A 144,179-nucleotide genomic window follows, 5' to 3' on the forward strand; every position below is an offset into this window, starting at 1 on the left:
GCGTTGCCTCCTAAGTGTAAAACTTTGCTACGGTGTAGTAAATGGAGCCCTGTATGTTTTTATTATAAAAGACAAAACAAGAGTCAATGTCCAACTGCAGCACCAAGTTCAGACAAAAGGAAAGTAGTGGGAAAAACTAGTTGGCTCAACAAATTTTACTTAAAAAATTGGTATATAAACTGTCCATTAGTCCAACTTGTTTCAGCATACAACCACCCTCATTAGGGGCAATAATACCTATTATATTACGTTGGACAACATATGCACACGTTCACTTTTTGGAGTTGCATGTTGTTCTATGCTTGGAAGCTGTTTTAAAGTATCACATATTTGGGATCTCCATATTGTCATTAGTTAGTGATTTTGATCTCCCACCTTCCTCTTCCCACCTCATAGAACAGCAACTGATCCGCTTCTGACCATCTCTCCCACCCTATCATCCACTGGAATGGCAAATAGTACCATGAGGCTGCTGCTAGAGATCGTAGCAGCCATTTTGAAGGTGAGGCAGGAGTGAGTAGTCATTGCTCCTGCCTGTTCTTTGCTAGCCAACCAGGGTTTGAGAAGGTAGGTCCAGATTGGGGCCTATAGGGTGAGGGGTATCCTTGGTCGGGGTCAGTAGCTAGTCTGGGTTGAGAAGGAGGGAAGAGGATCACAAGGAGGATCAGTTGATGTTCTGGATGGTGTGAGGGAAGGAGAAAGGATTAGAAAACTTCAGCCCATACTTGGAAGTTATGCAGGTGCCAGCTGGTATTCAATACCAGTATCCTCATTGCCAAGTGGGCATTGTTAGGACTGCATTTTTGTGGGACCCTATATGCCTGCTTAGCTATGTGGGTACTGGTACTGAATAATGCCAGTACCTGCATAACTGCTGTCTTCTCCCCAGCTTCGCCCCATAATGTCCCTGTGTGGCCCGGTACCAAAATGGCTGGTTAGTGCCAATATTCAGTGGCATCACCCAGTTAAGGCTTCCAACTGGATCCAGATTCATAGGATAGAGTTAATCCAGTCCTGGTTTTACCCCATTGCATGCAGAGTCTTACAGTTCTGATTTCCCCATTGTATTCCTTAAGAAAAGTAAGACTACAAGACCCAGCCTGTACTGAGGTAAATCCAAGATTGAATCAACCCTGTCTTGCAAATCTGGATCCAGTTGGCAGTCTTAAGTTAAGTGCTACTGAATATCAAAGGATAGCCAGTCCCCAGGAGATTTAAGTAGGCAGAAGCCTCTCCTGCTTGCTTAAATCATTTTGAATATTGACCCCTATGTTTTTATAAATATTTCTTATTTTAAACATTCATATGCTGTCTTCCTGGAATAACCATTCAAAGTGGTTTACAAAACAAATATCCAAATAGCATAAAATTAGGCAAAAAACAATTATAATATGTTTAAAAAAATAAAATAGAGATGGAGAAGTCCATTAAGCATAGATGTTGCACCAATATCATTTTGCTCTTTCTTGTTTTGGTTTTTCTTCTTAAGATATTTCTTTAATTATTGGGATTTATTAACTGCCTTTATGAAGAGATTCACCCAAGGCAATGTACAGAAGGTACAGTTTAACTTAAAACTTACAATTTTTTTAACAACATAACAATAGTAAAATAACCATGTATAAACATAAATATAATAAATGAAACCTAATAACAGAACTACTGTAGGGGTATTTCCCTGTGTGTCTCACCTTGCTGGTCTTGGCCTGTATAATCCTATGACATCAAAATGGAGGCTGTAAACTCTGACCTGCATAACAGTGATTTAGCTAATTCAGCTTTCTGGAAAATCACTAACAGTCTTGTAACACCAAGGGCATGCTGTGGGCAAACCAGCCCCCTTTATCTCCCTGAGAGGCTGGCTCCAGCAAGGCGGGTGAGAAACAGAAAATGTATACCAAAATGTAACAACTTGAAGGTCAAGAACAACGGACGCTTCTTGCCATGCAGTGAGCCGAGGAAGATCCAATTTGGGTTCCTGCAGCCACCGGACCAAGAGGTAGTGGGAAGAGCGGGAACAAGAAAGAAGTTAGTCAGAAGCCTTGGAAGAAGGTGGAGGTGGAAAGAAGACCAGTGAGACCTAATAAGGTCCACCAACTGATGAACTGTGTATCTGGAGGAAAGTACCGTGTGGTTCAGCTACCTGGAAGGAGTGACCTGTGCCCTCCCTGTCTGCTGCAGAGTTCCAGTCCTAGCTCTGACTAAGACTCGCTGCAATCTCAGCTTGAGTCTGTGAAGTATCCTGTGCATTCCCTGAAGACGACCCTGAGGTCAGCCTGGTGAGAAACACGGTGATTTATTTCCTATTAGTCTGGGGCTAGTTAGTGGTAATTACCTGAGCAAAGGACTGGGTATAGTCATACCATGATCAGGAGATAAGCTGCTAATAACTGTACTACCTCGTAGCATAGTAACCTGACCAATCAGTGTGTAATTTTATCTGGTAACAAGTAAGAATTAGTGTTTAGTAGTGTGACGTATGATTGTAACTGTTATCAGCCAGTAATTTTGTATTCAGCCAAAGCTTTGCAAGAGTTTTTATATTCGTACCTCATCTCTATTTTCTTATCTGATATACTATAATAAAGCTAATATATATTTCAGCCTGCGTTCTCAGTTGCAGTTCTTTCTAACGGAAGTAAGTGATTAGGTTCTAAGGTCCCCCCCCCCAGACCGAGTACAGAGTAATTTGTTAACAGCTAGTTCTGTTTGGGGGAACCTGAGTCACGGATAATTTATTACATGTGGCTAACAATCCTACACTACCATGAAATAGTATCAAAGATATACACATTTAACAGCACTGGAATTCAAATACCAGACATATAATACAATGCTAGCATAATACTAATGATACACCTAATAAGTATGCATTAGAACATTAAACTAACATAGGTATGAGGCTAATGATTTTCTTCAATACAGCTTACCATATAACTGAAAGACCAAGTGCAGATAGGAACTAGATGCATGGTACAGAGTCAGTTTAAATAATTAGATGGTCAGCTAAACTGAAGGCAAGTTCTTTGTATAGTTAAGCAAGAGATAAGGAACTGATCTAAGTTACAGTGTGTGTAACAAGCTAGTCCAGGTGCAGAATGAGTGTATAGTCAGTCACTCTATGTATTAAAGGCTTGGGGAAGAGACAGGCTTTCACCTGTTTCCTGAAGTAGAGGTAATCTTGAGTTATATGTAGTCCCACTGAGAGTATATTCCAGAGCATGAGGCCTACTCCCGAGTAGGCACACTGATAGGTATCATATCATACAATTTCTTTTGATGAAGATACAGATAGTGATGATCCTTGAGAGGACCTTAGAGGTCTCAAAGGTGTGTAAAGGGATACTCTGGCCCATTTTGTTTGACGACCTTGAAAATCAAACACAGAGTTTTAAATTTAGCCCTGTAAGGTACTGGTAGCCAGTGTAATTTTTGCAGGAAGGGTGTGATATGGTCACGTCACTTGCAGCCTTCTATCATTCGTTCTGCAGCATTCTGAATTAGTTGGGCTGATACAAGCTCTTTTTGGTTTGGCCAGTATACAGGGCATTACAGTAGTCTGACAGTCATGATGTTATCATGGCATGGCCAACTGTAGTCAGACTCATCTTTTCAATATATAAAGAGAGAGATTTTGTAGTTGTCATAGGTGATAGAGACAATTTTTGAAGGTTGTTTGAATTTGCAGGATCAGAGTGAGTGATGAGTCTAGCAGTATCCCAAGATTCCTGACCTGTGATTTTAGGGGGCGTTCATACTTCCCAAAAGGTATTTTGAATTTGGGTATTTTCATTATGATGATCTCCCAGGTGTTGGACTAATAACATGGATAACGATAATAACATAGAAAGTGATGGCAGATAAAAGATCTGAATGGTCCATCCAGTCTGTCGAATAGTCAGATTCATTATCAATTGAAGATTAAAATCAACAATGAATGTGAGATTATATACTTCATCATGGTCTTTCTTTGGTGTTTCTGGGACATAGACCGTAGAAGTCCACCTGGCTCTGTCGTTATTTTCCAACTACTGGAGTTGCTGTCAAAGCCCACACCAACCTATTTGAATCTGTCATGTCATTTCTGGCACATGGACCATAAAAATCTGCCCAAATTACTGGAGTCTCTGTTGAAACTCTCTCCAGCCCATCCTAAACTGGATTGCTATATGCAGAGCATAGATCGTACAAGCCAGCCCAGCGCTGGCCATAGTTTTTACAGCTAGAGTTGCCATCTAAACACCACTTGACTTACCATTCATTTTCTAATTAGAGATCTTCTGTGTTCATCACAAGCCTTTTTGAATTCCACTAGTTTGTTTTTCCACCACCTGCCTTAGGAGGACATTCCAGGCATCGACCACCCTCTCATGAATGTCCTTTGCTTCTCATCATGCTGTATATGTTTTCCTATCATACGATTGATATTTGTTGTGAAACTTTCTTCTGAAAATCAATTTTTGCAAGTATCTGATAACTGAAGAATAAATATAAGTTTAAGGGAAGGTCAGGTAACATGCATTACTATGCTGGTTTTAGCGCTGGTTGAGCATGTCGGCGTCATAATTTAGGGGCTCTTATACTAAATCGTGTTAAGCACTAACGTGTCTAATTCAGAAAAAAGGCTTATTGCAAAACATGTTACAGCATTTTATGGCAATTTACTTGTCAGTGCAAGCTAATCACATGCCATGTAATTGAAAAAAATATTTCAAGAGGGGGTGTCAAGGGCAGGGAATGGATGTGGAAGCGTTTTTCAGCTAGAGCATTCTGATTAGAGTGCGCTATATTGGTAATGCAGACAACGCAAGAACATTGGGGTTCTTTTACTAAACAAAAAAATGGAGTGGAGAGGACCAAATATCAAGAGATCAGTCGCCACACACAAGGGTAAGATGCTCCAGAATAACCTTTATTAGGACCCAACACGGTCCGTGTTTCGGCTATATCAGCCTTCTTCAGGGGTCAATCAATGGATTGATGGAGCATTAAATGATCAACTGATTGAAATCACAGGAACCTTGACAAATACTTCATATAACGCACTGCTGCAAAATAGAAAGCAAAAAGGTGAACGCCAAAAACTACTCAAATTAAATGGCAGAAAAGGTGACGTAGACAACATTGATTGGATATATTTAATGAGCAGATGAACAGACGAATGATCAAGCAAGAGTGAATTTGAAAAATCTACACCTAGTATAAAATAAATAAATTAATTGAATACAAAAGTGATTGATTGAAAACCCCTCTCGGTTCTTTTACTAAAACATAGCATACACCAAATACTAAGAAGTGCATTTTATATCTATGGACTTCTTAGCATCTAGCGTGAGCTAAGGAATTACTCCTTAATTCAATAATTGTGCATGAAAATTTTGCGCAATCAATTTTATTAAATAACAAACCACTTAGCAACAATAATTGGTTTGTTAAGAAGCAATGATTGGCACTAATTTTTAATTGAACTTTGTGTGTAAATTTAGGTGTGAGATCCGTGCTTAAATTTTTCACGTAATTTGAGAAAAGGGGTGTGGAAATGGGACAGTCATGGGTAGAATGAGAGCATTCTTCTAAAATTATCACACGTTGTTATAGAATATTGTAGGTGCATACATTTCCACCACATTTTTATTTGGTGTGTAAGTGCTATTCTATAAACCATGCCCAAATTTAAGCCTGGCTTATAGAATAGTGCTTTTATCAGCACCAATGCTTTTTGGTGCCATATATAGAATCTAGACCTCAGGTGTGTGCTATGCTTTATTAAAAGGGTCCCTTAGTGCCTTCTAAATAGGAGGTAATAAGCTTGCCCACATTATTTTTTTGTAAGTCTCACACGCTAATGGAAAATTTAGTGTGGGTCCTGCAAAAAAATAAATTAGAAAAATCCTTAATATACTGCTGTGGTAAATCTGTGCTTAGGGCACAGGAAAGCCCTGCGTTAACACATGCTAAAGCACAGATTTTGCCATGGTTTAATAAAAGGGCCCCTTAGTAAATAAAGATTATTTTTAAAACATGCTGTTCAAATTCTGAACTAGAGCCTTATTATTTTTGCAAACCAGATTATTCAATAAATCCAATTGTATTTCAGGAAGAGAGAAATAGAGAGGACAGCTGAATCTAAAATATAAAACATATGCATAATTGATATTCAATATGCATTGTAATAAGATTTTTAACTCCATCAATTCAGTAGGCTATTGTTAATGAGAATATCATGCTTTTTCATTCCATGCTAGATAAAATTCAATATTTTTGATGTGTTGTACGGGATTTTTAATTTCACAAGCTGAAGCATCAGTTTTAAAATGAAATGTTTTGTAATTAACTATTGAATAATACTTTTCAAGATGAACACAAGCACAACATTAAAACAAATTCAGCTTTCCTTTATTCATGCCAGATATGATATTAAACTTCAGGAAGTGGGAACATTTTTAGAAGGCTTCTGTGACTTCTACATGTGCAAATAGTAGCACTTACAAATGTAAATGAGATACACATGTAAACTCTAATGTTTCAATGCTGTTACCTACAGATGTAGATCTCATAGGACACAGAAATTAAAAAGGGGCATGTTATGGGCATATTCTGAGTGATCAAAAAAATACACATGCATTTTCAATTTAAAGAGGAAGCACAGCATTCACATTTGCTCTGAGGCAGTAGTTTATGCCAACTAGCTGCTCATTGGGATCTGGAATCTCCACCAGTGATTGAGGAGGCAATCGTGCTTACCTCTAGAGCAGCCATTACTAACCCAGCCCTCAGGGCATACCTAATCCCTTTGGAGTTTCAGGATATACACAATGAATATTCATGAGTTAGATTTGCATGCAGTTGAGGCAGTGCATGCAAATATATCTCATGCACATTCGTTGTGGATATCCTGACAACCTAATGGGACTAAGTGTGCCAGGGGGACTGCGATGGGAATGGCTGCTCTATGATGTCTAACATCAGTTCAAAAATTCAGAAAAAAATACTTTCACTTGTCTCCTTTAATGGTTCCTCTTGTACATGTACTAGGCATCCAAATGGCAGATGAAACAGAATGTGGAGAAATGCAAAGGGAAGAATAATCCGACTCATACTTATCTGATGATAGGGTCCACATTAGGAGTCAGCACTCAAGAAAAAGATCTAGGTATCATTGTAGACAATATGCTGAATCTGCTGCCCGGTGTGCAGTGGCAGCCAAAACATGATGCTAGGAATTATTAGGAAAGGGATGTAAAATAAGACAAAGAATATTATAATGCCTCTCTATCGCTCCATGGTGTGACCTCACCTTGAAGATTGTGTTCAATTCTGATCATTGTATCTGAAAAAGGATATAGCAGAATTAGAAAAGGTTCAAAGAAGAGTGACCAAAATGATAAAGGGAATGGAACTCCTCCTATATGAGGAAAGGCTATAGAGGTTAGGGCTCTTTAGCTTGGAAAAGAGACGGCTGAGGGGGGTATATAATTGAGATCTATAAAATCCTGACAGGTGTAGAACGGGTAAAAGTGAATCAATTTTTTCACTCTTTCAAAAAGTACAAAGACCAGGGGACATTCAATTAAAAATGACATGGAAATACTTTTAAAACAAATAGGAAGAAATATTTTTTTCACTCAAAGAATAGTTAAGCTCTGGAACTCGTTGCTAGAAGATATGGTAACAGTGGTTAGCATATTGACAAGTTCCTGGAGGAAAAGTCCATAGTCTGATATTGAGATGGACATGGGTGAAGCCACTACTTTCCCTGGGATTGGTAGCATGGAATGTTGCTATTAATTGGGTTTCTGCCAGGTACTTGTGACCTTGATTTGTGTTGCGCTTGTGAGTTCCTATGCCCAGCAAAGCACAGATGCGACAAACTCGTACCTGCACTCCGCAAGGCGGCCGGACAACTCCGAACCTTCACCTGGAGTGACCCCTTCCCCCAGGGGTTGAGCCCCCAGGACCCAGGGTCAACAGGACTTCCAAACACCAACCGCCCGGTCAGCAGTCAGGCAGAGGTTGAGGCAGGCAGCAAACAAAGAGATGGTCAGGATTCAGGCAATGGTCAAGGCAGGCAGCAAACAAAGAGATGGTCAGGATTCAGGCAACAGTCAGGAATCAGGCAATGGTCAGAATACACCAGGAAACACCATAAACTCCACCGAAGTTGAAGCCGAAGCAAAATGATGACAGTGTTCTGCTCTTAAATAGGACTCCCATCAGAGGATCCCTGCCACAGCTGCCAGGCGAGGAATCTCATTGGGCACGCCCATGAGGCTAAGCTTCTCAAAATGACTGCCTCTCAGGAATGTATACCGATGAACCTCTCAAGATGGCTGCCGCTCCGATGAACCTCTCAAGATGGCTGCTTCTCAGATGAACCTCTCAAGATGGCTACCCCTCAGGAACTGATACGGATGATCCTCTCAAGATGGTCGCCGCCAGGAGTAACAAGGTAGGAGTGTAACAATTTGTTACTGTTGGAAGCAGGATACTGGGCTAGATTGACCATTGGTCTGACCAAATAAGGCTATTCTTATGTTCTTACTTTTGTGAAATCCAGTACTTACACATTTAAGTAATGGTTATAACACATGCACATTTCAAGATTAATCACCAAACATATATTTGCTGGCACTTATATGTGCCTTGCCTCACAAGATGCTGCACTTTTTTCAATGTGTATCTTTCTAAAATGACTGTTACCACTCAATATGCCAATGTGACAAACCAAGGCATTCACACTTTTTGAGTATTATGGCTGAACTACTGTATATATACAACGTTATTGAAAGATTGACTATACTGGCTTTCATGTAGGGAAGGGGTGGGCTCTACTCTGGTTGGTTCTCTGTTTGTTAGGGGTTTTATCCTTGGCTTCCTCACAAAATAAATAAATAAAATAGATAGATAGATAGATAGATAGATAGATAGATAGATAGATAGATAGATAGATAGATAGATAGATACATGGGGAAGAAAGAAACATTAACTGATTGTAGGATCTATCTAACTATTTTGTGCCAGGCATCTCAGGGGCTCTTTACTAACCTGCTTTGGGCAGTAATGTGCACAAAATGCAGCCTGAAATGGTGGTACCATGAAATGCACTAACGCATTCTGCTGTAACTGCCAAATGTAGGCACACTGACCACTAAAAATATTTTTTTAGGAGATGTGTCAAGGGCAGAGAGTGGGTGTTCCTGTGCCAGTCAGTTAGCGCATCTACATTACCGCATGATAACCGGTTAGCTCACCGATAGTGTGTGAGAACTTATTGCCTACAAAATGGGTGGCAATAACAGAATAGGCAGCAATTTTTGCAAACATCTTGGCCATTAATACAGAAAATACAAAATAGCCATTTTAACCATTTTATCTTCAAATTAAATTAGAAACCTGTTTAATCAGGTGTACCAATGAGGAGGTGTGTGCTGATTACTTTGCTAGTCTATTTGTACAAGCAAGTGGCACTGCTGAAGTCACCAAGAACTTTAAAGTTAGTCTTTAAGATTGAAATCATTCTTTATTGCAGTGGCGTAGTTACTTGGGGCCACGGGGGCCTGGGCCCCCATAGATTTGGCCCTGGACCCCCCTGCCAATGACCCTCTCGACCCCCCTCCTGCCGCCAACCCGCCGTCGCCTACCTTTGCTGGCGAGGGACCCCAACCCCCGCCAGCCGAGGTCCTCTTCTTCCGGCGCAAGGCTTCATTCTGTTTCTGACGTCCTGCATGTTGTACGTGCAGGACATCAGACTCAAAGAAACAGAACGAAGCCTTGCAGATCAGCCAGTGGTTGATCTGCAAGGCTGATCTGCAAGGCTTCGTTCTGTTTCTGTGAGTCTGACGTCCTGCACATACAACTCAGAAACAGAATGAAGCCTTGCACCAGAAGAAGAGGACCTCGGCTGGTGGGGGTTTGGTTCCCCCGCCAGCAAAGATAGGTGACGGCGACGGCGGGTTGACAGCGGGAGGGGGGGTTGAGAGGGTCATCGGTGGGGGTGTGTGTCAAAATTGTTGTTGGTGGTGGTAGCGGCTGCGGCGGGGGGGTTCGGCGGCGCTGGGGGGGGGGGCTAAAATGTGCCCCCTCACCTCTGGCTCTGGACCCTCCTCTCGCCGAAGTCTGGCTATGCCTCTGCTTTATTGAATATACTGCTTGAAGATTAGTCTGTGTATTACTGTTAGACTCTGTACAAGATGCAATGGGAGCTAAGGAGTATTGTAGTATTGTATTTTTGAGTCTCCCACATTAAGTCTTATTTGCCATTTGTAAAAATGGGCTTAGCATGTGGGAAAGACCCATGTAAGGGCATACTAATGCCACTTTTTACAGCAACATAGTAAAAGGACCCCTTAGTTTCTGAACATGCAAAATTCATCTGAACTTCTAATAGAATGTTACTGAGAAAATAGAAGCTCAAAAATGCATTTTGCAAAATCTCTAACGATCAAACAATGTGCTTCATTGATATTTTGAACCAAAGACCTCAGAATGCTTGTTATTGTGCCTCATCTCCATGATTTATTTTATATTACAAGAGGTTCTTACATTCTACAACATTACAATAGTACAATAACCAATAGAATAACAAAGGTATAACATTACATTACTGAGAACTACAGACAAGAAAGAAGAGAAAGCTAGAGATGAGGAGGGAGGAAATGCTCGAGTGGGGGTGGGTGGGCTATGCTTCATTGTCTCCCAGTCCATCCAGATAATACAGGGCTTTTGATAAATTCCTAATATGACGTTTCCATTTTGTTTGATCATATTTCACTGTTTTATACACTTTGGCCCACCAAAGGTATGCATTCAGCTGAGAAACATCCTTCCAAGTGCAGCACTGCTTGGCTGGCCAATGATAACATCAGGTCAAGCAACTTTTTATGTTGCTTAGGTAAAGAAATTGCTTTGTATGCAGACTTAAAGATCACTAAAGGATATGAAAACTCCTGTGACAGATTGAATATCTTGGAAATAATGTCCCAGATATCTTTCCAAAAAAAAAGATTGAACTGCAGAACAGTGTGTAGTATATGATCCAAAGATTCTGACACAGCTAATCACCACTGGGAAGACTGTGATTTTGAGGAGCTTATTCTAATTTTCTTGGTTGATGTCCAATAAGCCCAATATGCAAGAAAGTACATCAATTTTGACATAGAAGCGGGAAGTGAACTTCTTATTACCCTTCTCAAAAATCAGGCCAATTAATAGTCCCATTTTCAGTCTCACTCTCTCTCTCATATTTTACTAAGGGATCCTTTTACCAAACTGCGGGAAAAAGGGCCCTGTGATAGTGGAAGGGGCGTTTCCCCCCATGCATCAGGACCCTTTTTCCCTCAGCAGGTAAAAAGCCCCTAAAAATGTCCATGCGGTAAGAGTACTACCGCGTGGCCATGTGGTGGAGAGTACTTACTGCCACCCACTGAGGTGGTGATAAGGGCTCTCATGGTAACCTGGCAGTCACCAGGCAGTACGTGGCACTGCCCAATTACTGCTGGGTTAGCGCCACAGTAAAAAAAAATTCATTGTGATGGAAATGGCATGTGCTGAAGGTGGAACTACCACCAGAGGCCACGTTGGGCTAGTAGTAGTTCCGGGTTGCCATGTGACAACCCTTTAGTAAAAAGGCCCCTAAGACTATTACCCTGTTTGCTCATTGTCAGCATCAGAACATCAGAAGACTCATCCAGGTTAGGTTAAAAAAAGTAGTCTGTGAACTAAACAAATGCCATTGTAGTATAATCCATAGTTTCATAATGCAAGCAGGATAATTTTCTGGGGTGACCTGGCCCAAAGAGTTATCTGGACAGTAAGTCATTTGATGCAGCAAGAACAGCCTATTGGTTAGTGCAGCAGACTTTGATCCTGGGAAACTGGGTTCAATTCCCACTGCAGCTCCTTGTGACTGTAGCCAAGTCACTTAACCCTCCATTGCCCCAGGTACAAAAAATAAGTACCTGTATATATGTAAACCACTTTGAATGTAGTTGCAAAATACCCCAGAAAGGTGGTATATCAAGTAGCCATTTCCCTTTCCCTCCCCATGCCTCAGTTTACCCAGATGCAATTGAGGAACAATTCTCAAAACATTATTTCTACCTCTTTATTCAATCCATGCAAATAAAATTGTAACTTCTGTCCTAGAGGTGATTGCATGCAGGGCTATCAAGTTCTTTATTTGCAAAGCATGCAACATTTTCATCTGTGTGAAATGATTTATATAAAATCAAATGATCAATTGTAGCTAATGAATGCTACCTATTTTTTTCATGTACTTATTCTGACGAATGGTTGTGATCACTGTGATAGGATTATACATAAACCCTGTACTATAAGAGCTTTTGGACTAACGAAGCATGTTTTGTCCTTCAGACTTTGCCTTTTTCTTATGCTGTAGATGTCCCTCATTGAACCTATTTTCCTATATTCATGTCACTGTACAGCTGCCTGGACAGGCACTGTGACGCACTAAGGTCAATTCTATAATAGTGCACCTATATGTGGGCACCTAGAGGCAGTGTTCCTTCTAAGCTCAGCAGGAGTCCTCCACCTACAGTTCTGCCAGTAGGGGGTGATATTTCACTACCACATTTTCAATAGGAAGGGACAGAAAATTCTGCAGGACTTCAGGGAACCTGCCTGTCCCTAGTAATTGAAAGCACAATACTGAAGCACCACTGCAGCACTGTAGTTGGAGGACTTGAGCTTATAGGGAGCAGTGTCTAGAGGACACCTATATGACTCCTGTTCTATAAAGGAAAGTAAATGCTTATTTTCCTGTATAGAACACTAGTATTAACACGTCAAATATGCACCTATAATTTAGGCATGAGCACTTATGCCAGCTATAGAGCTGATGTAAGTGCTTATGCCTAATATGCGAAAAATGTGCATAAAATATAGCTCTGCCGATGCTTCACCCAAACTCCACCTAAACTCCATCTATGTACATGCCTATTGTCCAACTAAAGGGGCCTTTTACTAAGTGACAGTAAGCACTAAAGCGTGCTTACCGTGTAGGAAAATGCACTACCACAGGGCACGCTCAGGCATGCCACGGTAATGTTGGCATCTGTGCACGTTTCCCAGGTGCTAAAAAATGCCTTTTATTTTTAGCGCTGGGGGCATGAAGAGTAGGCGTACCCAGTGCTAATCATATTAGCGCTTGGTTAGTACATGAGCCCTTCCCACCTACAAAATAGGTGTCAATAAGGACTCATGCACTAATAAGGAAATTAATGTGTGGCCCTTAATTAAGGGCCCCTTTTACCAAGTTGCGGCAAAAGGGGTCCAGCGCTGGCGTCGGAGCGTGTTTTACATGGCTGTTGAGGCCCCCTTTTACCGCAGCTAGTAAAGGGAAGTCTCACCTTCCTGCAGGAAATGGCTGTGTGGCAAGTAAAGAATGGTCGAGTGGCCATTTCGATGGGGGGAGCCCTTACCACCACCCATTGAGGTGGTGGTAAGGGCTCCCGCTTTAACCCGGCACTGCCCAATTACTGCTGGGTACACTCCGGTGCTACAAAAATAAATAAATTTGTGCAGCATCGGAAATGATGGTGTGCTAGGGGTGGGAAGTACCGCCAGGCTGCTGGGGTAGCCCGGCGGTACTTCTTGTATAGCGAGTGATAAGCCCGCGTTGGGCTTACTGGCACTTAGTAAAAGGAGCCCCGAGGAAATAAAAACTCAGCCATTTTACAGCTGTGCTAATATGGCCTCAGTGTGCGGGGAAACCCATGTGCTAGTCATAGCGCAGGCCACCTTTTAGTTCAGTTTAGTAAAAGAGCCCCTTTTTCAGGTGCCATTTAATAGAATAGTGCCTTGGTGGAATTTTTGCCTTTAGGTGCATATATGCACACATATGCCATTATTTTACATCTATATTTGGCATATAATTTTTAGCACCTTCTTTGTAGAATGCACCCCATTCTGCATTGTTTCATCCTCTGAATGAAAATTGAAAATCTCGAGAATTTGTTTTTCCAATTAGATTTCAATAGTAGAAATGCAGTATACAATATCGCTGTGGATTTTTAAGCAATATGATTATATAGAGAAGACTAGAATAAATCTGATATTTGGATTTAAATAAGCTTTACTCCAGGGTTATCCTTGGTAATAAAGCATTTTTTACATTTTCAAAGCAAATCTTAATTTTTTAAACCAAGTCCATGCTTTGACAGATTATGACCTGCAGAACAAGCAATATTTTAGTTACACATAGTTAATACCATATACTGCCTCAGGGTACTGACAGTATGAATGTAATATAGAAGTGGAACTGAATAGAATTACTTTTTTTTCTTAATAAAGTTTCAAATATTCTATATTTTATCCTTTACTTACTGGTCTTCATTCCCAGTTCTCAGGGGCCACTAACAGGTCATTTTCAAGATACCCATAAATATGCATGAGATATATTTGCATACAATGAAGGTATTAAGCATATAAATCTCTCTCATGGATAGTCATTAAACACAATAACACAATCAAACACTTTATTACCACAACTGTATTATATTACAAAATCTTTATTTCATATTCCATATCACAAATATTTCTATAAAATATTGTAAAACCCTATACAGTTAGTGCTGTTACCCACACTAATCAATACAACTGTTACCCCACATTCAGGGGGGTCAAGTGTGTATATTGCTTGCACGCACTGACTGCAATTCGGTTAAGTGCATGAATGGGATTTTTTGTCCCTGTAGGTTGTGGTATATTGGGCAAATCATATGTAAGATTCCATATCAGATGGCCCAACATTTAAGCAAGTTCCACCTGCAACGGTTTGAAGACCCCTTGTGTTCCATTGGATGCAAGTGAGATATCATGTTCAAGATTTAACATTTTTAGTGCTGTGTCAGGTGGTTGAACCCAGGGGTGGGATTGTTCCATTGATGTTATCTAGGAAAGAACAGCGATTTTTGGGGGGGGACACTGTGGCACCTCATGGTCTCAACAAAGAAACTGATTGGCTGACTGTGTAGATGTGTTCCTGGATTTTTGTTTAAAGGCTGGACTTCCGACAGGCTCCATGCTATTGTGCATGCTTTTTTTTGGCATACCCGCTATGCATTGTAGGAGCCTGGTGGAGTCTCCTTCCGCCTGTCTGCTGGTAAGATATTTATGAAATTATGATGTTTAGTGTGTATACAATGTTTGATTTATGGAAATTTACGTATGAGGGATGGGAATGTTATTGTGACTGTTATTCTACATTTAGACATCCGACCCCTGACGATGCTTAGATGAGCAAAACACGGAATGCATTGGGTTCAGTGACTTTTGAGGATGGACTCAAGTATCAACATCAGTACTTTGGTGATATATGCAAGTTGAATGCTATGGCACCCAGTCAGATGTGACATTTGGGTTATAATTACAATTATGAAAAGACTCAAAGGATTGATACTGACAGTGACCCATTTGATGGATATTCGAGTGGTGGAGGATTGAAATATTTCTGATATGGAATAAAGATTTTATAATATGTTATAGTTGTGGTAATAGAGTGTTTGATTAAAATTCATTAGAGATATCCTGAAAACCTGACCTGTTTGTAGCTCTCAAGGGCTGGGAATGAAGACCAAGGCTTTCTGGTATTACAGAAGTAATATATACATGTGTTTCTGTGCTATTTGTCAACAATTTGACATAGGCTGTAAAATACAAGAGAAACATGATGTTTGGATCAAGATGAGAATTATGAAAGCCAGATTTCAAGTCTCACATCTACCATGGATGCTGTTTATTACCTTGATCAAATCATTTGACTTTACCCCCTACTGTTTCATGTACAAGTTAGATTTCAAGCCATCTTAGGAAGGAGCCTACCAACTATGAGCATATGTGTATCTGAGCTTGGATTTGGAAAAGATGAATAACTATACCTAAAATACATAGAATACCTGATATCATTAAAATGTAAAACGGTGACATTCTTCATACAAATAGAAATTCAGATCTGGAATCTCTCACTCTCACTCTCTCCCCCACCCCACCCCCCACCCCCACTCCACAGATCTGGCATCTTTTACTCTCATTCCCACCACCACCAGCACTGGTCCAGCATCTCTCTCACTTCTTTGCTTCTCCCAGGGATCCAGCATCTTTCCTTCTACTACTACTACTACTATTTAGCATTTCTATAGCGCTACAAATCGTACGCAGCGCTTCACAAACATAGAAGAAAGACAGTCCCTGCTCAAAGAGCTTACAATCTAATAGACAAAAATAAAGCAAGCAAATCAATTAATGTGGGGGAGTGGTTACAAGTCAAAAGCAATGTTAAAGAGGTGGGCTTTCAATCTAGATTTAAAAATGGTCAAGGATGGGGCAGTAATATTCCAGTAAGATGTGTAAATAAAAAACTTAAAGCAAGACGGTCAATATATTGTATATGGATTTTCAGAAGGCACTTGGCAACATGAAAGACTCCTCGGGAAAATTTATGATGAAGCCACAACTTAAGTACTGCAAGCAGTTCTGGGTAGCTGCACCTCAAAACAGCAGAATGATGAGAAAAACAATTATAGGGCTGATCAGTCCTCTTATAAAAAGAAAGGCTCAACTGGTTAGGAGAAGAAACAAGTGACAGCTGATACCAACAGAGGTCTATAAAATTCTGTATGGTGTGAACAAGTTATTTATACTATCAAACAGTACTAAGACTAGAAGATGCTCCAATGAAACTATCCAGCAGTATATTTAGGAAATCATGTTTTGAGCCAACATGCAAACTCCAGAATTAATTCTGCTAGAAATGTGGTCAAGACTTATAGAATAGCTGAGTTAAGACCACCACAAAAAGGTCTGGACAAGTTACTGGAAGAGAGGTCCAAGAATAATCGTCAGCCAGACAGACTGGAAAGTCTCCAACATTTTACTTCCAGAAAGGAGCAAAATGGAACGTTCTTATTGGGATCCGACGGATACTTTCAAACAACTCAGACTGGTCAGTGTTTGCCTAACCCAGCATCTTTTCCTCTACCTCTCCTACTCTCCCTCCCAAGGCCCTGCAATCACTGGCAGCAGCAACAGTGCATAGACATGCTGCTTCTTGCTGATCAGCCGCTCCTCAATCTTCCCCATACCACATCCCACCTACAGGAAATTGCATTATAAGGGGTGGCATGTGGCAGTGAGAAGACTGAGAGGTCAGCCAGCTGGAAGCATTGTATCTTTGCATTGCTGCCACTGACAGCAACCCCCTGTAAGTTTGCAGGGCCATAGAAGGAAGGGTAGGAGAGGTAGAGGAAAAGATGCTGGACCTGCCCACAGCTTTAGTCTATCTTCTCTCAAGATGTAGAATCACTGTCCTTAGTCTTCGTAGTGGTTCATCTTGCTTATAGGGTTCTGAACTGGTTCCTAGTTACATTTTCATTGTATTAGCTGTGAGGCTTTGGCCTTATTTCTGTTATGCTCACTAATGCAAGCTTGTGGAGGGGGGGTCTTTGCAGGGATATATTTATTTATTTATGACATTTATATCCCACATTGTCACAAACAAATTTGAGTTCATTGTGGCTTACAGTATTCAATCAATAACAATATCATAAGAAATGTTACAGCAATCCAGGTATGTTATGTAATTAGAAAAATAAGAGAGAAAGAAATGCTCTGAGATATTTGAAATAGGATGAGAGAGTACTTGGTTAGGAATTCTAAAATGCAATGTGGTAAATGTGTATAAAATCAACATAGAAACATTTGAGTACACATCAGGAGAAGGCCATGATTGTTTAACACCACTGAGATGATCAAACATTAGGTGGATTATTCTTTGTGAGGAACTGCTTGAAAAGTAATGATTTTGCGATCTTTCAGAATCTGGTGCAATCGTGTGTGCTTCTTATTTTGAAAGGCAGAGAGTTCCACCATTTGGTCCCTATGTATGTGAAGTCAGAATAAACTGATTTATATATCACCTTTTTACAATTTGGGAAATGTAGTCTTAGGTAGTCTCTCACTTTATAATTAGCATTGTGCATGGGGTAGATTTATTAATGGTTGCACATAATCTGGGGCTGTGCCATTCAAGATCTTAAAGACTAAGCTCATAATTTGAAAGTGATTCTCGCTTGGATTTAATTTAATTTCCTTGCCACTGTAAGAACCTTTCTCCTTCTTAAGTAAAATCTTAAGTTTCTCTGTGTGTCTGTGTAGGTATTGGAAAGAATTTCAGACACAATTCTCCTGTAGCTTAAACAACACATACATCTGCAAAATACTTCCCACATAGCGAAATATCTGTGCCTATAACAGTAACATCATAAAATATAGAAACGTTACCATGTTACTGCTGCTGATCTCTGTAGTTCTGGGCACTTGGAATTCCCTGATTTTCCTGCAGGGACGGGAGAGAAATTGTACCCTATAACTGCCCTTCCCCAGGTGAAGCATCAGGCTTTAAATAATCAGGGACAAAAAGAATCTGCCTGAGAGGGCTTCTGCCTGATCAGTCCCAGATCCACAGATACTGCAGCAAGGTGACTGGGCAGTAGGAGCATTCCATGCACAAAGATGTTTTGGGCTAGGTCAGGGGTAGGCAACTCCGGTCCTCAAGAGCCGCAGGCAGGTCAGGTTTTCAGGATATCCACAATGAATATGCATGAACTTGATTTGCATACACTGCCTCCATGGTATGCGAATCTATCTCCTGCATATTCATTGTGGATATCCTGAAAACCTGACCTGCCTGCGGCTCTCGAGGACCGGAGTTGCCTACCCCTGGGCTAGGTGGTATCAGTGATGACTGTGATATCACGGAATATTCCAGGTTAGCTGTAGATAGGGAGCACTCATATTTAGAGTATTAATGAATAATGATCAATATCTAAATACTTCCTCCATCCTCCTGTCTCCAATGCATGTATGTACTATAGGCTAGATTCTATATATCATGCCTAAAAAATCTGCAAGGAAAAGAAATGCACCTAGGCATATTCTATAAACTACACCTAAATTTAGGCACAATTTATAGAATATGCCTAGCACCTGTCAGTGGAACTAAATGTAATCACGGGCAGTTACACCAAGTAAAACATGATGTAAATGCTAACATCTAAATCAGGCATGGACCCGGTGTATTCTATAACACACATAGATTTTAGAAATTCCTATGGCCAAGCCCCCTTTCAGCTATGCACCATATAATTTATGCACATTACAGAATTCAATTAGGGCCTTGTTTACTAAGCCACACTAGCATTTTTAGTGCATGCTAAACACTAGTGTCACCTACATGTTCCTATGGGTGACTTAGCATTTAGCATGTGCTAATTATTAGCATGTGCTAAAAATGCTAATGCACCCTTAGCATTGTTTAGTAAATAGGGTTCTTAGACAGTTGTGCATGTAAATTCTAATTAATGCCAAATTAGTGTCAATAATTGTTTTTTAATTGGCAATTATCAGCACTGATTGGCTTGTTAGCTAATTAAGTTGCAGATGCAAATCCAGAATATCATCGGATTTAAGTCATACTATACAGAATCCCAGAGTATATGCTGCTATTTATTTAGCTAGCAAGCTAACAGCAGGAACCTTGCTGATCCTTTTGTAATTAATAAAAAAAAATTGCAGGCCTAGCTAACACTTCCCAGCATGTAATGATAACATGACTAGACCAAAAAGGTTTGAATAGTATTCAGATAATATATGTACAAATTAAACTTCTTTAGGAAAATAATGTACCTGCTATGACCTAACTGATGATAAAAGAATGCAGTAATATTATCTGCCTCCCTGAACAAGACTATCAAGAAAAGGTACTGAGCTTGGAACAAAAAGATACAAAAAAGGCTTTGTTATTAAAGGACTCACACTTCTCTGCTAGCCAGTAGGCCTCACTCTGAATGTGATGCTCAGAAGAGATCACATTAACATATTTAAAAGATTCCTTTGAATCTAGTATTTCTTTCACTGACATACAGAGAAAATTCAGTTATGTTTATTCATAATTAGAACAATTTGCAGAGTCTCCAGGCTGCTTGAAGGTTCATAGTGAAAACCTGCAAGTTAATTTCAAAAGAAAAATGCCTATTGATATTACTTTGGTACAAAAGTATATGCAGGCTTTCCACTTGCTTTAGAGAGGGAGGGGAGGAAAATGGGAGAACGGGACAGAATTTTTAAAAGTCCTTTTTAGATGTATAAACATAAGTTGACCCATGTTAAATCCTTTGAAAATTGTCATCTCCATGGACAAACCATTGCTAGGTAACCACCAATGTTGTGTGTGTGTGTATATATATATATATATATATATATATATATATATATATATATATAATTCCTTTTACCATTTTGAAGAATATGAAATTAGAACACAAACACTAGACAAGTATACAATTATTTCCTCTGATTCTACAAGTCACAGAATCCTACAGAAGGAGTCTTTGAATTAGTTTTTCATAGTTCAGTATAATGGCACCAATGCACATGTAGTAATGCAGAGCAAATCATCCTTTCAATAGCAAGACACAAATAGCACCCTGCAGCAAATGCTTCACATATTTCTAGTTTACAAAACACAGTAATTTTACTTTCCTTTCAATGTCAGATTTTGTAAGAGATTTACCATAAATGCCGTTCCTCAATTTTCTCTTTGATGCAGAATCAATAGTTATATAGTCATGGTATGTTATTCTGTTTCATTATCTAACTCTGTTTGAAGCTCTGTAAAGTAAGAGTTGGTTCATTGAACTAAATATCCAAGACCAGTGTTAGATATACTAGGACCGAGGGCAGAAACTAAGAATTGGGATCAACCAGAGCCAGGCAACTTTAAGATCTGCCTAAGTGACATCACTCAGGTTTGCTAAGGAGGTCCTTAGTTGACTGATTGCCCTACTTACAACCCCTATAACTAGCCCTGAATATATAACATTTAAGTTTTAATGGAAATATGATTGGAAGACACATAACTGATAGAAATTTGGAGTTATCTGTTTTATGTTTTCATAAATTATTATATTATCTTGTAATATTGCTTTAACTTTGGTATATACCAATTTGATTAGTTATTATGTAATGGTAATTAATAATTGCTTAGGTTTAGGTTTATCTACTTGATATACCACATATAGAGAGACACATTTTTTGGCTATAATGACTAAGTCTGGGGAGAAAGTGAAGGGGGAGATGGAGGTGAGGGCACTTTGACGAGAGAGTTCAGTGTGGTAAAGATACGTCAAGGTTTCAGCCAAAAGAATTTGTCAACTGAATATAGTGAAATGCAAGTGAAAGAGCAGATTGGAAGGAGGTCAGCAAAAATTTGAAATGTATGAAGTCAGCATGGGCACGGGATTTCAGCCAAAGACATTTTACAGAATGGGCACAGGAATGTAGGTAGCGGATTGTAGAGTTCAGTCAAGGCTGGGGTTTGATACACCTTACAGAACGGAGAATGAGAGAAGCGAGAGTATCCAGAACAGAGGAGAGAGTAGTATTATAGAAAAAGACAGCCTCACTTACACACTTGGATAACATAGTGGTTGAGAAGAGATTAGAAACACTGGAGGACAGAGTAGAAGGGTCAATAGCCTGAAGATTCCTAAATGTATTGGTTGAGATAGGATGGGACTGGGGGGGTGTTTAAGTGTGAAAGTTATCAGATGATGGTCAGAGAGGGGAAGAGCTAAGATGCAGAAACTGGAGAGTGAGCAATTGGAAAAGAAGGAGACCGGTGAGTCTGACGTCGGTGCCGGGCAAAATGGTAGAGACTATTATTAAGAACAAAATTACAGAGCATATTCAAAAGCATGGATTAATGAGACAAAGTCAACATGGATTTAGTGAAGGGAAATCTTGCCTCACCAATCTACTACATTTCTTTGAAGGGGTGAACAAACATGTGGATAAAGTGGAGCTGGTTGATGTGGAGGGGCATAATAGAACGAAAACGTCTATCTCCATGGGCGTTTATCTCCGAGAACGGGTCCGTGAAGGGGCGGACCAAACCATATTTTCGAAAAAAATAGACGTCCATGTTTTATTCAACAATGTGTGAGCTGGGCGTTTTTGTTTTTCAGCGATAATGGAAAATGAAAGCGCCTAGCTCAAAAACAAATAAATCCAAGGCATTTGTTCGTGGGAGGGGCCAGGATTTGTAGTGCACTGGTCCCCCTCACATGCCAGGACACCAACCGGGCACCCTAGGGGGCACTTTTACAAAAAAAAAAAAAAAGGTAAAAGAGCTCCCAGGTGCATAGCACCCTTCCCTTGTGTGTTGAGCCCCTCAAAACCCACTGCCCACAAGTCTACACCATTACTATAGCCCTAAGGGGTGAAGGGGGGCACCTACATGTGGGTACAGTGGGTTTGGGGGGGTTGGACAACTAAGCATTAAGCAGCACAATTGTAACAGGTAGGGGGGGTATGGGCCTGGGTGCACCTGCCTGAAGTCCACTGCACCCCCTAACAACTGCTCCAGGGACCTGCATACTGCTGCCAGGGAGGTGGGTATGACATTTGAGGGTGAAAATAAAAAATTGTGAAACATCATTTTTTTGTGGTGGGAGGGGGTTAGTGACCACTGGGGGAGTCAGGGGAGGTCATCCCCGATTCCTTCAGGTGGTCATCTGGTCATTTAGGGCACTTTTTGGGGCCTTATTCGTGAAAAAACAGGGTCCAGGAAAAGTGTCCTAAATTCTAGCTAAAAACGCAAACTTTTTATCCATTATCGGTGAAATGCGCCCATCTCTGTTTGGCCGATAACCACGCCCCAGTTCCGCCTTCGCCACACCTCTGACATGCCCCCATCAACTTTGTCCGCATCCGCGACGGAGTGCAGTTGAAAACGTCCAAAATCGGCTTTTACTTATACCGATTTATTCGTTTTTGGGAGATAAACGTCTATCTCCCGATTTGGGTCGCAATATAGGCATTTTTCTCTTTCGATTATAAGCAGGATTGTGTATCTGGATTTTCAGAAGGCGTTTGACAAAGTACCTCATGAAAGACTCCAGAGGAAATTGGAGAATCATGGGATAGGAGGTAGTGTTCTATTGTAGATTAAAAACTGGTTAAAAGACAGAAAACAAAGAGCAGGGTTAAATGGTCAGTATTCTCAATAGAGAAGGGTAGTTAGTGGGGTTCCCCAGGGCTCTGTGCTGGGACCGTGCCTTTTAACATATTTATAAATGACCTAGAGATGGGAGTAACTAGTGAGGTAATTAAATTTGCTGATGACACAAAGTTATTCAAAGTCGTTAAATCACGGGAGGATTGTGAAAAATTACAAGCGGACCTTACGAGACTGGGAGACTGGGCATCTAAATGGCAGGTGACGTTTAATGTGAGCAAGTGCAAAGTGATGCATGTGGGAAAGAGGAACCTGAATTATAGCTATGTCATGCAAGGTTCCACGTTATGGGTCATGGTCTAGGTGTCGTCGTTGATGATACATTGAAACCTTCTGCTCAGTGTGCTGCTGTGGCTAAAAAAAGCAAATAGCATGTTAGATATTATTAGGAAAGGAATGGAAAACAAAAATGAGGATGTTATAATGCCTTTGTATCACTCCATGGTGCGACCGCACCTCGAATATTGTGTTAAATTCTGGTCGCCACATCTCAAAAAAGATATAGTGGAATTAGAAAAGGTGCAGAGAAGGGCAACGAAAATGATAAAGGGGATGGGACGACTTCCCTATGAGGAAAGGCTAAAGTGGCTAGGACTCTTCAGCTTGGAGAAAAGGCGGCTGAGGGGAGATATGATAGAGTTCTATAAAATAATGAGTGGAGTTGAGTGGGTAGATGTGAAGCGTCTGTTCACGCTTTCCAAAAATACTAGGACTAGGGGGCATGCGATGAAGCTACAATGTAGTAAATTTAAAATGAATCAGAAAATGTTTCATCACTCAACATGTAATTAAACTCTGGAATTCGTTGTCAGAGAATGTGGTAAAGGCGGTTAGCTTAGCGGAGTTTTAAAAAGATTTGGACAGCTTCCTAAAGGAAAAGTCCATAGACCGTTATTAAATGGACTTTGGGAAAATCCACTATTTCTGGGATAAGCAGTATAAAATGTTTTGTACATTTTTGGGCTCTTGTATTTGTGACCTGGATTGGCCACTGTTGGAAACAGGATGCTGGGCTCAATGGACCTTTGGTCTTTCCCAGTATGGCAATACTTATGTACTTATAAGATAAAGACAGTGGCCATTCTGGTGAGTAGGGGTAGCGGAGCACAGTTGAAGATTGAAAGAGGATGTTAAAGTGAGAAACTGAGAAGCATAAGAGTCAGAAGGATCGTTAGCATGAATGTTAAAATCCCCAAGAATGAGGGAAGGAGATGAAGGTTCAAAAAAGAAGGAAAGCCAAGAGTCAAAGTCAGTGAGAAAAGAAGAAAGGGACTTATCAGAGAGTCGATAAATGACTGCTACTCGGAGAGCAGAGGAGTGAATAGATGGATGGAGTGGACTTCGAAGGAAGAAAAGCAGTGGTTCAAGGTTCAAAAAAGAAGGAAAGCCAAGAGTCAAAGTCAGTGAGAAAAGAAGAAAGGGACTTATCAGAGAGTCGATAAATGACTGCTACTCGGAGAGCAGAGGAGTGAATAGATGGATGGAGTGGACTTCGAAGGAAGAAAAGCAGTGAGACTGAGGTGGAGGAAGAGGTTGAAACCTACAGGAGGGTGAAAGTAGTAGCTTGACACCACCTCTGCGGCCAACCGGACAAGGAGTATGGGAGAAAATGTAACCACTTCTAACGTTTGTGAGTCCTTGAGTCAGAGGTGGCTGCGTGAGAATCACTGTACCACCTCTGGGTAAACGGCAGTGGCATAACCAGACAGCCAATTTTGGGTGGGCCTGAGCCCAAAGTGGGTGGGCACAAAAATTTCTCTCTGTCCCTGCCCCCTTCCTCCCCGCACTCTCCACATCTCCCCCGGCACCTCCCAATTCAAAATATACTTTAGCTCATAAAGATCCCCAAGCTCTGTCAACTGAAAACTTCCTCCGAAGACAGCCAGAAATCCCTTTTACCAAGCTTGGCAGGCAGCAGTAGCAACAGTGCTTTGAGACACCAATGCTGGCACCCCATGCATGCTTAGTTATCGGTGGCTCAAGGATGTTGCCGCCATCTGCCAAGCTTAGTAGAAGGGAGTTTTGGCTGCTTTTAGAGGTGGTCCTCAGCTGATGTAGGTTGGGGATCCCCACCAGCTACAGCAAGGGTCAGGACTAGTGTTAGACATGCTAGGGCCCAGAATCTCACCAAATACAGAACAAGGGATCACAAATTAGAAATAAAAATATGTAGACAAAAATTGAACTTGGAACCTCGGCATGTTACAGTGGAGAAATAAAATCAGAAATGTATTTCTTTTTTCTACTGAACACAATAAAATGATATCCGCTATGCACATTTCTCAAGCTAACAAATTTCAGTTAATAAATTCAAAATAAAATGTCTTTTCTACCTTTGTTGTCTGGTCATTTTATTTTTCCATTATGTTGGTTCAAGTTTCTCTTTTCCACTTTCCTGTCTTTCTGTTAATTCTCCTTCAAGCAACTGCTATTCATTTGTCTTTTCTCCACTCTCATTCCATTCCCTCACTACATTGACATATTGATGTTTGTTTCATTTTAGCTCTTTCCTATCTTTTTTTTTTCTTTTCTGCTCTCTGTCCACTCAAATTTAATCTTCTAATCCTTTTCCTTTTTACTTTTCAGATACCTATCAGATTTCCATCTCCTTCTTTCACCCACTAGCTCTCCTATTCCCCATCTCATTCCTTCTCCAGCCTTCCATCTTCAATCTACTCCCCGTAATCACTATCATCCTCTCGTTCATTTCCTTACCACCACCCTTGGCCTTCCACATGGTTCCATCATCCCAGTGTCTGCCTCCTTCCAACCCTTCTAGCCCAGCATCTGCTCCCTCGTTCTCCTCTCTCCACCCTCTATCCCCTCCTAGCATCTTCCTGTCCTTTCTCTCTTTCCTCTTGCCCCTTCCCCAGGGGCCAGCATTTCTCCCCCTTTTCCCTCCCATCCGCATTCCAGCATTTCTCCCTCACTGTCTTCTACCCCTGGATCCTACATCTCCCTCCTTCTTCCCCCTCCTCCACCCTCATATTCAACATTGTTCCCTCTTTTCCTCTTCTCTCTCACCCTTGCATCCCAAGTCTAACATGTTTCCCCCTTGCAGCATCTCTCCCACCACCATGTAACATTTCTCCATCATCCCTCTCTCCCCTGTGCATTACCTTTTCCTCCCCTCCCTCCCAGGTCCAACATTTCTCTTTCTTTTGTCATTCACCCCTCCTTCCCTCCCCACCCTACCCTACATCCAGCAATTATCCCTCACTCTCCCCCCCATATCCCAATAATGATCCCCTTTCTTCTACTCTCCCATGCATGTCTCCCTCTCCTACACCCCCCTGCATCTCTCCCTCCCCTCCCTAACAATTTCCCTCACTCCTACACCCCCTCTGTAGCATCTCTTTTCTTTTCCTCCCCTCCACTCCCATGCCCAAGCAGCCCAACAATTTTATCTTCTCTCCACCCCCCCCCCCATATGCAGCATCACTGGCTTTCCCACTTGCTAGTCACCAAACAACTGAAAGCCCAGTTCCTCTCTTGGCCCCTTCTGAGTCAGCTGGCAGCAGCGATTTTCTTCTAGCTTCGGTCCCTGCATTCTTTCCTTCGATCGTCGCTGGCAGCGCTGCCATTCACACAGGCAGCTCCGCCCCCTCTGCCACATCTATCCGGCCCTCCTACGTAAACAGGAAGTGCATCAGAGAGGGCCGGATGGATGCGGCAGAGGGGGGCGGAGCTGCCTGTGTGAATGGCAGCGCTGCCGGCGACGATCAAAGACAAGAATGCAGGGACCGAGGCAGAGCCGGCGGGGAGAACAAGAATTTCCATTGCAGCTGGACGCCGGAGAAAAGGCAGCGAGTGAGCGACGTGGGCGGGCCTGGAGGGAAGGTGGGTGGGCCTGGGCCCACCCAGGCCCACCCGTGGCTACGGCCCTGGCAAACGGAGTCCCATAGAGTCAAGAGTATCCCAAAGAACTGGACTGGATTGCAGGTGGAGGAGAACTAAGGTAACTTTATTGGCAGCAAAAGGAACACAAGCCAAAAGGGCAAACAAACAGCTCAGAAAAACAAGAGAGGGAAAAGAACAATAAGCAGCCTAGCTACACATCCTAACACTAGCTAAAGCAAAGCAAAACATACAGCATACAATAATGGCAAATAGGAGGACAGTCCAGCTGAACTGGGAAAGCAAGTACAAGAACACAAGAAGCTAAGTAAAGGCCCACCCCAGCAGGACAACGGAAAGCAAAGGGCACTTAGCTGGAAGGCCGCTGGCAGTCAGATAAAGGTTCATTCTGTCAGGACTCTCATGTAAGCCACGGGACCCCCACAGCAAGTTCTCTTGGAAACAGGAGAGGAACAGCAGCCAAGCAAAAGAAAAATAATCTCTAGTAGACCGGCACTGGGGTCGGAAACTTAAGCGGACCCCTATGCTCACTGGAGGCAAAGAATGGCAGAAAACCAAACAGATACTGAAGTGCCTGAGCTGAATGCTCCCAAGGGAGACAAGCAATGCCCGAGCCAAGGATCCCAGGGCAAAAGGTCAATAACAATCTCTGAAGCACCCGAGCCAAATGCTCCCAGGGCAAACAAAGTTTAAGCAGGCAATGCCCAAGCGAATGCTCCCAGGGCAAAAGGTCAAAATAATCTCTGAAGCACCCGAGCTGAATGCTCCCAGGACAAACAGGGCTTAAGCAAGCAATGCCCGAGCCAAGGCTCCCAGAGCAAAAGGACACACACAGGCACAGCTCAGCAAACAGGAACTAGGAGCAGCCCATGCAGATCCCTCCGTGCTCTGAGCACAGCCACCTCATCCAGAGATACTGTGAGACAGGGCCATCTCCCCAGTGCCTCCAGCACTCCACATTGTCCCAGCACATACAGTCCAAAATTCAGCACAGAGCCAACTCACTGCAACCAGCAACCAAGGACTCACTGCAGATGTCTAGAATCTCAACTGAAGTACAAGAAGCTCTCTGGTCTTCAAGGCTTGGAAGCAGGCAATACTGGAACAGAACAAGAAGGTGAAAGCTACAGCAAAGCTTCAGGCCACGGCCTGACAAGGAGACAACAGTTGGAACTAGCAGAGCCTCAGGCTGACCTGAGCTCAATCAGGAATTATTGCCAGAACACTGAGTGCAAACAGAGGCCAGTTTAAGAAGGGCTCAACACTGATAACATCACCGGCTTGGCCTCCACCACTCTACAGTGACCCCACAGATCATTAACTAGAACTGCAGGTAAATTTAATAGGTCTAGATGGAGCAGGGCACTGACAAGCAAGGCACGGATGATGATGACCGTGACACTTCCATGACACAGGGCCGCAGGTGAAGCAGTATCTTCAGGGCAAAGCTAAGTCTCAGATAGGGCAAACAGATGGAGAGTACGAGAGACAAAGAGATTGTGAATGTAGTAACGTTTGTTGCAGACAGAACGGGCATTCCACAGAGCACATGAGAATGTCAGGGAAGAAGGGGGGGGGGGGGAGAGGAACAGTAATTAGATTGGAGACATCACAGTATGACCTGCACAAGTAGGATGAAAGCTGATGTGGAGGACCAGGATTGAGATTGATATCCCCAGTGGAGAGCAAGAGAAGGAGCAAGAGAATACGGAAAAGAGTAAGAGAGGCATGACGATAGCAACAATTATTTATTTATTAGGATTTATTTACCGCCTTTTTAAAGGAATTCACTCAAGGCGGTGTACAGTAAGAATAGATCATACATAAGCAATAGGCAATTACAGCAGTAAAAATATTCAAGTAACAATACAAAATATGGCATGGTATACTACTTGCAATAACAGCACAATACGTAATAAAACATTATAATTGGTAGTAAAGGGTAAGGCAAAGTTGTAACATATAGATGAGTAAGAAAGTAGGAAGAATTTGAAAGTAAGGTGACTGATTTGAAGAAAGTTGCACATGAGGTCAGAGAGATGGCTAATATTATCTCAGTTAGGCTAAGAGTGGATAAACATGGATAAACAAAGGCAAGATGTACTTAGATAGAATGGAGATGGTTGAATCTAAGGAAGGAAGAAGGTTGAGAGCTGAGAAGAAGGGAGAAGACAAAAGAGATGGTGAGATGATGAAAGCAGAAGGTGGGTAATGTGTTCCTCCAATATACAGTGGTTTCAGATGGAGAAAGAGATTGAGAAGGAACAGTACCAAGAAAAGAAAGTGTACTAGAGCCATAAAAAGTAACTGGGAGAAAATGCAAAGTGTATAGAGAAAATGCTTCTGTTCGTGGCACCTGGAGTGAAAGCCCCTGGAGTCACCCTGGAGAAGGCTGTGAGGATATGCAAATGGGCTGCAAGTCCTCCACAGCACCTGGAAGGCAGTTGGTGGGAGCGCTGGTCACTTCCACCACACACTTCCTAGCCAAGAAAAGTGGTTAGGCTGAAGCCAGCATTCCTCCCTCTGAGGGTCACCTGATCTATGTAGGAGACACAACATGTTACTGTCTTAACTCCATATTATCTAGTTAATACAGACAAATTAGCATGTACTAGCATTTCGTGGTAAGCCTTTTCTCATGAGCAAAGCATGTTAGGGCTTATTGCTTTAGTAAAAGGTTCCCCTTAAGAAGCTGAACCAATAAGTATTGAAAAAAATGATCAAAACAATGCAAAATTATTGTATCTGTGGGCCAGCATTTGCCTGTTTTAAAATAGCTACCAGACAGGGTTATTATTCAAGAGACTTCAGTTCCCCATCTACAGTGCTATTTCATTGCTGTCACAACAATATTTCTGAAGCTATCTCAGAACTGACATCAGCATAGCCATCATGCTGAAAATATGTTTTAAAATGAGGGGCATTAAAAAAACACATTTTAACAAAATATGTACTTTTAGCTACTTCTACGAATATAAGTAGAAAAATTGAAATCCCCATATATGGTTGGCATTTCCATTCTTGTACCAGTGTCTGCAAACAGCACTGTGATTCTAAAGCAAGATTTCTGTTGCTCCCTTATACAGAACAAAGGATGGTATCTGCAACAAATCCATGCCAATGTCTTCCTCCAACTTATATATTAAAAATTACATCATAGTCATATTTAATGATGCACATGATGTTATGAGTTAATTGGCAAGTGTTTGAACGGCTGCACCAGTCCTATTTGTTTAGGGTCATGCCATAAATACCAATAAAAACTAAGAGGACAATATTCAGCCTCTGGCAGTCAGCTGAATTTGACCCAGATATCTCAGTGTCATAACTAATCTGCATATGGGCACTGGATATCTGGGACTTTTGCAGCTGCTGGAAGTTATCCAGGTCTAGCTGATATTCAGTGCAAGTAACCAGTTAATTATTTGGGCAAAGCTAGGACTAAATCACTGGTCGCAATTTGGAATTCTATTTGTAGTACATCTCTAATTGGAATTCTGTTTGTAGTACATAGCTAGATCAAGTTGTACCATTGAAACAGATCAGTATTCTGTAAGTTATGGAGTAAGTGGGAGCTCTACCTATACAACACCCATTCTCCACCCCTGTTTATGCTGACTTGCAAATATGTGCAATGTAAGTTAAGTGGTTATTTGAAGAAAAGATTTTAGCATTTATGCATGTATATGTGCACAAGCCATTATGTACATATATGTCATTATTCAAAAAAATGTACATGTAAATATGAGTAGTTTATAGAATTGCCCTTCACATAGAGTGAACAGACGTGAGATACTTGGGGATAAGTTTGGATACCAAGCTCGTTACATGGGAATGCCTTTATTTCTCCATTCTATGCTTCTTCTATATCAACATGTAGACTGAGGTCATTGAAGGCAAAATGTTTCCTAGTCTCATCGCATAAAAAATTATGGGTAGATACTTCACGTGATATAGTGTTTAGTTATATAGCCCCAACATTATAGAATTCTCATTCAGCTGAACTTTGAAAGGAGGTTTCCTACCAGAAGTTTAAGATAAGCCTGAAAATCTGGTTATTTTGAAAGGCCTTTAATTTGTGAGAATTCTCAAATTCTATTCCAGAGGATATTAGACTGCAGAGTGACATGTTTTAGTTGTAGCTTATTATATTTTTGTGATGTGTTATTTTTTCATAGGGGGCTGTTTTGTTAAGGGGTCTATTTTGTCAAGGGTTGATTTGTGGGCGGGGCCATTTTGTCAAAGGCTATTTTGTTAGGGTGTGAAATGTCAAGGGTCATTTTGTTACAAGGCTGTTTTGTCAGAGCTTTTTTGTTGGGGCTATTTTGTCAGGGCTATTATGACTGGGTGCCTAGTGCTGAATATCGAGGGGGGGGGGAATGCATCTAGTTTATTTTTTTAGACCATTAAAAAAAGTCCAAGGAAAAATGCATGAAAAATGAGCCATTGGGTGTATGGGGGAGGGGGAGCCAACATTCTTAGCAGACTGGCCACACAGACATCACAGCAGATTAGTGGCGTACCCAGAGGGCACTGCAGTGGACTTCACATAAAAGGTCCCAGGTACACATCTCACCAGGCCTTAATATCTGAAGCTGTAATAGAGGCTGGTATGCACTGTTTCTTTCACATCTTTTGGGAGTGGGAAGGGGTCAGTGACTATTGGGTCAAGCTTTAATCCCTACAGTGGTAATTTGGTCATTTAGAACAGCTTTCTGTGATTTGTGATTGAAACAGGTCTACACCAAAAACATTTAACTTTTACCCCTGGATGTTTTTGCTTGTTCCATTATAGCAGAAAAAGTCCACATTTTGGGAATACCCAAATTCCACCCTCAACATGCCCACTTGTGATTTGAATGCACTACAGATGAATCACATTTAAAAACATCTTTAAAATGGGATTTGAAAGTAGTGATTTGAATGTTTTGGCAAAAAAAAAAAAGGTCCATCTGCTGCTTTGTGCCACTTTTTAGAAGTTTTTCTGTTTTGAAAATGAGCCCCTATATTCCACAAACAACTCGGTCAGTTCTTGATAGTAAAATGTGAAATCTGCCACTGGGCAGATATATTCAGGATCACTAATTCCTGTTGTGTAATAATCAACCATATCAATGTCAACTTGTCAGCTGTGTCCATTTTGTGTGATGATCTAGAAATCAGTATGCTTGCTAAATAATATGGGGGCCCTTTTACTAAGCGTCTACTTGCGCCCAATGCATGCCAAAATGGAGTTACCGCATGGCTCTTGCAGTAATTTCATTTTGGCTTGTGTCCGATAGGAATGGCCAAAAAATAATTTTTATTTTCTGCCGCACGCATCAGATGCACGCCAAGTGGCATTTGTCCCTCGTAGGTCATTACCACCCGGTTACCGCGTGAGACTTTACTGCTAGGTCAATGGCTGGAGGTAAGGTCTCAGACCCAAAATGGACATGTGGCAATTTTGATTTTGCCGTACGTCCATTTTAACCAAAAATTTTAAAAAGGCCTTTTTCACAGGTGCGCTGAAAAACGGATTGGCGTGCGCCCAAAGCCCACACCTACACCCCTACACCCCCATGGCAATGTCAAACTTCTTTTTGGGTGTTCTAGGAAATGCCCCCTTTTACACCCATCCCCCGATAAGTTTCCTAACTCATTGCAAGCCAAGTGTGCCTCTTGCAGTAAACAGACATCAGCTTTACGTTAGCATAAATAATTTAACCAGACAAGATCTCTTCCTCCTGTCCTCTCTGTCCTATAAGATTATAGAGTTCCTGTTTTCCTCTCTGTCTTTCTAATTCAACACAACTTGATCCTCTTTCCTTTTTTATAGTTGATTACCTATTTATTGTATACACCGTCCTGAAGTCCCTCATCATAGGGCAGTATATCAAACCTTAAATAAACTTGAAACTTGGTCTATGTCACGCAGACTCTTGTGAAATCATCAGTCATTGTATCCTTAATATCTGTGTGAAACTGGAAATTACTTTATGTATAATATCCTTAAATGTCAATGGACTAATGTACCCTATAAAACAAAGAGGCACTTTCTTTTGTTTGATAGGGTGTATTAGTCCACTGACATTTTAAGACATACATAAATCAGTAGCTAGTCTCACACACATATTAAAGATACTGTATCCAATGATTCCATAAGAGACTGTATAACATAGATCTCGCCTGGTGGAGCCAAATAACAGACAATCTAGAGGCAAACACATCCACCGAAAAAGTAGACTAGGCAACATGGGGAAATGTTTAGAAACTAAACTCAGGACTTTATATATATATATATTAACAGAAATGAGACCAGAAGATACCCTACCAATCTGAGAAACCAATATCACATGGGGCCATAGGGGTCCTTGCAGAAGGCTCGCATGGCCAATAATGTAATAAATTACATCACACTCATGACCATCCACAAATCTTCCAATCATGATGTATACAGGAATAAAAGTTGAAAAGATACCTGTAGCAAGCCCTGCTGCACAAGAATTACTTAGATTATACTGAAAGAAATATGATAGCAAGAACAAAACTGGAGAACAATAGTCTTCCACAGAAAAATGGCAACAGAACACTGAAGTGGAAGATACCAAACACAATTTCCAAGGTGATCAGTGCAACCATTTATTATCCAAATACAATCTGAACCCAACATGTACTGTGTTTCAGCACCAAAGCCTTCATCAGGTGTTCTTATATGCCAGCCATAGAACTATTAAAAATATATGATTACCACAATGGCAAATGTAGAAAATATATTCCACAGGTGTCTTTTTGTACGTGTGATTGCAGCCCATGGAATTCATTTTCTGCATTTCTCATTTTGATAATCATACATTTTTTAATGATTCAATGGCTGGCTTATAAGAACCCCTGATTAAGGTTTTGGTGCTGAAGCACAGCCCTTGTTGGGTTCAGATTGTCAGCACCCGTATATTTGGAAAATAAACCATTGTACTGATCACCTTGAAAATTGTGTTTCATTCCAGTTTCTGTAGAAATATGACATCACCATGCCATCAAAGCAGTAGCATCACTGTTTTCACCTTCTATTTTACTGTGTTTCAAAAAAGGATTGCAACCCTACCAGGTCCACCTGGTGGGGCATAATTGAACGGGGCACCCAAGTTTTCCTGAGGACGTCTGCGAAGGGGCAAGGAAACCTGTATTATCGAAACAAGATGGGCGTCCATCTTTCGTTTTGATAATACGGTTGAGGACGCCCAAATCTCAACATTTAGGTCGTCCTTAGAGATGGTCATTCTTGGTTTTCGTTGATAATGGAAACCGAGGACACCCATCTCAGAAACGACCAAATGCAAGCCCTTTGGTCATGGGAGGAGCCAGCATTCGTAGGGCACTGGTCCCCCCTGACATGCCAGGACACCAACCTGGTAACTTAGGGGGCACTGCAGTGGACTTCATAAATTGCTCCCAGGTGCATAACGCCCTTACCTTGGATGCTGAGCCCCCCCAAAACCCACTCCCCACAACTGTACAACACTACCATAGCCCTAAGGGGTGAAGGGGGGCACCTACATGTGGGTACATTGGGTTTGTGGTGGGTTTTGAAGGGCTCACATTTACCACCATAAGAGAAACAGGTGGGGGGGAAAGGGCCTGAAGTGCACTGCACCCACTAAAACTGCTCCAGGGACCTGCATACTGCTGTCAGGGAGTTGGGTATGACATTTGAGGCTGGCAAAAAATATTTTTAAAGTTTTCTTTAGGGTGGGAGGGGGTTAGTGGCCACTGGGGGAGTAAGGGGAGGTCATCCCCGATTCCCTTCGGTGGTCATCTGGTCAGTTTGGGCACCTTTTTGAGGCTTCGTTGCAAGAAAAAATGGACCAAATAAAGTCAGCTAAGTGCTCATCAGGGATGTCCTTCTTTTTTCCATTATTGGCCGAGGACACCCATGTGTTATGCATGCCCCAGTCCCGCCTTCGCTATGCTTCTGATACGCCCCCGGGAACTTTGGTCATCCCCGCGACAGAAAGCAGTTAGGGATGCCCAAAATCGGCTTTTGATTATGCCGATTTGGGCGACCCTGGGAGAAGGACGCCCATCTCCCGATTTGTGTCGAAAGATGGGCGCCCTTCTCTTTTGAAAATAAGCCTGAGAGTCTGTAGTATTGTTTAAAGTTACCCAAAGGCAAACAAGGTAGAATAAGCCATACTTGGCCACTAGTGTGATATCATACTCAACAACTATTTGTGTTTGAGCGCTATAGTTTAGAAAGTCAATTAAGATGTACAATCAGTGTCCTTGCCAACTGATCTTGGACTTAGCTTTAGTACACGTTAACAGCAAGTGCATGCTAGTATCAGAGATTTTTAAAAATGAAAGGCCTTGGCACCTTGTACTGTTTGCTCCCTGTGGCTATTCTCTGGATGCATTCCATTTTGCATTGTATTGGGAAGGAGATCCCCAAAAATGTATGTTTAAAAATTTGAATACATTTTACCTGGGTGATCCTTTAGCCCCTTCCAGGAGACTGAACAAAGAAAGCATTGCTGTGCCAGCTTCTATTATTGGCATCTTCCAGCTCTTAAGAAGTCTTGAATGCCTGTACAATTCTTTCCAATTTAAGTAGAGGTTGTTTCCATGCAGGTCATTCGACCCTCCACCTCAGCGTTTTGAACTGCATTAATACCAATCTGCTATCCAACGTATTAAGCTCTACACAGATCTTCACTCTATTATCATTTGCGCTTTTAATAACCTTTATAACTAGAAGTCCTGCCATCACTGCTACAAGGAGCTCTTGCATCTCTGTAGTGGCCACCATCTTGGCTAGTGTTGGGGGTTATATAAGATCATAAGAATAGGCATATTGGTTCAGAACAATGGTCTATATAACCCAGTATCCTGCTTCCAACAGTGGCCAATCCAGGTCACAAGTACTTGACAGAAACCAATTAGTAGCAATGTTCCTTCCTACCAGTCCTGGGGCAAGCAGTGGCTTCCCCCATGTCCATCTTAATAACAGACTATGGACATTTTCTTCAGGAACTTGTCCAAATCTTTTTAAAATCTAGATACACTAACTGCTGTTACCACATTCTCTGGTCTTGTTGTGCCAGCTGCTATACAAAAGTGGTTTCATTTTTGTTTGTTTTCTGACATGGTGCAAGAGTGTCCTGCTCCTGCTGAACTCACTTAAGAGGTGCGGGTAGGCACTTAAGTCTCCATCCTTGAGATTCGAGCTAATACACTGCAGCTATCTTGCACCAGCTTCCACATGATCCCATTTGTTATGTTTTTATTGTACTCAACTCGGAATTGTGGATAGGCAGACTAAAAATAATGGATAAATAGAGTTCACTCTGAGGAAAAAGGCATTATCATTACAGTGCTACAGAGAATGATCCGAGTCTGCTTCTTTTCAACATTTTCTAAGTGATATTGTGGAAAGGCTATCTGGAAAAGTTTACTGCTTTGTGGATGATACAAGATCACTAACAAGGTAAACACCCTGGAAGGTTAGGATTACATAAGAAGGTACCTAGAGAAGCTTGATGAATGAGCCAGAGTTTGGCAGGTATAAACTAATGCTAAAATATGCAGAGTCATGCATCTGGGCAGCACAAACCAAAATGAATCCAAAATGAAACTTGTTAAGACTTTAATTAGAGTTTCATAAGGCCCAGGTCAATTTTATGTATGGAATAACGGAAGTGTGAAATATTATTATTTTTGAAGCTATAAACTAAATTAATAGAAATTGTTCATTGAATACTAGTTAGCACACTTATGAAAATATGACAAAATGTGTTATTAACAATTCATGAAAACCAAAAGTTATTTAAATGCCAATCCAATATTCAGGTAATAAGAAGATGTGCTGTTTTTTTTTATTATTTTGCTTTTATGTTTACTGACTAAGTTTCCTTTTTAGCACATTATATGCTGTTAATGAGATTAGCATGAATGTTCTACAGTAATTTTATTGCAGATTAGAATGTTCAGTCAACTAGAAAGGTATTAATACAGAGAGATAACTGGAATCAGGCAACAAAATGGAAGTCGGTCATTGTTTCTCTGTTACAGAGGTTGCTTTTTAACTGATCTCAACTTTCTTTCAAACTCCACTGTTTCATTTTACCAGTGACTTCTTGAAACTCCATCATCTTCTACGTATGCTCACAAATGTTTAACTCTATTTCCCTCCACCATCGCTATCAGCACCACCACCCCCATCGCTATCACCACCATCACCATGCATACAATTCAGAATTTCATCTATTAAATAAAACCCTGGAAAATCTGGCATATCTTCATAGAATAAGCTCCCTACCCCTTCTACTGATATGTTAAATGACTAAGTCTTGGTCAAATAGGACCTCATATAATAATCCATTCTTTCCTTCAGTTTATCCTACTATTACTATTACTATTACTACTACTACTACTTACCATGTATAAAGCACTACTAGATATATGCAAGGCTATACAGAAATGCATAAGAGCAGGGCCAGATTTATGTGTATTGTGGCCCCTAAGCTGTAACATTTAAAAGCCCCTCCCCCACCTTGATTAAATAGGAAGTACATTTTAGATTTAATAGTTTTCCTTGATTGTGAAAGTAAGGCCATTTGTAATGTGATGCCCTAAGCTGTAGGTTGTCTATCTTATGTGTAATTCTGCCCCTGCATAAGAGACAGTCCTTGTCATTAGAGTTTACAGTCTAATTAAGAGAGGCATATATAACAAACAATAGTTTATGGGAAATATATTTATTAGAAATAAATGTGCAAGCTTTAAAATCAGCTTTTGTAAAGGTTAGCTTTTGACTATATTTGAATATGAACAGAAAGGGAGCATGTAACACTGATTCAGGAAATCTATTCCAGGAATATGACACAGTAAATTGGAACACTATCAAAAATCCCCAAGGGAGAGGCAAAAAATGGAAACTAATAATAAAGAGTCAATCCCTAAGTATACTGGTGAAGATCAAAAGGGTTCAATAGGATGTTCACGGAGAACTTTCTAAAGATATATCTTCTGCTTGTAACATAGGTGGAAGATTTTTGGGCACTGATTTTTTAGGTGCCATGTATAGAAACTAGGCCTTGGTGAAGTGTTAAGTGTAACAAGCTAGCCAGTTAACACTTTTATGTCCATTCTCTGCACATGCCATGCTGTCTGCCTTCACTGCATGCAAATCTCTTTCATGAATATTCATTGTGGATATCCTGAAAACCTGACTGACTAGGGTGCCTCCAGGACCAGGTTTGGGAACCACTACTGTAGATTATTACCAGAATTGGATTTTATGATTATGTTAAAGATGGTTCCTTCAGGAAAATAATATGTGTTTGCAAATTTATGTAGAATAACACAGAAAAGGTGGCACAGAGGAGCATAATCGAAAGGGACGCCCAAGCTTTCCTGGGGATGTCCTCGCAGGACAGCCCGTGAAGGGGCGTGGAAACCTGTATTATCAAAATAAGATGGGCATCCATTTCTGTTTCTCTGACTAGTCGCTGCGCTGCTGATTCCTTGGCTCCTGGACGGTGTCTGCTCTCCCTGTCTGTCGGGTCAGTGGCTGTGCAACCCCACCGGTTCCGGAAGTCCTGGTGGCCGCCTGCACCTGGGGGCTCAACTCTTAGGGAACAGCGGTGACTTCCCAGGTGAAGCTAGGGGTTGTCTGGCTGCCTGACCGAGTGCGGTGTCACTCCATCTTCGCTGTGCTCAGTTGGGGCACAAGGGCTCACATTCCCAGACATAACAGTTAGTGACCATTGGGGGAGTAAGGGGAAGTCATCCCCAATTCCCTCCGGTGGTCAGCTAGTCGATTTGGGCACCTTTTTGAGGCTTGGTCGTAAGAAATAAGGGACCAAGTAAAGTCGGCCAAGTGCTCATCAGGGGTGCCCTTCTTTTTTCCATTAGGGGTCGAGGATGCCCATGTGTTAGGCACGCCCAAGTCCAACCTTCGCTACGCCTCCGACATGCCCCCAGGAACTTTGGTCGTCCCCGTGATGGAAAGCAGTTGGGGACACCCAAAATCAGCTTTCAATTATGCTGATTTGGACAACCCTGGGAGAAGGATGTCCATCTTCTGATTTGTGTCGAAAGATTGACACCCTTCTCTTTCGAAAATAAGCCTGACAGTGTGTTCAGAAAGTCTCAAAACATCCCTGAACTATTTTTTCAGCATGTCCACCACAGATAAAATTGGGAAGTTCAAAAATGTAAATTATTACACCTCTGTTGGTTTTCAAAATATTCTAACATGTTGTACCATAATTTTCTCTTTGACCATCATAACATTCATTTCCTCCGCAGATGTTAATTTCTCTTCTAGAACTATAATTTTGTTGGATAACTGATCTAACTGCGAGCAGCAATCCTTGAGTATTCTCAGTTACTTTATCTACCAATCTATTAGTAAGATTAATTAAAGAATTATCAGCCTCGATGACATCCCACAGGGACTCCAAAGTCACAACGACCAGTCTCAAAATCCCTGCTGATCAGTAGAAAGTTTTTCCAAAGGTCCGTCAACCTCCAGAGGTTTGGGAGAGAACCTTGCTGCTGGGGATCGCTCCATGGTGAGTAACAACTTATCTCCCTCTCCGGGGCCTGAATTCAACACACCACCAATGCACGTTCCACATCCAGGTTGCAGGAATGGCCATTTTCATCTCGGGGCTAAGAGAAACCCTGTGAATGCTGTGCTCCACCGAACTCCCCAGTGTCATGGTCAAAGCAGGAACCACTCCAGAATCAGCAACAGAAGCTTGAAACCCCTCCAAAGTAGTCTGTTGCAGTGCTGGGGACTGACTGGGTACAGAGGGATATACCCTGGCTTTGTCCCTTCTCCTCCTCATATCAACCTGAGGAAAGAGATCACTTTCAGCAGGAACAATCCTGGATGGAGTGCAGAGTCTCACTGAGCAGCATCTCTGGCATACGCCATCTTGTACCAGGCAGTATCAACCAAATAAGTATTGTTTTGAAATTTAACAAAACACTTGTAAGGAAATTGAAGGGAAAATGTTGCACCTAGAGACAAAACCTGCTGACACTTAGTCAAGAAAGCCTTAATCTAGTTTGAGTTTCTCTAGACAAATCAGGAAACATCATTACAATTTAAATCAGAAAAAGGAATCAATTTGTAGCTGAAATAAAGTCTCAATATCCAGTTTCTGTCTGCTTCTAAAACAAATATGGCAATTAAATTTGATTTAGCCACAATAAGTGTTTGAGAGTTATCCTGGAATCCAGTTAAATCAAATGATTCATCTGTTACTTTAGCATTCTCCCCGTGGTCTTCTTTCTTAATCTCCACATAATTGTCTCTAGTTAGAGGGGAGAGTGTCTCTTTAGGAATTTGAACTACATCCTGAAACTACTTCTTAAACATAGCCTTAAGACTTACACAAGTTGATAAACCATACATTCAAATGTCTATTGAAGGTAATAATAATTTCTCATTTCTAATGGACCAAGGACTTATCATTAATAAGCACACCTTGACATTCTTTAACCTCTCCTATAACAATTTCCAAATAATTTATTCTCCTGTTAAGCACATCTAGCAACTCCTCCTGTTGCTTCACTTTATCTTGCACAGATCCAGAAATTTCCATAATGTTATTCGTATGTGATATCATTGATTGTTCCAACTGCCCAATTGTTTCCCATACATCACCCTAAGAAACATCCTTGATCTTCTTAGTCCTCCTTATAATCTCTGCAGCCTTGTCAGCTTTTTCTCTTAATGTTAAATTTATCCCTGAGGCTCTTCCAGATGACTCACCAGCTGCTGATTGGCTTCCTTCTTTGGCCTGGACAATCTGGGGCAACCATCCCACCTTCTCCATAATTTGTAGCAGCTTCTTCCTCATCTACAAACCAAACCATGGATCTAATGGATTCTGTACAGCGCTGCGTACATCTAGTAGCGCTATAGAAATGATAAGTAGTAGTAGTACCTCTGAGCCAAGGTAGAGTCTTGCAATGATCCAGGCTCAGTAAAACATCACAAACACTGTGGACTGACTTTCCAGATGCAAGGCCCAACTTTGATACCAAAGGCTACACTGATTCAGCAGGAACTGCAAGATTGAGCTGCAGAGAGAAGATGGGATTCATTCCACCCTCAGAAGGATAAGAGCAGATCTGGCCCTTTTCCTTGCTCATACTCAGAGCTCACATCACTTCTGACTTGCTTTCTGCTGATATCTTGCTCCTTCCTATCTTAGAACTGTTTATCAAATGTTCAGAAATCTTCTATCCATCCCATTTTCATCTTTTATCAAGCTGCAATGTCACTGGTACCGTGTTAGCCACTGTTTGTTTTTTTCCAAAGGAACACTGAGAGTGAAGTAACTTGTTCTATAATATGGGAGGCATATAAGGCTGGTTTGAATAATTACCTATGCTTCATGGAACTGCAAGCATGATTGTTAGGAAATTAGTTATCAAGCTGTGTTATAGGGATAAGCAGGTTTTGGTGTTGTAATGCAGGGGTAATTAGGTTACCCCACAGTATATAGTAATGAGATGCAAAGCATGCAAATATATGGAAAACACGTCAATACTATGTAAAATCCATAACAAAAATTGTGGTGAACACTGCAAGCTGCTTTATATCTGAAAAATAACCCCAGAAAAACCTGAGATTATTTTATCATCCTGTAAACACTGGGCCACAAAGCTATGGCCTGATGTTCCTGGGCCACATCTTAAAGGGATCGGCCACATTGACATTCAGGTGCCCCCCAAAATCTCTCCCAATCCAAAGCCCCGCTCCTGTAGGCCTATTCCAACTCATAGTCCTTTTTGAGATCCCCTACCCTACTCCAAGGCTGCCTCAACCAGAAGTCCCCCCCAAACAGATGACCCTCCCACCCAAACGATCCCACCCTACCAAATAAGACTCTTGCAGATACCCTCCATAGTCATTCACCACCAGAAATGCTCCTAAATGAAAGGTTCCCCACCCCCTGAAGGTTATGCCACCCATCCTTAGGCCCTTCCCTGGCCTACCTGTAATTGTTCATAATGGTCTAGTTAGGTATGAGCAGGTACAATCCCCAGATGCTTCTGTCCTTCACTGGCACTGCCTTCAAAATGGCACTATCAACCTCTAATGGTAGTCTTGTGGCAATAATGATATGGATCTGGTTTCCATGGGGACACTTGGGGGGGGGGGGGCACCTTAATGTCAATGTGGCTAGCCTCTTCTAGATGTTGCCCAGGAGTAGCAAACAGCAGCTTTGCAGCCTGATGCTCCCAGGATGATGAAATAATGCTGCTTGCAAGGTGGTTCACAAGCAGCACTATTCATTTAACACAGGAATCAGGAACTTGAGATATTAGCAGGTCTTTTTTTTCAGGGGTACTCGTGGGTACTGAGCACCTTTTCCATTGCCTACTAAAATTGACCCATAGTCCACAAGTATTAATGACAACCTTAACTCTGCCCACCGATTGTGTTTTTCTATAGATTCTGTGGTTAGCTGCAGGGGGCCTGGCAAATGTGGGTCAGATCCCTCAGTGATTACCTCACCCCTGAAGGATGGCCTGGAATTTGAGTACTTGACCCTTTTTTGATAGAAATATATCACAGGTTGAGTGAAGAAGTAGCCTGTGGGCATTCAATTCTGGTTGCCATATCTCAAAAAAGACATAGCAGAATTACAAAAGGTTCAATGAAGAATGACCAAAATGATAAAGGGGATGGAACTCCTCCCATATGAGGAAAGGTTAAAAAGGTTAGAGCTCTTCAGCTTGGAAAAGAGATGGCTGAGGGGAGATATGATTGAGGTCTATAAAATCCTGAATGGTGTAGAATGTGCAGAAGTGAATCGATTTTCCACTTTTTCAAAAAGTACGAAAACTACGGGACACTGAATTAAATTACATGGAAATACTTTAAAACAAATAGAAGGAAATATTGTTTACTCAAAGAGTTGTTAAGCTCTGGAACTTGCTGCTGGAAAATGTGGTAACAGCAGTTAGCATATCTAGGTTTAAAAAGATTTAGACAAGCTCCTGGAGGAAAAGTACACAGACTGCGATTGAGACAGACATGGGGAAAGCCACTGCTTGCCCCAGGATTTGTAGCATGGAATGTTGCTACTAATTGGGTTTCTGCCAGGTACTTGTGGCCTGGATTGGCCACTGTTGGAAGCAGGATACTGGGCTAGATGCACACTGATACTGACTTACTCAAGTATTCTATAATGGAATCTGGATGCCCAGACTGTTTTACAGAATAAGCCTTCATCTCATAGCATTGGAGCACCTGAATGAAGGTGCCCATTTATAGAAGTGCCTCTAAATTTGGAAGTTTTTGCATAATTTATCTTTATACCATTTTCTTCACATGAAGCATACTTACACAATGGCACACACAAACCTACACAAATCACATTAATGCATAGCTTAAGTGTACATGTTAATGGATGTTATCACCCATTAATCAGTGTTTTTTTAAACTGTGAATTTAGATATTTAGAATAAATGGAAATGATCTTGAACTTAATACTTATGTAATATTCCACTAGCACTGTATTGATAACAATCAGTATGCTAAAGAAATATATCAAATTGATTGCATTCAAATAACACCCGTTTATTGTTGTCATTGAAGTGCATCAGTAGCTCTTGCATTTAAATTATCAGGTCAATATTGAAACATCATAATCAGCATTTGTTTTATTTTAAATTCCATCCACAGTGTTTAAATTGTCCACGTATACTCAGTACTGCTATTCATAGAAGCGGCAATGGTGAACACATAAATTCAAAAATTCAATGAAGAAAAAGATCACTTGCGTAAAGTTTTCACTCTAACGAGAAATAGTGATCCACACCAACTTGCTAGTATGATCAGGAAATTTAAATCAATTCTATATGTCTTTCGGGTGGAAGAAAAAGTGCCTCAGTAATTGCTGAAGCCAAGACGATGTTCTAAAGGAACTGTGCAATTCAAGTTTACTTGGGTCGGCTGTGCTTGTTCGGCTCACCCCCAAAAAACTCCAACTCCTGTATAAGACAATTCTGACTTATAATTTTTTGATATTCTTTTATAAAATCTTTATGTTTTGATTTTTGATTTTTAATCTTGTGTAACTTCTCTCCTATGATCCTAATCAAATCTAGCAGGTACGATCAACATCTGCATCTGTATTTCTATCCATACCCATCATTCATCTTATTTCTCAAAACAAGCATTTGAGAGACTGAGGGAGACATCTTATTCCCAGACCATCCCGACAGGGAGCCTGTTTCACATCCACTTCTTCAGGGGAAGTCCTCAATTGGTCTCATACTCCGTGACACCACTCTCAGCATTAAGAAATGAGAGCGGTGCCACTGAGTATGAGACCAATTGAGGACTTTTTAGTGCTGCTAAGTATAAAGGGTCCCAAAGTTAGGACAGACTTTTGTTGTCCTATGTTTACTATATTCACATAGCTATCAAGATAGCAGCTGAGCATCACTGACTATCCATACAGTTATTTAATCACAATTTTAAAATTACATAAATATCCCACTAATTTACAGAAATTAACAAGTATTTTCAAAAAAACCCAAGTTCTTTCTGAGTCGATAGAGAATTCCACAAGACAGGACCATAACCTATGATGTTTTTACATTTTGTAATTTGTAAATGAAGCTAACCGAATTTCAGACTGTGATCTTAAGCACTCTGGGATATAAACATTCACAAAATGGCACATATAACCTGGTACTAAATAGGAGAAAAACAAACTCTATTGAAATACTCTAACTCTCTAAAAGGAGTTTGTTATATATAATTAGTTTGTGAGTGTCCCTTTAATTGTGGAAAAAGCTCCACTTACATTATATTACAAACGATTGAAACCTCAAATCTCCAAACAGGAAAAATACAAAAGTATTTATACTATCCTTGTTGTATCAGGAGTAAGTTAATATCACTGGTTTCTTGAGAAGGACAAAGAGAAAAAAAACCCAGAAGCAAAAAAACTCACAATTGGTGAGAAAAAGCAAATGAGGTGAAAAACTCTCTTACCTTCTTAAATATTAACTAATAAAGGGGCACTCACCCAAACTCACTCCTCATGCTGGCTTTTACTGTCAATCAACAAACTATCCCCTCTAAAGTTTGGTACTTAGCTTTAATTAGGCAGACAGTCTCAAGTCCCCAAATCCTGATGGTATCTGATGCTGCTGTAAATTGCTAAGGACTGTGGGCTGCAACAAGCTATGAGTTCCTGTAAGCTGCTGTAAATGCTGAAAGCCGACACTCCTCCTAAGGGGCTCCGGAGCCCTGCAAGTATTTTTTCAAACAAAAAAGAAAAACGTTAGTCCTTCAATTCTTCCACCAAGCGAAAAGGACATCAGCCCTTCAACAAGAGCGCCTTGTTTCGCCAGATTTATGGCTGCTTCAGGAAGGGCGCTTCAAAAGATCCATCTGAAGTTCAACACCGCTACAATACAAGCTGAATCTGTGTCGTCGAAACATAACAAAGATGGAGCAGAAACAGGAAATTAGGTGTAGATCTACTTATACTCTTAGGATGACGTCACTGCGTCATTGCATAGTTGCGTATCTAATCAGAACTTAGGAAACAGAGGAAACTGCTTTTACAAACCATCAATAGTAAGCATTCCATTCAATGTTTCTGTTTAGTCCTGTGGGTGTAACCAATTTAATAAATAGATCCAATGTTGTTCCTTATGCCATAAAATTGATTTAACATCCCCCCCTCTCTTACCCATTAGAACTTGGTCAATGACCATACATTGTAACTGATTGAAATGATGTTGAGCCTGCACACAATGGCAAGTCATAGGTGCTTCCAACTTAGAATTTGTAATACAATGCCGATGTTCAATGACCCGAGTTTTAAATTGACGAGTAGTGTGCCCTACATACAACAAATTGCACGGGCACCGAAAAATATAAATCATATTTTTAGATTCACATGTAGTTCTATGTCTCAATTTATAAGTCTTCCCTTCCGTAGATTTAAACTCAGAACCCTCAATTGTAATGTCACAAATTGAACAGTGACTACACTTCTGATGGCATCCTTCAAGCTGTACTATATGCGACCATACATCAGCTACACTGAGTTGATCCTGTAGATTTTGATTCCGAGCAAAAGATAACATAAGATGGTGATCCTGGAATGCTTCCTGGGTAAGCATCACATTCCAATGTTTCCTTAATATAGCAGAGATTTGGGATGATCTATCTGTAAATTTCAACACACATGAAATAACTTTATCCATACTTTTAGTCCCTGTGTGGTAATTATCTTGGATAAGTAAATCCCTATGTTGATACAAGGCTCGTTTATAAGATTTTTTAACCAGCTTGTCCGGATAGCCCCTCTCTCTAAATTTATCTTGCAGTCCCCCAGCCAGTTCTTGGTACCTCTGAGTAGTATCGCAAATCCTGCGGTACCGGAGAAATTGCGAATAGGGAAGACTGCGTTTGAGATGAAAAGGGTGCATGCTGTCATATTTAAGTAAGGAATTTCTATCCGTGGGCTTGACAAAAACTTCTGTTCTTAATATTCCACGTTCCTTCTTCACTAACACATCCAAGAAACTAACCTGGTTAAAATGAAAGTTACATTCAAACTTGATAGTTGCATGACTACTATTAAGGTCTTGTACAAAATCCCCTAGTTGATCCTGAGAGCCCTGCCAAACCAGGAAAACATCGTCAATGTAGCGGCCCCAGTACTGCACCTTGGCAAACCTCGTATTGTTATAAACATACTTCTCCTCAAACTGTCCCATAAAGATGTTTGCTACAGAGGGGGTAAACGAAGCCCCCATGGCTATACCAGATATTTGAAGATAAATTTCATCATCAAAGATGAAATGATTGTTAAACAAAGCCAATTCTGTAAGATGCAAAAGAAAATCTGTGGGGACCACATGAGGCCGAGGACGATCATCCAGTGCCTTCTTCACAGCTTCCAGGGCTTCTTTTTGTGGAATGGAAGTATATAATGCGCACACATCCAAGGTGACTAATAGGCACGATTCATTCACCATCAATCCGTTCAAAATCTGTAGAAAATGTGAAGTGTCTTTAATATACGCTGGAATTTCTTGCACCAAAGGGCTTAAAAAATAATCCACATACTTACAGACACGCTCCAACAGCGAATTCCTCGAAGACACAATGGGTCTACCTGGAGGAGCTTGAAGCCTTTTGTGAATCTTAGGAACCGTATACAATATAGGTACCACTGGATGAATCGGACACAAAAATTGACTTTCCTTTTTACTAAGGAAACCGAAATGTAAAGCTTCCTTTGTAACCTCCTGGACCCGTTCAATCAAACGAGGAGTAGGATCCTCAAACAATTTACAATAGGTATTCTCATCTGCTAATTGATGTTGGATTTCTGCCACATATTCAGATTTATTAAGGACCACTATAGCACCCCCTTTATCCGCTTTTCTGATCACTATCGAATTTTCTGCTTTCAATGTTTGCAAGGCCTGAAATTCTTCTTGGGACATATTAGCTCTGCCCCAATGCTGTGTACCTTCTAATTGTTGAACTTCTTGCAAAACCAGTTGTTTAAAAATCATAAGCGCGGCATTAGGCGGTCCAGGAGGAATCCAGGTACTTTTAGCAACACAATCGGTATAGGGTCCCCTGGTGTTTTCTATATTGTAAAAAAAGAGTTTAAGTTGAAGCACTCGTAAGAACTTTTCAAATTCCACCCGGAACTGAAAAGGAAGATGTTTGGAGGTAGGGACAAAAGACAGCCCACGTGCAAGTACCCGCTCTTCAATGGGGGTAAGCCGATAGTTTGAAAGATTGATCACAGCGAGTCGTCTCTCTGTCGGGATCTGGTGGTCCCTCTGTATCTGGTTTCGCCTCGATTCTGGGATCTCCAACCACCTCGTCCCCGCTGATTCGTTCGTCTGGTGGACATGCCTTGATATCGTTCCCCATCCGTTTTTTCTCCTTCTTTATCTTCCTCTCCACTAGATGAATTGGATGACAATTGAAAGCCCACCTGCTTTCCCTTGTCCACAATTTTATCCAAATTCACTGTTTTTTGCCAGCTATAGACATACCCCTCACTGTAATCTTTTTGATCCCTTTGAATTTTTTTGATTTTAGTTGTCTTGATCTCTTTCTTAAATTTTTCCAGTTTGTTGTCAAAATCTTCTCTAAATCTAGCATAATCTGCCAGAGATTTTAATTGTTCTATCTTTTCTTCCAGCTTGGGTTTATTCTGAGACAACTTAAGTTGTATAGTTTGAATTAATAACAGCATTATATCTAATGAACAATGGTTAAGAATGCTATTCCATTGTGTAACAAAATCAAGATCATCAGGAAACAGTTTAGGGGCTCTTGTCATTCATAGACCCCGTGGAATAATTTCTTTCTTACAATAATCCACCAGGGTGGCACTGTGTAATTCTAATCTAATTTACTCTTTAAATTCTGTCAGAACTTGAGACCATTCTGTTTCAAACCCTACATCCGACCCTAACTGGGAAAGGGTGGGGGCTTGTAATATAGAAGTTTTTTCATCCTCAGAAAACCTTTTCCCGCTGTTCCAGCTTTGTGCCATATTCCCCAATCTTCTAAAGAAACACTCTAATACTAAATAGGAGAAAAACAAACTCCATTGAAATACTCTAACTCTCTAAAAGGAGTTTGTTATATATAATTAGTTTGTGAGTGTCCCCTTAATTGTGGAAAAAGCTCCACTTACATTATATTACAAACGATTGAAACCTCAAATCTCCAAACAGGAAAAATACAAAAGTATTTATACTATCCTTGTTGTATCAGGAGTAAGTTAATATCACTGGTTTCTTGAGAAGGACAAAGAGAAAAAAAAACCCAGAAGCAAAAAAACTCACAATTGGTGAGAAAAAGCAAATGAGGTGAAAAACTCTCTTACCTTCTTAAATATTAACTAATAAAGGGGCACTCACCCAAACTAAACCCTAACAGACCAATCCCAGCCCTAAACTTGCAAAAAAGTCTAACTACGGGAAACCACCCCAATCGGAGGACACGGAAATCTTAACAGTTCATTAAACAGGCATTGACTTAAAGCTCCTCATGCTGGCTTTTACTGTCAATCAACAAACTATCCCCTCTAAAGTTTGGTACTTAGATTTAATTAGGCAGACAGTCTCAAGTCCCCAAATCCTGATGGTATCTGATGCTGCTGTAAATTGCTATTCCATATAATATCTTAAAAACAAATAACCTTTAAATTCTATTCTCACTTTTAGATGTAACCAATGTGTTTTAACTAGTTGTGCAGTAACATGCTCAGAAGAACTCTTTCCCCAAATTAATTTCACCACCATATTTTGCAAAACTTGTAGCCCATGGATATTCCTATCTGGTAGACCAAGCAACATAACATTCACATAATGCAAATGTGATCAAATTAATGTTTGCATAATCAGTTTCAAATATTTAAAAAAAAAATGTAGATCTGTCTAATCAATCTTAAATGATATAATGCTGCCTCCATTCTTGCTTTGCCCTGCCTCTATCCAGATACTGCTGGGACAGTCTAAAATTTTTCAGTGACACTATCCATACGCTCCTGGATTCTATATATGGTGTCCAAAATTGGATACTGATTTGAGTACCAATCCAAGATGTACACCCAAATAAAGTGTTTTTTCACTAAGTCACGGTAGCGTTTTTAGCTTGCTGTAGAAATCTGCTGGCGGTAAATGCTGAGATGTCCATTATATTCCTATGGGTGTCTTGGTGTTTACCGCCAGCTAATTTCTACCATGAGCTAGAAACACAACCGTGGCTTAATAAAACACCCCTAAATTGGCAAATGAGTTAATTAGTGCCAGTAATTGGGTGCCAATTGGCATCAATTTGAATTTGTGTGCACATCTTGATACACACTATTCTATTACAATGCACACCCAAATTCCATAATGTGCAACCCAAAATGGGGCATGGCCATGGGAGTGCATAGATGAGTCAGGGGCATTCCTAAAATTTGCGTACAGTGTTACACAATACCAGGGATATATGCCCATATTAGGTGCCAGGAATTACACCTGGTTTTACCAGGCACAAGTCTTGGCACCCAAATTTGGACACTAAAATTGGCATTCAATGCTATTCTATAATAGATGCTCATCTTTGAATGCCCATTATAGAATACCAGGGCACTTATCTGGACAGTGGCCACTGCTATCTGGATGTGCTTTTGAATATCAGACCATATATTTATTATCCTATACACATGGAAAATGTCTAGATTGTTCTGACAGAACTTCCTTAAGGAATATTTACTTCTTCAGACTTAAGGTTCTATAGGTAGTGTATGCACTCTTGGTTTGAATATAAATACTTTAGGAATAGGACATTAACAATAAAAACACAACTAAATGTAACATGATATTTTTTTAGCCTTTCTCAATCATGTGATATTTTTATCCTGCTTCAAAGCAATTACTGCTTGATTGTATACAATATAAATATTATATAATTTTATTATATATTCTAAATATGATATCAGCTAAGCAGTATTTCAGATGCATCCAAATTTTTCTCAGGCGTACTATACAATGGTAACTCACAGAGAAGGTTAGAGCTTGCATTAGGACTATGATGAATTATTCCATTGTTTTCCAAATCAATTACATCCCACACATGCTTTTAACTCAAGAAAAGATATATTTTTAATGGCTTCACTTAATTTTATTTTAAATAAATTGTATGTTTTGCAAATTAAGTGCGGGGTACAAATGTAACAAAAAAAAATCTGTAGGTGCTAAATGTAGAATTTCTGTGCACATCTGAGAAGAAGTAAAACATTTTCTAAAGACAAGCAGAAACTGATCTAGACAGAACTTCAAGTTGTATTGCCTCTTTTCAAATACAGTTGTATGGTTTCCCTGCAGGAGTCTTCCTAAATAGAGTCTCAAAAGAATACCTCATTCATGAGCTCAAGAGATAGAATAAAATGATTTAGAAAATCACAAATGTTGTGGCTAGGCCATCATACTACATAACTACCTGCCAATGGAAATCATTAAGGGCCCAGTTTATTAAGCCGTGCTATAGGCACACTAGCATAGGGTGTCTCTAGCATTTAGCTCACGCTAAAAACACTAGCACATCATAGGGCCCTTAATTTTGTAATGAAAACAATTACCCTTTTGAGGGCAAAATGTTATGATGTTTCCTGATGTGGCCAGTATAACTCAAGAGGAAGGTTGTTTTTTGTTTTTTTTTTTTACATCTGAAGCCTAAGGTTTTAACTATTGGAACCACCATCTTTCTTAAATTTCCTTGTAAGTGTCTGGTCATGTATAAGAATAATTAATATATATTTTTGAATGCTATACAATTGGAAACTTTCTTGCAGGGTAAAGCATCAGTAGAACAGGAAACGGTTAATTGATTAGTGTTATGATGGGGTAGGATAGTATCATTGGGTTCTAAATAAGTTTGAAGCCTTTTGGTCATAGTGATGCAAGTGGTTACCACTTGATGTACATTGAAGTATAATGTAATTTCACTTTACTTAGGTCTTTCTTTGGACAAAGTAAACTACTACCACTATGTATTGCATAGTCTACTCATGGTTCTAGTACAATGGGATAAGTGTCAAGATGTAAAAGCAGACTCAAAAAGGTGATCTAGTCTGAATTGAATATGAGTAGACAGGAAGCATGATGACACATAACTCAGGAAGTCTGTTCCACACAAATGTCACAAAGGTAAAAGAGCAGAGCTGGGATGTAGCAATGGAAGAGAGGGGCACAGATAGGGAAAGAGAAGATAAATTATCAAAAGCTACGGAGTGAATGCATTTTTAGGTGAGCAATAGAAACATGAACCTTATGTGGAATTGGATGAGAAGACTCTGCCATAGCTTGAGGAGAATGGTTACATTGTTGAATCAATGTTGAAGGAAGATTGTCAAGCAGCTGCATTTTGAATAGATTAAAGTGAGAAAAATGGTTCATAGAGGCCCATCGGAAGGTTGCAGGAGTAATGAAGGAGTGGATTCATTCATCCAGAAAGAAGTATGGATAACCATTAGGTGTGTGTATTTAATAACAAAAAAAAATAGTATGCACAAAATCAATATAATACTTGTTAAACTACAAAACCAATCAATTTCCATGCTTTAAAAAGTTGTAATATTTTTATTAAAATATCTAAAACAAACTTGAAAAATGCTCAAAAATCTGGAAAAAGTAAAAATTTTGAAAACAAAATGAAAATATACAAATCCTCCTTCACAGCAGAATCTGTTACTAAACACGCATCCTTAACAATTGAAATCCTGCATGCAAAATCATTGACAATACACTAACTGGAGAAACGTCCAAGATGATTTCATGGACTTTGTATCAAACATCTGCACCAATTACCCAAATTTTCTACTAATAGGTGACATAATCCTGCACCTAGAAAAACAAAATGACACATACACCAGAACACTAATGAGCTTCATATTAAAAGGGGGCCTCGGCGCGCATGTAAAACATGCGCCGATGGCAGCACTGGCCTCCTTTTGTCACAGCTTGGTAAAAGGGGCCCTAAATGAATAAATATCACCAAAACTCTACAACTGAACACAAAAGCTACCACTACCTTTTTCACTTTAAATCTATCTCTTAAAAAACTCTATGAATAACCACACAAACTACAGATATCCTCTCCACATTGCACAACACTATTGTAAGCCACTTTGAACCAAAACTTGTTTTTGGATAATAGTGGGATATAAGAATGCATAAATAAATAAATATCCCCCTTTTAACACGAAATATGAAGAATTTGAACAATTAGGTAAATATCTAAGGACCCTGTTTACTAAGGTGCATTATTGTGTTTACGATGCCTACACTTAGCATGCACGCTATATCATTAAGACGCCTATAGGGATATTGTAGGCACATACATGGTTAACGTGTGTTAAAAATGTTAATGCGCCTATAACGCTGTTTAGTAAACAGGGCCCCAAGTTCTTAAGAGACAGACTTTACATGGGACATACAAATTGAAATCGAGAGGACCTGGTTGGGATGTCTCAAGTTCTGCTACTATTTTAGAACAGGATCTGTAGATATAGAACCTGTTCTAAAATACATGGAGAAATGGACATTTATGTATCAGTTACATGCAGCAGGAGCATCCATTTTAGAATCATAAATGACTAAAATATGAACAGGTCAAAATAAGCAAATAAATGTTTATGTGTTGACACATAAATGTGTATGTTAAGAAACAGCAGAATAGAAGGTGTAGTTATATGGTACATGGCCCTTAGGTTACCACTAAGGGCACCATTTTGTCTGAAACCCTTATTGCATCAGGATTAAGCTTAATGTAGACACAATCAAAGTAAACTGTAGAATGCCCAATGCTAGTCTGTGTGTTACATCAGCTCCAGAGCCTTATGAAGGACAATGGATTCATTCTCATAAAAAGGAATAGAATTGAACAGTTTCTGAATGTTGTTGTCCAGATCAACGCTGAAACTGGAGAGAAAAGACATGGGATTTCATCTGCAAAGTATGGAAGAAGTAGCAGCAAAGTGCCTCTCCTTATGTCAGAAAAGTGTTGCTATTCACAGGATTTCAACCCATGTAAAATGTGAGAAATAAAATTTGAAAATGTTTAGTTCTGTATTTTTGTTAAATGACTACCATATTAATCTATATCTATATTTATTTTTTCACTATGAGCCTGTTTCTGCCCCATTTTTTAGAGAACAGACATGTAATAGTGTGAGCAAGAGCTGGACAGAAAGTCTCCACAAAAAGTTACACAAAGGGTTAAAAGTTAAAATGAAAACTTTTTATTAACATTCAACAAAGTGTGCTGAAGCCTGTTCATTTCACAGATATAGTAAATTGAATAATGAAGTCTCTTGAAAGTCAGTTGAAATATTCACACAGGTCTGCCAGGCCCCATGATCACAGTATGCAATTCACTTCAGAATTAAACCCAAGCCTGGCTCTGAGCAGGCCACAAAAGATCAGGACTTGTGAGCCAACCTTCTTTTACCTTATACATAGGTTGTAAAAGCATATGCTGAAAGGCTGCTCCTGTTTTCTATGGGGCTTTCTCACTTGCTTCTGCCCTAGCCTGCCTAAACTATGCCCTTCCTACTGAGCCCTCAAAAGCTAGGCTTCTTATAGTGGCCCTGTGAGGTAGTTCTGTTAAGGGGAACTGGCAACTTCCTACATTCTCCATCACAAGTCACTTCAAAAGTGAGTTTTCTCTATAAAAGCTTCTTGTCAACATTTTTTCAGCTTAGCTCATGACCCTAGGAGTTGATAGTTACAGTACCTACCCTAACTGCTTCCACTTTTCAATTGCCATCATTTTTCAGAAGTTCAATCAGTGTAGATGGTATTCCATTATTTAATATAACCTAGATAAAATGGATATAGATGCATCACTCAGAGACATGTAGAACCTGAACTACAGTATATTACAGAGTACACTGAAAGTACCATTCTCAGTGATAGCCCTTGACAAGTAGAGTGTGTCTCTGTAAAAATTCCCAACATGCTGAGTGACAGACCTATTTGTTTACAGAACCTTTTACCTTTATTACCTACCAATCTGTAGTGTGAATCCTTTGTGAAACACAGCAGAACTTAAAGGCTAGAGTATATTTTGAAAAAAGCACCACCTGTCAAGAAAATAAATGCACTATAGAGTGAAGCATTTGCTGGGTAACAGTTGGTTTCCTTTGGAGTATAAACAGGTCAGATGGCCAGTGGCAGAACTTGTGCATGGCACTGTGAAAACAAATGATCCACTAATAAAAGTGTTTTTGAAAGATACAGATTTTAAAAAATAGCACACACAAGGTTTCAGTAAAAGCTTATTAATAGAGAAATACATAACTCATTGTTTGAAAAATTCAACTCGGAGACAAAAGAATTGTTTTTAAGTGCTCTGTTACACTAAGTGTGCCTCCAGGAAAGAAAATAAATTCTACAGTTTATAAATGCACTAAATACCTCTGTTCACCATGCTAGGGCTAAGTTTAACAACGTTTTCCCACAGGAGTGTTATACCCAATAGATTTACCTTATAAGAAACAAGTAAAATGCCCTGAATTTGTTGCCAAGGAAGACATAAATGTATTCTTCACTGGAAAAGACTTAATAGTGTGTTGTTATGCACATATTAGATCAGTATGTTTTTTATTCTCACCTTGAATCTTATATAAAACTAGTAAAGAAGGCCCGTTTCTCAGAGCAATGAAACGGGCACTAGCTTGTTTTTTTTTGGGGGGGGGGGGGTGACTCACATACGGAGAGCAGGAGCATGGCCATCAAAATGGATTTCTTCTGTCAGCGCTGTTCGTGTTGTCAGTGCTGCAGTGTAAGTGAGCGGTTCTGTCTTCATTGCTGCTGGCGCTCCGTTTCATCCAGTGTCCGTGCTCCGCCCTCATCGTCATCATGTAGTGACGCGAGGGCGGGGCACACACTGATGGGGAAAGCAGCTATCTCGACACCTCAACTTCTGGTGGGGAAAGCTGATCTTGACGCTTCAACTTCCAGTGGTGGCTTCATTTAGAACGTTGGGGTTGTGAATTATATAGAGAGATGATGCAGCATGCAATATAACATTTCCCTTCTAATAGTCCTAAGCATTCAAAATTTTAATTTTTCATGGCAATATTTATAACTGTTCAGTTTTATCTGGAACACATGTAAAACTTCTAATCAGAAAGCACATGTCCTAGTGACTGAACAAATACATAAATGAGTTATCCAACTTCTTACTCAATTATCTCTTTTTCTAAAGAGTGCGCCTTCTGCAAATCCTACCATCAATTCACAGATTTCGTAGTATAAATGCAGCACTCGGTCTTATCTAAAGTTACCCTAATATCATCTTTCAGCCTTAATCTTAACATTTCTATTTCACTGAAACAATGACCTCACAAAAAGGTTGAGACATAATCTTAAACACCAGCGAGTCAATATTCAAGAGGATGTATTCATATATCGGCAGCCACTTTCCTTAAATTCTATAAAAGGTAATAAAAATTGGGGACCCTTTTACTAAGCTGCATAAGGGCCTATGTGCATCCCCCACGTGCCAAATCAGCATTACTGCCTGGCTTCCGCTTGCCCTGGGCAGTAATTCTCAATTTGGCACGCACTGAAAACACGTGTTAGAAAATATTTTCTATTTTCTACTACATGGCGCTTACCCAGTGGTAAATGGCAGTGGGAGTGCACTGCATGTGTACCGCCTAAGTTGCACATGGGTTCTTACTGCTAAGTCAATGGGCGGCGGTAAGGTCTCAGGCCAAAAATGGAAACACACTGTTGTTGATTTTTTTTAACACACATCCATTTTCCAGCCCCTTAATAAAGGCCCTTTTTCCAAGATGCAGCAAAAACTGGCCTGGTGTGCACCCAAAAGACACTCTCACACTGCCACAGGCCACTTTTTGTCGTGGCTTGGTAAAGGAACCTTGGATGCACAATTGTGTACAGTAAGAATAGATCAAGCATGAACAATAGGCAATTGCATCAATAAAGATATTCAAATAACAATACAAAGTATGGCATAATATAGTGCTTACAATGTTAGCACAATACGTAATAGAACATTTTTAATTGATAGTGAAGGGCAAAGCAAAGATGGAACATAAAGATAAGTAAGAGAGTAAGAAGAGTGAGAAAGTATGGTGACTAATTTAAAGAAAGTTGCACATGAGGTCAGAGAGATAGTTAAATATTATCTCAGGGTAGCAGTGGATAAACTTAAATTGCATGTGCAAATCCAGCAAATCCAGTCATACTCTGGATTTGCAAGCACTATTGAATTTGCTAACAAGCCAATCAGCATTGGTAATTCCTACTTAACTAGCAGTAATTGACACTAATTGGTATCTGTCTAAGCGTATTCTGTAATGTGATGCGCGTAAATTCTAAGTTGTATAGTTGAAAAGTGGGTGTGGAATGGGCGGGTCACGGGCATTTCTAAAATTTATGCACATTGTTATAGAATCCACCTGGTCTGTGCCTAATTTAGGCATTGGCATTTACACCAAGTTTTACTTGGCATAACTGCCTGCAACTAAATGTAGTCATGCCGATGGGCACTCAGCGTATTCTGTAATTCATATGGAAATGAAGGCCTATTTTATTGGCATACTTTATAGAATATGCCTAGGTGTATTTTTTTGGCAACACTTTTTCAGGCACCACACATAGAATCTAGTCCTATATGGTGATGCGCCGGATGATTTCTTTTGTTATTTTCTTTGTCAGCTACTTCTTTTAAGGGTCAAAGTGTGGATCATCTTATTTTGCAGCAACCATCTTTGAAAGATGTGAAACGTAGATCACTTTGGGCTAGATTCTATATATGGTGCCTGAAAAATCCACGCAGAATAAATTTCCACCTAAGAGTATTCTATAAGCGGTGCCTAGATTTAGGTGTAGTATTTAGAATATGTTTAGTTGATATCCCAGCATCTAGAACTACATGAATCCAATAACAGTGCATAGAGTTAGATGCAGAGGGCCATATTCTATAACAGTGCATGTAAATTTTGGAATGCCCACGAAACACTCATTTCCCCACCTATAACCACGCCCCTTTATGGCTCCACACATTTGAATTTAGGGACACTGTGCATTACAGAATAGACAGTGAACTATGCATGCAAATTCTAATTATTGCCAATTAGTGTTCATTATTGCTTGTTAAGTGCTGTTAAAATGCTGATTGGCTTGTTAAGCCAATTAAATTACATGCGTTGTTATAGAATACGCTTGAATTTTGGCGCAGAATGCTAGGGGTACAATCAGGCACAAGAGCTTACCATAGCTTAATAAAAGGAGCTCTTAGATATTTGTGCAAGATAAACTTTCAAATACCAGGTTATGCATGTCTAAAATGCAAATAACACTTCTAAAATAAGTACCTTAATTGTGTGTTAAATCAATTTAATGTGCATTAACCTAGGAATTAATAAATTCTAAATCAATTAAAGCAGGACTTGACATAGCCCAAGCGCCAGGTCACCATGGGTGACTAGAAATTTGTTCATGGCACCTGGGTTTTTTGGCCAATTTGCAACCATTTTCAGTTTAAGCTCCTGCAACAGGAAATTCCTCTTCTCTGTTTTGCACAGCTGTGTATAAGTCTGAGCTGCTTGATGCAGGGACTCTTGCACTGGTCTCAAATCTCATGGCTCAGACTCGTGCAGAGCTGTGCAATCCACAGAAGATCAAGTTCCTCAGGCAATAGGGTAACAAGTATCTTCTAGGGCTTTTGGAAAAAAGGAGAAGAGAGACAGGTTGCCTTCCTGGGGATAGGGACAATGGTGGCAGCTGTTTGGCTTGGTGGGTGCAAGGCTGGGGAGGAGAGTAGGTGGCTGACTGGGGTACAAGGCTAGGGATGGATTGAGTGTTTGCTTGGCTCGCTGGGGTACATGGTTGGGGAGGGGAGTGGGCGGCTGCCTAGCTGCATGACTGGCTGGGGTACAAGGCTGGGGAGGGGGTGGCTGGCTGGCTGGGATACAAGGCTGGAGTGGGAGAGGAGGGCACAGTGTGGATCTCTGGCTTGCTGGGATATAGGCTGGGTGCCAGCTTATTGTTCCTCCTGGGTTGTGAGGCCTAGATTGGATGATGCATAGGCATCAGGATGGGGGAAGTGGGGGGTCAGCCGAAGATGTCATGACACCCACAAAATTTTTCTTCTCTGTCTCTCTTATTGCAAGATGTTTTCTCTTACCTTGCTTCCCCAGGGCAGCGACTCTCTTAGCTGCATAAAAGACATTGGGAGCTGGCAGGCCTTGAGCATGCACAGATGCTTAAGGCCCCACACAGACTAGCTATGCGATGCCACTTATGCAGCTCATAGAGTCACTGCCCTGGTGGAGCGAGGTAAGGGAATAAATGCCTGGAGGTAGCAGAGCAGTAAAGGAGAGAGAGAAGCTGAAGGGAGGAGTGAGAAAGAATGCTGCACACCATGAGCAGGGGAAAGTTAAGGAAGAAGGGAAAGAGAAAGATGCAGAAGGGGGAAGAGGGGAGGGAAGAAGAGATATGTTAAATGCATGGGAGGGAAGGGATGAAAGGAAAGAAAGAAATGTTGTGGACCATGGGGGAAGGGAATTGGCAGAAGAGGAATGCTGGAGACCATGGTAGGGGGGATGGGGTTTGAAAGGGAGAAGGACAAAGCTGCTGGAGACTATGAGGGATGGGATTCAGAGGGAGGGATGGGCAGAGATGCTGGAGACAGGGGAAAGGGAAGGTTAGAGATGCTGGAGACCATGGGGAGGGGGGGTGAGTTGAGAGGGAGGGAAGGAAGGAGATGCTGCCTGGCCTGGGCACCATTGTGGGGAGGATTATGGTATGTTAGGGAAGCTTTGGTGGCACAGCTGGGGGCAGAGCTTGGATACCCTCAAAAAAAAAAGCATCCAGAGAGAGACTGTGACTGGGTGTTGATTTGGGATGGGAGGAATGAATAGAGTGTGCTGGACTGAATGATGACTGGGTGTACTACTGCCAGTGGCATTCAGGGATACGTGTGTGTGAAATATAAGGTTTCACATTAAAACAATGGAAAAAGGAACAAATAGAACAAATCAAGCATTTCTTTTTTTCTCTGTGACCATCTCTACTATGGATATATGATATGTATTATAAAATCATCCTTTCAAGGAGGGTAAGAGAGTGAGAGAGAGAAATGAACAACTGCATAAGTTATAATAATATGTTTATTTGCACTAGAAGTATTTTCACATATTTCTGTGAATAGAGGCTATATGGTTTGAGGGTTGGTTTTTTTTTTTTTTAACAAAGGGACGTTTTTAGTAAGCTGTGAAATTAGCATCAGGGGCAGACCTACCATTAGGCCACCTGAGGCGGGGGCCTCATGTGGCACTCTTCTGAGGCAGCATCACCTCCTGTCTTTACTTCCCCAACCCCTTTCCACCAATTTACCTTTTCTTTCTTGTTTTTCCAAAAGAGGTGGCAGCGATTCCCACAGAGGCTACTGCCATTGGTCCCGCAATGTTCTGTCTACTACTGCCTGCCCCGCCTCCAAGGAAACAGGAAGTTACATCAGAGAGGCTGGCCGCAGTAGAGAGAAGGGGCCAGGACCGGCGGCAGGACAGCCTCTTGGAATCACTGCCACTGCCTTTGGAAAAACAAGAAAGAAAAGATAAATTGTTGGAAGGGAGCTGGGGAAGGAAGGGGATAGATGGCAGACTGTGGAGGGGGGTGGCATCAGTGGCAGCTCATTCCTTGCCTCAGGGTCAGTGGCAGGGTGGTGGTGGCAGCTCATTTCTCACCTCAGGGGGGGAGGCTCATTCCTCGTCTCAGGTGATAGATTGCCTGGGCTACCCCTGATTAGCATAGACCTGTGTTAATGTTTTCTGCATTGAAAAAGAATCCAGCATGGTTAAAAAAAAAACCTTTGTTAGCTGCTTAATGAGGGAGTGAGCAGGTGTGATATGGATATGCAGAGGAGTGACTGTGACAGCTAGCACACTAATTGATACCACATGCTAGCTGTTATGACTGCTGATAGCACAGCTACAGTTACCCCCACCTCCAGAGAAGGCAGAAAGCGCAACTGCGCTATCAGCAGTTCATTAGCTCAGATGCCTGAAGTCAGATCCTCCTCCGAATCGCTGCCTAACACCCAAGCAAAAGCTAAATTCCCTCCCCCCAGCTCTACCCTTCCGCTAGCTAACCTGGACATACCAGAGTTCTGAAGTGGTGGTCAAGTGGTCCCCAGGAGCAATGACCCCCCCCTCTACTCACACCTGGGTTGCGTCACCATCCATAATGGTACCAATGGCCCCTAACAGTAATACTGCAAGACTACTGCTAGGAGTCCTCAGAGCCACTTTGCCGGCACTGACCGGGCAGTGGTACAGAGGGATTGTAGTTGCTAGGGACCACTCCATCTATGTAGAGTCCTGAGTAGGTACCAGGGAGTTGGGGGAAGGGTTTGGTGTTAGATAGGGATCAAGAGAGAGATCAGACTTTGGACAAGTGATCAGAAGTGTTGGTGGAATGGATCAGTGGGCCTTAAAGTGGGAAATCAAGGGATTAGAGGTGTTGCAATGTTCCAGACATCTCTCATCTTGACAGTGCTGGGGCTGCATTACATGTCTTGGCCAACAGCATGGAGAGCCCATGGTATCGGCCAAGGTATGTAAACACAGTGCCTGTGGCTATGTGCCCTGTGCATTAAATGCAGGTCAGGCCCCCTGCATTTACTGCACAGACTTTGCACTTCCTGCACATTAATCATTGGCCACTAAGTTTTCACATTGTCATGGCTGTATGCTGTGATTCTGAACTAGTGGAAAATAACATAACTATAAATGATGTCAGCTGACTGCTCCTATCAAAGGACAGATTTCCTAATGGAGAAATGTAGCCTATCACATTGCTTCATGTTTGTTTACAAAGAACTGAAAATATTACAGTATTTTTGCACAATATATTTAAGAAAGGGTTTTTCTTTTTGAAACTAAAATATATGACAAAACAAAATAAAAAGACAAGAATCCATAGATGAAAAAATAAAGAGATTAGTTACATATTGTAATGAGATGTTTTTATGTTGAAATGTAAGTTTAGAAATCTGTGTGTGTGCTTTTATGTAAATGATTGTTGTATATCAAAACTCATTTAGAATGCCAGCTGTTATATTATACCACTGTTTCTACTTTTTGCATTAATGATCTTCTGAACTGCATATAACCAGATTGATAAGAAAATAGACAAAACATGTCTTATATTTGATATTTCTCAGATCTAGGCTGTGCAACAATGAAGAAGATCTTCTTTGAGCCTTATATTTCTTGGACAGAAAAATAGCAAATTTGACATATACAGTACATGTCCAAAAAGCCAGACCGCTCGGGGATTGGGTCAGCCTGGAGTTTTGGCTTTTCTGGATTAAAATTCAAATTTAAGGAAGAAGAAAGACAAGATGAACTGGCAAATTTTGTTTATTTATTCACTAACAAATGCAGAATGCTTCATTTATCAAAATGGGTATATTTACAGATATCTCATTGAATTAGACCACATAAGGAGGGTCATAGAAAACATGGATATTTTAATGTAAATTTTATTTTTGAATGTTTATTTTTTTCTGTTTGTAACATTTTCTGTAAAAGCTCCAGCATCACCATCTTTGTCTCTCTCTCTCTCTCTCTCTCTCTCTCTCTCTCTCCCTCTCCCCCCCCCCCCCCATCACCATTACCCTGTCTCTTTTCCCCTTCCAGCATCTCTCTGTCTCTTTCTTTCCCCATCTCTGTCTCTCTTCCCCCATCCAATGTCTCTGTCTGTCTCTCTGTCTTCCCTTCCAGCATCTCTTTCTCTCTCTCTCTCTCTTTTCTTTCCTCCATCCAGCATCAACACATCCATCCTCTCTGTCTCTATCCTTCATCATCCCCTGAAGGTTTGGAAAATGCCTGAGCCCAAAGGAGGGGGCTCAGGTCCCCAAGGCCCCCTCCCCATGTACATGGGGGAGAGAGCTGTGGATAGGGCTGGGAGAGGAAGGAGAGACTCTGGACTATGTACAGGGGGGCAGGAGGGAGGGAGAAGGTATGCAGCATTTGATATGGGTTAAACACATTAAAGAGTCTTGTTTCTCGGGCAGTCCAGATTGCACAATTTTAAAGGGTCTGGATTCTCAGGTGGTCCGGGTTTCTGGCATCTGGATTTTTGAACTTGTACTGTAACCTGAAGCACATCCATGATTAATAAGATAAATCAAAATGCATAATTTGAAAATGATCTGTGCTTTTACTTTAAGCCAATGTATTTTTTTAAACAAAGGAATGAGTCTTTCAAAATTAGAAGATTTATTAATAAGGTGTGCTGCCACATTTTGTAGAGTTTGAATTTTTTAAAATATCTGAATCCTTTGCTCCAAGGTACATAAACTTACAATAGTCAATATTAAAGTTTGAACCAGGAGCTGAAAAGATGCTTGATGAAAGCTAGCTCTAACTGTACTCAACTTTCTTAGGTTTTTTTTTTTTTTTACTAAAGTGTGCTAGCGTTCTTAGCTCGCAATAAAAATCAGCTGGCGCTAAATGCTGAAATGCCCATTTTATTCCTATGGGTGTCTCAGCATTCAGCGCCAGATTATTTTTAGCATGAGCTAAAAATGCTAGCACATATTAGTAAATGACCCCCTTAGTAATTTAAATATCTTTATAGTAACATCTTTTATCTGAAGTTCAAAAGTAAGGGAGTCTTTTACTAAGCGGCGGGAAGCCCATTGCTAAGCTAGTAGTACCACAGGACTACTGCAGCAGCCCGGTGGTAGGTTAAAGGGGCTGTTTAATACTTGAAATGTCTTTTCAAAATTAAGTTTTAATCTAAATTCTGTAGCCCAGCTACCTAGAGTATCTAGACCATATTTAGTAGGACCCAAAATTTTCTGAGAGACTTTAGTGTAGGGTATTAAAATAGTGGGTACAGTCAGCATAAATAAAAGTATGGAATCCCAATCTGGATCGCTTCATTCCTAGTTAAGACATCCAGATTGAACAGGATTGGGGACATTGAAAAGCCCTCAGGGACTCCACAGTTCAGAACCTATGACAATGACAAAATATTAGCCTTTTTTAAGTGGTATTATCTATTCACCAGAAAGCCTCTAAACCATTCTAGCACTATCCTTCTGATACCATTAAAGTCCAGTAAATTTAACAATATTCTGTGGTCAACTATATGAAAGGTGGAAGACATCAAATCGCACGATCAGGACCTGTCTTCTAAACTAAGTTCTCTCTTTGCTTCATAAAGTAATGTAGTTAAAACTGTTTCTGTGCTGAAGTCAATTCTAAACCTCGACTGGGAATCATGAAGACTATTATGAAAATCTAGAAACTAAATCAGTTGTTTTGCGATAACTCTTAGTTAATAGGGGTATTGAGGCCACAGGCTGATAGTGTGTCAAATTGTTAAGGGGTCCTATTACTAAGCTGTGGTTAGCATTAATGCATGCTTACTGTAGGTTAAAATCCACTACCGTGGGGTACGGTAAGGCATCACATGGTAGTTTTTTGGCACGTGCTACCCACACACTAAAAATAGAAATGATTTTTAGCACTGGAAGCATGTTTGGGGATGGAGAGTAGGCTTGCCTGGTGCTATCTGAAATGAGTTCTTCAGTATATATTAACGTGTTATTCTCAACATTTAATAGAATATTATCCTGTAAATTTAGACCTAATCTAAGTGTATCAATTTTGCTCTTAAAATAGTTCAATAGCTCTTCCGCTGATGTAGATGATTCAGTAACTGTCAGTAAGTCTAAATATATTTGTAGTAACAGCTTTTATCTGAGGTTCAAAAGTAAGAGGGTCTTTTACTAAGTGGCCATAAGCCTAACGTGGGCTTACTGCTGCCTAAAGTGGAAGTACCGCAGGGCTACTGCATCAGCCTGGTGGTAGTCCCCACCCCCAGTGCATGCCATTTCCGGTGCTACAATTGGTAGCAGTAAGTGCTGCCCCCCCCCCCCCCCCCACCCAAGTGTATCCTTTCCTATATGATAATTTTACTTGTTTAAATTTGAATTTATTAACAGCTTTCCTCCAAATCAACCCACTCTGTTCAGATCAGATTTTGTTGCACTGTCTTTCCAAGGTTCTATATTTCCCAAGCAATCACATTCCTGTCTGATAGCAACAGATTTGTCCAGTTAGCATGCAGTAGCTATGTTTCCTCTGCATGAACTACATGGACGCCCTCCCAAAAAATGTTGGGGAAACTCTCAATTGTTATCACAAAAGTTTTGCAGTGCACTTTAATTTTGGTTATTCATGATCACTAAGTGCAAAAGCATAGCATTCTTTTGGAAACAGGGTCCATAAAGGAGGGGTATCCTAGTGGTTACAGCACCAGACTAACAACTAGCAAAGCCAAGTTCAAATCCTACTACTACCCTTTGTGATCTTGGGCAAGTCACTCAACCTTCCAATTGCCTCATGTACAAACTTAGGGGCCCTTTTACTAAACAGTGCTAAAAAGTGGCTTGCGCTATGACTAGCACATGGGTTTCTCATGTGCTAAGTCCACTTCTAGTGTGGCTGTAAAATGGCCACATTTTCTTAATTAATGGCCATGTGCTAATTTTCCAATTAACACATGGCCATTAGCACAGGAGCTCTTACCAACACTTATTTTCTAGGCAGTAAGTGCTTCTCCACCCTGAAACACACCCCACGGTTAAAAAATAAAAATATTTTTTTAGTATGTGGGAAGTGCATGTAGATCCAAAAGTACTGCAGGATGCTTGAGTGCGCCCCACGATAGTGGATTTTAACCTGCGGTAAACATGCATTAGTGCTTACCACAGCTTGGAAAAGGGACCCTTAGACTGTAAGCCCCCTGAGGACAGGAAAATACCTACCTGAATATATCTTACCTTGAGCTACTAACGAAAGGTATGAGCAAAATCCAAACAATAAATATATTCTCACTCTCCAGTTTTATTTTCATATATCCTCTCTTGGGATATTCTAACTTCCCAATTTTGCCAGTAATCTTTGACGATACCTCAGTCCAAGCCATGAACTCCTGAGTGACTGTTGGATTTTCTCTTATAAATTATTTTGAAAGCTTTTCTCTTCCCTTTTTAAATTGTTGTACCAATAGCCTGGTTCTACCCTGGTTAAGGAGGATTCCATCCTCTTGGAATAGGGTCCTTCTTTCCCAAAATGCTGTCCCCTACCTTGCATCATTGTCTAATCCATGCATTGAAACTCTGGAATTTTGTTTGACAATATAATGGACAGTATGTGTGAGAATGCTACCTGAAAGTTCTGGATTTTAATTTACTAATCTTGGCCTTCAAAATTTCCATACCATGCCTTCTTATATCATTGTTACCAACAAGTATTACAACAGCCAGTTCCTCCTCAGAACTAACATCCTATATAATTGATGTGTGAGGTCTGCCACCTTCACACCAAGCAGCTGAGTTACTAGGCAACCCTCATGCCCACCAGTCACCCATAGGACATCAAATCAGCAGAGTCATGTTCAAAGAATTCTGCAGGAAGAAAGATGCCACAGGTGGGATGTTAACTGAAATATTGTTGCAGTCCCAGAAAGGCCCTTTTGTACCAAAGTTGTCAATATCTTTTTCAGCTTCTTGATTAGATCATAGCAGCAGCACCATCCAGAAAAAAATATGTAGGATTAGAGAATAAAAAACGATCTGTTTGGTGATCCAAATGTCAGTGTAATCTCATATTTTCATAACAAAAACATAAGAATTACCAAGTGCAAAAATTGGGCCAGAAATATCTCCCTTTGCTTTTCTGTGGAAATGGCAGTTAGATTTCCCCTACCAGCAGTGCCTCTGGGTGTCTAGATTTATCCAGAGAGCCAATCAGTCTTCATTGCACAAGAAAAGAAATGATATGCTCTACATTGCTTATTTTACTGTCCTAAGGCATGTGTTCACATAACTCAGAAATATAATTTGAGTCCTTTCATTAATTGTCTTTGATTCCTAGGGCTGAATGCATAAGTATTAGACTTTAGATCAAATTGAAAAACATGCAACAATTAGGTTGTTAGAGGGCTTCAACTAGTGACAGCTGAGAAATGAAGGGCCAAAACTGTAAGACCTAGGGTAAGCAGAAAGCAAGTAGGCCATACAAAATCAAGAAGGGAGAGTATGGTGGCCACTCTCCCAGCATAATGGCCAGAATCAGTTTGAAAGAGGTTGCTGGATACTACAGTATAAAGTTGTCCAGAAAAATGGAAGACTATCCATGCGTTCTAGTGAGGTGAAGCTCTTCCAGTTTCTACTCTTCCTCTTCCTCTTCCTCTAGCTCCAGGTCCTGTTCAACTTCAAGTTCTAGTTACAGCTTCAGCTTTCCCTCCCCTCCTTTTCCCTTAGCTCCTGCACCAGCAGGCTTACCCTCCTCCCTTGTGATGGCCCAACTACGACCCCTAAATACCAGTATGGCTGGAGAAACATACATTAGTAGAAATAAAGCAATAGTTTATCATTATTAAACTATAGTAATTACCCATGTTTAGAAAATTACTTGTTTGTGATGGTCCAAAGAAAGACGGGGGGGGGGGGGGGGGGAAGATTGCAATAAACAAGCAATTAGCCTAAAAGCTTTACTTAGGAGTCAAATAGGCATATTTTCAAAGCACTTTGGGAGGCTAAGTTCCATAGGTTTCTATGGAACTTTGGGAGGCTAAGTGCTTTGAAAATATGCCTCAAAGTCTCAGGCATTTCAGCCAAACCAGAAATAGAACAAGGTAAAAGGCTATTAACTCTCCTTTGAAAGCATGCTTCTTTGAAATTGCAAAATTGGCAGAAAATTGTTTTGTTTTATGGCCCATATTCTTTATATAGTTTTATTCACAATAAGATCTCCCTTTTTTAACCAATTTTATATATATGTTAATTAATCTACATAAGAAAAGTTTGAAAAGCTAAGAATTACCAATTTAAATTTTGCCTAATTGAATATAGAAATTAGGTGTAGGCAGTTGGCTAATATTTCTAATCATTTAAGGGCCCTTTTACTAAAGCACACCCAAAAGTGGCCTGCGCTGGTGTATGCATGTGTTTTGGACACGCGCTAGTCCATTTCCTGAATGTAGCTGGAAAAAGGGATTTTTTTAATGTGCCGGAAAATGGATGTGCGGCAAAATGAAAACGCGTCCATTTTTGGCCTGATACCTTAACGCCACCAATTGACTTTATGATAAGGTCTCATGCGCTAACTGGGCAGTAAGCATCCAGCGCAGTCAACTGCTGATTACCACTGGGTAAGTGCTCCGTGGTAGAAAATAGAAAATATTTTCTACTGCGTGTTTTGGGCACATGCCAGAAATGGAATTACCACCCAGGGCATGCGGTAACCGGGTGGTAGTGCCCATTTGACACCTGTTGGACATACGTAGGTGCCTATGCACCTTTGTAAAAGGGCCCCATATTTAACTTCACTATGTGTAGAAGGTTGAAATGATAATGCAGTCATTTGTATCTTAAAATGTTTAATTACATAGTTCTAGAAGTTTCTGTTGAAAGAAACACAAGATATCACAATTATATAAGAATATTGCAGTGTCATATCATAGAAAAATATTTTGCAAAAAAAATGTATATACTAGTAAAAAAAAGCCCGTGTCTGACAGAAATGAAACGGACCTCACCAGCTCTCCCTCCACTAGTCCGTTCCCCTCTCTCTCCTTCCCCTCATTCCCTTTCCTCCTTTCCTGAAGTTACTATTGAGGAAACTACACTTCTCCTTTCTTCCTCAAAATGTACCACCTGTTCCTCTGATCCCATTCCCACCCACCTTCTTAATGCCATCTCTCCTACTCTTATTCCTTTTATCTGTCACATTCTCAACCTCTCACTTTCCACTGCGACTGTCCCTGCTGCCTTTAAACATGCTGTGGTCACACCTCTCCTTAAGAAGCCTTCGCTTGACCCTACTTGTCCCTCTAATTACCGACCCATCTCCCTCCTTCCTTTTCTCTCCAAATTACTTGAGCGTGCTGTTCACCGCCGCTGCCTTGATTTTCTCTCCTCACATGCTATTCTTGACCCATTACAATCTGGTTTTCGCCCTCTCCACTCAACCGAAACTGCGCTTACTAAAGTCTCCAATGACCTATTACTGGCTAAATCCAGAGGTCAATATTCCATCCTCATTCTTCTTGATCTTTCCGCTGCTTTTGACACTGTCGATCACAGCATACTTCTCGATACCCTGTCCTCACTTGGATTCCAGGGCTCTGTCCTTTCCTGGTTCTCTTCCTACCTCTCCCTCCGCACCTTTAGTGTTCACTCTGGTGGATCCTCTTCTACTTCTATCCCTCTGCCTGTCGGCGTACCTCAAGGTTCTGTTCTTGGTCCCCTCCTCTTTTCTATCTACACTTCTTCCCTTGGTTCATTAATCTCATCCCATGGCTTTTCCTACCATCTCTATGCTGATGACTCCCAAATCTACCTTTCTACCCCTGATATCTCACCTTGCATCCAAACCAAAGTTTCAGCGTGCTTGTCTGACATTGCTGCCTGGATGTCTCAACGCCACCTGAAATTAAATATGACCAAAACCGAGCTTCTCATTTTCCCCCCCAAACCCACCTCCCCGCTCCCCCCGTTTTCTATTTCTGTTGATGGCTCTCTCATTCTCCCTGTCTCCTCAGCTCGAAACCTTGGGGTCATCTTTGACTCTTCTCTCTCCTTATCTGCTCATTTCCAGCAGACCGCCAAGACCTGTCGTTTCTTTCTTTACAACATCCGTAAAATCCGCCCCTTTCTTTCCGAGCACTCTACCAAAACCCTCATCCACACCCTTGTCACCTCTCGTTTAGACTACTGCAATCTGCTTCTTGCTGGCCTCCCACTTAGTCACCTCTCCCCTCTCCAGTCAGTTCAAAACTCTGCTGCCCATCTCATCTTCCGCCTGGGTCGCTTTACTCATACTACCCCTCTCCTCAAGACCCTTCACTGGCTCCCTATCCGTTTTCGCATCCTGTTCAAACTTTTTCTACTAACCTATAAATGTACTCACTCTGCTGCTCCCCAGTATCTCTCCACACTCGTCCTTCCCTACACCCCTTCCCGTGCACTCCGCTCCATGGATAAATCCTTGTTATCTGTTTCCTTCTCCACTACTGCCAACTCCAGACTTCGCGCCTTCTGTCTCGCTGCACCCTATGCCTGGAATAAACTTCCTGAGCCCCTACGTCTTGCCCCATCCTTGGCCACCTTTAAATCTAGACTGAAAGCCCACCTCTTTAACATTGCTTTTGACTCGTAACCACTTGTAACCACTCGCCTCCACCTACCCTCCTCTCTTCCTTCCCGTTCACATTAATTGATTTGATTTGCTTACTTTATTTATTTTTTGTCTATTAGATTGTAAGCTCTTTGAGCAGGGACTGTCTTTCTTCTATGTTTGTGCAGTGCTGCGTATGCCTTGCAGCGCTATAGAAATGCTAAATAGTAGTAATAGTAGTAGTTTTCCTTCTAGTGTGTACAGTATGTTTGAGAGAGTGTGTGTGAGAGTGACTGTGTGAGTGAGAGAGAGAGAGAGAGAGAGAGTGAATGTGCAAGTGTGTGTATGTGTGTGACAGAGAGAGACTAAAAAAGGCCTGTTTCTGTAAGAAATGAAACGTGTGCTAGTAAGGTTATATTCAAATGTTGATTGTTGTTGTTGTGTGTGTGAGAGAGAAAGTGTGTGTGCGAGATGAAGTGTGTGTGTGAGAGAGAATGAGTGAGAGAGAGAGATTGTGTGTGTTTATCTCAGAGAAAGAGAGTGTGTGAGAGATAGAGTGTATGTGTGTGTGAGAGTGTGTGTGAGACTGTGAGAGAGAGAGAGAGAGAGAGAGAGAGACTGTGTGTGTGTGTGTGAGCGAGAGTGTGTGTGAGAGTGAGTCAGAGAGAGAAAAAGTTTGTGTGTGTGTGTGAGAGAGATAGAGTGTGACAGAGTGTGTTTGTGTGTGTGTGGCTCCAACTTCCATGACCCCCTCCTTCCCTCCCTCTCCTTCTGTCCGAGGTGCAGGTGCCCCCTTCCGTCTGAGCTGCAGGCCCCCCTTCCATCCGAGGTGCAGGCCCCCTACAGTGTGTGTGTCAGAGAGACATAGTGTGTATGTTAGAGAGAGAGTGTGTGTGTCTGACACAGAGAGAGTGTGTCTATGTCAGAGTGTGTTTGTGTATTTCTTCGGTTTGTGTATTTTTGAGACAGTGTGTGTATGTGAGAGAGTGTGTTGTGTGTGTGTGTGAGAGAGTGTGTTGTGTGTGTGTGAGAGAGAGTGTGTGTGTGTCACAGACAGGGTGGGTCAGAGTGTGTGTGTGTGTGTGTGAGAGAGAGAGAGAGTGTGTCTGTGTGTGACATAGAGTTACAGTGTGACAGAGTATGTTTGTGTGTGTGTGGCTCCAACTGCCATGACCCCTTCCTTCCCTACCTCTCCTTCCATCCGAGGTGCAGGTCATCCCCCCCCCCCCCTTTTCGTCCGAAGTGCAGGGCCTCTCGCCGTCTGCCCGAGGGGCTGGCCCCCCATTCCGTCCGTGGTGCAGGTCCCCCCTTGCTTGTAGTTTCTGACACCCGCGCATTTTCCACAGGGGTGGGCAGTGCCTCGGGGGGTGGGTGAAGAACATTTTTGTAAGTCAGGGAACATGCATTAAAGTGAGCGAGCGTCCCCTCCCTCCTTACCGTTACTCCAATATTGAGCGCGGTGTCCTGCACACCGGTAACTCTGGAGGGAGGCTGTGGTCGGCGTTAGTAGTTTTTTGGAAGGGCGGCTGTTCAGCGTGTGAGGCAGTCTGGAGGTTTTTCTGTTTTTTCTTGCTGGCATCGGTAACTCTGGAGGGAGTCTGTGGTCCGCGTCAGTAGTGTTTTGGGAGGGCGGGTGTTCAGTGAGTCACGCAGTCTCGAGCCAATATGCACGTGCCAGTTTGTGGTTGGGGGGGGGGGTTGGATCAGCTGTGAGGGCGGATGTTTAGCGAGTCAGGTAGTCTTGAGCCTTTTTGGTTTCTGTTGCTGTCTTTCTTTTCTAGGAAATATGCGCGTGTCAGTTTGTGTTGGGGGGGGGGAGTTGGATCAGCTGTGACTGTTTTTTTTTCCACTGGTTGCTCGTCATAATGGGTCCAGTGACGTCAGTGAGAGCTACGGAGCCTAGCAGACCAACTCCAAAGCAGCCACGGTCACAGCCAGCAAGACGAATAGAACGTTGGAGGTGAGAATTATTATATAGGATATACAGTACTTTAAATAATGAAACAAGAAGAAAGCATGCTCAATTTTATTGAGAGATGTCCTGGGGTACTTTTGGATGAAAAGAGAGTTTGCTTGAGTAGAGATGTGCACAGAGTAAATTTTTCAGTTTCTGTTCAGTTCATTTGGGTTCTATTCCCAACATTTCAATAGGGTGCAATTATGTATATGTGCCTAGTACATTTATAATTGAAAAACAGGTCACTATAAGGATAATTTTATAATAGGTTGCCTAGATTGAGAGGTCAAGCAAAAGTACCTCTTTATTCTTTTTATTATTATTATTATATATTTATATCAGACAATTATGGAGGGGACCGCATGAGGCAGCAGACGGTGCTCAGGGAGACCGTGCAGGTCCGGCGAACGGCACTGCTGTCGCCCTCGGAGCAGGGAGAGGCATCCAAACCTCTCCCCATGGAGGACCACACGAGGTTCGCGGGACAGCGACCGCGTGCCCGACTCTGCCTCCTCACCTACCCGCCCACCCAGAGTAGGGAGAGACTGTCGAGCTTCTCCTATGGGGGACCACACGGGCTGTGTGGAAGCGGTCGTGCACCCGGCTCTGCCTCCTCGCCCGCCCGCCGGTTCCTCAGACGGCAGCAGGAAAGGGGCGCACTGTCCGGTGGAGCTGCCCCAGGAGCATGGGAGTTATGGAGGCATGAGGATGCTCTGCTGCCGAGGGCTCAGTCGACAGCACCGAGACCAGAGTGCATCAGCAGTGACAAAAGGAGCAGGGGCAATACGGTGGAGGCCACGGAGACAGGCTCCAAGGGGCTCATAGCAAATCTGCTGGGTTTTCTCAACATGCCCGTTTTCAGCAGAGGAACTCCTGTTGCTTGGACAAGCTTTCCGCAGTGGCCGGCCAATGCCCAGGAGTTCAGGGGCATCCTCCACATTGACGGGACGCCGGTCTGCTCGTCGATTCCTGCAGTAAGGGGTCATCTTTACCTCTTCGAGGAGTGAACTAAGATTTCTTCAGATCAGTGGGTCCTGGACCTGATCAGAGAAGGTTACCGATTGGAATTCGGTGCCCAGGTGAGAGATGCTTTTATGGAGTCCCGATGCGGCACTGCCGTCAAATGGGCAGCGGTAAAGGAGACCTTACAAGTCTTGCTGCAGCTCGGAGCGGTTGTTCCAGGTCCTCCTGCCGAACGCGGCTGCGGTTGTTACTCTATTTATTTTGTGGCCCCTCAAAAAGGCAGGTCTTTGAGACTGGTCCTCGACTTACAAAGAGTCAACGAGGCCCTAAGAGTGCAACACTTTTGCATAGAAACCCTGCACTCCGTCATTTCGGTGGTACAGCCAGGAGACTTTGCCTGACAGTAAAAACCAAAGTAAAAACTGAATAATTGCTAGTGAACTGAAGACACCTTCAGCAGGATGGGTGTGCCTGAGAAGGAGCCTTTTGCACTGCATTTGATCAACCGGAGAAGGCAGGCTTGTGAGGAGAGCAGATTGGGGCAAAATGGTGTTAATAGTAACCACAGGAAATATATACCATAATGAATACCCTCAAATTACTCCTAATAATCTACTCCCTAACACTGATTCACTCAATACTAACCACCCCACTTGCAGAAAACAACATCATACCCATACTACACAATCATCATAGATTGATCAAATACACCACACCTCACCAAACTGTAACAACCTAAACAAAGGAAGAACACTTACATGTGAACAACCACAACAAAAGGGAAAGAAGGGCCCAACAAACTCACCTCAACAAAGAAACGACAACTAAAAAAAGTCAACTTAACACCAAATACAGAAGACCCATTCCAAACAATCCAAGTGGGCTATGTTAATGCCAGATCCGCTGTAAATAAAACAGCAATACTAACAGACTGGATCATGTCAGAAAACCTCGACCTACTCTTCCTCACTGAAACTTGGGTCCATGACCAAAAGGACCCTATAATCCTAGACCTGTGCTCTCCAGGATACAAAATCACATACTGCACCAGAAAAGAAAAGAGAAGCGGAGGCATAGCACTAATCTATCGGTCCTACTTTACCACCGAAACCACTGCCAAGTCCATAACACCTCAACTTGAAATTGCCTCAATCAGAATCCACAACAAAACCTTAAGCGATCATGTGAATTGTGTCTTGTTTTACAGACCTCACACTGATCAAAGAACTGCTTGTAAAAGACTGGTATACTCAAAAAAACAAATTTAAAGAAGTAAAGCTGTGTCTGTGCTTGAACAGGGGAAAAGTCTCAAATACTGCTGCCTCCTGTTTGATTCTCGGGATGGCATACAGAAAAAGTCATCATCGACTGAAAAAACCCCTGAATAGGTATTGTTGATGTCCTTCTATAATGATTTTTTCTTTTTCTTTTTTTTATTTATATATCATAAATTCAAAAGTTTCTGGGTCGAACATTTCATTAGAACCCTTCACATATCTTATCTGTTTATGATGAACTCCAGCTTGAGCGTTGATTCCAACGGTCCCGTTTCGTGATCTTCATCAGGGAACCACCTATTGAATAGCCACTTTCAGCTTAGGTACTTAGTGCTGTTATTCAGCAGCACTATCTGGTTAGTGCCACTGAATTTAATCGGGCAGGAGCATCTACTGCCCAGTTAAACCACCTTGAATATTGACCCCATAACTATTATTAGGTATGTTAAACCCAACCTAGAATCTGTTAAAATTAAGATTCCTAAAACTGGATATTTCCTTTTCTGGTTATAGGGTTCCAAATATTAGTCAAACCATTTAGGCACAGAGGAAACAGTTTCTCCAGCTTAAGCCTCAAATGTTAGCATAGGGTACAACATATTTTTAAATTCTTTCATTGTAATTTTGTTTATTTATTTATTTATTAGTCCAGACTCAGAACTTAAGCGGTTAAGTGTGATATTTAGTCCTTAACCAGTAAAGTTAACCACATAAATAGCAGTCCTATATTTGGTTAAGGTTGAATATTGGCATTTAACTTACTTGGATATTCAGCGCAGATGCCTGACATGGCCTGATATTGAACATCTGGGCATAAATTCCTTGCCAAATCCAGAGGCCACTACTCCATCCTCATCCTCCTGGATCTATCCGCTGCTTTTGACACTGTCAATCATTCCTTGCCAAATCCAGAGGCCACTACTCCATCCTCATCCTCCTGGATCTATCCGCTGCTTTTGACACTGTCAATCATGACTTACTTCTTGCCACACTGTCCTCATTTGGGTTCCAGGGCTCTGTCCTCTCCTGGTTCTCCTCCTATCTCTCCCACCGCACCTTCAAAGTTCACTCTCATGGATCTTCCTCCACCCCCATCCCCTTATCTGTTGGTGTTCCCCAGGGATCGGTCCTTGGACCCCTTCTCTTCTCAATCTACACCTCTTCCCTGGCTCCCTGATCTCATCTCATGGTTTCCAGTATCATCTCTATGCTGATGACACCCAACTGTATCTCTCCACACCAGACATCACCGCGGAGACCCAGGCAAAGGTATCGGCCTGCTTATCCGACATTGCTGCCTGGATGTCCAACCGCCACCTGAAACTGAACATGTCCAAGACCGAGCTTATCGTCTTTCCACCAAAACCCACTTCTCCTCTTCCTCCACTTTCTATCTCAGTTGATAACACCCTCATCCTCCCCGTCTCATCTGCCCGCAACCTCGGAGTCATCTTTGACTCCTCTCTTTCCTTCTCTGCGCATATCCAGCAGATAGCCAAGACCTGTCGCTTCTTCCTCTTTAACATCAGCAAAATTCGCCCTTTCCTCTCTGAACACACCACCCGAACTCTCGTCCACGCTCTCATTACCTCTCGCCTGGACTACTGCAACTTACTCCTCACCGGCCTCCCACTTAGCCATCTATCCCCCCTTCAGTCTGTTCAGAACTCTGCTGCACGTCTCATATTCCGCCAGAACCGATATACTCATATCACCCCTCTCCTCAGGTCACTTCACTGGCTTCCGATCAGATACCGCATTCAATTCAAGCTTCTCCTTCTTACCTACAAATGCACTCAGTCTGCTGCCCCTCACTACCTCTCTACCCTCATCTCCCCTTACGTTCCCGCCCGTAACCTCCGTTCACAGGATAAATCCCTCCTCTCAGTACCCTTCTCCACCACCGCCAACTCCAGGCTCCGCTCATTCTGCCTCGCCTCACCCTATGCTTGGAACAACCTTCCTGAACCCTTACGCCAAGCCCCCTCCCTGCCCATCTTCAAGTCTTTGCTTAAAGCCCACCTCTTCAATGCTGCGTTCGGCACCTAACCCTTACCGTTCAGTGAATCCAGACTGCCCCAATTTGACTGCCCCGATCGGACCGACCGTTCACTTGTCTATTAGATTGTAAGCTCTTTGAGCAGGGACTGTCTCTCTTTGTTAAATTGTACAGCGCTGCGTAACCCTAGTAGCGCTCTAGAAATGTTAAGTAGTAGTAGTAGTAGTAGCATAAAGCTGGCAATGCTGAAAAAAATCACAGATGCCACCAATTAAATAGTTACCCCTCTATGTTTATCCATACAGCCATCTTTTCTGTTTGCATCACTTTTTTATTCAGTCTGCTTGTCAATAATTCCACCAGTCTACAAGAAAGACCCTATGTGGCGCAGAAGGGTCATTTCCCAATGGTTTCTGCAGCTTTGATTGTACACCTGTTGCTACACACCCACAGCTGCACCATGGGAAGGTTTAATTAAATAGCCTAGTACATTGCTGATGTCATAGAGGAGGTGTGTTGTTTTTACGGGCAGGCACTCACAATACCTCCTGTGTCGACCACGTTAGCCCCAACTGGGATCTACACTATCAATGCTGGTCTTCTGTCACCACAAATAAGCTAGCCTATTTTAAAAAGACATATATTTTTATGAAATTTCCTCTGCAAAGCTGCAGAAATTGCAGCTAAAATGAAACCGTGAATGTTTGTGCCTACCCAGAATCAAATGTAAATGTTCTTGCACAAATATGAATGAACATGCATATTTTGTAAAGTACGATGTGATATCTTTTTCTCTAATTTCAATTTATTATTTTTTTGTTTTTTAATTTTAATTTTAATTCCAAAAGAAATGGAGAAAAAAGACCTCATCAGTCCCAGCTTGATGATATTTTTATTCAATTTTTCAATCGATTTGATCGTCTGCTTATTCAAGGACTCCGTTATAATCCTTGGTCTTAAAAAACTCCACCTCTCTTTATTATAATAACAAAATTATTCTTTCATTGTTCAATCTCCATATTATAATCGTGATTATTTTCAATATCAAGTTAAATACTAATGTTACTCAGCTTTTTTTCTCTGCCCTACGGGGCTCTCCGTTTCGCTATATGTTATATCTTATGCTTCTTCAGGGGGCCAAGTAACAAATGGCAGATCATAATTCACGATATCTTAGAATATGGCGTCTCCTACTCATCTGACACCGGTAGTGAAAATTTTCACTACCGGTGTCAGATGAGTAGGAGACGCCATATTCTAAGATATCGTGAATTATGATCTGCCATTTGTTACTTGGCCCCCTGAAGAAGCATAAGATATAACATGTAGCGAAACGGAGAGCCCCGTAGGGCAGAGAAAAAAAGCTGAGTAACATTAGTATTTAACTTGATATTGAAAATAATCACGATTATAATATGGAGATTGAACAATGAAAGAATAATTTTGTTATTATAATAAAGAGAGGTGGAGTTTTTTAAGACCAAGGATTATAACGGAGTCCTTGAATAAGCAGACGATCAAATCGATTGAAAAATTGAATAAAAATATCGTCAAGCTGGGACTGATGAGGTCTTTTTTCTCCATTTCTTTTGGTATTAAAATTAAAATTAAAAAACAAAAAAATAATAAATTGAAATTAGAGAAAAAGATATCACATCGTACATAGATTTAAGTCTATATTTAGTATATGAAGATTCAGCTTGTTATCTGACTATATAGTTGAGTTTTGCTGAAATCAAGTCCAGAGTTTTTTTTTGTATTTTGTAAAGTACACATGTAAATCTTGATTTCATCCTCACTCCACACACAATCTGCCCCTGAAGACGTCTATAGGCAGGTTATGTAAAGTATGTAAGGTCTAGTTGTCAAATATACTTTAACGTATGAAGTACAGTAAAATCTCAATATCTGACCTAAATGGGACCAACCCATTGTCAGATAAAAGTCAGATAATATGGAAAACAACGATAACTCCTCAAACAATGCAGAAACAAAGGTAGCAAAAGCAGGGCCTCGGCTCACAATGGTGGTAAAATCAGAGCCCCGGGTTCGGAAAACAGAAAGAGAAACCATATGATATCACTGGGGGATCTGTTGGATGTGATGGATAGTTAGATCAGTGAAAGTCAGATAAGCAAGACTGTATTGTAATTTTATATGTCATTTTAAAAGGGATAATTCTATAAAGAACATACTAACATTTACTCACCAAATATGCACATAATTGATTAGAAAAATGTCATATACCAGTGTTTCCCAAGTCTAGTCCTGGAGTACATCTTGCCAGTAAGTTTTCAGGATATCCACAATGAATATGCATGAAATTTATTTGCGTACACTCCTCCATTATATGCAAATCTCTTTCATGCACATTCATTGTGAGTATCCTGTGTATATCCTGAAAGCTTTCATTGTGGATATTCTGAAAACCTGACTAGCAAGGGGTACTCAGTAGTACTTATATGCATGTTTTTGCCCTATGCACCATTCTATAAGGCATGTATAAGTGCTATAGCACAAAAATGCAAGTGAGCAGACATGTGGAATGAGCATAGTAGGACATGGGCGTGTCTCCCAGTTACATACGTTACTTTTGAGCATTCTCAGTTATGCCAGCTTTATGGCTGGTATAACTGCAGACACTTAAATATAAGGCATACTGATATCGAGTTATGTTAGTATTCTATAATTGAATCAGGGCACCTAGATACCATTATAGATCAGGGATCCTCAAATTGTATGAGGAGGTGCCCACTTATAGAATTCTCACCAAAATGTCATATATGCCTGAAAAATGCTTCTAGAAAATTAGCTTCCAGAAGTCCGGTACAAATGGTGACATCATCATGCACATGCAGAACCAGCTCAAGGGACTGTGGCACCCTGAACCAACTTTTGCTTTGGCAGCCCCTCACCCCTCCCCCCCCCACACAAACACAAACTCACTTGTAATCTGGTATCTCTCCCTCCACTCCCCCTTCTCAAGTCCCTCCCCCTGCTGAATCAGGTGAGGCATTGGCTCAGGGCGTTGGTGATAAAGGACACCACAATCTCATTCCAGCATATATCCCTCTAGGAGTCTGAAAGTAAACTAGACTGGGATTTTGGCGCCCTTTATCACTGGCACCCTGGACCAGAGCCTCACCAGGCCCATAGGCTGAGCTAGCCCTGTGTACATAAACACAAGAATGATGCCAAAGATTGCTCTACTGCTATCCACAGGCATTACTGGTTTGTCTATAAGGGCTTCTATGAGAAGCAGTCTCTCTCACACCAGGAGAAAGAAATTGATTTTCTTAGTGAACTGCAGTAATTGAATGTGGAATAACTTGTAGTACCACATATGCAGAGCACACATCTAAAGGTACTTGACTCTCTCCAAGCCTATAGGCAAGAACTGAATCATTTGTCAACCAGTCAGGCGGAATGAACTGTACTGCACCCCTGAGGTAAAATTTCTCAAGCAGGTTGACAAAGCAGGTAAATTATTAGCTCAGTAATACAGAAAGGAGATATGAGAAGAAGAGGAGGTAATAATTATATTAATCCTCCCTTGAGTGAGCTTACCCTTACATCACTAAGCAAACATTCCCTAATTATTCTAAGCCCAGACAGTTTTCAGATTCAGGAATTTTTCTAGGCTTGGATTATGATTCTTATCACATACTAACACTAAGTGTCAGATTGAAAGGTGAATTGAAATGTAATAGCACTATAGAGATAACTGGTAATGCAATAGCAGCCTGCCAGGGACATTCATGTCATAACAAATATCAGGACCTGGGAAGAGTTCCAGAAATGCTCTGTTTTTTTGTTAAGTTTGGTAAAACCTTTCTGGCGCTTACCCTTTTCTTGCCCTAGCTGTACTTAATCATGCTGTAAGAGCTGTGGCTCTAGTTCCTTTTCCATTTAGTTTAGCAATTGTTTCTAAAATAAGTCTTCAGATGAGGATAGTTCCATTTTATAGTTTTAAATGAAAGAGAAATTACCCTGTGTAGGAAATTTTATCAAAGTGTTCAAATACAAAAATATGATTGGTTCCAAAGCCATATTGTGCAGGGTAATGCAAATAGGTTTAATATTCTTACATTAGAATATGAAATTTGAAAGATGCAGTTGATAACTTGATTAATTCCCAGTCTTCACCATTTTTCACCCATGGAAACATGGGTTTAAAGTGTAGGTACAGGGGGCATATATAGAGGGCAATGACATTCTACCTTACAAATAAAGATTGCTGAATTTTTTCAACATTTCAGATTTTCATTTATCTGTGACAGTCCCTGTTAATCTATCCAATAAAACTGTCTTCAGTTTCAGAATTGCATATCGGAAGATGAGATGCACCAATAAGCCAGATATATCTAAATCTCTCATACAATGTGTGATGTTAAAGCTCTTTGACAAGTTTTATTAAAATTGACTGTTTAATATACATGTGTGTTTGCAAAGCAATCATGCCTGTTGTCATGAGTTTCTACATGGTACAGTAAATTTTGCTTTTCAATATAATATGAATTAGTTTGGATATAAATGACATGCATACGAAAATTTCACTGAATTGTTAAAGATGTGCTATGTGATGAGCATTTGGAGATAGATAGTTATTCAGAGAGCTCCTGCTATCACTGTAGATGCTTTGGGAGGCGTGGAGGGGCATAATCGAAAGGTACGCCCAAGTTTTCCTGGGGACATCCTCGCAGGACGACTCCAGCAAGGGGCAGGGAAACCCGTATTATCGAAACAAGATGGGCAGCCATCTTTCATTTCGCTAATACGGTCGGGGGACGCCCAAATCAGCAAATTTAGGTCGACCTTAGAGATGGTCGTCCCCAGGACTTGGTCATTTCTGATTTTCAGCGATAATGGAAAGCGAGGATGCCCATCTCAGAAACGACCAAATCCAAGCCATTTGGTCATGGGAGGAACCAGCATTCGTAGTGCACTGGTCCCACTAACTGAACGGAAAAAGCCCTTCCCTTACTGATCCCTTAGCGATTTGGAAAGGAACGGGCATGCATGAAGGAAATTGCATGCAAATGAGCTGCTTGTTGTTAGCTCATTTGCACACGATTTCCTTCCTAAGGAGGGGAAACCAGTGCAGAGCAATCAAGCATTATGCGTGGCTGCTCTGTGCATGCCAAAGACGGCTTCATACATGCAGACAAGCTGTGTGTATAATAGCCGTCTAGGCATCTACAACCTTAGCAAAACACAAGTCCAGGTGAAAACGTCCAAGTGTTCATCAGGAATGTCTTTTTTATTTTTAAAGAGTATGGGTGAAGGATGTCCTTCGCTATGCCTCAGTCCCTATGATGGCAGTTGAGGACGTCCAAAATGTGGATGTTTCTGGGAGAAGGATGTCCATGCCTTTAATATGCCTCTGACACCCCCTTTATTTATTTGGATTTTGGATCACAAGTAGCAGCAGTGGGATTTGAACCAGCCACCTCTGGGTTGCAAGACCTGTGCTCTAACCACTAGGTCACTCCTCCACTCCACTCCCTTGAAATTTGGCCGTCCCTGTGGAGGGGGGGGGGCGCGGCAGTTCAGGACGTCCAAAATGTTTGAAAGAAGGACGTCCCCGCCTTTGTTTTGCCTCCGCTGACACACACATACCCCCCCTAGGGACATGCATACTCCCCCCCCCCCAAAGGAACAGCCAAATTTCAAGGGAGTGGAGTGTAGGAGTGTAGGAGTGGAACAGTGGCATAGACATCCTTCTCACAGAAACATCCACGTTTTAGACGTCCTCAACTGCCGTCACAGGGATGGAGGCATAGCAAAGGACATCCTTCACCCATACTCTAAAGAAAAAAAGACAAAAGTTTTTAAAGTTTTTTTCAGGGTGGGAGGTGGTTAATGACCACTGGGGAAGTCAGGGGAGGTCATCCCCAATTCCCTCTGGTGGTCATCTGGTCATTTAGGGCACATTTTTGTGGCTTGGTCGTAAAAAAAAGGACCAAGTACAGTCGGCCAAGTGTTCGTCAGGGACTCCCTTCTTTTTTCCATTATCGTTTGAGGATGCCCATCTGTTAGGCACGCCCCAGTCCCACCTTCACTATGCCTCCGACACGCCCCTGCGACGGGAAGCAGTTGGGGGCGCCCAAAACTGGCTTTCAATTATGACAATTTGGGCGACCCTGAGAGAAGGACACCCATCTCACAATTTGTGTCGAAAGATGGGCGCCCTTCTCTTTCAAAAATAAGCCTGATAGAGTCTGACAGCAGAAACAGGGGATATGGCTTGTGCAGTCTGCCCATCCAAACTAACAGCCCAGTCTCTATGATCCCTTCAGAGATCTTCAGTGCCTCATGTGTTTTGAATTCTGACATTGTCCTTCACTAACTTTACTACTTTTTCTGTAAAGAAATATTTAGATTACTCCAGAGCAGGGGCATAGTCAGAACTCGATTTTTAGGAGTCCTGGGGTGGGCAAATGTTTCCTCTCAATTTTCCCTTGCCCTAGCCTGCCCTAGCTAGGATGCTCAAGCCCCAGAAGCCAAAGAGATTATCTGCCAGATTCCCTGCCCGTGCTGCCTGAGCAGCGTGAAGGCTGGCAGGGTATTCTAACCTTCAATGCCATCATTTCCTTTCAGCTCAATATATGAACTGAGTATGCACAGAAGTGCTGGCATTGGTGGCTGGAGCAATCTGCCAACTTCCTGCTGCTCAGGCAGTATTCTTCTGTCAAATCCCACACACCAAAAAACCAGGAATTTGCATCAGAAGGGTGGGATCTGGTAGAGAAATGATCCCATGCTGCGGGTCAGCTGGAGACAGGGAATGTATTCAGGTGGAGAAGGAAGGATTCTTGGTAAGAGAAAATGTTTGGGTTGAGTTTGATAACAGGAGGTGAGGAGTCTGCCTCAATTGAGGCAGGCACAAAATAGAACAAGTCAGTGATCAGGTCTGTGAAACAGATATGAACACAGTATGGCAACAGGTATATACAGCATAGGCACAAACAAAGTAGCTGGTGTAGACACCACAACTATACAACAATTTGTAGATGTGTGTGATGTCACCTTTCTGTGCCAAAATGGGCAGAGACTGGCTGCAATCAGGACAGACACAAGGGAGGGAAAGGGAGCAATCAGATTTCTGAAAATGAAATATAAACAGTATTGCAAGAGGTATATTATATATTTGTAACACCCGGACCCCGGGGGAGGGGGGGGCAGAGCAGAGGAAATGTTGCCAGAGGGATTGTGGGAGAAGGGAAGCAAGAGAGAGAAGGAGAAAGCAGAAGAGAGGGTATAAAGGATTAGTAGAGATTAGCATAGTAATAATAATAGCATCAAATAAGATATTTCAGTTATAGACTGGCTTGCTTTAATTTTATGAGTTTGAATACGGTGGTGCACTATTTGTTCATTTTGACGGGAAATGAAGGACTTTTTAGTGCTGGAAGTCAAATTTTAACACCTAGACATAGTTGTCTTGGAGACGAGCATTTTGAAATGCTGCTTTTGCTAAGAGCAAACAAATGTTTTGTTAATTAAGTACCTATTCCCTCTCTAGCATATGTTTATTGCACTAATATATTATACTCTCACAAACTCTTCAAAATCTGCTCTCACATGTTGCTGATAGAAGATTTTTTAGTTGTGGGCAAATTTTGACACCTCATGATTGTCTATTATTATTATGTACCCTACAACACTACATCGATCACATATGTTTATTGCAAAAGCTGTTTTTCTTAAACTATGTTTATTTGATTGAATAAAACTGCTACACTCATATCGTGTTCAAAAGTAAAGAAAAAGTAATTAGTTACTCTAAACTTGTAGCCATAATCAGTAATTAATTACTTTCCTAGATGGGTAATTTAATTTGTAATTGATTACTTTTGAAGAGTAACCGGCACAACACTGGATATACTGCCTTTCTGTGATTACAATCAAAGCAGTTTACATATTATATATGGGGCTTATTTTGTATCTTGGGCAATGGAGGGTTAAGTGACTTCCCAAAGTCACAAAGGAGCTGCAGTGGGAATCAAACCCATCCCTGCCAGCCAGGCATCTAGTGCTAACATTTTGGAGGAGCCCCCCCCCCCCCCCCCCCATGGTTATGCCCTTACTCCAGAGTCTACTCCCTTTCAACCTAATCTTATAACTCCTCATTCTAAAATATTATTTTCATTAAAAGATGTTTGACTCATATGCATTTATAGCTAAACAGTATTTAAATATCTCTATTATTTCTTCCCTTTCTCACCTCTCCTATGGGATATACATGTCTAGGGGGCTATTTTACAAAGGCGCAGTAGTGTTTTTAGCGTGTGCTAAATGTTGAGATGCCCATAAGAATATATATGGGTTTCTCTAGTGTTTAGCGTACGCTTATTTTAAGCACATGCTAAAAATGCTAAAGTGCCTTTGTAAAAGGCCCACCAAATCTATGTCTTTCCCTTAAGCTTTATGATGAAGACTATTTTAGTAGTTGTTGTTACATTTGTACCCCGCGCTTTCCCACTCAGGGCAGGCTCAATACCCTCTCAACCAATGCCCTCTCAACCAACTTTATCCTATTTGTGTAGTTTTGAAGGTGTAGTTTTCAGAACTGCACTCCGTAGGCATAGCCAGACACCCAATTTTGGGTGGGCCTAGGCCCAAGATGGGTGGGCAGAACTCCGCCTTGTCCTAAAAGTGATTTGGTCTCTCCCTCTCTTGCCTGCATGTCATGAGGAGGGGCATTTTTGAAAGGGACATCCAAGTTGCCATTTGGACGTCCTTGCAAAACAGCGAAATCCAGGGGCGGGGAAACCCGCATTTTCGAAACAAGATGGAGTCCATCTTTCTTTTTGAAAATACCGTCAGGGACGTCCCTAGACAGGGACGTTTCTGACTTTCGGCGATTTTCGAAACCAAAGACGTCCATGTCAAAAATGTCCTATTGGAAGCCATTTGAATGTGGGAGGAGCCAGCATTTATAGTGCACTGGTCCCCCTGACATGCCAGGACACCAACCTGGCACCCTAGGGGGCACTGCAGTGGACTTCATAAATTGCTCCCAGGTACATAGCTCCCTTACCTTGTGTGATGAGCCCCCCAAAACCCACTACCCACAACCCACTGCTCACAACTGTACACCACTACCATAGCCCTTACAGGTAAAGGGGGCACCTATATATGGGTACAGTGAGTTTTGGAGGGCTCGCTGTTTCCTCCACAAATGTAACAGGTAGGGGGTATGGGCCTGGGTCCGCCTGTCTGAAATGCACTGCAGTACCCACTAAAACTTCTCCTGGGACCTGCATGCACTGTCATGGACCTGAGTATGACATCTGAGGCTGGCATAGAGGCTGGCACAACATATTTTTAAAGATATTTTTGACAGTGGGTGGAGGTTAGTGACCACTGGGGAGTAACAGGAGGTCATCCCCAATTCTCTCTGGTGGTCCTCTGGTCATTTTGGGCACCTTTTTGTGCCTTAGTCATAATAAAAACACGACCGGGTGAATACGCCCAAGTGTTCGCCAGGGACGTCCTTGTTTTTTTCGATTATGGGTCAAGGATGTCCAAGTGTTAGGCACGCCCAAGTCCCGCCTTTGTTATGTCTCCAACATGCACCCTTGAACTTTGGCCGTCCTTGCGACAGAGTGCAGTTGGAGACGTCCTAAATCAGTTTTCGATTATACCGATTTGGACGTCTCTGTGAGGAGGACTTCCATCTTCCAATTTATGTTGAAGATGGATGTCCTTCTCTTTCGAAAATGAGCCCAATAGTCTCTCAAACATCCCCCTCCCCTGCATATCTTTTAAATAGCAGTGAGCAGCAACTAATACACACTGTTCACGTTGGCCCCACAGTCTTCTCTATGATGCAACTTCCTGTTTCCGCATAGGTGGGAATACATCAGAGGGAAGGCTGTGGGGCCGGTCTAAATAGTATGTATCAGTCGTTGCTCACTGCAGTTGAAGATTTGCTATTTACAAGGTATGCGGGAGAGACAGTTGCTGGGAGTTTTTGGCTGGTGGGGCTTGGGGATCCCTGCCAGCCACATGATAGGTGAGCTGCTACTGGGTGGGTCTGAGCCCAAAGTGGGTAGGTCTGGGTCCACCCAGGCCCACCCTTGGCTACGCCACTGCTGCACTCAGTACGCCACATATACAGAGGCTCTATTACCTGTTTTTTTTTCCTGCTGACCATTCCTCTCCTTAAATATAGAAGCATATTTTTGGCTTTTGCCATTACTTTATCTTTTTGATTCTTTTGCACACAGAAATCCTGAGAACCAATGACTGGCAATTTATATTTTCTCTGATAGCATTTTTTCACAAACGGATTGTCATTTTCATTTTCTTTCTGTTCTGTGGCAATAGAAGCATGCTAAAAATGGCAGAAGAAAACCAGAATGGCCAATCCAGGCTGCCTAATAACAATTTATCCACCTTAGGTAGCTATACCCACAAATTCAAAACTTTATATGTAGCTTAGAAATCATTTTGTTTCACAAGGTGCCTGATTTATGGGGTTTGCAATATCATTCATAGAGGTGATCCCCTGAGTGGAATACAGGTGTGCTGTAGAAACCATAGTAATCATTCCTGTTCATAGATTAGCTAAAATCATTGGGGCTGATATTCAAAGTGATTTAACTTGCCATAAACTGTTAAATTGCTTGGTTGGGTCTAGTTTCATGGAAAGGAGGTAAAGATTAGTCTAGCTTCCAAAGATTCCTCCAAAACCTCTCAATTTATACTTTCAGTGAGTACTCTGTGCAGCCTTAGAAGCCTGATACAGCCATAACCCCACTCTGTGCCCATTGATTTATCTGTTTGACTCTCTAAGTTCCACTTTGAATGGGCTGCTCCTGTTCAGAAAAATGGTATAGCTATATTTTTTAAAATAAATAAATTAAAGGTCTTTTTACTAAGCCGCACTAAGAAATGAGCTTAGGGCATCCTTATGTAGGCATTATCCATGCACTCAGTGATTTCTAGTGCATCTGTCTAAAAGGGCTTTTTCCTATTTGTTTTATTTTTGGCCATGCACTAATGTTAGTATTAGCACACAGCCATTTAAAAAAGAATACCAAAGGAACACTTACTGCCTTCTTTTTAGAAGATACTAAGGGCTCCTGCATTATGGATGTGGAGGTGATATCAGCATCCTAGCTTGTTAACATATCCATGCACCCTCTTAATATATTTATTTTTAACTATCTACCACACACTTAGGGGGAGATTCTATAGATGGCACCTAAAAAATCAGCACGGAAATCAAAGCTGACTAAACGTATTCTATAAGTGGTGCCAAGATTTAGGTACAGTATATAGAATATGCTTAGTTGATATCTCAGCGCCTAAAACAATGTGACTTTATTTACACCAATGAAAATGTGGCATAATCCCGGAGTATATATTTAGACACACTGGGCCATATTCTATAACTATGTCTGTAAATTTCAGAATGCCTATGAAATGACCATTTCCCCATCTATAACCATGCCCCTTTTTGCCTACATGCATTAGAAGTTAGGCACACTGCATTACAGAGGGGGTCTTTTACTAAGTGGTGGTGAGCCCAACACGGGTTTACCGCTCACTAAACCAGAAGTACTGCCGGGCTACTGCAGCAGACTGGCGGTAGTTCCCAACCCCAGCGAGTGCCATTTCCGGCGCTACAAAAATATTTTTATTTTTGTTGTGCCGGTGTTTACCTGGCGGTAATCGGGCAGTGCTGTGTGGTGCCCAGTTTCTGCAGGGCTAGCACAGGAGTCCTTACCGCCACTTCAGTGGGTGGTGGTAAGTACTCCCCTCCACCCTATAATGGTCATGTGGCAATTCTTTAAAAAAAACAGCCTTTTATCTGCTGTGTTAAAAGGGGCCCTCAGTGCGCATCAAAAACACATGCTGATGCCAGCACAGGCCCCTTTTTGCCACAACTTAGTAAATGAAACCCAGAAAGCTCTTAGTGAGCTGTGCGCGTAAATTCTTTATTGCCAATTAGTGCTCATTTTTGCTTGTTAAGAGCTGTTATCAACACTGATTAGCATGTTAAACCAATTAAGTTAGGCACGTTGTTATAAAATATGCTTGGATTTTGGCACAAATCTCTAACAGGGGGATGATCAGAAGCAAACGCCAGCGCTAGAGGCTGTTAGCACCATACTAGCACCGGTGTTTGCTAATGCCCCATGATCAGAGCCCTTATATGGTGTATAGCCCTGCCCAGCGCATCCCAGGATACACTGGGCAGGGCTGGGTGCTGCCATTTTGTGGCATCGCAGGAAGAGGAGGGAGGCAGGCTACCCTCTCTCCTCCAACACACAAGGTAGGGGGTAGGGGGGACTGGACCACCAGGGACCCCTTGCTGGGGGACTAGGGGGGGGCTGGAGACCCACTGGATCTCTAGCCCTCCCTGAACCTGGGCGGATCATCGGGGGGGACCGGAGGTCCAGCGGACCTACAGCCCACCTGTTGCTGGGGGGGGGGGGTTGGTTGGTCACCCACTAGGCCACCAGGGACCCTTTGCTGGGGGAGTTAAGGGGGCTGGAGACCCACCGGATCTCCAGCCCTCCCTGAATCTGGGGGGGGGGGATCGTCGGGGGGATCGGAGGTCCACTGGACCTCCAGCCCCTGTTGCTCAGGGCAGGGGTAGTTGGGGCCTGGTGGTCCCATGGACCTCCAGCCCCTGTGTTTGACAGGTTTGGGCTTTTGGCAGCCCAGACCTGTCAAACAAGTGCAGGAGGATTGTACTGAGCGCATGCTCAGGCACAATTCTCCCGTACTTCTACCCCATGATCAGAGATAATTGTGTGCTTAAATTTGAATGCAATTATCTCTGTTCCAGCGCTATTTTTGGAGCGCTGTTTGGAACAGTGCGGGGTTTTGCTCATCTGTCTGTAAGCGTGCTATATAGAATCTGGGGGTTAGTGCATGCAAACAGCAAAACTACCAGAGAATGCTTTAGTGCACCTCACATTAGGCCATTTTTGCTGTGTTAGACATGCGTTTGCTCCTAATGCAGCTTAGTAAAGTGGTCCCTAAGCAAAAATTGATGCCCCTTCCATCTATTACATTTTATCCATATAAATACACACACACATATACCCCCACCACTGCATTTTGGGGGTGCTTTTACAGAGTTGTGGTAAAAAAAATGGTTGGCGATCACTATGCACAAAGGACAATTTTTTGCCACGGCTGTAAAGAGTATTTTTTTTTCCATTGGTGTCCTTAATGTCCATTCACAAATTTCACAATTAGCATGTGGCCATTACTGCCTGAGCTGTTACTGCCACCTATTTACTTGGAAGTAAGAGCTCATGTGCTAATCTGGCAGCGCACAGCGATGGTCATGCGCTGCCCGATTACCGCCAGGTACGCCTACTCACTGCCCACCATACTAAAAAATAATTTCTATTTTCTAGCATGGGAAATTGTGTGCACTGAAGCCAGAACTACTGCAGGACATCTGGCCATGCCCTGCGGTAGTGCTGTTTTGCCATACACCCGCCTGGTAGCCCTACTTCTTTTAAGTAAAAGGGCACCTTGATGTCTATCATAGTTTGGGTTGATCTAAAAATGTGTTTCCTTTATATTCTAATGATAGGTCAAACATATTGGAAGATAAATATATTATGAGTAATAAATATAGCCATTATGATGTATCGTTCTTAGTGATTTAAAAGTAAATGTAATGGTAATGCATTAAATGCTACACTTTAAAGACTGTTTTTTATTTCGTGGGAACAGATAAACCTGTCAAAATTCAAAATACAACATTTTTGAACTTTGACAAGAGAAATTTACTGCTGTGATAATGCAATTATCTGGATGAGAGCAGCTCTCAGAAATGCAACATCCTAGGCAGAAGCTTTGCATGCAGCCAACCAAATGGAAAGGAGTTAAATAAGCTCTTTCAGCAATTGCCATCTATTATAAAACCCTTAATATTACTGTCACTAAAAACAATTTATTGAAATGTTGAGGAAAGAAATATAAAATAAAAGAGTAAAATATTATACTTTATCTGATTATAATCATTTATTTTAATGCAAAAATATGCAGGTATGAAATCTGAACGGCAAAGCTACTATGTACTGCAGTTCTCCAAGCTGCTTACATAAAAAACTTTAAATAATTTAAGTACAGACATCTAGATCAGTGTTTCCCAAGTCCAGTCCTGGAGTGCCCCTTGCCAGTCAGGTTTTCAGGATATTCACAATGAATATGCATAAACTTGATTTGCATACACTGCCTCCATTATATCCAAATCTCTTTCATGCATATTCATTGTGGATATTCTGAAAACCTGACTGGCAAAGGGTACTCCAGGACCAGACTTGAGGAAACACTGATCTAGATTAATAAATTAAACAAGACACATAAGAAAGATAATTTAAAAAAACAACATTTTAAATGTATTTACTGAAAATAAAGGGACCATTTTACTAAGCAGCGGTAAGTGGGAGTGCACACTTATCGCAGCTTAAAATGGTTTACCATGGAATATGCTCAAGCAGCCTGGAATAAGTTCCAAATCAGTGCATGCTAATCTAGGCTTTAGTAATGCTGCGTGCTTTTTTGTTGGAGGGGGCATGTTGGGAACGGAGAGTGAGTGTCCCTGTGCTAGTTAGTACAGCAACATTACTTCATGTTAACTGGTTAGTGAGGATTACCATGTGAGCCCTTCCCACCTGCAAAATAGCTGTCAGTAAGCACATGACCATAAATGGAATAAATACAAAATCAGCCATTTTCCAGCTGCAGAAAACATGGCCTTAGCATATGGCAAAAAAAACACAAAAGTGTGCTAAGTTCACTTTTTGCCACAGTTTAGTAAAAAGACCCCCAAATGAACTACATAATAATAAACTATTATGGGCTGTAGAGGGTTTAGGGTAGATTTTACTCTCTAGGCTATGGAAAACAGTGGCAAAAGTGGATTGTTCTCACCTTTAAACCAACAGATTAGCTGTAGTTGACACCCATGCTGGCCAGCCTTATGCCTGAGTCAGAATATAAGTAGTATGTCTGATGCAGCACACATATCATGGTGCTTTGCACCTCACAGCAGGAGTGAGCCTGCCCAGTAATGTAAAACATATGCTATTGTATTAAAACTGGCAAGAACTGAGGAGTCTTGGGAATTATAGTGGCAGTAATGAATGCTATAAAACCAACTAATACGAATAATAAACAAAAATCAATGGACAAAGACCAGAGGCAGCCAGAAATTCAAACACACACGGTCAGGTCTGACTGGGAGAGGCATCAAGCACAACCTAGGTTTCATTTAGTTTCACTCCTGGCCTAGGAGATGAGAAACTGCTTACAAACCTTTTATAAGGTGTAATGATTAAGCAGCATGAAATGCATTTAAAAGTGAGACAAAACCTGTAACAAATGCACATTAAAGACAATAAAGTGAGAAATACACTGTAGAAGAGGAGGTGATAATAAACTGTTTAATTTGCATTTGGTAGCAGTTTTCATTCATGGAGAACCACAGTATGCACTTTGGAAGAAAAGGAACAGTCAACACCTGGCAGGAAGTGGCATGAAAGCACTGAGGGGGGGATGCACTAAAGTCCTCATTAGAGCTGTTCCATACTGAATTCCATAACGAGTCGGTATGGAACGGCTATGCATGAAGGAAAGGGAATGCAAATGAGCTGCTCGTTGCAGCTCACTTGCATTCTCTAACCCTATGTAAAACCGTCAGAAAATCGGCCCGTAGAGCATGCGCAGAGCAGTCAAGCATTATGCTGGCTGCTCTGCGCATGCCAAGGACGTCAGAAAAAAAAAACACGTCCTTTATGGACGTCCTTGCCCCCCCCCCCCCCCCCCGTCTAAGGTCCTTTATCGACGGCCTTGCCCCCCCAGGTCCTCGCTGCTCCCCGCTACCCCCTGCATTAAAATCATAACTTTAGGCAGCCCCGGCCCCCTCCCTTCCTCTCTTTCTCCTCCTTTCTTTGAAATGACAGCTCCCGCTATACTCCCGCCCCCGTGCCCGCCCCCCTGAGGTCGTCGCCACCGCTCCCCCCTCCACAGGGCCCCCCTCCATATGATACCGGGCCCTCACAGCGCCTCTCACCGAACAGCTGATCGCCTCTTCGGATGTCCCTCCTTTCCTCCTGGGCTCGCCCTCGTCTGACGTAAGTAACCTACGTCCGAAGAGGCGATCAGCTGTTCTTGCCCGTGCAGCGCCTTCACACAAGCTGTGAGGGCCCGGTATCAGACGGAGGGGGGCCCTGTGGAGGGGGGGAGCGGCAGCGATGACCTAAGGGGGGGCGGGACACGGGGGCGGAGGATGGTAGGAACTGTCATTTCAAAGAAAGGAGGAGAAAGAGAGGAAGGGAGGGGGGACGGAGCTGCCTAAAGTTATGATTTTAATGCAGGGGGGAGCAGGGAGCAGTGGCAACCTCGGGCTGGGGGGGGGGCAAGGCTGTCAATAAAGGACGCTCCTGACTAGCGTTTTTGCCCCCTCTTGATTTTTTTTTTTTACATTTAAGTTTTGGAAGCCAGGCAGCCCCAACGAGAGGTACAGACCTCTCGTTAGCTTTCCCGGAGATTTCCAGCATTAGGGCAAGTGGAAAACCTTAGTGCATCTCATTTCAATAGGGTTTCTACACAATTTGCTCATCTGCATTCCGTTTTCGTTAGCTGCTACCATCGTCTGAAATTGGGCTTTAGTGCATGCCAGGGTAATCTACTTGTTTGTTAAAGGCTTGTTAAATGCTCGTTAAAGGCTCGTTTAGTTTAGTGCATCTTGCCCTGAGTGGCTAAACACCTTGTGGGATCTTGTAAAAGGAACATAATGTATTTATAAATGACCTAGAGATGGGAATAACTAGTGAGGTAATTAAATTCGCCGATGACACAAAATTATTCAGGGTCGTCAAGTCGCAGGAGGAATGTGAACGATTACAGGAGGACCTTGCGAGACTGGGAGATTGGGCGTGCAAGTGGCAGATGAAGTTCAATGTTGACAAGTGCAAAGTGATGCATGTGGGTAAGAGGAACCCGAATTATAGCTACGTCTTGCAAGGTTCCGCGTTAGGAGTTACGGATCAAGAAAGGGATCTGGGTGTCGTCGTCGATGATACGCTGAAACCTTCTGCTCAGTGTGCTGCTGCGGCTAGGAAAGCGAATAGAATGTTGGGTGTTATTAGGAAGGGTATGGAGTCCAGGTGTGCGGATGTTATAATGCCGTTGTATCGCTCCATGGTGCGACCGCACCTGGAGTATTGTGTTCAGTACTGGTCTCCGTATCTCAAAAAAGATATAGTAGAATTGGAAAAGGTACAGCGAAGGGCGACGAAAATGATAGTGGGGATGGGACGACTTTCCTATGAAGAGAGGCTGAGAAGGCTAGGGCTTTTTAGCTTGGAGAAGAGACGGCTGAGGGGAGATATGATAGAAGTGTATAAAATAATGAGTGGAATGGATCGGGTGGATGTGAAGCGACTGTTCACGCTATCCAAAAATACTAGGACTAGAGGGCATGAGTTGAAGCTACAGTGTGGTAAATTTAAAACGAATCGGAGAAAATTTTTCTTCACCCAACGTGTAATTAGACTCTGGAATTCGTTGCCGGAGAACGTGGTACGGGCGGTTAGCTTGACGGAGTTTAAAAAGGGGTTAGATAGATTCCTAAAGGACAAGTCCATAGACCGCTATTAAATGGACTTGGAAAAATTCCGCATTTTTAGGTATAACTTGTCTGGAATGTTTTTACGTTTGGGGAGCGTGCCAGGTGCCCTTGACCTGGATTGGCCACTGTCGGTGACAGGATGCTGGGCTAGATGGACCTTTGGTCTTTCCCAGTATGGCACTACTTATGTACTTATGTACTTATGTACTTATATATGGTATTACTGTTCCTTAGTGTAAACCCGCACCCTTGTGACCCTCAGGGTAAAGGAGTGTGCCCCAGGATACCTGGTGTTGTTGTTTGTAGTTGAGCCGAGTGTCCAGGGTCACACCGCCGAGAGCAGGAGGGAGCATATTAAATTTTACTTATTCTCTCACACACAAGGTATGAGAGAGAAAGTAAAATCAATTTCAGGTTTTTTATTATGTAGGAACCAGACACAAGTGTTCACAAATTATTTATTTTACTAGTAAAAAAGGCCCGTTTCTGACACAAATGAAACGGGCGCTAGCAAGGTTTTCCTCGGAGTGTGTATGTTTGAGAGAGTGCGCATGTGAGACTGACTCTGTGAGAGAGAGAGAGAGTGAATGTGCGAGTGTGTGTGTGTGTGTCAGAGAGAGAGTGAGAGTGGGTGTGAGTGTGTCTGTGAGAGAGTGTGTGTGTGAGCATGACAGTGTGTGCCAGGGGCCCTTCCCCCTCCCTCCCAGTTCCTGGGTCGTTCCCTCCCTTCCAGTTCCAGGGTCTTCCCTCCCTTCCAGTTCCAGGGTCCTCCTTCCCTCTCTGTCTCCCTCCCTCCAAGTTCCAGAGTTGTCCCCCCCCTCCCTCCCAGTTCCAGGGTCGTCCCTCCCTCCCTCCTGCATCGTTTTTCTCTAATTTCTTCATGCTGTGGTTCTCTCTCCCTCCCTCCTTTAATGTACAGCCTGTTGTGAATTGGCAGCTGTCCTGACTTCCCCTGCCTCCCCTTCTTCCTCTTCGTCTCATGCCTGTGGCACTTCTGACCTTTATCCTTGCTGTGACAGCGATCGACGCATGCTGTCTGCAGCTAGTCCTGGAGTCTTTCCTCTGCACGTCCCAACCCCTGCGTAAACAGGAAATGTCATCAGCAGAAGGGCGAGATATGCAGGACAGAGGTACCAGAGGCAGCTGCAGGTGGCGAGGGGGTTTGATGCGCCGGGGGTGTGTGTGTGGGGGTTGATGTGCCCCAGGGGGGAGGGGGTGTTTGATGTGCCGAGGGGGGGGGGGCTTGGGTGATGCGCCAAGGGAGTGGGGTGCTCCTGCTCCTGATCGCGGCTGCTGCTGGCCACCATGCTGTTTCCCATCGACATCCCCGGCGGTGACATGATCCATGTCCACGTCCACGTCATGCGCCCCGCTCACTCCCTGGTCAGCCCCACCCCCCAGGGTTGCGGCCACCATCGTAACGGGGATGTCATCCAAGGCTTCGGAGCCTAGCAGACCAACTGTGAAGAAAGCCACAAACACAGGCAGGCAGACGCATAGAACGTTGGAGGTGAGAATTATTATATAGGATATTAACCCCTTAGGATTACATTCATACCAGGCATGATATATAGATTCTAGTCCCTAACTGCCTCTGATTAACATCATATTTGGAATTTAGTGCACGGTATTTCCTGCATGCTAACACCAAATCTAGGGTATGCCCTTCCTACACCTATGCCCCATGCCTGTTAGGTGGGGCTAAGTGCTCCCATGTTAACTTTGCATTAACCAGTTAGCGCACGCTAATTGAAACACACTAACTGGTTAACAGAGACATATCCATTCCCCGCCCACTTCCATACACTTGGCATGCAGAAAATGCAAAATTACTGTAAAACGCTTTAATGTGTTTTACGGTAAGCATTTTCCTGCATGCAAAGTGTGCAATAAGGCTTAACACCCATTAGTAAAAGGGTCCCCTCAACCCTGCATTTCCTCAGATACAAACTTAGGGTGTCTTTTACAAAGCTGCACTGCATTTTTAGCTCACGATAAAAATCAGTTGGTGGTACAGTGGGGGAAATAAGTATTTGATCCCTTGCTGATTTTGTAAGTTTGCCCACTGACAAAGACATGAGCAGCCCATAATTGAAGGGTAGGTTATTGGTAACAGTGAGAGATAGCACATCACAAATTAAATCCGGAAAATCACATTGTGGAAAGTATATGAATTTATTTGCATTCTGCAGAGGGAAATAAGTATTTGATCCCCCACCAACCAGTAAGAGATCTGGCCCCTACAGACCAGGTAGATGCTCCAAATCAACTCGTTACCTGCATGACAGACAGCTGTCGGCAATGGTCACCTGTATGAAAGACACCTGTCCACAGACTCAGTGAATCAGTCAGACTCTAACCTCTACAAAATGGCCAAGAGCAAGGAGCTGTCTAAGGATGTCAGGGACAAGATCATACACCTGCACAAGGCTGGAATGGGCTACAAAACCATCAGTAAGACGCTGGGCGAGAAGGAGACAACTGTTGGTGCCATAGTAAGAAAATGGAAGAAGTACAAAATGACTGTCAATCGACAAAGATCTGGGGCTCCACGCAAAATCTCACCTCGTGGGGTATCCTTGATCATGAGGAAGGTTAGAAATCAGTCTACAACTACAAGGGGGGAACTTGTCAATGATCTCAAGGCAGCTGGGACTACTGTCACCACGAAAACCATTGGTAACACATTACGACATAACGGATTGCAATCCTGCAGTGCCCGCAAGGTCCCCCTGCTCCGGAAGGCACATGTGACGGCCCGTCTGAAGTTTGCCAGTGAACACCTGGATGATGCCGAGAGTGATTGGGAGAAGGTGCTGTGGTCAGATGAGACAAAAATTGAGCTCTTTGGCATGAACTCAACTCGCCGTGTTTGGAGGAAGAGAAATGCTGCCTATGACCCAAAGAACACCGTCCCCACTGTCAAGCATGGAGGTGGAAATGTTATGTTTTGGGGGTGTTTCTCTGCTAAGGGCACAGGACTACTTCACCGCATCAATGGGAGAATGGATGGGGCCATGTACCGTACAATTCTGAGTGACAACCTCCTTCCCTCTGCCAGGGCCTTAAAAATGGGTCGTGGCTGGGTCTTCCAGCACGACAATGACCCAAAACATACAGCCAAGGCAACAAAGGAGTGGCTCAGGAAGAAGCACATTAGGGTCATGGAGTGGCCTAGCCAGTCACCAGACCTTAATCCCATTGAAAACTTATGGAGGGAGCTGAAGCTGCGAGTTGCCAAGCGACAGCCCAGAACTCTTAATGATTTAGAGATGATCTGCAAAGAGGAGTGGACCAAAATTCTTCCTGACATGTGTGCAAACCTCATCATCAACTACAGAAGACGTCTGACCGCTGTGCTTGCCAACAAGGGTTTTGCCACCAAGTATTAGGTCTTGTTTGCCAGAGGGATCAAATACTTATTTCCCTCTGCAGAATGCAAATAAATTCATATACTTTCCAAAATGTGATTTTCCGGATTTAATTTGTGATGTGCTATCTCTCACTGTTACCAATAACCTAACCTTCAATTATGGGCTGCTCATGTCTTTGTCAGTGGGCAAACTTACAAAATCAGCAAGGGATCAAATACTTATTTCCCCCACTGTAAATGGTGAGACACCCATTATATTCCTATGGGCATCTCAGCATTTACCGCCAGCAGTTTTTTACCATGAGCTAAAAATGTTAGTGCTTTTTTTAAAAAGCCCCCTTTAGACTGTGAGCTCTCCAGGGACAGGGAAAGGCCTGCTGATACTCAAATGTAACTTATACCTTGAGATACAACTGGAAAAGGTGTGAGCTAAATCCAAAAAAATACTGATGCGCTACCTCCTTAATTTTGATTCAAAATCTTCTTTTTTTTTTTTTTTTTGCAACCTTTTGCAACTATTTTACTGTCTCCTTATGGACTCTGCCTTATTGCTTTTTTATATATATATTTTTTTGCTAATGATCCGTAAAGTGAACCTTGCAATATCTTAGCTACATGACAAACAATCCAACTACAACAGTTTCAAAGCAAAACCATGCAAGTGACAAACATACAAACATTTCCAGTAAAAGAACTATAGATACTGAGCAGTGACCGGATCCCTTTTCAGTGTTCTTCCCATTATATTCCCCTACAGCAACACACTGAACGGACATATGGGATCTTGTTGTTGGGGGAAGGAAATTTATTAACACAACAAGGGCTACAAGATTCACAAAGACAATGTATATTATTAGCAATCTTGCTAATTAAAAATTATATCCTACAGTTTTGGGTAGGCACAGAGGTGCACCCTTAAGTATCAAGTGGATGAATAGCATGAATGAAATGACTGAATAGGTGCTCAGAGCAAAATCTTAATAAAATGGAAATTAATTACATGTTGCAAAATGTTCCAATGTGGTTAACTATCCCCTGCAGCAGCACTCCCATATCTATGGACGCGTGTATGTATGTATATCTTCTGTAGGTCTTTTGTAGCCTTTCTTGGCAACTGTTACATGCATGCATGCAATGAAGCTACAAAGTGGTAACATATTAACATAGTAGATGATGGCAGAAAAAGACCTGCATGGTCCATCCAGTCTGCCCAAGACAAACTCATATGTGTATACCTTACCTTGAATTTGTACCAGTCCTTTTCAGGGCACAGAACGTTTAAGTCTGTCCAGCAGTATTTCCCGCCTCCCAACCACCAGTCCCGCCTCCCATCATCGGCTCTGGTACAGACCGTATAAGTCTGCCCTCCCCTATCCTAGCCTCCCAACCACCAACCCCTCTTCCCCCCACCTGCTTCGCCACCCAATTTCAGCTAAGCTTCTGAGGATCCATTCCTTATGCACAGGATTCCTTTATGCATATCCCACGCATGTTTGAACTCTGTTACCGTTTTCATCTCCACCACCTCCCGCGGGAGGGCATTCCAAGCGTCCACCACCCTCTCCGTCCGGAAAAGATTCGTTTGCGGATTAATACTTTTCAAATATTTGAACGTCTGTATCATATCACCCCTGTTCCTCCTTTCCTCCAGGGTATACATGTTCAGGTCAGCAAGCCTCTCTTCATACGTCTTGGAACGCAAATCCCATACCATCCTCATAGCTTTTCTTTGCACCGCTTCCATTTTTTTAACATCCTTCGCAAGATACGGCCTCCAAAACTGAACACAATACTCCAGGTGGGGCCTCACCAACGTCTTATACAGGGGCATTAAAACCTCCTTTCTTCTGCTGGTCACTCCTCTCTCTATACAGCCTAGCAATCTTCTAGCTACGGCCACCGCCTTGTCGCACTGTTTCGTCGCCTTCAGGTCCTCAGATACTATCACCCCAAGATCCCTCTCCCCGTCCGTGCTTATCAGACTCTCCCCACCTAACACATACGTCTCCCTTGGATTTCTACTCCCTAAGTGCATCACTTTGCATTTCTTCACATTGAATTTTAATTGCCATACGTTAGACCATTCTTCTAGCTTCTTCAGATCTTTTTTCATGTTTTCCATGGTAACTTTAAAACGAATCGGAGAAAAGGTTTCTTCACTCAATGTGTAATTAAACTCTGAAATTTGTTGCCAGAGAATGTGATAAAGGCGATTAGCTTAGTGGGGTTTAAAAACAGGTTTGGCCAGCTTCCTAAAGGAAAAGTCCATAGACCATTATTAAAATGGACTTGGAAAAAACCCACTGCTTGGGATAAGCAGCATCAAATGTTTTGTACATTTGGGGATCTTGCCAGGTATTTGTGACCTGGATTGGCCACTGTTGGAAACAGGATGTTGGGCTTGATTGACATTTGGACTGTCCCAGTATAGCAATACTTATGTACTTAAATCACACATTGCTGTCTTTATGTTTTTATTTGAATAGGCCAACCAAGTTACAGAGATTAATTTTCCATACTGTAAGTTCACAGATTCTCTAACTGCATTCTTAGCTCCTTAACTTTACTTATGAAGCTGAAATCTTTATTAACTCTACTTTCTGCATCATTCACTGACCACACATACATATTAGATTTTTCCAAATGTATAATATCTAAATCAAATCCAAGCCAGATGCCCATAGCATAGTACACTTTAGCAGAAACATGTGCACAAATGGGCAAGATAAATATATAGCTTAGCAAGTGTCTAGGGCATTTGTTGTGCATTGATCTTTTTATTTTATTTCATTTTCATTTATTGACATTTCTACCCCACATTACCCTACATAATGTGAGTTCAATATGGTTCAAATAAGAGCGACCAAAATGATAAAGGGTTTGGAACTCTTCTCCTATGAGGAAAGGCTAAAGAGATTAGGGCTATTCAGCTTGGAAAACAGACGGCTGAGGGGAGAAATGATTGAGTAGAAGTAAATTGATTTTTTACTCATTCCAGAAGTACCAAGACTCGGGGACACTCGTGGAAGTTACATGGAAATACTTTTTAAACAAATAAGAGGAAATATTTTTTCACTCAAAGAATAGTTAAGCTCTGGAACTCTTTACTGGAGGATGTGGTAACAGCAGTTCGTGTATCTGGGTTTAAAAAAGGTCTGGACAGATTCCTGGAGGAAAAGTCCCCAGTCTGCTATTGAGACAGACATGGGAAGCAACTGCTTGCCATGGAATTTGTAGTATGGAGTGTTGCCACAATTTGGGTTTCTGTCAGGTACTTGTGACCTGGATTGGCCACTTTTGGAAAACAGAATACTGGGCTAGATGGACCAGTGGTCTGATCCAGTATGGCCATAGCCGCCGAGAGGGGGGCAGGGGGACAAAATTCCCCGGGCCCGGGCCTCCAAGGGGGGCCCGGCTCCACAGTCCCAGCCACCCTCCGTCGTCAACAGTCTGCCACCAGGCCGGGCCCCCTGCATTGAAATCACAGTGCCTCTCACCTCCGTGTGAAAGCGCTGCAGGCAGCAGGGCAGCAGATTGCTTCCCTTCGGGCCTCCTTCCCTCCCTGTGTCCCGCCCTTGTCTGATGTAACTTCCGTGAGGGCGGGACACAGGGAGGGAAGGAGGCCCGAAGGGAGGCAATCTGCTGCCCTGCTGCCTGCAGCACTTTCACACGGAGGTGAGAGGCGCTGTGATTTCAATGCAGGAGGCCCGGCCCACTGGCAGACGGAGGGGGAGAAGCAGTGGCGGTGACCTCGGGAGGGGTGGAGGGGGAGTGGTGATGACCTCGGGGAATGGAGGGGGAGTGGCGGCTGTGACGACCTCGGGGCGTGGAGGAGAGAGTGGTGGTGACCTCGGGGGTGGAGGGGGTGCAGCGGCAGTGACCTCGGGGGGCGGCGAGGGTGGGGCCACGGGGGTGGCTTTGCCCGGGCCTGGCACAGTCTCTCGACTGCCCTGAGTATGGATACTCTTATATTCTTATGTTATTTCCAAAATAGATGGAACCTTTGGAATGTACCCTCGGTAACCAATACAAAATACACAAGATTCCAATAAAAGTGTCTGTTATAGTACAAATCTTAACAAACTAGTTTTACCTAAGGGAAAAGACCTCTGTGACTCAAGGCTCTCAATCAGAAGCCCATGGAAGAACTTCACAGTCATACCACCATTATCGGTCAAAAGCCATCATATTTTTACTGTGTACATTAATGTATGTAACACAATCTGTCACTAACACAGTGTGAAAATCAGTGTAAATATATAGATTTTTTAAAAATAAAATCTACTATTAAAAGTCATATGCCCAAAAGCAAAAACACTTATCTTATGAAGCAAATTGAATGCTCTCAAGTTCAATGGAGCTGTCCGTTTCACCGACTTTGACTTGATCTTTTGTTACCATGTGCTAATATTAAAATTAGCACGTGGATATTTACTGCCTGAGCCCTTACAACCACCTATTTACTTGGCAAATGTACAGTAGGAACACGCTAATTTGCATCTGAAAATGTTACATGACATTCTGTGAAATATCAATATTAGGGGTGGGCAATGAACATGTTAATATAACATATTCATTTTTTAACGCAGAAAGTTAATTTTAAAGGCACAACTTTTTTAAAGCATCTCCCCCCCCCCCCCTCTTTGTTTACCTATACAGCTGAGCTCCGGCTTTTTCTCCTTCCTTGCTGCCTCAAAATCTTGTCTTTCCCTACACTGCTGGACTCGGCAGATAATTGAGCCGCAATGTGTCTGTTCAGGAAGTTGGGGAAGTCTCATGGGACTTGAAATTGCAACTTCCTGCACGGCGCGGCTCAAGTATCTGCAGAGTCCGGCCATGCAGGGGAAGATAAAGACTGAGGCTGGGGGGGTCCTTTGAAGTTAAAGATGCTGGAGAGGGGGATCCTTTGAAAGTTAAAGATGCCAGGGAGGTCCTTTGAAGGTAAATATGTAATTGGTCGATACCTTTCCAAACAAAAACATGGGCAGTTATCAGAGTATCCAAGGCAGCCAAGGTGATGAGTGAGAGAGTACTCCATTCATAGGTCAAGAAACCAACCAGGCCATCTCTATTAGCAACCACCTCACTGCTGTACGTATCAACAGTGAACTGTGCAGGAAGGGCAGAATAATACTATTACCAAGTTTAAGTTACAGTACCATATTGATTTTTACTTCAGTTTCAGTATTACATTTTGTAAAGACATATGACACTTTTGAAAGTTTATGTTGAAAAACCATTAAAGTATTGATTTTCATTTCAGTTTCAGTACTACATTTTGTTGGAATTACACTTTATGGCCAAAATCCATGCCTTTTTAATTGCATGATTAATTGTGCAATTAAAACGTTTTAATCGCATGATTAATTGCAATTAAAAATTGTAATTGTTACTCACCCCAAATTAATATAAGATAAAATATATTGTATCATTTTATTTTTATGTTTATGTTTATTCATTTATAACCTGTTTTATCCAGGTAAGGGCTCATGTATTACTTGTGCGGTAATCAGACAGCATGTGGCAATGTGGCCACGCTGCTGATTACCACTGGGAACGCCCCCATGGTACAAAATAGAAAATTATTTTCTACCACGGGAAACAGCACACACAAACTTTGGAACTATGCTACCCGCAGTGTAGCCCTACTGCAGCTTAGTAAAAGGGCCCCAAAATAACACACATAATAAAATCATCAATAATAAAAAATAAATAAAAACAAACTATCCAAAAACACAAAAATAAACTGACTAACATTTGTACACTATAATCTTAAACTTTTATAATACGTGTGAAAAGGATAAAACTATGCCATTTACTATAAAGGTTATCAGACATCTCAATACCACCAATGCTCTCCAAAGAACATATTCTCCCAAATGCTGCCATAAATAAGTGGCAATTTAATTTGGCTTTAAATTAAAGGATTTTCCTTATATAAAGCATTTTTTTTACATGCAAAATCTGCACAGGGTCAGGACATTCTGGGGCACTTTTACCAAATCGTGTAGACACCTACCCACGTCCAATGCACATCAAGTTAGAGCTACCACCCGACTACTGCATGCCCAGGGCGGTAATTCTATTTTAGATGTGCGGCAGAAAATATTTTCTACCACGTAACGCTAACCGGGTGGTAATTGGCAGTGTATGCGTACTGACGATTACCACCCGGTTAACATGTGAGACCTTATCGCTAAGTCAATGGATGGAGATAAAGTCTCAGGCCCAAAATGGATGTGCGCTTATTTTAATTTTGCTGCATGTCCATTTTTGGCCACAAAAAAGATCCTTTTTGCAGGCACGCTGAAAATGGACCTGTGCACATCCAATACACCTGTCTACACCAGCGCAGGCCATTTTTTGGCATGCCTTAGTAAAAGGGCCCCACTATGAATTGTTATTTTTTGAAACAAACATTTAAAAAGTAGGCACAGTGCAGCTACATTTGCATGACCTACACATAAGCATACCTAAGGATGATGTTTGGGTGAAGTGAGGGTAGAATTGTGATATGTATCATATTTTATAAAACATCTGTTTACATGCATAGAGTACATATGCATATTTTCAATCTGTGTGCTACTGGGAAAACTGGAGGAGTCTATTTTATAAAGACAATCTAGGTGTTTTTGTTGCCTTTTTAAGATAAGCATAAAACAAGGCTATTGTTTTGACAATTTACACAGGTGCCCTGATATGAAATTACCCCCATTAAGTTAGCATGATACATTTGTCATTACTGTATGGTAACTAACTAAAAATGAGCCTTCCATTTCAGGATGATGATGATACAGGAATGGCCATGTCCGTCCATTCCAATGCAAGTGCACCCTTATTAATATATTAATGATGATGAATCAAGGACCTGCAAGATCATAAGTACATCTCTTTTAAATATCATGACTTCATTTTTCCAGAATTTATGTTGTGTATTTGAGAAGGTAGGGTATTTACACTCTGTATGCAGGAGATGATTAAAGCTAATATAAATGTACCATGCACAACAAACAGTTCTATATACAGCTAAAGTACATTGCTTATATTTTCTTTCAATTTATTAAATAGAAATAGCTATTATTAAACTAATAAATCCAATCACAAAAGTAAACACATTTTAAAGAACACTTCAAACTGAACATGGCCTTCTGTCTCAGAGCATAGTAATACAATTATTCAACAAACTGGTCAAGTGCTAATTATTCACAGTAGTAATGGAAAAATTCCAGTCCTAAGTATAGAAAAACATAGGTTTCAAAACTGGAACCTTGCCACTTACTATTACTAATGGGAATGAAATTTGATTTTTACCTCTTCATGGTGGCAACCAGCTGCTCTCTTTCAGACAAATCAGAATGTGGCATATCCAGCTGTTTCATACAATTGAATTCATTTTATTTAACAGTGGCCCATGCTTTAGCAACTCAAAGCCTTTGAGGAGATCAATAGAAATCCTACAGCTACATTTCATCCAGAAATATCCCTGCAATGGGTACAATTAAGACAATTTTACTAGTGGTGCAAGAAAGGTATAATTCAACTGGCAACAAATTTTTAAAACACAAGATTTTTTTTTTAATTCTTCAGCATGAAGGAGCAGTAGCCCTTCAGGCTTTTTGTTAGATACTCACTGTATTATTATATGTATTTCCTTTTGTTAATTTTAACTGCAAATCTCAAGCGATTTTACACAGTAGCTAGCACAAGCATTGGCTTTTACACAAAACTACACCTCCCTCTTACCCACCTCTATCATGTCTAACTAACTTATCCCTCTTAGGAGGTCAATGGAATAAGCCATGCATTAAAACGGTATGTGGTGCTTAAGTGCACAGATTTCTAAAGCACGTGCATTGAAAACATATTTTACTCCCAATGCATTAAACTAATGACATGTAAATTACTGCACTATATAATCCCCCACTGTACCACTGGTAACAGTCAAACAATAAATAATACAAACCAGGATTTTTTGAACGTTACCAAAAAAATCAATAAAACATAATAGAATACAGGTAGAGAGCTTTATGTGACCTCTTATAAACAAGATCTAAATAATAACCTTCCAATACTATTTGTTGGGGTGACACTTCAGTGGATGACTCAACATAAATATTCAAATATATACATAATGCACTGGTTCCTTAGCATCCAGCCAGTTAGCTATCAGGTGAAACATCATAAGTTGACCCTGATATGACAGGTGCTCATTAGTACATAAATATTGCCGCAGTGGGACAGACCAAAGGTCCATCAAGCCCAGCATCCTGTTTCCAACAGTGGCCAATCCAGGTCACAAATACCTGGCAAGATCCCCAAAAAGCTCAATACATTTTATGCTGCTTATCCCAGAAATAAGCAGTAGATTTTCCCAAGTCAATTTTAATAACAGTCAATGGACTTTTCCTTTAGGGAGCCATCCAACCCTTTTTTAAACCCTGCTAATCTAACTACGTTTACCACATTCTCTGGCATTACCCTATATTTTCATCTCTTTTAATAATTTAGATTTATAAACCACTTTGGCCAACTTTGTTGTTTTAGCAGTATATCAAGTTTTTTTATAAACTATAAATAAATAAACAAACAAACAAACAGAAGCATGTGGACTCCAAGGCATTAAGTAAGGGGCAAAGTGACACCATGAAAATAGACAAAGAGGAACCTAGTTCTGGAGCAGTTTGGGCAATGACACAGGTAGCAAGAGCAGCAGGGAGAGGCAGAAGAAAAGGTTGTTCTTGTTTCTTTGGTTTTTATATTTGAGGTTAAAAGACCCCACTGGAACCAAGAGGTCATGCAGGAGCTATTGGAGTTGCAACTGGTGAAAACTTGCAAGACACTGAAGGCAGTGTGAAGACAACTAGCCATGCACTGCTTCAGTAGAACTATGCATTAAGTCCTCCCAATCACATAGAAAAAAGAGGTTTATCTTAGGTGCATCAGTTTTTCCACCAAATCTGGTGCTAGCTGTGAATCATATGTGATCACAATATCCCCTGCCAATTAGAATACCCATTTACTGGGCACACTAGTTGATAGGCAGGAAAGGAAATGCTGGGCAATCTTGGCCAGGTCTTGCTGGACTAGAAACTTTTTTATTTAGTATCTAAACAAGTTTGTGGTCATGACCTTGATGGAGCCTCTGGAAAGTACTGCATCACAAAAATGCATACAAGGGTCTCAGATGCAGTTGACTGATATTGGTCCCTGCTGTATATTGACAAAGTTATAGCCTTTGTCAGCAAAGATCATTCTATGATGCCAGTAAGGAATGGTATAAAGATGGTCATTGAAGTGGTAGCTAATGGGGTACTGCTCATGCTGACATAACTTGCTGGTGTACTTGCTGTTCCCCAGGTAGCATCCCCTGCTCCTCTGCCTCTGGTGTCTCTTTTTCTCCATCTTACTTACCAGCTTATCCCTCCAGTAAATCAGTGTGTTACATTGGAGGGAGATATTTCCCTTCATCTTTGGATCATAGAAGGTGGATAACCTGTAGACAATCTCCTTAGTGAGGGGTTTCTACCATTTTTGCACTTCTGTATAAAAGCAGTCCTCTGGCACTAACCCCTCTTGTTACAGAAAAATCTCTATCTTCACCTTCAGAGTATTCAAGATTGGGATGAACTCACTAAGGGTAGCCCTTCTTGAGCTCAGTTGCTCTTTGTCATCCTTGAAGGGCTTCAAACCTTCTATCATCTGAGTCACATTTGTTAATCCTGATGCTCAAGAGGGGTTTCAGTACCAATCTTGGAATCCAATGACAGCTGGTGTAGGCCTGTCCTACTAACCTCTCCAGCATCAGTGAAGCAGAATTCAACTTGATTCCTACAACCTGAATAAACTGATGCACAAATGGGACTGCTGCATAATGCTTCTCATGTCCTCTTTCAATACTTACAGCAAAAATACCCTGCTATTGTTTTGCACTTTTAAATGAGTTGCTGCTGGACAAAGTTGGTGCTTCCATTTGTATCCTGGCCAAATGAGTCCTGTACTACAAAGTTCAGTAAATGTGTAAATCAGGTTCATCAAAGTACCCTGTTCATTACCCTAATCATGCTTTTGCCACCATCTGTTGTAAATGAGCAATAGTTGTTTCTCTCTAGCCTAGTTTCCAGATCTCCATAATTGCTCTTATTTAAATTAAAATAGAGGCTGAGGTTTGGCTATGGTGCATCACTTGGGTGTACATCACAGCCTATTGTTGTCACTCTGACTGATACAGATTTCAGTGGTGAAATGCAAACTACTTCTACTTTGGATAGCTAAACCTGCAGTTGGGCACAGTACTGATTGTCCAGGGTAGGGAACACCCATATATTAAAGATTGTCTTAGATCATCCTTGAGTTGACGTGGAAGAGTATCCTAATGGTTAGTACATTCGGCTGAGAACCCGGAGAACTGGGTTCATTTCTTACTGCTGCTTCTTGTGATTCCGGGCAGTTCACTTTGCCCTCCATTGTCCCAGGTACAAACATTTAGATTGTGAGTCCACTAGGCACATATAATAAATTGAGAACTGTTTTGGTTGAACAACAGAAAGGTGGCATATCAAATCCTGGGTTCTTTACCCCTTTTGAAAATTAGAGGCTAAGAGGTGAAGCAGCCATGAAAAACCCATATTCTCAATCAAATGCAGCAGATGTTCATCCAAGGCAATCATGTCCCTCATGCACTGTGTCATTACCTTCAGTGCTGCCTCTCTGTTGCCCCAGGATAGCACCACCCCATCTACTCCATGATGACTTGCTTACATGGGCATCAAGCTTGCTCATCTGCCATTATAGTGGGGGAAGAAGCTGGAGTCACACATTAGGAGAAAGACATCTTCTGTGCTGTGCCTATTATCATTACTTTCTCTTTCAGCTTTTCGTAAGTATTAAAACTCTGACCATGTCTGAGATTCTCTGAGATACAAATGCAATCTGTGTCCAGCTTCTCTATCTGAGGCTTGTGTGTGCTATTTGCATAATTTATGTCTCTGTGCCTACTTCCACCTATTTCTAATCAAAAGCATGCAACTCCCTAATAGAAAACCCTTTGAAAACCTAGAAAAACTAGATGGTGCTAGTCTCAGATTCAGCTGACTTTATCTGTCAAGGGATTTGGAAAAAGTAAAATTGATAGGCTTGTTTGGCTTCCTGTCAAATCATTTCAGCATGAAAGGCCAAGTGATTCCTCCTGATTTAATGCCCTAGTTGATGCTACAGTGTTTGATTGGGAAAAAAAGATAGGCTGCTTTCCTGGCCCATTGACTATAATGGTAACAAAAATAATATAAAAATGTAGGCAAAGACCATATGGCCTATCCAGTCTGCCCATTCATGTCATCTACTTTCACTCTCACTCCCTTAAAGATCCTATATACTTGTCCCAAGCTTTCTTGAATTCAGAAACTGTTTTTGACTCTACCACTTTCACCAGGATGCCATTCCATGAATTCACCAACCTTTTCATGGGTATGAGTCTATACTCTTTCACCTTAAGCCTATGCCATCTCATTCCAGAACTTTGTTTCACTTGAATGATACTCTCCTCCTGTGCATTTATGCAGTATTTTACTGTTAATGTGTATTCAAATGTCTGTTATATCTCTCAGCTCCCACCTTTCTTCTAAAGTATATATATTGAGATCTTTAAATCTGTCCCCAATCCACTTTATGACAAGGACCACTGATCATTTTAGTAGCCACCTCTAGCCCAACTGCATCCTGTTTATATAATTTTGAAGGTGCATTCTGCAGAATTGTACACAGCATTCTACATGAGATCTCAACAGAGTATTGAGATAGGGGCACTATCAATTCCTTTTTCCTAATCACTACTCCTCTCCCTATGTACCCATGCATCCATCTAGCTTCCATTGTCACCTTTTCAACCTGTTTGACCACCTTAAGGTAATCACATATGATCACACCCAAATCCCACTCCTCTTTCATACACAAAAGTTCTTCTCTCCCTAAACTGTACCGTTTCCACAAGTTTTTGCAACCCAAATGCATGACTCTGCATTTTTTAGCATTAAATGTAAGCTGCCAAATTCCAGTCCATTCCTCCAGATGCTAAGTCGTTCCTCATGTTATCCACTCCATCAGAGGTGTCTACCCTATTGCAGATTTTGGTATTATCCATAAAGAGGCAAACCTTAGCAGACAGCCCTTCAGCAATATCTCTTACAAAAATGTTAAAAAGAACCATCCCAAGAACCAAACCTTGCGGCATATCACTAGTAACATCCTTTTCCTTAAAATGAGCTCCATTTGCCTCCCACTTAACCAGTTCCTAACCCAGTCAGTCACTTTAGGGCCCATACCAAGGGCACTCAGTTTATTTATTGTCATCCATGGGGAACTATGTCAAAGATTTTGCTGAAAACTAAATACACCACATCTAATGCTCTCTCTCGATCCAATTCTCTGGTCACCCAGTCAAAGAAATTAATCAGATTTGTCTGACAAGACCTGCAGCTAGTGAAACCATGTTGCATCAGCTCCTGTAATCCATCAGCTTTCCAAAATCTTTCATATTCTCTGTTTTAAAAGTGTTTCCATTAATTTACTTACCACAGAAGTCAGACTTACTGGTCTGTAGATCCCAAACTCTTCTTTACTTCTGCTTTTGAGGACGGGGCCACATCTGCTCTTCTCTAAAGTGCTGAAAAGATCAGCCAGTGGAGCCGCTAGAACTTCCCTAAGTCCCTTTAGTACCTTCAGATGTATGCCATCTGCCTCCATCGCTTTGTCCACCTTTAGTTTAGCTAGTCCTCATGAATACAGTCCTTTAAAAATTGTTCAGGGACTACCATCACTCCATTCCTATTTCTGTTTGTCTTCTTTAGGTCCTGCTCCTGGCCCTTCAGCTGTGAACACAGAACAGAAAGACAAATGATTTTGGCTAATTAAGGTTCCCTCCCATTCAGTACATTTAAAGGAGAACAAACAAAAAAATTGACTCACTTATTACATTTTAATCTGTAGGACCAGGAAAATAACATTTATTTATTTAGTTGGTTTATTTGATTTATCTGCATGAGGCTCACTGGGATTCAGACCCACAACTATTGAAGGACAGGCTACAGATTTGCAGCTGTAGCCACACTGTTAAAATAGAAACATTAAAGTGAAACGTTACCCTCTGGGCAGTAGAAGGAAAGTGAAATCCCACTAAGGAGGAGTCCCTTGTAGTATCATTGACCCCTAATTAAAGACATTCCCCATACTGATCTAATGGGGAAAGGTTTACTTTGCTTACTACTACCCAACAATAAGTAGTTTCAAGTTTATTAAAATTTACTATTCCATCCAACAGACAGGTGATCTGAGTGGCTTATAGTCTAAAAGGGAGTACAATTAGTGTCATATGACAAGGCAAGACACAGCAAGGATAGCGGGTAGAACTATAATGTGAGATAGGATAGTAGGGGCAGAGAAATACAGGAGGTTGGCGTTTGTGTATCTGGGAGTTCATGTAAATTTGCAGATGACAGTATTAAAGTGAAAAGTCAGTAAAAAGCATCCTTAAAGAGAAAAGCCTAAAGATCTATTTTAAATTGTGCCAGGGAGAATTGCATCCTTAAATGAGAAGGGTACAGTAAATAGTTGGGTTCCTCAGGAATCTAGGATAACCTGGGTAATTTGGCATGAATTATGTCTTCATATTTTGAGCTTTATTATTATTTTTATCTTTTTGTAACTGAAGTGCTGGTATGGTTTTGAAGCAAGTGAAGTGGCTGCCTAAAGTTTTGAAATTTATTTCTGTGTTTTTGGTTATTTTGGGGTACTTTTGGTTACTTTTTTTTGGCTGCATTCAGGGGCTCTTTCACAAAATTGCAGAAGGGCTAATGCGCAGGTATTGTATGTCAAATTGGTACTACCACCTGGATAGTGTTTGCACTCAGCAGTAATTCCGAGTTTGGCATGTGCCAAATCCCAAGGTAGAAAATATTTTTCTATTTTCTACCGTAAGTGCATTCCTGGCAGTAATCGACAGCGTAGCCATGTTGGTGTACGCTGCATGGTTACCATGCAGGTAGTACATGAGCCCTTACTACTGTCAATGACTGGTGGTAAGGACTCAGGCCGTAAATAGGTGCACGCTAATTTTAATTTTTGCGCACACTCATTTCCCAGCCCATTAAGAAATAGCCTTTTTCCCAGCCATGGTAAAATAAAAAGTGGCCCAGCATGTGTCCAAAAGACACACCCACACTACTGCTGGTCACTTTTTACCACAGCTTTGTAAAAGGACCCCTCAGAGACTTAAGTTTGGTTTTTTTTTTACATGGAGTATAAAATTATGATTTTGTGGTGGTTCTAGAAGGACACCTAAATTGAAGCTATATATTTACTGTTATATGGTAAAAGTAAGTTTTAATGATGAAAGAAGGTGAATTCCCCTGGTGAAGCTTAGCAGTGAAACAAGGAACCCCTGCTGGGATTGGACTGTGCACTCCACTCCTTTGGGGATGAAATAAGTCTCCCAATATTCATTTTTTTATTATGGGGTCCTTTTACTAAGCCGTAGTAAAACATGGCATGCAGTAGTGTGGGTGCGTGTTTTCGGTGTGCACTGGGTCATTTTTTACCACAACTGGGAAAAAGGACTTTTTTTAATGGGCCGGGAAATTAAAACTACCATGTGTCTATTTATGGCCTGAGTCCTTACTGCCACCCATTGACCTAGTGGTAAGGGCTTGCATGCTACCCGCATGGTAATCATGCACTGCACAGCAACTGCTGATTACCTCCAGGAACACCCCTCACAATATAATAGACAATTATTTTCTAATGCGGGATTCGGCACACACCAAACTCAGAATTACCACCACGTGCTAGCCTGGCGGTAGTTCCTATTTGGTGCTCACTACCTGCATGTTAGCCCTCCTGTGCCTTAGTAAAAGGGATCCCCATGTGACTCAGGCTCATGATCAGAAGGGTGGTACTATGTTTTTTTTCCTTCATTCTTTGCATACTTGTGAACTACCATCAGTTGTTTTGAAATATATTGTGTGGAAATCTTTTGACCACTGATCAAAGCTATCACTATTCACTGTATATACTGGTGATATTTGTCTGGTTGAGGTCTTTTTTCTTCACATTTTTATAAAAGAACATTGAATATATTGTGGGGTTCACATAGCACAAACTAAAGCACTTTTGAAAGATTTTCTTATAGATAATTATGGTCCTTTGGATTTCTTTTGGATACAATTCTCTGGACACATCTCCTGGTAGTCTGAGTAATATGATATGAATTAATGACCTTGGAGGCAAACTGGAGGTTTTCCTTTGAGAAGTTTGTGTAGTTGCTTGGAATTTTTAAAAATTATATTGATATTCTGCCTCATTCTCTGTACTATTTTTTTCTTATTGAATTTTTCAGAGGTTTGCTACACATGCATTCAATATTTAGACTGTGAGTGTTTGATTTTAGTGGTAAAGGACATAGGACAACTGTCTTTCTGTTTCTTATTTTTTTTCTATCAATGGTCTCTGTTGTCTACATTCTTAAGGTTCTTCCTGCCCCAGATAATAAACTGCCCTGACTTCATTCTAACACCTAGTCCCTATGAAGGCCCTGAAGCAAGCATCAAGTTGAAACACTGGGCACTTAACTCTTGATGAACAGAATCACAACAAATTAAGAGTGAACAGTAATTGAGTCTTTGTCAGCATTGTTCATGTTCATTAGCAACCCACTATATTGTATAGTTTAAACGTTTTATATGCTATTTATGTATATTACTAACTAATGTAATTAAATATTATTTTTCTACTGACAACTTCTTGTGGTTATTTGAATACCTTTTTCCTGATTTCTTTTTGTGTTGTATAAATGATACTTAATTTGAGCAAGTGCAAAATGACGTATGTAGAGAAGGGCAACCCAAACTGTAGTTACATGATGCAAGGTTCGCATTAGGAGTCACCACCCATGAAAATGATCTAGATGTTATTGTAAAGGATACATTGAATCCTCTTCTAAGTGTGCAGTGATAAGCATCATGGAATGTATTTACTCTTTGGGGATCCTGCCAGGTATTTGTGACCTGGATTGGCAACTATAGAAAACAAGATACTGGCCTTTATAGACCTTCAACCTGTACCAGTACAGAATGACGAGTGAAGTGATTAAATTTGTAGATGACACAAAACTATTCAAAGTTGTCAGAACAGATGCGGATTTGAAAAATAGCAGGAAGACCTTAGGAAACTGGAAGACTGGGCATCTAAATGGCAGATGAAATTTAATGTGGACACATGCAAAGTGATGCACATTGGTAAAAATAATCCAAATAATAGATACCTGATAATAGGGTCCATCTTAGGAGTCATCACTCAACAAAAAGATCTAGGTGTCAATGTAGACAATACACTGAAATCTTCTGCCCAGTGTGCAGTGGTCAAAAGAGCAAAAAGAATGCTAGGAATTATTAGGAAAGGATGTAAAATAAGAACAAAAATATTATAATACCTCTGTATCACTCCATGGTGTGACCTCACCTTGAATATTACATTCAATTCTGGTCACTGTATCTCAAAAAAGATATAGGGAAAATAGAAAAGGTTCAAAGAGGAGTGACCAAAATTATAAAGGGGATGGAACTCCTCCCATATGAGTTATCAATAGAAATCAAACAAAATAAAACATGGAAAAGAAAATAAGATGATACCTTTTTTATTGGACATAACTGAATACATTTCTTGATTAGCTTTCGAAGGTTGCCCTTCTTCGTCAGATCGGAAATAAGCAAATGTGGTAGCAGGTAGTATATATAAGAGAAACATCAAAGCATTACTTCGACAGTCTGACAGAGTGGGAGGGTGGGGGTATGCATGGGGACATCAAAGCATTTCATTGATATTCTAACAGAATGGGTGTTGGTAGGTGAGAGGAGGGTAATAAACAGAGAAATAAACAGAGAAATACAGCTTTATGTTTTATAATAAGTTAGAAAACCCAGATCCTTATTAAGTCCTGTTTGTTGGGTGTCAAAATATTCAATCATTCTTATTTCAAAGGTCTTACATTCCTGTATTATTTTAAAATTACCTTTCAGTATTCTTACTGTGAAATCACTGGTGCAGTGTTCTGGTCTTGTGAAGTGTTGGCCCACAGGGGTGGGGGCTTGACTGGCACCGGCTATTTTCATGTGATGTCTGTGCAGATTGAATCTTGTCTTAAGCATCTGGCCTGTTTGTCCAATATAGTATCCTTCGTTACATTTTTTACACTGAATGATATATACCACATTGGAAGATGAGCATGTAAAATAGTCCTTTATGTTGAATATTTTCCCTTTGTGAATGACTGTGGGGTCTTGTGAAATGTTTTGGCATAGTTTGCAGCTGGCTGTGTTACACGGAAACGTGCCCTTTTCTTTTTCCATCTGTGTTGGAAGTTTACTTCCATATGAGGAAAGGCTAAAGAGGTTAGTGCTCCTCATCTTAGAAAAGAGATGGCTGAAGGGGGATATGATTGAGGTCTATAAAATCCTGAGTGGTGTAGAATGGGTAAAAGTGAAACAATTGTTCACTCTTTCAGAAAGTACAAAGACCAGAAAACACTCAATAAAATTACATGGAAATATTTTGAAAACAAATAGAAGGAAATCATTTTTCACTCCACAAATAGTTACACTCTGGAACTCATTGCTGGAGTATATGGTAACAATGGTTAGTGTATCTGGATTTTAAAAAGTTTGGACAATTTCCTGGAGGGAAAAGTCCATACTATGCTATTGAAACAGACATGGATATGTCACTGCTTTACCTGGGATTAGTAGCTTGGCTTTCTGCTAAGTACTTGTGACCTCAATTGGACACTGTAGGAAACAGATTACTTGACTAGATGGAATAATGGACTGACCCAGTATGGCTATTCTTATTTTCTTATATATGTACTGTATATCTATGTTGCAGTTAAGCCACCTTAAGGCAAGTGGCGGTAACGTGCCATGTCAGAGACTGAGTCAGAGGGGTAGGGCCCAGGCTGGGAGATGGAGAAATGCCCTGGAACAGAGATTAGAGAGGCTCCCAAGGGAAGAGGTCTCCAGGATTGAACCCCAAGTACATAGGTCTCCGGTGAGACCTAAGAACAGAGTTCTCCGGTGAGTCCCATGTATAGAGGTCTACAACAAGAGGACCAGGAGTAAAGGAATCCACCCAAGGTGTTGGCTGGGCTTCAGTACCTGTAGGAGACACCCAGGAAAGCAAGGAGTGGTCCTATTTCCAAGGTTAGCACCTGGAGGATAAGAAGTAAATACCTAGAGGTTATATGAGAAGGAACAGAAGACTGCAAAGGTAAAGAGTCTATGCATTTATTTGTGAACACTCAGGCCCAGATTTATGCATAAGTGACTTGAACTATACTGAAGAAGCCTGACAAGATAGAACTGCTGAAAAGAGAAGGAACCACTGTTAATGTGATTGTTGCCATGTTAAGCCCTGACTCTGTGATAGAACCAGACTGCTATTTTGTTCGTCTTTTCAGCATTAAAGCTTTCTTCTGATTTGTATTGTACCCTGACTATATCTGTGGGGCTCCCAGTCTGTCCACCAGCCATGCTGCCACAGGCCCTAAAATTATGGTGAAATAGCCTCTGCTTTCAGCTGGGTTATTTTATTGCCTCGGAGCATCAGACTGTAGAGCAACAGCTCGATGCTTTAAGGCTTTTTTCTTAAAGGGGGCAGAACAAAGAAATAGTCCTCCATGTGGACCCCCCCCCCCCCCCCACATCAAGCTTTCTACAATGGTGCCTCTAATATAAACCCTCAGGACCCCCCATTGCGAAGGTTGTCCTCACAAGATCAAATGATCCCCCCTACCCCTGTACCTCCCATGACTCCCGCTCACACATAATTTCATATACCCATGCTAGGGTCCAAAATGGCACCTGCAACCCCTAGACATAGTCTGCAGTACTATTGCAAGGGGTCATCTTTCCATATTATATCAGGTTAGCAGGCCTGATGCTCTTGGGTTGATGGACTATCTCACAAATTCAGCAACCTGCAGTATATAGTACCATAGATTGGTGACTTCCATGATGTATCAAGGTACAATAAAAGTTGCCCTTTTACCACACCTTGATAACTTTCCCCCTGATGTCACTGTTTGTGAAGAAAATTAAGGCAGATAAAGAAAAACTGATGTCATCAGTTGTGCCACATTTTAGGTTGTTTTAACTTTAGTCAAGTTCACCTGTAAAAGGTGTCACTTTACTGAGGAATACATTTCCAGTGCCTCATTCAGGTTGAAGTGCAATCCATTAATTTGTGATAATTTTTTTCCACAAATGAATTATATCTACAGCATTATTTAAATCATTTTTTCTGCTTAGTATATTCCATACCTCAGGATGTTGATGTTTCGTTACTTTTCTTAACACTGGGCAGACTTTCTTAATTGAAAATTGACGCTTCCAGCATTCTTTGGAAAGTGCTTTGAAGTCAGACTTCACATTCTTGTCAAGTACCAGATAATAAACATGAATACTGTACACAATAAAAGGAGCTTTAAAATAATGAAATTGCTCTTAGCAAAAAAGTAGAAAAACAGTAGAAAATTGTATCAAATATGGCACTACAGATTAATAGAAGCACTGAAAAATATGCAAATATCTTTCATAGCTACTAAAATTATAATGTGTTTTTATATAATCTTTTTATCATCTTTACAGATACACATTATCTTTACAAAATAAATGATACATTTATATCAGTTCATGCTATTGTTGAAAGAACTTTCACTTTCAGAACAACTAATTCTAAAGAACTCTCCAGATTTGTTTTGAGGAGCTCTATTAAATCTTACAATTTTATGCTATTGGTATATTCCGTCTCCTTCTGAAAAGCAAAGCTGTGTAATATGACTTAGACATAGTATTTTCAGTATTAGCTTACATAAATTTTACAAAGTGAATCTTCCTATAAATGTCATTCTTCTAGCCCTAAAAGTGACTAGGCATTTCTGTATCTACTGTATATAGGTTTTAATAGCCATTAAGTACTCTTTTGAATTTGTTACTAGGATTTGTACATAATTTGATCATTTTTTGGACTAGTGGGTCACAAAAGATTGTTGTGCCATCACTGGTACATATTCACTACGCAGAAACAAAGACTACTGCCTTTTCTTTTTTTTCTCTCTCTCTTTTTTTGTAAATATTTTTATTAAGGAAGGAATACTGAAGAATGGTACAAATAAGAACAAAAAAACAGAACAAACAGGAGGCCAATGTTATGGAACCTGGTCATTTAAGGTCAAGCACATTTTTGCAGCAGTTTAAAAGATCATTAAAAATATATATTTTTTTGCTCAGGCTTTTGCTACTGAGTAGCTTGATGATATGCAACTTTATTGTTCACCCAGCTGATTGTTTTCAGTAAGCAGGGACGTTATTGTAGTAGTCTGATATTGTGATTGTATGTGACATTGAAATTGAAATTTATTTTTTAGTCCACCCTGGATAAATCAAAATAATAAAACATGCATACAAAAAAAATACAAAAGAGAGCTCAACAATATACAATTCCAGCAGGAAGTCTAATATTCGTTCTTTAAGTAGGACCATGGTAAGCCTGATACAATTCTTTCAAGCCTCTCTTAAAGGTAAGCAAAGAGGTCTCTTTTTTGAGCCACAATGACAAGCTATTTCATTCAGTAGGTCTATAAATGGAAAAAGTGCCAGACTGTGTAACCTCCAAATGTGGATTTGCATTGTGGATTTTGTATGTTTTAAAATGTAAACCACTTAGGACTAAATGGTCTATAAACTTTATTAAATAAGTAAATTTAATTTGATGATATATGACTTCATAATAATAAAAATATGTTTGATACATTTCTTGAGTCTAGTGATGTAAACATTTTTCCAGTGTGTGATTTTTCAATAACAGGCTGATGTGTCAGATTCTTGATGATAATTAAATTTGAGTTATTTGTTGTAAAATATTTCACCAATTTATGTATATTTTAACCAAGTTGTATAGTTTGTTTCATAGACATGTACAATATAGTGGCAGTAAAGGATTGCAGAACTTGTGATGTTTGACCATTTCTGGGGAGGAGGACTGGTCTAGAGGTGAAAACTGTGCTCTAAGAACCAGGAAAACTGGCATTCAAATCCTGCTTCTTTAATGGTGCTCCTGGGGAACTTAGGCAAGTTGTTCAATTGCCCAGTCCTTCAAGTACATACTTAGGGGCATTTTTACTAAACTGTGCTAAAAAGTGGCCAGTGCCATCACTAGTGTAGGGCCTTCACACGTGCTGAGCTCAGCTCTAAAATGGCCACATTTCCCATTTTCTCTATTAAAGGCCATGCACTAATTTCCTCATTAACGCGTGGCCATTAGCAAATGAGCCCTTACTGGCACCTATTTTCTAGGTGTAAAGGCTCCTGCACTAATCGATTAGTATGCGGTTATGTAGCTGCACTGGTTGGACATGCCTACTGTTCTACCCCAGACCCGCCCCCAGCACTAAAAATATTTTCTATTTCTTAGTGCATGAGTAATATGCACCAAACACAAAATTGCCATGGGACACCTAAGCACACCCTACAGTTATGGAATGAACAAATCATTCTATAGACACACTATATTGATGACATCATCACGATCTGGAAAGGAACAGAGGAAGAATTCCAGGACTTTTTTAAAACCTTGAAAGAATTTGATGTCAACCTTACATTTCAGATGTCTTTTGATAAAAAAAAAGTGTTCCTTTTTTAGTCATCTGCATTATGTATGAAGATGTCTTTTGATTAAAAAAAAGTGTTCCTTTTTTAGTCATCTGCATTATATATGAAGATGGGACCTTTCAGAGTGATTTATATAGAAACCCAAAAGATGTTAATAAATATTTACACTTTAGAAGCTGCCACAATTGTGCACTGAAGATGAATTTACTGTAGTCAATTTTTGAGATGCAAACGATTGTGCTCAAAGGATTCTCTTTTTAAAGAAACAGGCAAGTGAGATGACACACAGATTTCAGTCCAAAGTGTATCCCTTTGAGGCTGTAGCCAAAAGGTACTGCAGAGCTGCAGCTACTGACAGAGACATGCTACTACAGCCAAGAAGAGAACTGAATAATAAAATAGTATGTGCACTGTCATTCACTCATGTATCAAGAGACGTCATCAGGATTTTATGTAAACACTGGCACATTGTTCAAGGGATAGGCCATTTTTAAAATAGAGATATGATTGCTCACAAAAAAGGAAGGCATTTTAAAGATATTTTTTGTTCATTCTGCACTTCCAGGAAACAACCAAAGGAATCAAAAGCATGTGGGACATTATAAGTATAGTTCAGGCTCTGTGTGCTGCATAAATGTTCACATTAAAACCTTTGTTCATATCCTATGATTGGTGATAGATATAAACTGAGGAGCTTTACTAACTGTAAGAGCTCAGGCATTATTTATATTGCAAAGTGTCCATGTGCCTTGCTTTATATACGTAGGTAAAAACCATTCGATCTTTGAATAAATGCATTTTGGAGTACAAACGTGCACTCAAGAGAAAAGTGCTGGGGGAGTCCACTGGTGCAGTACTCCATAGAGAAGCACCATGCATTTGATGATTACTGTTTTTAGCATGCCACATCCCCAACTGGAGAGGGGGTGATTTGGACAAACTTTTATTACAGACAGAACAAAGGTTTATACATATGTTTAATACAGTCATACCACATGGGTTGAATCAAGAACTAGATTTATCTATGTTCCTCTAATTTTCTGTGCTTTACTTTTAAGATATTTTCCGGATCTTGCATTATACCAGTGATAAATGTACATGTGGATATTTATTCCTCTTGTTTTTTTAAATGTTTTTACATTTCTTTTTATCAAGAACACATTACATTGATTGATCACTTTTGAATGGTTGTCATGGGAAGGCTTACCCATATTTTAATCACAAATTTTTACTAATTTGTTTTAAGATTTATGGGTGGGTGGTTGTTTGCTTCTCTTCTTAGTAGATCCAGTACATTTTTTAGATGTTTTTTTAAGGTGTTCCTCATATATTTTATGGAATGTTTTACAATTTGAGATTTCTTCCCTGATTGGAACGCATTTATGAACTGAGATCATTGGAACACATAGAATTACCTCCAATGCATTCCACCACACTTTATTTTTATTGATTCTAAGATGTTTTTTTCACAGCGATTTTAGTTGTTATGGCTCCTACAACATCTCAAGATGTTTATTTTACAGAACAAATGGACAGAGATTTAATTGAAGACATTCACAAGATAGCTAGGAAAGGGGGAGTTCTACTGATTGCGCTTGTATGCCAGACGTCAAGCCCAAACTTACCAATTTCTTGTCCAAAGGTGCCATGATTAAATTAAAAAGAATAAGGGAACAAATGTGAGCCCCACAATTGGGATTCCATTCAGTGGAAAAAAAGACCCTCTCATCCTTGCTTTATATCTTCTGCTAATCAAAATGCCCCTAAACCATTGAAGAACAAAACCACCCACCCCATAATAATCCAGGAGTGATAACAATACAACATGGTCCACTAAATGAAATGCACTTGAAAGATCATATTGCATCAAAAGAACTCTGCTACAAATGCAGATTGCCTTAGCTCAGATAAGAGCTGCCAAACAGTTTCCATACTATAGCCATTCCTGAAGCTGGACTGAGAGCCATGTAAAATATCATGGTAGAACAAATAACTCACCAGTGACCAATACCTCCATTACCTTCACTAAAAGTGGTATTGAGGCCACCGGTCTATAGTTTGACACTATTCTGGATTATAAAGAAGAATTTTTAGGGATGGGGTTAAGTATAATTAATCCCTTTTCCCTTGGAAACTTGCCTGTATTCAGCATCTCCATGCTTTCTTAAATTCAGACACAGTCATTGTCTCCACGACCTCCACTAGGATGCCATTCCACGCATCCACCACCATTTCCTTGAAAGAGTATTTCTTAGATTACTCCTGAGTCTATTTACTCTTAGCTTCATCCTATGCCCTCTCATTCCAGAATTTTATTCATTTGAAAAAGGCTCACCTCCTGTACATTATTGCCTTGGAGGTATTTAAATGTCTCTATCATATCACCTCTCTCCCGCCTTTCTTCCAGACGATATAACAGTTTTTATTCATATTGAATGTCATCTGTCAAATGTTGCCTCTTGTTTCATTCTTTTTTTCCATCTAGTCCTTCCTAATTATGCTCTCACCTATCCACCCTTAATTATTTGTTTTTTTTCCTTGGGATAGTCTAAATCCCTGGTTACTTACTGCACATATATTAATTTGCTTCTTGAAGTTATTGTAATTTGTTTTCTATTCTGTACATTACTATGTTTTATTCACTTATTGTTTGTAAGCCACATTGAACTTGAGTCTATTTCAGGCTAAAATTATCCAGAAAATCACATTATTCAAATGTGCCATGGTGCTGAACATTTCAGTTTAGCCTGTATCCCATTTTTAGAGATAATTATCATTTTTTTTCTGAAATACTTATTCTCCTCATTCCCCATCCCTCACAAGTTCACTACCTCAGAAACTGTTCAATAATCCAGAATAATTACTTCTACATTAATAATTTTCTACGAGCTTCACAGGGTCTGATCCACTTCTTGTCATTTTTAAAATCATGCCTAGGAAATATGAAATCCATTTACAACATTTTTTGTCATTATTTTCCCGAAATTTAACCTCTATATTATGTATTTTCACAACTTACAAATACAAAATGGATTTTATGGGTGCTACTTCCTTACATTTTTAACTATGATTTCTTATACAGGATCCCTAAGGATGAGGGGAGACTGCCATCTTCTGCCTATAGCAACATGTTGGAAAGAACACTCTGTTGTTCTTGTCTACAATGATGCTTGAAATGGAAAAAAAAAAACCCTGCATAATTTCATGTCATCAGCAAAAGAAGCTAAATTACTTTTGTACTGAACTTAAAACATGCCCTGGAAATACAGATTATGCAAGTATTCAAGTGCAGAGGAAGAAATATAAAAACCAAAGCAAGAAAAGAAAATGATTGCCTTGCATCTGAAACAGAATTATATTCACATATAGAGGCGTATTTTCAAAGCTCTTAGACTTACAAAGTTACATGGAGAGGCATTTTCGATATGATGTCATCTAAATCCAACTTTGGATGTTTTACAAAAAATATTCAAAATTCAAGTAGCGAACATGACCATTTTTGAAACTGCAAAACATCTATCTTTTCTTTTCTTTCTTTTTTTTCCCCAAAAATGGTAATTTCCCAGTTATTGCTGTGCTTAATATATTTGTCATTTTGAAACATAAAAAAAAAGTCCAAGCGAAAAATGTACAAAATCAAGCCATTGGGATGTAGGAAGAGCCAGCATTTTTAGCATACTGACCACAAAGACATCCGAGGGGAACAGTGGATCACCCTCGGGGGCACTGCAGTTGGCTTCATATAAAAGGTCCCAAGTACACATCTCACCCTTACCCTGGTATGGTGAGCCCTCCAAAACCCACCAAAAACATACTGCACCCAACTATATACCACTACAGTAGCCCTTATGGCTGCAGGTTTCACAAGTGTAACAGAGTGGATTATGTGCATGGGTCCTCTTCTCCACAGTGCACTGCTCCAATGACTAGGCTACTCCAGGGACATGCTTGCTGCTCTATTGGGACTGACCATAACATCTGATGCTGTCATAGAGGCTCGTATGTACTGTTTCATTCATATATTTTGAGGGTGAGAGGGGGTCATTGTACACTGGGGGAGAAGGGGGGTCATTCCTTTATTCCTCCAGTGGTCATCTGGAGATTTAGGTTACCTTTTTGTAGTTTAGTCATTATAAAAACAGGTCATTTCTGAGATGGACGTCCTTGTTTTTGATTATCACTGAAAATCAGAAACGACCAAGTCTAGGAACCACTAAATCTAGGGACGACCAAATTTAAGGATTTGGACGTCCCTGGCAGTATTTTCGAAACAAAAGATGGACGTCCATCTTGTTTCAAAAATACGGATTTCCCCGCCCCTACATCGGGACATTTTGCAAGGACGTCCATATCAAAACATAGACGTCCCTTTCGAAAATGCCCATTCATGGGACCCTTTTACAAAGGCGTTTTAGGTACTACGTGTGTGCAGCATGCGCCAAAATGAAACTACCACCAGGTGACTGTTGCCCCTGGTGGAAATTTCAGATTTGGCATGCACCCATACTGCCTGGATGATTTATTTATTTATTTCCTTCCACGTGCATCATTTCCGGCGGTAATCAGCACTTGCTATGTGCTGACCAGTCACCATGCGTGTAGCTTGTGAGCCCTTACCTCTATGTCAATGGGTGGCATTAAGGGTTCAGGCTGGTTTGGTTTAATTTTACCACAGGCCCTTTTCCCGTCCCATTAAAAAAAAGGCCCTTTTTGGAGACCTGGTAAAAACTAGCCTGGCGCACACCCAAAATACACACCTACACTACCACAGGCCACTTTTTATCATGGCTTAGTAAAAGGACCTCTATGTGCACTATTATGGAATACACCCGATCTCCGCCTAACTTGAGTGCTGGTATTTAGGTCTGGTTTGAGGTGGCCTAAATAGGTGTGCCTAAATTTTAGTCACAAAAATGGCGCATAGGAATATTCTATAAACTACGCCTAACTTTAGGTGTAGTTTATAGAATGACATTAACTGTGTGCTTTTTCTGCACCGATTTTTAAGGCACCATTTATAGAATTTGGCCCTAAGTGTAACACTTCCATGCTCATACTCCGCACCTACCATGCCCCTGAGGGAAAACATCTGAAAAATGCAGTAATGTATGGTTTAACATGCAGAAATAGGTAAACTATCACAAAACCCTTTAATGCAGTATGCAGTAGCCTGTTTCCAAACATTAATCACAGATTTAGAGGCCCTGTTACTAAAAGTCAAAACTTTAATGTGTGTGTCTGAGTTTGTTTACTGCAAACGTACTCTCCAGAGTCCCAGTGCAGGTCCTTTCCATGGTTCTTCTCCTCTGTCATGCTTTCAAATATCCTGTAGGCTGCCTCACTGCTCTGACATATTGCTGAATACAAGTGTAGGGCCCGGAGGGATGACAGAGTAACACCTCTACTACATCAACTGCATTGGCTTCCGGTTGAAGCAAGAGTTAAGTTTAAAGCCTTAGTTTTGACCCATAAGGCTTTTTATACACTAAACCCTGACTATCTGTCAAATTTAACTATTCATTACACTGTCACACGCACCCTTAGATCCCTAACAGACAACAGGTTAGTGATTCCTCCTCTCACTAGGGCTAGATGGGAATCTACAGGGAACTCAGCTTTTTTCTATTTGTCCCTTTCTCTTTGGAATGGCCTTCCAAAAGAGATCAGACTTGAGAAATCTTACTTTCATTTTCGGAAACTTTTGAAAACCTTCTATTTTATCAATTATGTAGAACAGAATTTAGAATAATGGAAGAAAGTTTATAAATGGGTATCTGCAATGTATATTAAATCAAAACTGTACTGTTTATGTTTGTGTAGATTATATTATATACTTAATCCTGTATTTGCGGTGCTTTCCTGTATACTAAATCATGAGTTATACTGTTTTCATCTTATGTAGCTAGTTTGTGGTTTTGCTGTGCTTTCCTGTAATGATTGGAGTTCTAATGTTTGTCCAACCTGTACATATTATATTGTTTTTTTTTATTTTATAAATTGTAAACCGTTCTGTCTTGCAGTAGCAATAAGATATGGTATATAAATTGACGTAAATAAATAAATAAATAAATCAGGTGATGGCAGGCAGCTGGAATACACACATACACACTGGCTGACAGCAACATGTACACATATCAAACATACTGAAAATAACCAGGAAGGAGCCAACATATGCACAACCCACCCATTATGAAAACATGAACCTACATAAGTACATAAGTATTGCCATACTGGGAAAGACCAAATGTCCATCAAGCCCAGCATTCTGTTTCCAATCCAGGTCACAAATTTGCCAATCTAGTGGCCAATCCAGGTCACAAATACCTGGCAAGATCCCAAAAAAGTACAAAACATTCTATACTGCTTATTTCAGAAATAGTGGATTTTCCCCAGCTCCATTTAATAATGGTCTATGGACTTTTCCTTTAGGAAGCCATCCAAACCTTTTTTAAACTCTGCTAAGCTAACTGCCTTTACCACGTTCTCTGGTATTGAATTCTAGATTTTAATTACACGTTGAGTGAAGAAACATTTTCTCCAGTTTGTTTTAAATTTACTACATTGTAGCTTCATCGCATGCCCCCTTGTCCTAGTATTTTTGGAAAGCGTAAACAGATGCTTCACAGCTACCCATTCAACTCCACTCATTATTTTATAGACCTCTATCATATCTCCTCTCAGCCGCCCTTTCTCCAAGCTGAAGAGCCCTATCAGCTTTAGCCTTTCCCCATAAGGAAGTCGTCCCATCCCCTCTATCATTTTCGTCGCCCTTCTCTGTACCTTGTTTAATTCCACTATATCTTTTTTGAGATGCGGCGACAAGAATTGAACACAATATTCAAGGTGCGGTCGCACCATAGAGTGATACAAAGGCATTATAACATCCTCATTTTTTGTTTTCCATTCCTTTCCTAATAATACCTAACATTCTATTTGCTTTCTTAGCCACAGCGGTACACTGAGCAGAAGGTTTCAACGTATCATCAACGACGATACCTAGATCCCTTTCTTGGTCTGTGACTCCTAGTGTGGAATCTTGTATGACGTAGCTATAATTCGGGTTCCTCTTTCCCACATGCATCACTTTGCACTTGCTCACATTAAACATCATCTGACATTTAGACGCCCAGTCTCCCAGTCTCGTAAGGTCATCTTGTAATTCTTCACAATCCTCCCGCGATTTAATGACTTTGAATAACGTGTCATCAGCAAATTTAATTACCTCACTAGTTACTCCCATCTCTAGGTCATTTATAAATATGTTAAAAAGCAGCAGTCCCAGCACAGACCTCACACTGAACAGCATACCAGAAATGTGCAGTGCACAGAGCCCTCGGAATGATCGCAGCATAGATGCTATCCATATGGCATCTCTGCAGAGTTAGTGTAGGCAGCAACACATAGTTAATATATGATGGTGATACAGAGCCATTATGGGGGTAATTCTGTAACTGGGCATTTCCATTTAGGTGCTCAGAGGCTGCACACTAGAAGCCTATTATATATTGGAAATGTTGTGCCTACAGTACGTTCCATTAGAGAATACTAGCAAAACCTGATATTAGCTTGTCTTGCATTTAGGCACCCAGTCTTCACCAGTCATAGAGCTGGTATAAATATGAGCACCTAAATACAGCAGGGACATGCAATGAAGCTACTAAGTAACAAATTTAGAACAAATTGGAGAAAATAATTCTTCACTCAACGTGTAATACTTTGGAATTCATAAAAAACATAAGAATAGCCATACTGAGTCAGACCAATGGTCCATCTAATCCAGTATCCCGCTTCCAACAGTGACCAATCCAGGTTACAAGTACCTGTCAGAAACCCAATTAGTAACTAGAGAATGTGATAAAAGCAGTTAGCTGAGCAGGGTTTAAAAAAAGGTTTGGATCATTTCTAAAACAAAAGTCCATAAACCATTAATAAGATGGACTTGGGGAAAATCTACTGTTTTTTTTTCTAGGATAAGCAGCATAAAATCTGTTTTACTGTTCTGGGATCTTGCCAGGTATTTGTGACCTGGATTGGCTGCTGTTGGAAACAGGATACTGGGCTTGATGGACCTTTGGTCTATCCCAATATGGCAAAGCTTATTGTTCTAACTTACAGTATTCCCTAAGGGGGTCTTTTACTAAGGTGCGCTAGCATTTTTAGTGCAAGGTAAAAATAGGCAAGCGCTAACTGCTAGAGATTCCTGTAGAAATACATGGGTGTTTCTAGTGTTTAGCACATGCCTATTTTAAGTGGATTATTAATATTGCCTAGGAATAAAAAAAAGAAAAGAACAAGATAGCGCATAACTCAAAAATGAAAATGTTTATGCGTTGCTGATTTTGCTCCATTATGAAAGATACTTTGTTACAGTGGTCCACTCTTGTCAAACAAAAAAAGGAGGAAAACAAAAAACTTCACACAACTGTGAGCAGCAGAACAAAAAAGTGAGGTGGATACCAGGAGGATGTCAAAGTATATGGGAATCTTTATTGTAGAAGTCATATAAAACGACCCAACACAATTTGCACTGATTACATCACCGGTTTTCCAGAGAGTTGTTTGTTGCATTGCAGAACTATCATTGTTACTCATTTGAGAAGACAGTGTTTCACATAGCTAAGAACTTTGACATCCCTTGGATTCAAATCTCCTTTTCAATTCACTTCAGTCCAACAGACTTGTTTGACCCCTGAGGCAGACATACGTGCCGAAACACGCGCGTGTCAGGTCATTTTATATGACTACTACAATAAAGATCCCTGCATTCTTTGACATCCTCCTGGGATCCACCTCACTTTTTTGTTCTGCCATTCATGTCAAGACAGAATGAGGCTATTACTGCACTGCTGAATTTGCTCATTTGCATGTTCTGCGGGTTGTGATTCCTGTTATTGGCTCAGTATACAAATAATCTAAAGACATTGTTGCAAATGAGCTTCAAAGATCACCTAAGACCCTTCCCCAGACATGAGTCAAAGAAAACTGATTCCAATATACAGACTGGTTTTGTGTAAATAGGGAGACAAATTCTGTTCCTGCTGCCACATGGAGAGATCACTGAAAATTACATGTTCATGAGACAGTTAGTTATGTGATAGCATGACCCTATCTTATCATATGTATACATAAGTAATCTGGTCCTGGTAAGTGTCTCCTACCAGCCTTGGCAGCCTATTAGTTGCTTCAGTGATAATATGGTAATCATAGAACTGCAGGAAGCAGCCAATTCAGTGAACAAACACCACAAGTCTGCTGCTGTTTACTCACTGATCTCAGGAGAGGCATGTCTTCTTCCAGCCATATAACATTTCCATGCAGAGCACTGAATTTCTGCCAAGAATAATAACGCTTACAGGCTGACCAAGCCCAACAATGGTCAAAACGATTCACATAACAGAAAAGAAACTGTATCAGTCCATGTCAAAAAGAAAATGTACAAAGCCATACACAGAACGAACCCCTTTTAGGCAAGAACAAAAGGAAGGAAAAAATTCTAGACCTTCACATGTGGAAATGGGAAAGTTTTAGCCTATCCAATAGTATATCCAACACTAAGTAAAGAGGCTTGATTTTGTTGAAGGAGTAGCCTAGTGATTAGTGCAGTGGACTTTGATTCTAGGGAACTGAGTTCGATTCCCACTGCAGCTCCTTGTGACTCTGGGCAAGTCACTTAACCCTCCATTGCCCCTGGTACAAAATAAGTACTTGAATACATGTAACTATCTAGATTGTAAACTCTTTGAGCAGGGACTGTCTTTTTGTGTATGGTGTACAGCGCTGCTTATGCCTTGTAGTGCTATAGAAATGATAAATAGTAGTAGTAGTAATAGTAAACTGCTTTGAATATAGTTGAAAAAACCTCAGAAAGGCAGTATATGAAGTCCCATTTCCCTTCCCTTCCCTCACAGTTCCCTCTGCCTTTGTGATGGCAAATTTTGTCCCTATATTAAGGTATGTCCCTTGGATTCAGATTTTGTAGTTTCCTTTTCCAAATCTGAACTCAAGACAAATTGCATATTCAGGAGCATGAGTTGCATTGCTTCCCAAATGGCCTCACAATCTAGATGAAATAAGAGAGGGTGTTCCACAACATCCATGTGAATGTAGCCAATCTGATTCTGTCATTAACACATTAAAGCACCATTCTATGGATCTTAGCTAGGGGTGGTACTATAGCTATATATACCATTTTTTTTACCCATACTTCCTGGTCTCTAATGTGATGAAAACAATGATTTTTTTTCTTGCATATATTTGGCTAATCTTGGAATTCACACTCAGCTGTATGTAGAAGTCAGCCTGCTCCCACTCTCCATTCACAGGGGAGGGGGGATGCCTAGTGTGCTTTAGAAGTGTGAAGTTCCCTGTACTAAGGGGCCCTTTTATTTAAGTGGGGTAAGTTTTTGCACGTATCATACTTTAGCTGCAAAGTTTCTGTGTAATTTGATTTGGTTTCATGATGTAATATACTGCTTAGTACAACAAGGTTGGTAAGTGCAAAGGCAGTGTGCTGTCTCTTGGGGGGGTATGTCCTGCAGGTCTCCTGAAGTTACCACACAGAAAAGTTCTGTACTCTGCATTAGGATTATTCACAATTAGAGGGGTAGTTATGGCTATAATATGTGTTTTGCCTCTTTATGTATGTTAAATGGAACTAATGCAACTTATATTATCATAATGTATAGTATCTATATTTATCATAGAATACATACTAATGAGATACAAAGCATATAAATGTATGTAAAACAGCTGAATAGTATGCAAATTAAATAATGAAGCATAGTGAACACCACAAGCTGTGTTATTCCAGGGAAAAAAGTCCCCCACACAATCAAACCCTCCACTCCCAAAGGCCTGACATATCTGAATTCCCCTCCCAAAGCCCCACTCTATTCAAAGCCAGATAACCCGAAGATCCCATCCTCAAGTCCAGATACCCCCACCTACAAAGCTCCCCAGTCATTACAGCTCTCCCCACCCTCCTGTAGGCCTCTCTAGCCAACCTTGCTATATTCCTGGGGAATAGTTGGGTCAGGCAAGAGCAATCCATAGCTGTTCCTGCCTGTAATGGCCCTGGGTACAAAATGGCACAGGTGATACCTAGTGGTACTATCATATAAGGCAACTTGCTGACGGGGGGGGGGGGGGGGGGGGGGGGCTTTGTTGTATATTTTTTTAATATATAAACATACTTTAATACGGACAGAACATTGGACTTTCTTACAAGAAAAAACTGCTTCATTAAAAATTAAAAATTCCACAGGACAAAATAGTTTGGAAGACAAAATTTAAGATGTTGTTAGTTTTCAAGCTCAACAGTGTAAAGCTTTTATCTGTTAGCAATTGTACAGGGAAGATGGCTTAATTCTGAATGTAAAAATCTTTCTGTATCAGATATTCAGAACTGTTTTGATTTGAATTCTACCCTGACACTGTAGGAAACAGAAAATACATCATGGTATATAAAAAAAAATCCTCAAGGATTTAGTGCAAAAAGTGAAAATACTGAAGCAATGAGATGCTTCTTTTGTTGATTTCCTTAAAATTATTTTTTCCATGATCCTTTTTATGGACTGCATACAATAAGCATTAACTGATAAATACAAAATAGCCTATGAACTAACATTTAGCATGCATATGAAATAGTAGGCTATGCTTGAATACCTCAATGCATGAAAATCAGTTCTCATAGATAGTAGCATATATATGCATTTAAATGAAGGAAAGTCAGATGCAAATAAAGCTTAGTAGTCTTGCAAAACTAGCTTGGCATGCCGACCTCCATGAACTAATTAGCACACACACACAAATAGAAGGTAATTCTAAAAAAAAGCACTAAAAATTAGGCGCCCAAAGTCTAGCTGCTAAGCCAGTATTATATAACCCCCACTTAAGCACTATTCTATAAGCTGCACCTAAAGCTAGGCACGGTTTACAGAATAGTGCTTAAGAGCAGGGGTCATGGATAAATTTAGGTGAATCCATTTGCACCAACAAAAGCACGATGCGAATGCCCATGCCTAAATTTACACGTGGAATCCCCTTATTCCGCAATTGCACACGTACTTGGAATCCACTCCCATGCTCCGTCCTGAAACACCCATGACTCTCCCATTTCTGCTCCCCTTTTACTGGGATGCACATAAAATTTAGGTGTGGATCATGCACCTAAATTTACATGTGTACCTGTTAATTGATTTTAATTACTGCCAATAATTGCTTGTTAAAAAAGCCCATTAGTGGTGTTTTATTGGCTTATTATTCAATTAAATTGTGCGTGCAATTTGGGTACACATCCAAATTTGTGCACGCAATTTTTAGCATTTTTTAAAAATAGAATTACAGAGTTAATGTGTTATAGAAACTACTATAAGTCAGCAAGTAGGCTCCTAAATGTAGGCACCACCACTTATGCCTACACTATGGCAACCTAAATGCAACAGTTAGGTGCCTGACAGTATTCATAGAACCATCCTGTCTACCTATCCTCAGTAACCACTAATTCCTCCTTTTCCTGAGAGATCCAACCGGGAAGCCATTCCATGCATCCACCACACATTCAGTGGCCTCAATTAAGTGTTAATTAAGGTATGGTGAAGTAGAATACTTGCAAAGGTTGCTGAGTCAGCTTCAAAGAGCCTGGTTAAAAAAGGCCCCTTAGATTCAGAACTATATAAAGAGGAAAGGTCCCACTGAACTTCTTTCTAAGAAGTTCCGATAGAAGAGGACATTTCTCCTGTAAGTGAACACTATTTTGCTTTGTGCTTTGGGAACTTAGAGATTTGGGTTTAAAGGAGGAATTGTAGGTTAGTGATAGGCAAAATAAAAAAAAAAAATCAATTTTTATCAACTAATCTCCATAGTCTTTTCCACTTAGTTTTAAAAACTTTGTACCACAGCATTAACAGATAGAATCTAGCAGGCACTGCAGGATCTAGTTTAGTTTTCTCACCCCTAGGACAACTCTTCATTTATAGTCAGTTATTGTAATTAGGGTAACAAGCAAGGAGTGCTCTTACAGAGTTTTAAATACATTTCATTACCATCTAAGAAGGAAACACTAAATAAATCATACAATGTACTATATAAACTAAAAGACACGTTTATATTAGGCTAATATCCTTAATACTGTAGCAAGTTTTAAATTATTGGAAAAACTCAAAAACACTAAGATGGAGTCAGCAGTCCAGCAGCGAGAGGGGTGCTATCCAGTCTTTAGAATTGAGTGTCACATGTATGATTATCTCCCAGTTGGTGAGATGTCCTATGTGTGTGCCCGATGCAAAGAGCTCCTAGCTCTCAGAGAATGTGTCCATTCTCTTGAGGCTAGAATAACAGACTTGGTGGAGCTGAAGGAGACAGAGAGGCACATAGAAGAGACCTACAAGGATGGTGTAGAGAAGTCCCACCTCCAGTCTGGTAGCCCCTGTGCTACCTTGGAGGAGGGAGGTCTTCTAGAAGGAGAGCATCACCCTGGTGAAGTAGGAAGTACTCCTGTAGCCAGGACCTGCCCACCAGGGGATGTACTATCCTCTCGCACCGAGGATATGTCTCCAAGTGCTGCCCGGGAGGGAAAGGTTAGGACAGCTGTTGTAGTTGGTGATTCGATCATTAGGCATATAGAGAGCTGGGTGGCTGGTGGATGTGAGGATCGCCTGGTGACTTGCCTGCCTGGTGCGAAGGTGGCGGACCTCACGCGTCACCTAGATAGGATTTTAGATGGTGCTGGGGAGGAGCCAGCTGTCTTGGTATATGTGGGTACCAATGACATAGGAAAATGTGGGAGAGAGGTTCTGGAAGCCAAATTTAGGCTCTTAGGTGGAAAACTCAAATCTAGATCCTTTAGGGTAGCATTTTCTGAAATGCTACCCATTCCACGCGCAGGGCCCAAGAGACAGGTAGAGCTCCAGAGTCTCAATGCGTGGATGAGATGATGGCGCAGGGAGGAGGGTTTTAGATTTGTTAGGAACTGGGCAACATTCTGGGGAAGGGGGAGCCTATTCTGAAAGGATGGGCTCCACCTTAACCAGTGTGGGATCAGGCTGCTGGCATCGGCATTTAAAAAGGAGATAGAGCAGCTTTTAAACTAGAAACAGGGGGAAGGCCGACAGTAGCTCAAAAACACATGGTTCAGGATAAGGTATCTTTCAAAGATATCACCAAAACAGGTAAAAAAGATAGAGTATCCTGATAGTGAGATTACAAAAGAGACCGTAGTAGATCAGGTGTCCTTAAATAAAAATAAAAATCAGACAAAAGATTCCAAATTAATACTGTCAATTACTAAGCATGATGTAAATAGGAACAACAAACATAGTTGAAATGTCTATATGCGAATGCCAGGAGCCTAAGAAATAAGATGGGAGAGTTAGAATATACTGTATTGCACTAAATAAAAAATTAGATATAATAGGCATCTCTGAGACCTGGTGGAAGGAGGATAACCAGTGGGACACTGTCATACCGGGGTACAAATTATATCGTAGTGATAGAGTGGATCAAATTGGTGGAGGGGTAGCATTGTATATTAACGAGAGCCTTGAAACAAATAGATTGAAAATTCTGCAGGAAACAAAACACTTCTTGGAATCACTGTGGATTGAAATTCCATGTGTAAAGGGGAAAAGAATGCAGAAATGTTATAGGAAATTAGGAACGCAAACAAACTGGGCAACACAATAATAATGGGTGATTTGAATTACCCCAATATTGACTGGATAAATGTAACATTGGGGCATGCTAGGGAGGTAAAATTCCTTGATGAAATCAAGGACAGCTTTATGGAGCAGCTGGTACAGGAGCTGACGAGAGAAGGAAAAATTCTAGACCTAGTCCTTAGTGGAGTGCATGATCTGGTGCGGGAGGTAATGGTGCTGGGGCCGCTTGATAACAGTGATCATATTATGATCGGATTTGATATTAGCTTTGAAGTAAGTATACATAGGAAATCAAATATGTTAGTGTTTAACTTTTAAAAAGAGACTATGATAAAGTGAGAAAAACGATAAAAAAAAAACTTAGAGGAGAGGCTGCGAGGGTCAAAAATTTACATCAGGCATGGATGCTGTTCAAAAACACCATCCTGGAAGCTCAGGCCAAATATATTCCCCTTATTAAAAAAGGAGGACAGAAGACCAAACAGCCGGCATGGTTAAAAAGTGAGGTGAAGGAAGCTATTAGAGCTAAAAGAAAATCCTTCAGAAAATGGAAGAAGGAACCGACTGAAAATAGTAAGAACAGATGTTCTTTATCAACCATACAGAGATAAGGACAGTTCAACCAGATGAGTTTTCTGTCTGAGTGATTGTGACTGAGAGAAATATGATGAATTTCTTAAGAATCTAATGCCACTGTGATTATACAAACAATGAAAGATTCTTGTTGGAATGCCGTTGAACTGCAATAATCTATAAACAGCTCCTGAAGACTCCAAAGGCGAAACACAGCACTGTGTAGAGCTGCAAGAATATTTATATATAGACCATCAAGATCAAAATTCAGGAAATTATTTACAATTCAAGTGTCTGAATTCATCATGTTTAGATTACAAAGATAAGATTGAACTAATATATTACAACATACAGGATCTTCCTTCTTTTCTTCCTTTCTTCAATTTAAAGTGGGGTTTCAAAAGACATTGGCCTAAGTATTTGTAATAATACAATTACTAATACAATAACTAAAGCTTTGTGGTCAATGATATATATGTATATGTGTTTGAATGGTATAATACATATAAGGTAGAAGCATTATAGCAATAAATAGATATTTGGAATGATAATCATTGTATAAATCTATTCTTATTATTTACATATATGAAAATAATAAGAAACAGCATAAGGAATGTCAAGTCAAATGCAAAGCGCTGATAAGGAAGGCTAAGAGGGACTTCGGAAAAAAGATTGTGTTGGAGGCAAAAACACGTGTACATTTTTTTTTAGGTATATTAAAAGCAGGAAGTCGGCAATAGAATCAGTTGGACCGCTAGATGACCGAGGAGTAAAAGGGGCGATCAGGGAAGACAAAGCTGTAGTGGAGAGATTAAATGAATTCTTTGCTTTGGTCTTCACCGAGGAAGATTTGGGTGGGATACTGGTGCCAGAAATGGTATTCGAAGCTGACGAGTTGGAGAAACTTAATGAATTCTCTGTAAACCTGGAGGATGTAATGGGGCAGTTCTACAAACTGAAGAGTAGCAAATCTCCTAGACCGGATGGTATTCATCCCAGAGTACTGATAGAACTAAAAAATGAACTTGCAGAGCTATTGTTAGTTATATATAATTTAAAATCGAGCAACAGAAAGCAGTTGAGGACGCCCAAAATCGGCTATTGATTATGCCAATTTGGGCAACCCTGTGAGAAGGACGCCCATTTTGCGATTTGTGTCGAAAGATGGGCGTCCTTCTCTTTCAAAAATAAGAATTAGAAAAGGTGCAGAGAAGGGCGACAAAAATGATAAAGGGGATGGGACGACTTCCCTATGAGGAAAGGCTAAAGGGGCTAGGGCTCTTCAGCTTCTAGAAAAGGTGGCTGAGGGGAGATATGATAGAGGTCCATATAATAATGAGTGGAGTTGTACGGGTAGATGTGAAGCATCTGTTTACGCTTTCCAAAAATACTAGGACTAGGGGGCATGCGATGAAGCTACAATGTAGTAAATTTAAAACGAATCAGAGAAAATATTTCTTCACTCAATGTGTAATTAAACTCTGGAATTTGTTGCCAGAGAATGTGGTAAAGGCAGTTAGCTTAGCAGAGTTTAAAAAAGGTTTGGACAGCTTCCGAATGGAAAAGTCCATAGACCATTATTAAATGGACTTAGTGTAAATCCACTATTTCTGGATAAGCAGTATAAAATGTTTTGTAATTTTTTGAGATCTTGCCAGGTATTTGTGACCTGGATTGGCCACTGTTGGAAACAGGATGCTGGGCTTGATGGACCTTTGGTCTTTCCCAGTATGGCAATCAGGGCTTTTTTTGAGGGGGTACTTGGGGGTACTGAGTACCGGCACCTTTTCCATTGTCTGCTAAAATTGACCCATGGAACCCAAGTTTTAATGAAAGAGCTCAGGCTCTACACACCAATTCTGCCTTGTCATTGATTCTATGGTTGCAGGTGGCCTGGCTATTATGGGGTGGGTCCCTCAGTGATTACCCTACTCCTGAAGGGTGGCCTAGCATTTGAGTACCGGCACCTTTTTTTGCTAAAAAAACAACAGTGATGGCAATACTTATGTACTATACTATCTGAGATATTTAGCAAGTCTGCTCAAGATCCTGGTTGTCTTATTAGTGCACCAATTCAGAAATTCTATGATACCAAGCTTAAGAATGTAAAAGCTACAACTAATCCCTATGCCTGGAAATTTCAATAACCTTTCAGGAGCTTTCTGAACTGCCCCCCCCCCCCCCCCCCCAAAAAAAAAAAAAAAAAAAAAAGTTTGATCAGACCCAAAAAGCATTAATAGAGCTGTCAAAATTACCCAGTTCCAAGAGTGAAATTTTATACCAGTTCTGGCTTTCTGACAACCCTATCAAGATATATCACAGGACCAGTGACATTTCAATCTGTAGAATCAAGAACTATAACAGAACTGCCAAGTTACCATTCCAGGAGAGAGAGAGAGAGGGACCTTTTGGCCAGTCCTGGATTTCTGCCAACCTCATCCTGGTGCTTATGGAACCTGCAGCAATGATTTCAATGGATAAAATCATAGACTGCAAATACTACACTGCTTTGGATCTAAGTTTAAAACCAAGACTGGCCAAAAAGTCTCCCTCCTAGATTGGGTAACTTGGCAGTTCTGCTATTAATTTCACTTAACTGTGGAGTTTAAGTTTAAAACAAAGATTTTTCAAAAAAGTCTCACTCCTGGAACCAGGTTACTTGGCATCTATGCATTTGAGAATTTCCTTATGTGCGTCCAGTGGTTCCTTGCACACCTATAGGAATTTCTTACATTGGAAACCCAGGTAAGCTTCATTCACCTCCTCTTCAAAGGGAAAGCCTTATGCTGGGTTACTCCCCTGTTAAATGAGAATAGCCCACTTCTGTGCAATCCAAAATACTTTATAACTACCATGACCTTCAGGTTTGGGGTGCCCTCACCTGCTCCAAAGATTCCAGTCCAGGATCTCTAGCTACCTTTGCTTCAGCACCCTCTGCTCCCAATACTCTAGCTCAGTGGTTCTCAACCCAGTCCTCAGTGCACAACCAATCAGGTTGTCAGGATAGCCAAGATGAATACACATGAAGAGATTTACATACCAAGGATTCAGCGTATGCAAATCTCTCTCATACATATACATTGTGGATATCTTGACTGGGTTGAGAACTACTGCTGTATTCTAGCCTTGGTTTCAGGGGGGCTATCATACTGCAGGTTCCAGTTCCAGAGACGCCAGCCATGGCTGTTCTTGTTTCCATACTAGCTCCAGAGACTCAATTTTCTGTGGTTGTCTCTGATTCTATATCAGAGAGCCAGGCTCCATGCTCCAGTTTCCTTGATTACAAACCTTACTGTAAGGGATCCTGTATTCCTGAATCCAACCCCCATGATTTCAAGACTGACTCCAAAGACATTTGTACTGTTTTAAAGAGATGCAAGTATGCCACAGGAAGTCATTAGTGATGTTTATCCATAGGCCCAATTTTGTCATATTTTTTAAAGTAGTGAACATGAGTCTCAATCATACTGTATGCCTATTTTTCTCCTAAGAAAAATTTATTTCTCCAGTTTAAAATGAATATGTGACCCGCTGAGCAGAAAGGTACCAAAAGTGGGTATGTGACTTACTTATACCACAAGGTAGAGAGATCTCAATTGCATAATCCTGCAGAATTTCAGCCTCAGATATGGACTATTTACATCTTTAAAAAATAAGAAATGTTTATCAATAAAAAAAAGTAATTAACCCCAGAAATTACTTACCTCCTTTGTGTACCTTTTAAGCACTTGCAGTTTTTAGGCTGTAGAACATGAAAAACAACAAAATTGACAACAAAATTGCATAGTCCCATTCTACTGACCCTACAGTAAACACAATTTTCAAAAATAAAAATTGCCCAAATTTACCCCTCCAAACTTTTATAGCCTTTATTTCTGTTATTTATAAACCTACATTTGGTATCTTTTCACTCAGTGGGTCACATGTAAATCTTATGACTTCCAAACTCCATAGCTGGAAATTTTGGGTTTGTGTTAAAGATTCCCAGGTCACATTGATGAGAGTTGGTTGAACTGACATAACTTGGAAATTATGCAACAATGTCATTTTCATACCTTCATAAGATAAACCATCCTTTATATCCTAATTAACCTTCTCTGTGATACTATAACTGTCCTTGTACGCCACCAGCTACAGAAGTTCAATCTCAAGTACTCCTTAGGGAAAGAAACCTAACACACAAACATTATACCACTGGATCTTCTCAGTCTACCAGGATTGCGCCCATTAACACAAACTCCTCAAGAGCTGCTTTCAAACCAAAACACAAATATTCTCTGGGGAGTCAAGTTAGTACACAGACTTCTTTATACAAGAACTGAACTCCCAAAGCTCCCTTTCTTCTTCATTAACATCTTTCACTTTAACAATGTCTTTCCATTAAGATACTGATTATTAACTTTCAGTTCATTAACACTTTCTAGTCTCTTACCACATCAGAATGTAAAACAAGTTAAACACAATGTGTGCTTCTTTCTGTCTCCCTCACTGACAGGCTGATGCTCAGAACTCCCATGGTAAAACCAATAGCACAGAATCTATACTGACTGAACAGCACTGAAAACTAGCTTGCCAGTACTCAAAGGAAATGATATTCAAATTATATGTATGCTGTAAAAATGAAAGTAAGGGGGGACGTACTTAACGCAAGTGCAGAAGAGTTTCATGGTAAGTTCAGCTTATGTGTGTATGCACCAGGCAAACCCAAAAGCGAAGCACACATTAGCGCATGTTTTATGCGCCGTCAAGATTTATATTTATGTTTAAGTGTAAGAAACAGGCACCAATGGGTGATTTTAGTTTTGGGTTTGCTGTGACTCACACACATTTGTCTCTCACTACCAGCACTTACCCTCCCCCCCCCTTTTTTTTTTTTTTACAAAGCTGCACTAGCGATTGCTGTGCGGTAATGCAGACACAGCCCATTCACTTTGAATGGCTATGTCGGCATTACTGCACCAGCAGTCACTAGCGCAGCTTTCTAAAAAGGGGTTAGGGACTTGCAGGCAGGGGATTCCTTCTGCTTCCAAATTAAATGAAAACTGACAGATTTGAAAGAAAGATCTGTAAGAAATTCTCTCTTCAAACACTCTAACACCTGCTCAGAACTGACGTTAGGTTTTCAGCAGTATGCAGTGGTGTACTGAGGGTGGGGTGGTGGAAGCGGTCCACCCTGGGTGCACACTGCAGGAGGGGTGCAGGGAGCAGCTGCACGGCTGTCAGCTCTGCTGGTTCCCCGCTTCCTCTGCTGTTACTTCCTGTTCCAGGGCACAGGGAGCAGGGAATCAGCGGAGCTGACAGCCACGTGGCTGCTCCCAGCACCCCAGCAGGTAAAAAGAATGCACCTGAGGAGGGGCTTGGAGGTGATGCACCAGGAACGGATGCTGCACCCGAGAGGGGGGGTGTCATGCTGCACCCAGGCGGGGCGGATGATGTTGCACCCGGAGGGGAGGGTGCACAGTGGCCATCCGTCCCTGGTGGCAGCCGACTAAGGAACGTCGCTGGCGGTAAGGGCAGCTTTCTTTTCAGCGTTGCTTTCTGAGCATTTGGATGGAATAGGAAATTACCTAATTAACATCTATTTGTCTATATTTGCATGCTATTTGTACTATTTGGTGCACATATTGTCTCCCGCGCTAGAGCCCTCTGAGCATTCTGCACTTACTAATGCCAGCGCTCTGGTGCTAATTGCCTCGAGCACCTGCATTATGTTTTGAGCATCAGTTCATGATTTTTTTTTCATACAGACAGTAGAACTGAATAGGATGTGAAGTTCACAAGACTTCATCAAAACAGGATAGATACTTTGAGGACTTCCTTTAGTCCAGTGGCCAGTGGCGTTCCTAGGTCAGCTGCCACCAGGTGTGGATCACCACTGCGCACCCCCCCCAGGTGCAGCACAACACCCCCCCCCCATGCAGCATCAACACAACACCCCCCGATGCATCAGCACCCCCTCCCCTGACGCATCAGCATACCCTGCAACAGCACACGCTGCTGTAGGGGTGTTGGGAGCAGCCGTGCGGCTGTCGGCTCCGCTGGCTCCCTCTGCCCCGGAACAGCAAGTAACATGTTCCGGGGCAGAGGGATCAGGGAACCAGCGGAGCCGACAGGCGTGCGGCTGTTCTCTGCACCCCTCCAGCAGCGTGCACCTGGGGCGGACCGCCCCCACCGCCCCACCCTTTGTACGTCACTGCCAGTGGCACTATGGGGGGGGGGGTGGCTCTGGGGCTCCTGGTTTGGTTGGCAGGGGTTGGGGACCCTGCCAGTTGAAGTGTTTGTCCAGCACTGGTCTCCACCGCATTGCCTGCCCTGCTCTTCTCCTCATGTCATTCATGCTTGTTTTAATGAAATTGAGCATGGTATGTGAGGAGGCAACAGCAGCGGAGGCAGCGGCGGGGGTGAGGTGACGGCACTGGCAGAGGGATGGTGGGAGGGGGGGCAAAATGTGCCCCCTCACTTTAGGCTCTGGATCCCTTCCATGTCGAGGTCTGGCTGTGCCACTGCTTTAGTCATCATACTCAGAGAACACATAGGCAAAACCTGACTAACAATAACAGTAACCAGATATTTTCTTTATATACATCTCTATTAAATGAGTGTTGTGCTGAAAATCTACACAAAAAGAATTAAAAAACACTTACCTCACTCATTTTTAAAAAAGCATATACTCTTTAAAATGAGCTCTGTTATATCCCCATGTCTCTCTCTTCATCAGATTTATGATGTTCCCAAATTCAAATGTGCATTTATTTTTATGGTTATACAGCCGATAGGGTACATATAAGTCACTGTCCTGGAGGTCGCATAGAACCCCATTACCTGAAGAGTGATAAGGTTTTTCCAGATACAACGCCCTTATTGCCAAAATTGTGTGGTCACTGCAAGGCCCTCCATGTTAATTATTGGGGCATGCCATGCATCTTCCCATAAAGTGAATGCAGAGACAATATGGTAAGGGTAATGAGATTTAATATACCATCTTATACTAGTTTATATCTATTATAAGCAGGTACTTTCTCTATCCCCAGTGGGCTCACATGCTAAGAAGTTCTTTTACTAAGCTGCATGCTTACTGCAGGTTAAAAAGTGCATCCCATGCTAGTTTTGGAATTGGTATGCACTTCCCAAATGCTAAAATTAGATTCATTTTTTAGCGCAGAGGGTGTGTTTGGAGGTGGACAGTAGGCATGTCTTATGCTAATTTGTTAGTACATGGGCATTGGTGCATGCTGACCAATTAGTGCAGGATTAGTGTGGGAGCCCCTACCGCCTACAAAATGAGTGGTAGCGGTAAGGGCTCCCATGCTAATGGCCATGTGATAATTGGGAAATTAGCATATGGCCATTAATGGAAAAAAAGAAATTGTGGTAATTTTTCATTTTTAGCGCATCTTAGTAAAAGGACCCCTAAATATTTATACCTAGGGCAATAAAGGGTTAAGTGGCTTGCCCAGAGTCACAAGGAGCTACAGTGGGTTCTTAGGTTCTCAGCCCACTGAACTAACTGTTAGACTGTCCCTCCACATACCGGACAATGCATTAATTGCATTGCAGATAATGAGATAATTAACTTCACTTGTCTAGGTGGTTTTAACTGCTCAACAGTATCTGCTGCTTTAACTGAATCTCACATTCCCCACCCATTCTCATCCCAGTCCGCTTTTGGCAATTTACACAGAAATTAGATAACATCACATCCTATCAGTGCACGGAGAAAAGAGGCATAGTAAAATAATGTCAATGATTAACAATATTCAATTTGTCTACACAATTCATGCAAATGACAATTCCTGCCTAAAAGTATCAGTGCAGTTCAGAGAATAAGGCCTGAAGTCATTTATCATCAAGCTTGTGTGGTGTGCAAGAGATTTGAACTGACCCCTGGATTTGAGTCTTGCATTGTATAGGTTGACTAGTGTAATCACGGTGTAATCACAGGAGTGTAATCACGGGTGGGCCCATCCACTTTTGGCCCAGGCCCACCCAGCAGCAGTGCACCTTTGGTGTAACCGGAAGGAATCTCCAAGACCAGCCACATGAAGACATTTAAAGCCTGCCATAACTCCCTTTAGCCAACCTCAGCAGTCAGCATCAGTGCTGCTGAGCTTCCAATGACAGTACCCCACACATGCTCTGTTTTCTCGCATGCTCAGTTTATGCATGAGAACTGAGCAAGAGCATGGTGTCACCACTGGTGATGGGGAGAACTGCTGCATACTGCTACAGACGTCTTCAGCTGACAGAGCTTGAGGATCCTCAACAGCTAAGGTATTTAAACGATAAGTTGAACTGGAAAGGGGAGCAGGGGTTTGGGAGGGGCATGGTCCACATAAAATTTGCCATCAGGCTATGTTACATCTCTTGAGTTGCTATGGAGACAGTAAACAAATAGCTAAAGTCCAGCATAGTGCTCAAATAGAACCTCATATGTTTGAGGGACCTTGTGGTTGGAAATGGGAGGGGAGATGAACTGAGTAGGAATGGAAACTAAGAAAGGGATTTTGCATAATCAGCCTATAATACTAGAAGATAACAAAATTTATCTTGGATAATAAATGATATCCTACAGGCAATCACACTCTATGGCAGGCATATGGTATACATTCTTGGCAGTATGGAAGGTATAACAAAGCAAACTGGATGAACCAATTAGGTTGTAACACTGTAGATGATGGCAGATAAAGACCTATATGGTCCATCCACTCTGCCAAACAAGATAAACTCATAGCATAAAGGATGATGTGATACTACATATGTATACTCTTGATTTGTCCTTGCAGTTTTCAGAACAAAGACTATAGAAGCGTGCCCAGCACTGGCCTTGTTCTCCAACTACTGAAGCTGATTATGTCCAGTCATAATCAGGGCACATACCGTAGATGTCTTCCCAGCACTTGCTTTGCTTCTCAATTACTGGTGTTAACATCTAATCATCACTAATCCTGTTTGGTTCCATGCCTTCCATACAGGATTCCTTTGTTTATCCCATGAAATTTTAAAATCCATTACTGTTTTCATCTCCACAACTTCCTATGGGAAGGCATTCCAGGCATCTTATCACCCTCTCCATGAAAATGTACTTCCTGGCATTATTTCTGAGTCGGTCCCCCTGCAACCTCAATTCATGTCCTCTAGTTCTATCACCTTCCTATCTCAGGAAAAGGTTTGTTTGTAAATTAATACCTTTCAAATATTGGAATGTCTGTATCATATCACCTCTGTCTCTCCTTTCCTTCAGGTTAATTGGAGGGGCATAATCGAACGGGGTGCCCAAGTTTTCCTGAGGGCATCCACACAGGACGTCCCCGTGAAGGGGCGGGGAAACCCGTATTATCGAAACCAGATGGGCGGATATCTTTTGTTTCGATGATACAGTCAGGGACGCCCAAATCTCAACATTTAGATTGACCTTAGAGATGGCCGTCCCCAGTTTTCGGCGATAATGGAAACCGAGGACGCCCATCTCAGAAATGACCAAATCCAAGCCATTTGGTCATGGGAGGAGCCATCATTCATAGTGCACTGGTCCCCTGACATGCCAGGACACCAACCGGGCACCCTAGGTGGCACTGCAGTAGACTTCAGAAAAAGCTCCCAGTTGCATATCTCCCTTACCTTGTGTGCTTAGCCCCCAAAACCCATTCCCCACAACTGTACATCACTACTTCAGGCAGGCGGACCCAGGCCCATCCCCCCTACCTGTTACACTTGTGGTGGTAAATGTGAGCCCTTCAAAATCTACTAGAAACCCATTGTATCCATATGTAGGTGCCCCCCTTCACCCCTTAGGGCTATGGTAGTGTTGTACAGTTGTGGGGAGTGGGTTTAGGGGGGAGTTTGGGGGGCTCAGCACCCAAGGTAAGGGAGCTATGCACCTGGGAGCAATTTGTGAAGTCCACTGCAGTGCCCCCTAGGGTGCCCAGTTGGTTTCCTGGCATGTCAGGGGGACCAGTGCACTATGAATATTGGCTCCTCCCACGACCAAAGGGCTTGGATTGGGTCATTTCTGAGGTGGGCGTCCATTATCGCTGAAAACCGGGGATGACCATCTCTAAGGACGACCATCTCTAAGGTTGACCTAAATGTTAAGATTTGGGTATCCCCAACCGTATTATCAAAACAAAAGATAGACGCCCATCTTGTTTCAATAATACGGGTTTACCCACCCCTTCCCGAGGACGTCCTGTGAGGACGCCCTCAGGAAAACTTGGGCGCTCCATTCGATTATGCCCCTCTTTGTGTCCTAAATTCTACCCCCTCAGCTTATTCATGAGTCTACTGTGAGGAGACATATCAAAGGCTTTGCTGAAGTCCAAGTAGATTATATTTAGTGCATGCTCTTTATCCAGTTGGAACTACT

The sequence above is a fragment of the Microcaecilia unicolor genome, chromosome 5, assembly GCF_901765095.1.
Source record: "Microcaecilia unicolor chromosome 5, aMicUni1.1, whole genome shotgun sequence".
Taxonomy (NCBI): domain Eukaryota; kingdom Metazoa; phylum Chordata; class Amphibia; order Gymnophiona; family Siphonopidae; genus Microcaecilia; species Microcaecilia unicolor.